The sequence below is a fragment of the Phalacrocorax aristotelis genome, chromosome 18 (genome assembly GCF_949628215.1).
Source record: "Phalacrocorax aristotelis chromosome 18, bGulAri2.1, whole genome shotgun sequence".
NCBI classification, from domain to species: domain Eukaryota; kingdom Metazoa; phylum Chordata; class Aves; order Suliformes; family Phalacrocoracidae; genus Phalacrocorax; species Phalacrocorax aristotelis.
In genome coordinates, this window is record NC_134293.1 from 119,050 (window position 1) to 222,838 (window position 103,789).

Genomic DNA, 103,789 nt, shown 5'->3' on the forward strand with positions numbered 1-103,789 from the left:
TGATTCTATGATTCTCGCCAAAAGCATGTTAAAAACCTGGAGCGCTCACTGGAGTACCTGTCGGAGAGAATAGCGTCGCCTTAGCTCTAGCGAAGGGTCACATCAGCCCTGAGGGTTATGTCAGCCGTGCCGGGTCTTGTAGCCCTCCCCGGAACAGCCCAGATCCCCCCCCACCCCGCGGCCCAGATCTAAGTTAAAAGGGGAAAACTGCTTTTCCTGCCGAAATCGGGGGCGGGGCGGCGGGCCGGGCGCCCTGCAGTGCCTGCTGGTGGCCGCCAGGCGGCGCCGTACCCACCTGCCGCGCCACGCCCGCCTTCCCCCGCCCCGGACTGACGTGACGTCGTTGCGGAGCGCCACGTCCGGCGCGGTCGCCGGGGCGGGACGGGACGGGCGCGCCCGCCCAGCGAGCCAATGGGGTGTGGGCGCGCGTGCGCCGCTCGCCGGCGCCGGGCGCGCGTCGCGGGCTGAGGCGGAGGGAGGGGGTAAGATGGCGGCGCCCGTCCTGCTGCGAGTGTCGGTGCCGCGCTGGGAGCGGGTGGCCCGCTCCGCGGTGTGCGCCGCCGGCATCCTGCTCTCCCTCTACGCCTGCCATCTGGAGCGGGAGAAGGGCCGCGACCTTCACTACCAGGCCCTGTGCGACCTCAGCGAGCGGGTCCGCTGCTCCGCCGCCATCACCTCCAGGTGAGGCGGGGGTGGGACCCGTCGCCGCCGCCGCAGCCTCAGGCCGCCGCGGGGAGAAGAGGCTGGGGTCACGGAGAGTGGCGGGGCCGGGTCCCGGAGCGCTGCCTCCGGCGCCGTGGAGGCTGAGGCGGGGACTGCTGGGGGCCCGGCCCGGCTCTTTGGGGGGGCGGGGGGCAGGAGCCCGCGGCTGCGGGACGGGGCTCGTCCCGGGGAGGGCTTGCTGGAGGCGCGGAGGGCTCTGGGCAGCTGGGACTGTGCTGGGGGCCGCAGGGCGGGCAGGCCCAGGAGAGGGGTGTCGTGGCTCCCGGTTTAGGCAGCCCCTTCGCTGGAGGGCTGGTGTGGGACGCCTTTTGTTTGGGATCAGTACAGGCAGGAGGGTGAGGCACCCACAACTTCAGTGTTGTCATCAATGGCAATTAGAGTGACAGGCGTTTTCGTGGTAAATGTACATTAGAGTAAAATGTTGTAGGTGTGACTAGTGGTTGAGGCCAACATAAACATGTGCAATTGTAGATGGTTGGCTTTGGCTGGTTTTAACAGAAGCGTCTGAATTGCTTTTCCATTATAACGTTACCTGGCAGCATAGAAGATTGTCGTCGTGATACGGAGGAAGTACTTAATTTGAGGGAGACTTGTGTGCCTCAGCAGTAAAAGCCCAGTCCAAATCTTGATTTATTTTACAGGTTTCCTGTCAGTAGTTACTTTAGCAATTGTTTTCTAAAGGCCAATGGCTTTTATTTCTGTTAAGAGAGTCGAGGTGTAAATTTGAATATGTTGCTAGCCTGGCTTGTTGTCAAGTAGCTAGTTGATTGAATTACAATAATGAAAAGACTTAACCTGCTGTATAGATAAAAATGCTACCAGTATAAAGATGCTACAGGAAATACTTTCAGATGTAATTTAGCTAAGAAACTCTCCTAAAGCATATTCTCCAGTATTCCAGCTAAAGAAAGAAGATGATTTGTCAGCAACCTCTAATTGGCTCTGTGCATATATGTGTGTGTGTGTTTATATAGGCATGTGAAGACATGCACAAAAGTATCCACTGGTAAGGAGCTGGTAAGGGGAGGGTTTGGGTTCTTCAGCAAATGTATTTATTAAATACTTCCCTCTTTTTAATAAGAATTTTGTTACTACCATGTTAGCACCTTCAGCTGAATGAGTACTTGAGAGATTTTTCTTCCCTCCTCTCAGTGTAAGCTGCATAAAAGCTGTCACAGTTTTTAGAAAGGTACTTGCTGTATTGTCATAACAAGCCAATGAGGGAGAATATGGCTGTACTTTGTGAAGGTGGAAGCTGATTAAATTGTTTATGCAAAACATACAGGGAACTCTTATTCTTAAAACCACTTTTGTGGTGACAGGAGTGGGATTGTGATATGTTACAAAGAGATCTGTATCTACAGATGTCTGAAAGGAGGCTCTTGTGATTGAGTGAGGCTTTAATTCTGCTTGTTTGTCTGTCAATGACAGACAGTTTGTGAAGGTGCTTGTTCGTGTCTCTAATAGAGAAGGGTCCTGAAATGGGCAGTTTCAATCTAAACGGGAAGACTTCAACAAGCTTGACAGATAACTTAAACTTATAAATTATTTATAGGCTACCAAGATTAAAACACATGAGTATTGTCAGTAATCTAAAATTTACCACGCCTATAGAGGTAGAAAGAAAATAACAGGGATTTAACCACCTAAGTAGCCTCTGTAGTAGTCTACTCTTGTACAGAATTGGTCTTTCATTAGCTTTTTATTGTTATTGCAAATGCTGCTATTGAGACAGGGAATTTGAAGTAACAGTTTTAATGTATGTTTACTAAATGCTGTGAAGAAATAGAATAATTCCAACTATATGTTTAGGTATTTCTAATTATGGAATAATGCTTGGTAATTATAGTGTTTGTTAGTAATGCTGTAGCTGAAATGTTGAGTGTGCCACAGTAAGACCTGTAAATACTTTGCAGGAATTCTATGTAATAATATGAACAGTTAAGGGTAAAATAAAATAAAATCTCAGTAGCAGTTGCTAGGAGAAACATGCTTAAAGACTGAAGTATGGCAAATGTCAGGATAGCTCATGATAATTAGAGCAGGTGGTAAAAGGAGTTTGTGGAAAAGGAGTGTGCAAGTTCTGTTCAGCCAAGCCATATTTGGAGAGGAATGTACTTTCAGTGCTGTACAGGACACAGGCAAAAAAGGAGTATTGCTTTAAAACTAAGACAAGAGAGCAAGCTATTAAACTTTGAAGTAAGAATAATGTGCAAAGAAATGAATGTTGTTTTCTATGTTCCCACAGCTCCCTATCCATCAAGTCTCCTCTCTCCAGCTGAATATTCCTTGTTACTGCCACATTACCAGTTTCTCTGAAACTTGATTTCTAAAAAGAACTCTTAACTACTATTTAGATTTCACTGAGAGAGCAGAGTTTCAAATACGGTGTTCCAGCATTTTCACATGTAATGTAGACTTAATTTTCAACTGTTTCTGTTCTCATTGTGCTAGGACACTGACACGCACAACTTATATTAGCTGATTAGCAGAGTTAACTCTACAGAGTTAAATGGGTGACGAACTTGTAATTTGTGGCTTTTACTGGCTTCTAGAGGGTTCATTTGGTTGTGTGACTTTTTATTTACTAATGGAACTTGGAATGTAACAATCTTAACATTTCAAGTGTTGATTCTAGCAGTGGACTGAACTTTGAAAAGCACATCACGGTGTTGGGATTAATTTTAATTGTATAGAATAATTAGAAAAAAATAGTGTATTCTTCTCTGAGCTGAGTTACTTTGGAACTAAGTTCTGGTTTTTGGGGAGGGATTTTTTTCACTAATAAGCTGTTACTATTTCCAAGTCTTGTTTTTAAGCCAAATCCGGTATTGGCACAACAATGAGAAATGTTGTAAAGATTACCAGCATGCAGAGGGAGGAGCATGGAAGATCTTGTATCAGAGACTGACTCACCCAGATTATTATGTTGGAAAGATACCTTCCTAGTATCCTTTATTCAAAATACTAATGGTCGGCAGATTCCAAGCTTTTATCATGGGGAAAGTTTATGAAATAATTTAAAAAGAAAAACAACTAAGGTCTGTATAACAAGGGAAGGTAATGGGGAAATACTTCAATTTGGCAATTACTGTAGATATTTTAAGTGAATTGCTGTCTTATATTTGAGAATAATTAAGTAGCAAGAATGGCTTTATTTGTAATGAAACTGGCTAATAGCAGTTCCTGAAAAATATTTTTGTTTTGCTGTTACAGTAGTTTCACAGCGGGAATTAAACCGATAGACAAATTTCAAGTAATGTGGATAGTGATGTGGCTTGAAATAAAATGCGACACTTTAAGCTCTGTGTCTTTGCATTACTACTTTTTGCTTTGTTCTTTTGTGTGTCCTGAGAGACTTTTGGGTCTTCTAATATGTTTCTGCTGTCTTGATTAATTTAGGGTTTCTGCAGAGCAGATTAGTGGATGGCTTTTTTCTGAAGGAAGTTTTGTAGCCTGGCAAGTACTAATGCAGTAACAACTTAAGCCTGTATTAAAGATAGCTGGCATGAATGACCAAAGGGCACATGTCACTGTATATCTTGAGCAATATTTGTAGCTTTTGGCCAGCTTCGTAAGTCAAGAGGTTTGGAAATAGTCAATATTGATCTAGGTTAACATATTTAGTTGACTTACTGAAGAAGTTCTAGAGTCAAAGTAGGATTTTAAGTCTGTGTTCATCTGGATATAATTTGATTTAGGGATTCCCTGTTCTGAGCTTTATGCTAATGTGCAAGGTCTTGGATTGTCATCTTGTATTTGGGCCACTCTGAAATGCCTATTCTGAAAACGTCTAATATGCATGTCTGCCTTATGTCTTATAGTGAATGCACCAAAATTATAATCTGGTAGTTCTTGAAAATTTAAATCTGTAAAATTTTGCATGTGTTGTGGACAGACAGATCACAGCAGACATACAGTTGTTTTACTGGATTTGCCAAGCATGGCCTGTGACAACTGTAGTATTATTGTACTGTTCTCACCTTCATAAATCATTTAAACAGTGAATTTAGACCTAACATTAGAAAATGTTACATTTGAATTTCTTAGTCTTATGACATAGCACTTCAATGCTATGCTGTGTGAGTATAATTATGCTGGTGTAGAGCTTATTCCTCTGCAGAGAGGGCATGCAGTTATGCTATAAGATACTGCAGCTGAAACTTTGACCAGTGCTGTTTTTTCAGTGAAGCACACCTTGCCAGAGCTATTGTTCTGGTGCATCTTTATAGAGTGCAGACTGTAACAGAGATCAAGTTGACAAGAACAACCCCATTATCTAAGGAAATGGGGCATGGAAGAAAACTCTTCTGACCTCCTCCCTAACCTGATGTTTATATTGCAGGTTCCCATTCAGTTCTGTTGTGGGGCAGTTCCTGTAAGTTTGATGTCTGTCAAGTTTGCTTGATTCCAGGTTAAGAACGTTATATAGCAGTTATCTTTCATATTACTGGTAAGTTCCTGATGCCCCAGCATTTTTTTTATTGCTGTAAGCAAGCATTCAGATATGTTTGAGGTTGACAGCTGCAATTGTTAGTGACTGATGTAAGGTGAGAAATGGTAAATGTAACTTTTTGCAGGTAGTATAAAAGGGGAAGCTTGTTTAGGCCCTTCTTGTGAACCAGCATAGGTAAATGATGCTGATTTGCCTTTTGAAATGTTACTGGTTTTGTAAGTCTTTGCTAGTCAGTAATTTCTCTAACCTGAGCCAAGATATTGTTTTCGTTAGGCATCTTTAATTCTGTATAGAAAAAGATAGAAGCTTGATTAAACTACTGAAAGGCAGTACATAGAGCAGATGGTGGTCATCCAACAGGAATTGTGTTCGGGGTTCTTAGGCTACCAAAATAGTTTACATAAAAATGTGATCTCCTGAGACCGAGATAAAAATCTATCCTGTGATTTAAAGTTGGTTGTTGTTTACTTCTGAGGTCTGCAAATGGTGAGATAGCAGGTGTAATGGTGCTTTTTCAGTTACTCTGTAGCAGGGATTAATTATTTTTGCTGTCCGAGGGAAGGTCTGAAGACCTCTGGTTTGTTGATTGGGCAGGGGGAAATCAGTGTAGAGAGAATCCATCTAGTGTGTCAAGCCCTTTGCTTCAGCAGGATTTGGAGTGCTGCAGGTTCAAGATGATGGTGAATTGGCATAGCCGTAGCTAGATGAGTGACACAAATTTTACAGCTAAGGATACTAAGCCAAAAAATGCAAACAACTTGAGGCTAAGAAAGGTTGTATTATCCTGCTTTTCTAGCCTGGTTTCTGAGAAGATTTTGCCTTTGTGTTGTGTATTAATTTTAAAAACAATTTCTTTTTTTTAAAGCAAAATTTAGCAAAGGATACAAGTTACTAAAGTTTTATAGAAACAGATTCAGTGCAAAAGGGGAGGGGAGAGGGACTCAAAGTAATACCTCTGCTGAAGGCGAAAAAAAAAAAAACCTGCTGCGTGAGCTAAGGTTATCTGTCCCATTTGCTCTGCTAGCCAGGCAGGCAGCACATGTGCAAACAGGACTTGGACAGAGCTGATAGATAACGGACTTGATTGGGGAGGCAGGGTGCAGAGGCTGTAGGGTGTGAGCTGGGAGGGATCTGGTTATTCTGTGTGCCGGGGAAGGAAGGGGTTTCAGGAACACAGCTTTGTTAGTTCTAAAGCAAGTTGTTCGCAAAGCAGCAGAAGCTGATTGTTCAAGTGATTTTTGCCTTGTCCTTTTAATGGAAAACCAATGACTTACTACTTCAAACTGATATAATATGCAGTGGCTGAGACATGTATTTTATAAAATACAGCGGCACCCTAGCTACATGAGGTTTACTTTTTTCAATCTTGGAGCAATCTGATCTCAAACGTGTTATTTTTGCTTTTCATAAATATACTGTTTCTAGCCTGACTGGAATTTGCAGTGGGGCTGAAAATTATTTTGCCTGATGCAAAGTAAATTTCACAAAGTGCCTGTAGTTCAAATTCAGACTTCATTTATGATAGCTTAATAGAAGAGATTATGTAGAAGGAATACAATGCTGTTGGCTTATGACTTGAATAACCAGTGCTTCTGTAAAGACTGCAATAAAATCATTAACCACTGTCTGCTTGAGATTTTGCTGATCGAGACACTGAGATTTTTTCAGACTGTTTCTGAGGTAGAGCTGGAGGATATCTAGAAAAAAAATCTCATTTGTTTGTGGTAAATACTACTAATAGATTTAAAAATGAAATTAAGTGAATCAGAAACTTCGAGCACTCTTGGCAAACCTGCAAATGGGGATTTTTAATCTCCCTTCTTTCTTGTGGTTTCTAATTGAAGGCTTTTACTTAATTCATTAAAACTGTTAGAGTGGCCTAAGTGACCTTGTAACCATGAACTAGGTTTAATCCAAAATCCTCTAGTGAAGCTGTAAAGAAGCTGCAACCAAAGTTTCATAGCACTGCGAAGTATTAACATGGTCCAGATCCTTTGACCTTTTTTCACATGAGGTTTTCACTGAAGGCGATGTGGGAGCATAGGCCAGCTTTACTCCCCTCCTGAGAACTTTCATTCTGTACTCTAACTTATCTCAGAAGTCAGACAACACTTAAGGAAATGTGCACATCACTTGTCAAGTGTAGGCTTTTTGTAGAAAATATGTATTGTTTCCTCGGGGTTGCAAAGTGGTAAAAGGTGCTTGCTGTTGATAACAAAATACTGCTTATGGGATGAACAATAATCCTGAAATGAGGGGCTTCAAGCTACTACTACTCAGAAAACAGAACTTAAGTTCTTTAATTAGAGTTCTCTGAAAATATAATCTTTATTACTGTTGTTTACCCTTTTCATTGCAACGAACCTGAAAATTGAGAGAGAGAAATACGTTGGAAAACCTGCTGCTGCACAAACACAGGGCGTTCTCAGATTTTGAATCATATATGCCATTTAATAATCTGGTCTCCTGAAGGATTTGATAGCATTTTCAACTAGACATTTAGGGGACTATAATGTGAACTGGGAAGCATGATATGTGTGCTTTGTTCAGGGCATCTGCTACTCGCTGATGTCAGAGGCGTGGTACTGAAGCTAGCTGGGCTTGACCTGATCTGGTATGGTTATTTCCACAGAATCACAGGTTGGAAGGGACCTCAGGGATCATCTAGTCCAACCTTTCTAGGAAGAGCACAGTCTAGACAAGATGGCCCAGCACCCTGTCCAGACAACTCTTGAAGGTGTCCAACATGGCCGAGTCAACCCCTTCCCTGGGGAGATTATTCCAATGGTGTCTGTCGTCACTGAAGAATTTTCCTCTGGTGTCCAGTCAGAATCTCCCCAAGAGCAACTTGTGTCCATTCCCCCTTGTCCGTCTCCATGGGACTCCGTGTAAAAGGGGAGTCTCCATCTTCTTTGTAGCTACTCCTTAAGTACTGGTACATGGGGATGAGATCCCCTCTGAGCCTCCTTTTCTCAAGGCTGAACAAACCCAGCTCTCCCAGGCTATCCTCGTATGGCAGCTCCCCAGACCTCTGATCATCCTGGTGGCCCTTCTCTGGACCCCTTCCAGCCTGTCCACATCCTTTTTGTACAGTGGGGACCAGAACTGCACACAGTATTCCAGGTGTGGCCTGACAAGCGCTGAGTAGAGCGGGATGATGACTTCTTTATCTCTGCTGGCGATGCCCTTTTTGACGCAACCCAGCATCCTGTGGCCTTCTTGGCCGCAGCAGCCACTGTTGGCTCATGTTGAGCTTTCTGTCCACCAGGAACCCCAGGTCCCTTTCCACAGAGATGCTCTCCAGCCAGATGGATCCCAGGCTGTGCTGCATTCCTGGATTATGTTTTCCCAGGTGCATGATCTTACACTTTTCCTTGTTGAACTTCATAAGGTTCTTGCTGGTCCACTCTTCCAGCCTATCCAGATCTTCCTGCAGAGCAGCTCTCCCTTCTGGAGTGTCTATTCCCCACTCAACTTGGTGTCATTAGCAAACTTCATCAGGCTACACTTGATCCCGTTATCCAGATCACTTATAAAGATATTGAATAACATTGGGCCCAGTATTGATCCCTGGGGGACTCCACTAGTGACAGGTTGCCACTTGGAAAAGGAGCTATTTACCACCACCCTTTGGGTGCAGCCTGTCAGCCAGTTCCCCACCTACTGCACAGATCACTTGTCTGGGCCATAACGCATTAACTTCTCCAGGAGGAGATGGTGGGGGACCGTATCAAAGACCTTGGAGAAGTCCAGGTACAGAATGTCCACCGCCTGCCCCATGTCAACCAGGCTAGTCACTTTGTCATAGAAGGCCACCAGGTTAGTCAAGCACGATCTGCCTTTAGTGAAGCCATGTTGGCTTTTCCCAATCATGTGCTTCATTTGACTTGTGATGGCCCCAGGAGGATTCGTTCCATAACTTTCCCAGGGATTGAAGTAAGGCTGATGGGCCTATCGTTACCCAGATCCTCCCTCAAGCCTTTCTTGTAAATAGGGGTAACATTTGCCTTCCTCCAGTGCTCTGGTACATCCCCGTTCTCCACGACCTCTCTAAGATTATGGAGAGTGGCCTTGCGATGATGTCAGCCAGTGCTCTCAACACCCTTGGGTGGATGGTGTCAGGGCCCATCAATGTGTAGGGGTCAAGCTCCTGTAGTAGTTCACGTGCTAACTCTTCCTTCACTGATGGTGTGTCAGTGTTTGGATCAACTGGGAATTTCGTTCCCAAAGCCTGGGACCTGACAGTGTTGGTAAAGACAGAGGTGAAGAAGGTGTTCAGGATCTCTGCCTTTTCAGCATCATTGGTGATGACTCTCCTTTTCTGTTTAACAGTGGGCCTATGTTTTAATGTTAAAATGAATATACAGTAGTTAGTTCTTTTCTTGACATGAGAACTAAGGTTTGCGAAGCGAAAATGAGGTGATGTGATTCTGGAATTCATTACCAGGGGATGTTGTGGAGGACAAAAGTATGTGTTCAGAAAGCGTCTAGGTACATTTAGGAAGCCTTCAAGGTAGGCTACTGAGCATGTTGATGCAAGTGAAACCCCCATTCAGAAGTTTTTTAAGCTGATTCTTAACTTCATGATGACTGAGGTCAAGGAGAGCAGCTTTGGGAATGATCTCTTTGCAAAAGCCCTTAAAACCATCTCCTGCAGGTAACTGTCAGAATTGGGGTGCTTGACTATAAAAAGCAGTATAGTATTTCTTACAGAGAGTGGATGAGATAATAATCTGACGCCTGGCTAAATATATACTTTTTGTTTGTTTGACTTTTTGTGTTTGGCAGGCTTGGAACTCAGTTGCTTTTTGAGCTAATACTGATAACTCTTACAGCTGTTAACTTGTTAAATGTGGAGGTTGTTTACTTGTCCTTTAAAATGAGTGAGATAGTAGTGTACTGCATGAGGTTCTCTTGCCTTTCTGCCAGTGGTATTGTCTTTGCTAAATTATGGTTAAATCTTTAAAGTGTACTCCCATAATATGCTGTTCTGGAACACAGAGGGCGTTCATAATTGTGCAAAAAAGCTAAGGATTTAACAGGATAAGATTTTACTGGATGTGTCACTTGTGGATCAAAATTACCTCAGTTCTTGTCTTCCTGTGAAGAAGTGTCAAGAGCATGCAAATACTGCTTTAAACTTCTAAAAATGCAACACTTCTGAGCTTTCTTAAATACCACAAACCAAAAGGGATGCTGTTTAGAGAGTGGATGATAATTTTCAAGACCTCCTTTTGATAAAAGGAAATGCACATTGGACTAAAAGTCACGGAGTATTCAGTTGTAGATGTTGGGAAACTACATGTACATTTCTGAACACTTTGTCTTGGATTTCTTGAATCTCTATTCTGAAACCTTTTTTTAAAGACATGCAAAGTTGTACCTGCAAATGAGAAGTGAAGCAGGCTGTCATCTTGAACAGAGAGGGAATTTTAGTTACTTGAAACATGCAGGAAGGTGACTTAAAGTTTTATTTTAAAACTTCCTTGAAGCTAGTTCAGACTGCCTTTTTTATTTTTTTAATAGGAGTGACTCGGGTGTGGCAAAAGTAGGCTTGCCACATGTGTTTGTCAGCGATCTGAATCACACCGGGTGACTTCAGCATGATTTGCACAACAGAACACTTGGCTGTTTCAGGGATGGGGAGCCACAAGTCAGTACCAGGAAAGAGTTGGTGATGTTGGACTATGCTTGTATCTTACTGTGCAAGTAACTCTTTAATTAGTGCAGTTAATTTTATTTACCAATTTTTGGGATACAGAATGCTCTGAGTTAACAATAGTTCTTTTAAGTTTTATTCTTTATAAGAAAGGCAAGGTCAGTGAAGAACTTCTGAGAAGTTTATAGTCCTTTTTACCAATGTTTTATTTACTGAGGCTTGTTCTACTGTTAGGACTGCAATCTTTTTGCTATTTGTTTGCCATATGTTTTTAGACTTTCAAAGATATCACAACTCAGGTGTGATTTTGGTGTGAAAAGGAAGATTATCATACTCAAGTCGTCGTCTTCCAATTGCTTGCAAAAGTATTTGGTTCATTGTGCATTTCAGTGGGTTTTGGGACCTCCTTGACAGAATTAGGAGATGATTTAGCCTCTTCAGTAGAGAAATTAGATGGAAATAGAAATATACAACGTCTAAATATTTTGCTTTTCAGTTTGATGCAGAAAATTTTGTCCTACCTCAAACCTTATAAGGCTGGAAAAAGTGCTTTGTCTTAAACCACAGGCTTCTTAGCTGTCTTGAAGAGTGTGGAATAAGATCCAAGATTAGAGCTGTACTCCATGGACTGAAATTTAATACTTGGTGCCCTTAAAGCTGCTACAAGGCCAACAAGACACTTAATGAACTATTGCATGTGGAAAAAGCTTTCACCATGCTGTGACCTTCTTGCAGCTATGAACAGATCGCCTGGGGACACTGCCTTTCAGGAAGGGCTTGAACTCCTTATCCTTCCATTAACAACATTTTATTCACTTGCAGAACTGCAGGGTCAGATTCTGTAGCCTAAAGTTTCTGATGTTTTAAGCTTGAGTTTGCTCTCAAACACAACAGGATCTCATGAGCATCAGAAGTGGGAGCATACAGTTAGGGCAGGAGTTCAGCATCCTGCAGTTACTTGGAGCTAGGCTAATGTTGAACCACAGGTTTAGGCATGCTTTGAGTTTTGCCATTTAGTCTCTCAGTAAGGAAAGCCTGTGTGTGTTAAAATAGAGTTTAATGTCACCCTACAAAGAATTCTCACTTGGAGACTAGAACAATAAGTTGCACCTGTGGATAGTAAGCTGAAGCAGACTATTAAATGGAAAATGATTATACCTTTAATATATTTGTCTGGCTCTTTAATATTGCATTTGGTAGCTGGACAAGATGAGCCAATTGTTACATGTGCTGTGATTACCTTATCAAAGTAAGGTTAAAAAATAAACAGTTTCACTTAAAATCCAGATAACTTTCAATGTGTGGGAGCAAAGTCTTAAAATAGCTGAGATTCTTTGGAACTTGCAGTGTTTCTTTATAATGTTTGCTTATGTATTTTGCATGGTGTTTGTTTGTTTTTTTTTAAATCCCTCCCTCTTGGAAGCATGGCTCCCTTAGCTGTGGGGTGCTGCACTCATATCTCTACAGCTGCTTTTCTGAATCTTGCCATCCATCCTTGATACTACTTCTCCCACAAACTGTACCGTATGCTAATTGGGACTGCTGGCCTTCATATGCTGCAGGAGCATGTGTAACCACGCTTGTTCCCCGTGGTTTGCAGAATCCCAGGCTTGCAGTGGGATAACTGCAGGGAGCGAGGAAGCATTGCACTGCTCCTCCCAGCAGTTAACTTAGGTCTTTCTAACCCTTTGTGGCTCTGGGATGTGAGGCATCATCACGGTGGTAAAGCAAGTGTCGGTCTTTTCTGTGCTGGCTTGAAGCTTTATGTTTGCACATAAGTTTCACTTCAGTCATTTACAAGATCTGAGACAAAGTAGTTGGAAATATGTTGGGGTCTTTTTTTACTGTTTATGCTGTAAACATGCTTTCTAGGAATTGGTACCTAATTCTCTGCTCAGTTTCTTGGGGAGGAGAGCACAAGACTTGGGTATAATAGTTAACTGCAGTTACTAAGTTTGAATTAGAATTATTAATTTGATTGTGTTTTGAAAATATTGCACAACTGGCTGTGAAACGTCTCGGAGATGGTATTAAATTGTACTTATCGTGGTACCTTTCTCATGCGAGGAAAGTGCTTGTAATGTGCCAGTAGCCTTTCACTGGTCTCAGATGCATGGTGAAGTGTATCAGCAATGTTCCTGTAGCGTGCAGAGAGCAAATCTATGCTGTGTCTTGGTTGAGTAGAACGATTGCCTCTAGTACAACAAGCTATTTGGAAACTGCATGTCTGTTGGGATAAATGTAGCATGCTAGCATTTTCTGCTGCAACAGCAGTGAGGAATTGTGCTTTTTTAATGTAGTTATGTGACAGTTAACCTGATAGTATGAACATAGCCTTACATTTATGTAGTACTTGACTTGATGCTGCAAAGACATGCTGGCAGATATTCCAGTTTCTCTTGTAAGTGAATTAAATTGAAGTACTGTTAACTTCTTTTCATATTTTCAAGTGACACTAATAAATACGCTCCTCACTTTGCTTTTACAAATAATGGTGTGATCTGCCTTAAGGCGTCAAATTAATGGTTTCTAGCACAAATACACTTGCTAATTTAATCTTTTATCCCCCTCATTGCAGCAGCAATTTTGTAGGGCTTGTGCAGCTTTCTATCTTATCACTAAAAAGTTGAAAGTCACTTTGTAGTTAAGGTGCTAGTTCAAAATGTCACACTGTGCAAGGGCTCTAACAAATGGGGTCTGTGAATCTTGTTATGGTACCATCCCCAGCTTGCCTTCTTGACAGATTTGGGTTCCTCCTAAGGTGTTAGACTGATCAGGAGCAGCTGAGGTGCAAACATATGTTCCAATTTGCTTGTTCTGATGCCCGCGAGGTAGGTGCTGGCAGAGCTGGTAACAGTTACTGAGCTGCACCATTTTCCCTCAGCTGTATAGTAAGTGTGTGTCCAACTTACTGTGGTGGAGAGAACTGCTAAAGCTATCACTGGAGGAAGGAATTGTTTATTTGACAAGAGAGCTTTAAACTACAACCTTACAAGTAGACATGGTATTTGGTGAAGCTGTAACTGTGTGAACTTCATAGTTTAAAGTTACTTGACACACCAGAATCAGCAATGTGTGGGATAAAGTTATACCTAGTGTACTCCCTGTTGCAAGCTGCCTGGTTTTTCCAAGATAACCTGAACTTCATATAGCACTGCAGAGGTCATGTCAGAATATGTGTGTGTGTCTCTTTTTTCCCCCCCCCCCCCCAACAGGGACAAATTGAAAACACTGATGTAAAGCCATAGGTGCCCAAATACAAGTTAATTAGTTTAACTGTTTTACAGATGGGGTCGAGGATTTGGTCTGTTGGGTTCCATCTTTGGAAAGGACAGTGCAATAAATCAGTCAAACAGTGTTTTTGGACTCGCCTTTTATATACTACAAATGCTGCTTGGTAAGTATTAATTCAGTGTAGAGCCTAAAGTATATAACAGGTCTGTGGTGATGAAAGAGGAGTCCATTATACATTGCACAATCTGCAAGAGACCAGCTAAATGCATGTGACTTATCTTTTTTTTTTAGCACCAGTCTAATGATATATCTGTCCAAAGGGCTTAAAAACCCAACTGATAACAGGGCAACTGCATTTTCTCCTGCTTTGCTATTAATAATATGGTCGAGACAGTTGCTGCACTGATGTTTTCACTTAAATATATTTAGCATTGGATTGCTAAAAGAGAGGAAATGAAAATGGAGTTTGTTTTGCAGGAGTAAGATGGCAGGCAAAAAAGGTGCATGAAGTGTAATGCATGCATATTTCTTTAACTGTATGGTCTGCTATAAAGCTATTAATATTGATAGACATAACCTGACCAACCTGTAACTTTCCCGTAACTCAGGAATACAGAAGATGGTAAACACTACACATGCTTCTTATCAAAGGACTGTCATACAGAACCTAGAAGCTCCCCTCCAAGTAGTGATTTGTCAGCCATCTTGAACTCGTGGTATTTTAAACAGACTTTTATGTAATACAAACTTGCTGAGTAGCCTTCAGTTTGAATCAGAGTGCTTAGGCTTTTTGCTTTGTGCGGAAGGGGGGGAATGAGAGCAGCGGTAGTAACTTTCTCTCTCTCGTTGCAGGTATGACAGCAAGTGCAGTAGCAGCTCTAATCCTCATGACATCCTCCATAGTGTCTGTAGTAGGGTCTTTGTACTTGGCATACATTCTGTACTTCGTGCTGAAGGAATTTTGCATTGTCTGCGTCATCACATATTTGCTGAACTTCATTCTCTTTATCATCAACTACAAACGACTAGTTTATTTGAACGAGGCATGGAAACGGCAACTCCAACCCAAACAGGAATAATGCCTGTTTGAACTTTTGACTGACAGTCTGAAGACACAACTTCCATTAAGTTTATTTTGCAGTAATTTTTTATTCTCCATATCAGACACTTTCCCTGAGAATCATAACTGAATTTTTAATTATAAAGTTGAAGGCGCCCTAGATAATTTTTTGTGCTAATCTTCAATTTAAATGTGGTTATGAAAGAAAGCTCTAATACAATCCAAGACAAGCTTTAACTTTACTTTGAAGGAGTTCTAGCCACAGCAAAAACTAGACTCTCTTCCGACTCCACTTGTGAAGTGGGTAACACTTGCTATAAAATACCCTGTATATAAATTCAGGTATAACAAGATGTGATTATAACATTAAATATTCTAGACTAGCATTACCATATTTAATGTTGCCATGTTTACAGTATGTGTATTACTACTTTTTTTTAGCTGATGGACTTAGATTTGACTAGGACTTATACTGTAAATAAAATTAGAAGTATTGGTTTCATCCCTGGAGAACTCGCTGTACGATTGGTTTTGTTAGCCTAGGAGCTGTCAGAGTTCAGCTAATAATCAGCTGACACGATGGAAGACGTGACCTCTATAGAGAACACCGTGTTGCTGCACTCACTGCTAGTGCTTTCACAAGAATGATGGTTGGGTTTTGTTCCAATTTTTTTTGTCTCCAGTAAGGAAAATGGAGTTAAAGCTGAAACCTGAAGTATGCTCATTAAACCACAACTTCATTAATTTCTGTACAGAATGAAAATAGTTCAGTGTGGTCAATAGAAAGCTGCCACCGGGATATTATATAGATTGGGGCTTGATGTATCAAAGAGTGTTCTTTGAAAGGACTTAATTTCCATGCAGAGCTGTTTCATTTTTAAACTGTGGTCACACAGCCAGTGTTACTAATGTTTGATGTTATATGAATGCTGCAGTATAGAATTGCAATTTGCAGTGGAAACCACTGACTGAGTGGGGTAACTAAGTAGAACACTGAAGAAGCAGTTACTTAACTGATCTTCATCAGGATCTTTGGTTTGTGCTGTGCTCAGAAATGAACTTTAGGCCTGACAACCTAACATCTCTTAGAAGGGCAACCTGTTTAGGGGGATAACTAAGTAAATGTGCTCCTGAAAATGAAATGTGATATAGTGCTATCATTGCTCTTTCTAATAACTAATTGGGAAAAAAAATTAAACTGAGGATTTAAACAAAGGAACAAAACTGTAAATGTTGTTTCTGCACTCAGTATTCCAAGCCTGAATGTTAAAAGTGCCTTCTGGCTTAAAATCTTAAACCAAATACTTTGAACTTGGCAGGCAGAAGTGTCCTTGCTTTAAAAATGAACAAACAAACAAATTCCCAGCAAACTCGCTGGGTATAGAAGAGTATTAAGAGATCTGTTTTAGTTTTTAGACTGAGAAGTGGTAGCAATATTGTTTCAGTTAACTTAATGTGATAGAAGATTGATGAGGCAGTTCAGAAAAGTAAAATACTAGTGTTTCAGACTCTGTGACACCAAAATGTATAGGTTCAGCTACTTTCTGTAATTGGTGCTGTGCTGCTTTTTGCCCTTGTCAGCTTCTAAATATGAAGAACTCCAGCTGTGTACCCATTTATTTAAAGAATTAGTTTTAGTCTTTTTTTCTTAATCGTGAATGTCAGAGACACACTTACTTTATATGGCTAAGTGGATTATAAACACTAAGTTGCTGAGGATAAACTTGACTGTGAAACATGCAATGTTCCGTAGAGAAAACAGAATTATTAGATTGAATTCACAAAATAGTATTGAAATTACTACTGAAGTAATTTTCTGGTTTGTATCAAGGATGTAGGTGGAAACTGCTTTTATGTATAGAGTTCTGTGGTATGAGTAACATCTGTTGCATGTAACACTAAATTACTTGTCCCTCTTGTCTAACGGTTTTGGACAACAATTCATTAAATGCATTTTGTATTGACCAGAGTATAGTTAAAGCTTGTCTTGATGTTTAGTTCTGTTTCTCAAATGCCTTGAACTTTGATATGAGGGGAGTGAATGACTTTAAACTGGTCCCTCAAGGCTTTACTTTGTTCTCTTACAAGCCTTGAGGCAATATCACTGTTTAATGTTGTATAGATTTATTTTGATGCCTTAGTGTAGTTCACAGGAATGCATCTTTTTCATCTGAGGAAGAGGTGAACATGTGCTGCCTGAAATGGTTAGTTGCAGCGCTAATATCTCAGAACAAGCAGCAATGGAGACAAGTATAGTCAATGATTACTTGGTCCAACTTCTGGGTGTAGTGCGCACCGAAAAAAAATGAAAAAAGCCCCATCAGCTGAAAGTATAGGTGTTGACTAACTTCACTGTGTCTTGTGCTTGTCTGTGTGGGCGTAGTCTGTTAATTCAGTTTGTTAGTAAAATTGTTTAGGGCCAGATTTTCAGCAGTTGTGTCTGCGGTCCATGTTTGTGTGCACGTAGGGATCAAATGGAAATTGAATTTGGTCTCTGGAAGAATTTGCAGCTACACTTTGTGCACGAACTTGCAAATTTGATCCTTAATTGTGACCTCTCTTGTCTTGTGTGCTTTTCTTGCAGTTACTTTTCACTGGAAGTGATTTGCTAGAAATGGCCCTAATTCTTCTACTTTCTCTTATGTCCTTCAGAAATGCAGTTGGCCTGAATAAAGAGCAAAATAATATTAGCAGTAGAAATTTGGACCTCTTTGCTTCCAGTTCTTTGACTCTTTCCTCATTGTTCCCAATGATAGAAACAGCACATTTCTTCCAGTAGAATGGCTCAGGTTACAGTTAGTAACATGATGGAAATCAGATGTGTTTCATGCAGCTGCCCCCCCTGCCCACCGTCAGCCAAAACAAATGTTGTGGCAGATGTGGTTGATATTAATTTGACCCTTACAAATCCAAAGGCAAATTCTGAGAAATCTTGAGGATTCAAGAGTATGGGTAAAAGCTAGTAATACCCTGTATGGCAGAGGGACGGGGGAGCAGCATCATTTTACAGATTCTGGTTGTGGTTTCAACACTCAACTGAACAGAGGCGGAAAAATCCATAATATACAAACAATGGTTCTGCATTTGGGCTCTTCACCCACCCCTCTGGCTCTTGGAAGTTCTGCAGGGAGGGGTGGATTGGAAAGGCAAAAAAAAAACCTTATCCCAAACCTGCTTAGGAATTAAACATTCCTGAAATCCTCTTACTGTAAGGTACTTGTTCCTTTTAAGGCCAATGAAGCATTCAAGTCTCATGAATGTTCTTGGAAGTTTCTTACTGTAAAGTGTTGGCAACACTAAGGCCAACAAAACATTCCCTACCACCTTTGATATCTAAAGTGACAATAAATCTCTCTTATTAGGAGATTTCTGCATACTGTAGTACACATTTGTCTTCTGCTGTACAGAGTCGATTGTTCAAAAAGATTGGTGAGGTGCTTCAGGCAGCACTTGATGCTCCTAATTTGTATGGGCTAAAGTCAGAGAGACCTAATAGCTTTGGTTCTGCCAATGTTGTTTAAAGATGTTCTAGACAAAACTGGTCCAGAAAAGATAAAGTATTACCATAAAACTGTATTAAGCATGGCCTAAATACTAGGTGTTTGTTCTGTACAGGATGTTCCATCAACTATTTATTATTAGTGCTTTAAACTCCAAATTAAACACCCATTTAAATGCAGTAATTGGGCAGATGTTTCTTTTATCAATATAGGTTGAGAGATTCTCTATTGGAGGTTTAGGATACGATTTTGCTAACAGGTAAAATGATGTAAATATGTATGAGTTCTATTTGTTGCACATAACTTTTTGGTATAAAAAATAAATGTAGAAATTACCTGTGGACGTCTTGCTGCAATCATTCTTACGCTGCATTCGTGCAGTCCAAACGTAAGAGCTTGAATGAACCCAATCAGAGGCCTTTTTGGACTCAGTCTGAGCCTTAGAAACTGTTTTTAAAGTCAGTACTGTAATTCTGTTTCTAGAAATGTACTATGTTGTGATTTTTTTTTTTTTCAAAGACATTGTGTGTTATCAGTAGAAGGGTTAAAGCACTTGAGTCCCCAGAGATACCAGTTTATAGAATTCCTGCAGCTTCATCGTCTTGCTGAATGTTGTGTGCGCATAGGTGCATAAAGGTTGAGCAGCACTGACTTGAGGCTTTAACTGTTTACAGTTCTTTAAGCAAAAAATCCTGTTAAATATGTTATTTTTATCACTTCCTGCTTTCCTTGGTTCCGTAGGTCTGTTTTAACTCCACTCCAACATGATCACAAAGTATCTGGAAACTACTGTACGTTTTCCTGGATGTGGATGGGAAGGGAGGACTTTCGGGGAAGGGTTGGATATAGGCAGCTTGGGTTTACAGTTGCACTGAGCTGTTAAGAACAAGCAGGAACTAAGACTCTGAAATGTGTGCTTACTGTATATGTGGGTGTTAAACTTTGTGTCTCTCTTGTTGGACTGAATTTGAAAGTAATAGCTCTGTCTTCTGCAACAGCAAGCCCTGTGTGTTACATAGGGATCTGAGCCCTGGTTTGTAATGCGTTAACAATGTCAAATCTTTATCTGTATTTTGATGTGGCAGCTGTTGCTATGTCATGTCTGTTAAAATGGGGAAGAAAAATTATTTTAAAAAATTATGTGTAGAGATTGAGAAGTTGAAATGACTTTGAAACACTGGTAGTGGGCTTAAATGTGATACTCATTCTTATACGCTAGTACATTTGAGCAAGTGTCTTTTTACTGTGGATAGATTTTTCTTCTGGGTTTTTAGTTATATAGAAAGTCTGTAAACCTAACACGGTATAGCCATAAGGAATGGTGACAGTATGTTTCTTCTTTTCCCTTAAAAACTCAAGAAAAATTGTTTTCAAGTCTGCAGTAAGCATGTATGTCCGCCTTCTGCATGTGGCAGTGTGGAAGCTGGTGTTGGCTTCTGATGTATCACATGTAAAGAAAAGAGAATTTGGCCACCATGCAACATAAGAGCAAATATTTTCTTTTTATGGACAGATGTTTTGGTCACTTTCTTGAGGTACTAGCAGAAGAACCAGTTGCAGAAAAAGTAGTCATAGCAACAGTTTCACACAGTCTCTGTGAATCAGAATAACGAAAGCACATAATTGTGTGAACTTCCAAAATTCAGTAGGCAGCCTCCAATCTGGCGGCTCTGCTGTGGGTGGTGCTGCTCTCGGGACAGCCCTGGGATGCTGCGGTAAGGTTGCAGGCTAAGTGTTCTGAGCTCTTCTGTGAGTATTGGCATAATCTATTACAGTCTAAAGCCTGGCCTTTGGAGTCCCCCAAGACTGGTGTGCAGCCTGAAAAGGACATTACTACAGTACGTTACTGTCTGAAGTAGTGTGTGCACATTAATTTACACATTGCCCTACCCCAGAATGCTTCAGGCCAGTATCAAAAAGGTTTAGATCAAATTTACCCCCTAGACTATTCTGACCGTAGTACATAGTGACAATTTAATATGAAGGAAGCCCTTCCATGCTGGAAGGTAAAACCGCATCTAATAGCGGCAGTTCTGGTACTGTGACTAAAATAGTTTTAAGCGAAGTTCAGTTAATGTAGTACCTACCTATCTAACATATTCCACCTGCTGCTGTAGTATGAATCCCATACTGTACTGGAGTATGTTGGGTATCCTCACAGAAGTGGTGGTTCATACACTTCCTAAATGCTGTGAACTCAGAATTTCTCAGCCAGCCACTACCTTCTGTCCAGCAAGAGAAGCTGTATAAATCGTGCTCTTCAGTAATCCTGTGGACAACTTGCTGTGATCGGAGTAGTGTAACTGTTAGGGGAGTATAACTGGAAAACCTCATTTGCATTGGAGGGATGTGGTCTTCATTGAGAGTAACTTGGATTTTTTTAAGTTAGTCAACATTCAATTGTGTCATGTAAGTTTTTTGTTTGCTATAAATAGATATCTCAGTCAGGACCTCTAACTTCAGCTCCTAGAAACTCTGAATATAAATTTTAGTACTTGGAAACAGGAAGCCTACCGACATGGCTAAGCATAGGAAACCAGTGTTTCTGAGGTGCTTTGTATCATAGTAACTACTTCAGGTGGACTAGAAATTGCATTAGACATGCAAAACTTGAGTCAGGCATAAATATTATTTCAACAGAAATTTAATGAACAAGTTCAGCACAGTAGTACCCAGCCACTATACCTTTTGATTTCATTTTAGAAAGAGAGAGTGTGATTTTATTATAGGAGGAAGACAGCTTGATTCATTTGCAATCTTCCAGTATCTTTCTCTAAGAACAAATGCAGCTGATTTGGGCTGTCGTTGGCGGGTAAATATTCCTTTCTTGTTCCCCAAAACACGTGTGGTCCCTGTAGAGAGGTTATAAAATAAAGCAAGTGTGTATAAAATGCTCTTATATCCGCTACTGTGAACTGCTATGATGTATGTACTAAATCAGGTTAGGTGGAAGAGACCTATGCACTTTCTTCTACACATAGTCAGGTACAACGGGGAACTTGGCAGATGTAATTTGTGTCATCTTGGCAAGATTAACTGAAGTAACTGAGCAATATAGCTGCAGTTCATTGTATTTACAACTGTTAAGTTGATGACAGTTAATTTGGGCATGCCTGTTAACTTGATCAGTGTTATATTTACAGAAGTTCCTTCTGCCATTAGTTCCACCTTGAAATTTTATGGTGAAAATGTTGATTACTGTTTGACTGTACTATCCTTTAGTGGTGTCCATATCCTTTTTGCCTATTTCAGTTTTCATAGGAGTCCAGAAAAATGATCACAACATGTAAAGATTCTAGAACTGCATATGCTTATGTGTACTTGTCCACATTTTCTCCGTCCTCCTATTTGAAACTAATACTATTCTGGCTGCTTCTCTGCGATGACTTAGTTTTCTAATACCTATATTGGTGCTCTACAGATTATTCCTAATGGTGTTTCTCTGCCTGAATTTAACACTGACTGTTCACCACCCTAACTCACTGCAGGTGGCACATACATAACTGGTTCCTTACTAGGTCTCTTTCTGCGTTGTAATAGTTTAATTTCTGAGTGACTGTCTGCACTGTGGATTTAGTGCCCCATACTTTCTGAATGCACTTATTTATTAATAGTGGATGGAGTGCCATCATAGTTGTCTACTAGTGTGGCATCTGGTCCTCCTTTGCTAAGCCTCTATACCAAGTTAATAATACATTATTTAAGGTGCTCTGTTACTAAGGGCAGTTACAGGTGAAATATGAAGCAAGGAGATGCATCGCTAACAGCTGACTGAAGCTTTGAATTGAGGATGGCCAAGAAATAAAGTAACCTGGCTCTGCTCACAAGCTTCCCTTGCATTCTGCCCTAGTGCAGAGTCTCATGTTCTGGGTAGCATCTTTGCAGGTGGGACATCTAGGAGTTCAAGCTGGGGAGAGAGGACATGTTAAGTACAGGCAGGACCTTCCCTCCTGGCTCTGGTCACGCTGGACTTTGTCACAGAAATCAGCTGTGCTCTATCTCGGTAAGCAGAGGGCCCTTTTGTCCTACACTACAGTACAATATTCTTTGTGTATAATAAACAATTTATAACTCTCCATCCTCCCTGTGAGTTTATTAGAATATAAATACAAGCTTACCTTGATTAGTCATGAAGTCAGCAAAATTCCATATGAGCTCCCCAATCACATACTCTTTCCTCTTTTTGTCAAAAACGGAATGGTACTCTTTTAGCATAGCTTTCTGATACTCCTCACTGAACATAAGAGGTGGATCCTACAGCCAGGAAAAAGAGGTGGCCTCGAATTAAGGTGACAGTTAATCTCAGCAAAGGCTCTGTAGGTTAACCCCCTATTTGCTGGGGACGTGCTTCCTGAAGACAAGCTTTACAGCTGCTTGGTCTTTTCATTGCTGTTGCATTAACAATGGCTATTTAGTGACCATTAGCACACACAAAATACAAACATAATGCCAGATATACTTGTGGGGGAGTCCATCGTTCTGCTTGGCAGTGGTGCTTTATCACGATAGGTACAGGAGTGCCACCCCTTCTGTGCAGGACAGCATCATGAAATGAGTGTCCAGGCTCCAGTGTCTTCCAATTAAGCATTTTCTACAAATGCAAAGTAGAGATTTCAAAGTGCTCAGTGCTTTTACTCAAAGCTAAAACCTCTTTAGGCAGAATCTAACCTTTGTTAGTCAGTGGCAAAGCTCACTGATTTCAGTGGAGGAGAATTAAAATCCTGGAGTCTTCTGGACACTTCCAGGCTAATGCATCTCAAAACTAGGAAGTCAGGCTAATGGTACCCATCTCTTCTAATTACATTTATCTGACCTTGTAAGAAGAGCAGTGCTTTTTTCCATCTAGGGTGTCTATAACACTTACACTATGAAGCCCAGGAACCGCGTCCGCTCCATATTCACTCTGGATAATGGGTTTTTGGTAGGCTTTATACCAGTTCTCAAACTGTGTTGTGAGTTGTAGAGGAATAACTTCCAGGTGGCCTGGGTCATGATACCAGGAGAAGTAGCTATTTACGCAGATTACATCCACATAAGGAGCCTACAGAAAACAAGGTGAGAGTGTTTTGTCTCAGAGCTCAAAGCAGACAGCCTTCACTCATAAAGCTAAATCCTTTTGGCTCATTTCATGGAATCCAGTTTTATTATATGTAGAATAAAGTCTTTTTCCCCATCACTCAGCCCCTCCCAACACGACATCTTTCCTATAAAAAAAGCAGGATAAATTTAATAAGCTAACAGCATATTAATTTGGCATTTTTCTTACAGACTTAGGAAGTCACAGCAGAGTTAGACAAGATCAACCCATTTCATCCTCAGGTTTGTTAGAAGTTTTTGAGTTTCCATGATGTCTATGGCTTGCTGGTACATTTAGATGTACTTTTGAGTATTGGAATGTGATTATCAAGTTAGTGGTCAAATACTTTGACTAGCAGCTAAATTTGTGCATCAATGGTGCAATACTAAGCATTCTGCAAGTTATATGCCATTTCTACCACATGGACAGTATGATAACAAGGCACAAAGCCCACTAAAGATAAAGTGATGTCATATGTAACTTGTTCAATGTTCTCTTAACATGTTTTGTAATAAAAGAAAAAAGTTCTAATATCACATCGGTGTATGAGATCTGTTATTTGGTTTTGGTTTTCTGTATTGTCTCAGACTAGTCAGAACATGCTAGTGGGGATGGGATGTCAGAGTCTGTGTGTGTGCCTGCTGAAACAGCAATATCCAAGAGCAGATCCCTGCTGGGCTCCTTCAGGACTAAGGCCACCAGGTTTTTCTCCTGAGGTGGGGAGGAACAGACCTCTGAGAGTTACAGAAGGCTGTTCCTGTTAATTGTGGGGTAGTTTAAAATAAATAAAGTGTAACCTGTGTCCCCGTGCAGGGACATGTGCTGCTAATATGTACCTACAAACTCACCTGCCAGCAGTGTTTCTTGTGCAGCAGTGGCAAGTACTATAAAGCCATCTTGAAAAATTAAAAGTGACATAGGGACTACCCTGGAAGCAGATTTATGTGTGTTAAAGGTCCTTGGTTCATGCTGTGGCCAGCTTAAGGCACAGATGGCCAAGAAAAGTGCCTTTTGACTATTTTATACAGCTCTAGGACTTCAATTATGAAGCTGGAAGAGCTTTTAGATGATTCAGCATTAACAGACATCTGCCAAAGAACAGCTAGAGCAGTTTAAAGCAGGAATTAAAGCAAAGCTTCCTTCCTTTAGACTTCTACAAGGGCTGTTAGCATTTTAAAGAGGTTTAAGCTTTGGTTTAATTGCAAGTGAAAATCCTGAGCATTAGTAAACACAATGAGTGGAATAGCAAAGTATGATGATGTTAATAGAATCCAGGGGTCTGATCCTGCATATTTCACTCAAGGCAAAGAACTATTCTGTTACAGATATTTTTTTTTCAGCTGGACTACAACTACAGGATAAGGTGCTTTGTACTAGAAAGAAAAATATAAGTGGTGGTCTACCTCTCCCTGTTAAATATGTCCGGTAAACTTGGGGAGGCGGGGGAAAAAGAGCAGTTTATGAAATGACAAGAAAAAGAAATTTAATGTATGAATTTAAAAAAATAAAGCTAGAAAATAAAGTAAACTTACACCACGATCAAGAGCGTAATTAGCATCTGTCACAAAGGTTACTGGTCTGGACGGATCGAGAGCTTTAGTGTGAGCTATCACTGTCCTGTTTGCAAACAGTAAAGCAAGAGTTCAGCAACAGCATGGAGAAGCACAGCCCCATTTCCCCAAGCTCTCTGTCCTTTCAACCCTGCCCCAGGCATTTGGAGCTGCTTTCGATTTAGCAGGCAGAGTATTTTTAATTAAATAGTGCAGGATACTTAGTTATCGTCTGCTATAACATGCCTGCAATTCTAGCCAGTTCTGCAGGAGTATAAATATCATGGCAGAGACCTTTATCTGTCATGAAGTTGGTTGCTATCCCACCTGAAAAAAAGAGCAGACGTATACTAAATGCAGGCATGTTAATTTGGCTGTTGGTGCCAGCAGCTTGCAAGTTGGTGAAGGGATGATGAGTTTGGTCATGGAAATGGGAGAAGGGTAGCAGGAAGTTTCTGAACAATTCTTGGGCTGTGTTTCTGCAATAGCACGAGCCCCTAGCCCTACACCACAGCAGGCAGAGCAGTCAAAGGTTGGCCGCTTTTGCGGAAACCCTGAATGAGGAAGATGAGACAGAATGGGAGGGTCAAGTTCTGCTACTACCTTGACATTGCAGGAGGGTGGTGGATCATTCTGAAGAATGTAAATTCACAGTTACCTTTTAATGCACCTACAGCTACTTGGGACAGTCTGCCACCCCATTATAGAGATGACTCTTGGCTATCCAAAGCTTAAAACTCTTTAAAAATAAAACCAAAGGCTCTGTAGGCACTAGAAACAGTGGCTTTGAAGTGGGGTGTCACAATCCCCTGCAGAACAAATGACTAGCTCTAACTGAAGAACCTTGTCTTCAGAATTAAAGGCCAATTATTTTACAGCTTCACTGTAATTTTCAAATAATTTAGCACCCATCTTCCATTGGTAACAAGGAATAAACCTGTTCCCATCAGGTCTGCTTTTGCTTGACCCTTAGGTCAAGAAGAGATGGTCAGACCAAATGGACTCGTGGTAGTTTTGCAGAGCCCTACTGGTTCAGGAACAACAGGCTGAGACTATTATGCAGTTCTGAGCATCAGTTCAACACATGCAGCAGTTACACTTTTAGTTTGTACCTGTAGGTACTGTTTTAGCGTTCCCAAAAAATGTTTGCCCTCTCTTTACTACTTCTCTGTGCCATCCCAAAAGAAAGAAGATGCATATCTGCCACGATCCAAGCCTCAGCTCTGGGTACAAGCAGAAGCACTTACTTGAAGTAGTAAGCTGCTGGGGGCAGCTCTGATGCCGGCTCATTGGCTACTGACCACATCACGACTGACGGCCTGTTCTTATCCCTGCGGATCAGCTCCTCCATCACAACAAGATGATGCTGCAAGGACTTGTTCCCAAAGCTCTCGCTTAAAGACAAAAGGAAGTGAGACCCAGTGAGGTGAGGGCATAAAATCCATCCTCTTTGCTTTTCCCTGTGAAAACTCAAGCCTCTGGGGTATATAAGCACAGCTCAGCCTTGATGCGGAATATGGCTTCTGCCCTATTTCCCCAAAGCCCTCTGCACAGTTCGGGGCTGTGGTTTGAGTCATTAATTGAATCAGACCAAATGATGCGATGTCCACGTGGCAAAATGCCCTCTGGTTGCCCAACCTCACTAGGCACACGTGGTGCAACGGGCTGATTTCTAAATAGAGCAAAGTACTTCCATTATCAGGACAACTGGCACTGTGGCAGGGATGAACATAGCAAGAAGGGGAAGGGTCCTTTGAGCGATTGCTTACGGCATTTTAATCCCCACTGCCGGGCACTCGTCGATCACCACGATGCCGTTGGCATCACACAGGTCCATGATCTCCTCAGCGTAGGGGTAGTGGCTGGTGCGGAAAGAGTTTGCGCCCAGCCAGCGCAGCAGGTTGAAGTCCTTCACGACCAGGGGCCAGTCAAGGCCTTTGCCACGGATCTGGTGGAGGGGGGGAGAGACATCACACCCTGTCACACTGCTGGGCCTGAGCTTCTCCTCACGCATTAGCTAGGCACTACCGCTTCCCTGCTCAGTCCCAGAGCATTTCCAGCCCCAGGTGCCATTTCTAGCTGACTGTGCCACCTCTCCTTTCAGTGTTTGCCTTTCTGAGAGGCACTGCCACATGCACGCTCAGAACACGGTTGTTTGGAGAACCAGAGGGCATGGCAGTTGCAACCAAGCTGCTGGCGCTGCTGCTGCCGTTTCGGGGAGCTGCTCTGCCCTGCCTGGGCTGCCCGCTCCCTCCCTTTCACAGGTGTTATCCGTGAGGTGGGCTGGGAAGGACAGGGTGAAGGAGGGCCCGCACCGGCGGGGCTCTGTGCCTCCCTCCGAGGAGAGCCCGCGCTCCCGGGCCCCGCGAAGGAGGCGCGCCCGCCACCCCGCAGCGCGCAGCTGGGCCGGGGCGGGTCTGCCCCGCGCGGACGGAGCCTCTGCCGCGGCTGCGGGGCCTCCCCGTGGCCGCGCCGCGCCTCGCAGCCCTGCGGCTCCTCCGCGGCTCCGACCTCCCGCCGGAGGCTGTCCCCGGCACCTCCCGGGGCGGGAAACCTGAGACACGCTATTTCTGACTGGAAGCCATGGCTGGGAGAGAGTTTAGCTCCTCAGCAAGGACACCCGGGCCTGCCCATGCGCCCCGAGAGGATGACTATGGCAGGACTGGGCATGGTGTCCCCTTAATGCTGGTAAAAGCTCACCCTGGCAGCTCCCAGCCTGGGAGAAGGGTGTGAGGAAACAGCCCCTTGGAGTGGAGAGGGGAGGCAAGAGCAGGCGCCTCAGTGGCACAACGCAAGGGGCCATTAGGTGCCCCCACCACAGGTGCCGCACACTTACATCCGCATCTTCGTGCTTATTGACGCCGTGGAAGTAGAAGGGCCTGCCATTGATGAGGAACTGTGTGCTGGTGACGTGGACGGTGCGGATGCCGACCGGGAGCGTGTACATATCCTCCAGCAACACCCCATTTGCCTGTGCCTGCATTTTCACCTGGATTTCCAAAGGGGAGACAGAAATGACGTGCTGGGCTTCGCAAGGATGCCCTGTCCTCCTTCCCACTTGTCTGTAAGGGCTATCCTGACTGCCCGTCCATTTCCCAGCCCTGCCTCGGCACTGTGCCTGCTCCTCGACACTGCTTCGTCTGATTCTTGTGGTCCCCATGTACCTCCTCAGGGAAGGAGAAAGGTCTGACTAAACAGAAAACAGAAATCCAAGCTGTGGAAGTTGAAGGATGAAGAATGAACCCCAGATGACCCTTTTTGGGCTTGCTCACCCTAAGAGCTTCAGTTTCTTTTCTACTTGCTCTTCTGGGCCATTTCATCCTCCCAGGCAAGAGAGCGGTACACATTTCCGCCCTGCACCTCGATATCAGGCAATGACTGAAATGTCAGCTGCTCATAAGAGATATGAACCTGAGACCCTGGAAACTCACAGCATCTCCATCTGCCCTAATTCCTGCATCTAAACATCACTACTCATCAATTCACACAGTCTTCCAGGCTCATGCTATCGACACTGAACTCTTGTCTTGCAGCGTGGGAAGAACGTTCATTGCATTGCAAAGCATGTGGAAGAGGTTAGTGGCGTGCTCCTCAGAGACTCTGCTTTTGCGATATCTCCTCCCCTGTATTGTCTCAAATGGTCCTTTTGCAAGGGATGGAGGGGGCCCTAGATATGAAAGGCAAGTATCTGAGAGTGTGTGCGTGCACTCCGGGCATGCTCCCCTCTTCTCACCAACAGACCTTTCAGTTCAGCATCCCAGAAGCTGGCAAAGCTTGATTTGATTACTTTATAATTGACAATGCCTCTCTGGTCACATGCACAGGATCCATGGAAGAAGATGAGTATGGAAGATGGACCATATGGCAGTTCCTTAACACCACCAGACAGTCAGAGGAAATATGCACAGAAAGGAAGAAATGTCACTGTTACCTCTAAGGAGTAGCGGTATCCAGGGTTCTCGTGCATCAGGTAAGGCCACCAAAGATTTGGGTTCAGGACTTTTAGCTCTCCAGCGGTCCCATTGCCCATAGCAACCACTTCCCCTTCTTGGTCACGTAAACTCAGGGACAAGGAGTAGAGTGTGCTGCCAACAACCGATACCCGGTATTGCACCATTGCTAGTTCAAAGGAAACAGAAGACAATCAGAGGCTGCCATGAAAGGAAAAATGCATGCATCATGTTGGAGGGTTTTCACATAGAGCAGCATTAAAAAAAGAGGGAGATGTAGAACAAGTGTGGCATGAATTGAGTATGAGAAGCATGACCTGTCTGTCTTGAGGTCCAGAAACTTCCAGCAAGGTCTGCCAGTCACACAACTCTGTTACTTAGAGATAAAGCTGCTTTAAGTGGCAGGAATACCGCCCCTACTGAGAAATTCTACTTTGAGAAACACCCGATCATCCTTTCACTTTAACAGTAGTCTCTTGCAAGCACTTCTTTTTTTTTTCTTATTACTCTGAACTCTTTACTGTATTCTTGCAGCTGCTGAGCTGTGCAATAGACCAGCTCAGGTCCAAGAGAAAGCCACTACGAAACAAATTCAATCAGACTTTTGCAGGATATTTTCTCTGCTGCCCTTGTTATCTCCATTTGGAGCCTGAGGTAGCTGCTGTAATTGTTCTGGACCTACCAATGCTCTCTGATGAGGTAGTTGTCACAGTAATATCATCTATGTAGACAGAAGGAGTGGTGTAAAGCACAACCGGGCGATGGATCCCAGCATAATTAAAGAAATCAAACCTGATGTTCTGTACAAAATAGTTCTTGGGATACCTGAGTGAGCAAGACAGGAGAAATGGCTACATTATGTTTCATGACAACAGAACTGAAGGCAGCATATGAATGCTAGCAATGTAAATTAGTCATTTAAAAATAGATGCTAGCTGGTATAATAGTCTTTACAAGAGGATGGATCTATCTCTCAGTAGTGCTACTGCTGCTGCACTGCTGGGGACTACCAGTTAATAAACATCTAATGCACTGAATAGGTTTGAGCCTTCAGGATAGCTGGTACTTGCAGTTTCCAGCTGAACTCAAGCATCTCAGATCTGCCACTGATTCAGCTTGGCAAATCACTTAATCTCAGTTCCCTGTATATAAAATAGATGCAATAACTCAGTGCAGATTCTTTATAACACCAAAGCTTAAACTCCTCCCTGCTTGACTGGTGAATTTTGGCGTAAATACAACCTATGCTTTCAAAAGTTGCTTGGAGGGTCTTATGAACCAGCAGCTGAATAAATTCTCATTCTCTCATCCCTGAGATAAGCTCAGCAGTACAGTGCTTTAGCAACTCACCTTGTTTTGTCATTCATGTACTGAATTGACCCCGGAGGCAGAGTATGGAGAGTCAGAGTGTTGTTGAGAGCAACAGTGATGCGGCAGGGGACCCCTGGGCTGCCCTGGACAACGCTGCTTATATCTGCTTCAAAAGGGAGGTGCCCCCCTTCATGCTCCACGACTTGCACTCCGTTGACCCACTGCAGGAGAAGACACCCATGAGCCCAAGAGGCAGGCCTACTGGGGTTTTGTGGCAAGCATAGCAGGGAGAAGGAAAGGAGCCCGGCAAAGGGCAGTCAGGATTCCCAGTGACAGAGCCTCGCTCTGGACTCTTACCCTTTGAGGGATCAGTCTAGCAGCCCTTCCTTTACTAGGAGCTAGGTCTGGGTCATATATAAGCAAGTGTCACTGAGAGACACTCCTTTGGGCAGACCCTGTTGCAAGGATACGTTTTAGTTACTAGTCCTGATATTGGAGGATCAGAGAAGAGACACTTGGGAAACAGCCAAGTTCTTGGCTGGAGGAAAACAGCCAGGAGTTAAGAAAATAGCAAAGTGATATAAAATCTAGGCAGAGATATGTGTGCTGAGGAAGTCATAGGACAGATTTTAGGGCAGCATGACTTTGGAAGCACATGGACGATTTCCCATGCAACGTACCACAATGGAGTAGTAATGGGCACTACCGAAACGGAGCACCACTCTGGTGTTTAGGTCATCCTGAAGCCAGCGGGGAGGAAGCAGTACCTCCTTCTCATACCAAACCCAGCCGATGTAGTTCTCCAAGCTGGGGTCTTGAGTGATATCGTTGAAGCTGGCAGGCACTGGCATGTCAATAACAGGACCACTCTGGCAGGAATTGCAGAGAAAGGGAGGGAACAGAACATTTAAAAAAAGACAAATTTTACTGTCTTGGCTGTCTAACCTGTATTGCTGGAGGTGCTCTCTTCCACTGACAGCCTTACAATCCCTTTGCCAAGTAGAAATACTTGGGAAAACCTGTTTAGAAACTGGTGTGGTCTGTCACAGGTCCTGTACAAGTCCTGCTTAACATCAGGCCGATGAACTTGTCAGTTCCTCCAGGAAGAAGCTGCTCATATCTTTTTCCCCTCCTGATTTTATTAATGGCTCTGATATTGCAGAATCAGAAAAGTGAGGGGGAAAATAGCAAATGCCCAGGTCGCTGTTTCAGCCCGAGACTTCCCACAAACTGCAGTTTCCCCTGCACAGTTCTAGCTGTTTGGTGAGCAATGCTGGTGGTGTGGTGTCAGTTCACTGGCTCAGGGTGCTGCTTGTCAGGCTAAGAGCTGTAGTAGGAGGGTGGCAAGAGTCACAGATATTTTAGGCAGATGCCCCAGGCAAGGTCCATGGAGACTGGGATGGGTCCAGTCTTCCTCACTCCCTGGAAGCAACATCAGTTCCTCAGGATTACAACAGAGCCAATTCACTTGCTTGTTTTTAATATAAGGATTATAGGCAGGCAGTGTCAAAATACATTTAATGTTGAGGGAACCGGATGCTATTGCAAAGTAGAGCTGTTCATTTTTAGCACCTGCTGCACTTGTGATGTTGCTTAAATGAGCGCTGCAGCAGCGCACAGCTGCAACAGCTTCCCCTTTCCTACGGAAGCCTTTCCACGGAGAGCGGAACGAGGAAGGTCTGGCTGCCCGGGGGTGAGCACCACATGTGCAGCTGACTCAGCACTGAACCCAGCCGGCACTGCAGAGAAACTCATAGCCCTTACCAGACATCAGAAAATCCTAGCAGGAAAATCCATGGACGATGAAGTGGATTTTCTAGTATCTGATAAAGGACAACCTTTGACTGGGTTGGCCATAATGTGTGTCGCCTTCAGGGAGATTCTCTGATGTCTAAAGTAGGTTGAGTGTACACATCTAAGCCTCCCTGTGGGGGGACATAGTGCAGGATTCCTCTCCTCTGGCTGTCTTTATGCAAAACTTCTAGCAGCATAGTGTCTTTCAGCTCTTCTCTCCTTCCACAATTTGGCAAAAAATTGGCCAAAGGGCTAAGATAGAAATGATGAAGGACATACATTTTATGCATAGAATACACTTCTTTCTTTCAAGTAACAGTGTTAATTTCATAACGGATTTCAGTTACACTAGAGCACGTTTATCTGCACTCAGCTACTTTGGAACAAATAATTCAGGAGTGCCCTTTGCAGGCATGTTTTTGTTTATTCTATGCTGCGGACGATCAGCCAGCCTTCCTTTTGCAGCACAGCGATTTCTATGACAGCTAAAGCTGGCTGCCGTTCCTCCAAACGCTTTCTGGCTACGGAGCAGAAGCGGGATAATCAGAGACTGCTGTTTTCGTCGCTCGGTAATTAGACAGCCCCTTAAGAAACACTCCTCGTAACGGCGGGGCTTCGCGCAGGGCAGGAGGCAAAGCGCAGCCGCTCCGTGAGCCTGGTGGGGTGGGAGGGGGCACCGGTGCTCTCGGAGAGAGGGGAACCCCGCTTTGAGGGGGCCCTCCCGGGAGAAGAGGAGAGCCCCTCCGCCGCCCGCCCCGCCCGGAGAAGGGCCGGCCCCGCCGCGCCGCGCCCCGCGGTACCTGCCGGAGCGGCTGCCGGTACCAGCGATGCACAAAGCCCGCGTCCCTGCCCGGCGAGAAGTCGGCGCGGAAACTCCAGACGCCACCGAGCTCCTTCCGCTCCCGGGAGGGGGTCTCCCGGGGGTACAGCATGCCGCCGGGCAGGGCCGCCGCCCGCCCCAGCGCCAGCAGCAGGAGCAGGCGGCAGCCCCCCGCCGCGCCGCGGCCCACCCCGCCGCCTGAGGCTCCCGCCGCCATCTTGGTTGTGGGCAGTGCCCAGGCGGCGGCGGGGCGCGGCGGCGGCAGGTCCCGCCCGCCACAGCCGGCACGCCGGGCCGGGAGGGGCCGCTGCAGAGCCCCGCCGGGCCGGGGGCAGCCGCGGGGGGCGGCGGGCGCTGCCGGCAGCGTGGTGCAAGCACACCTGGGGACGTTGGGCTGCGTCCGGCATCGCCGGGTTTCCGGGGGATTCCTTTATTTAGTTATCTATTTGCTTGCTTTTGTTCCTTCCCGGAGGCCGCCGTTGAATGAGAGGGCAAGAAGTTACTGGAACCGGCAGCGAGCGCCGATGGCCGGGCGGCACCCTGGGGACCGGCGGGAGGAGGAGCTCTGCATTAGGAAACCACGCCTGGGCTCATTTTGCAGCGCGGTGGCGTTTCCTATTTAAACCAGGACCCTCAGAACTCTGCCAGGAATAAAGCAGGACGGAGAAAAGTGTCGCCGGGTAAGGGAGGAAGGCAATACCATCGGCTTGATTGTAATTTCAACAGCGCATTTATTAGTAGCCTGTGTTGGTTTCCTGGATGAGAGCGTGTACTTCCATGTGCAACATGCACCTGTCAGTCACGCTGCATCCGATTCGATTACAGCAGCAAGAGCTCAGTTTATTGGAGGTCAATGAAAGGCTTGGTGACAGGTGAGGCTGCCGGAAAGGTGGCAGGTCAAATGGTGTGTACCAGTGACTGTGAACTTTATTCAGTGAGAGCTTGAGATGTGATAATCTGCTGAACCCCGCTTCTGTTTTCAGTCAGCAGGGCCCCACATTACTCAGCACTGACCCCCAAGACACTGAACAGCGGCTGCTGGGAACAAGCCAAAGTCTGTTTGGCTGAGTCCTGTGAAGGTACTGATGAGGAACAAGAAGATAGAAACAGGGAGAAAGTTCACATGAGGAAGGAAAAGAACTGTGAGCCAGGGAGGAGGAGAGAATCCTTTCTTCTGAACCTGTTGGTGTCACCCCTCCACCTGAATTAAGCATACATAATGCCTTCCCTGCCACAGCCAGTTTAGCTGGAAGGCGAGGCAAATGTAGTAAACCAGAGCACACGGCAGTAAGCAGCAGGGGACTGAGGAACTTCCTGGCCTTTCATTCCTCAAGTAAGACTTTTCTTTGGTCTTTGTTCTGACTTCACCCCTGTAAGGACAGGAGGGGAGACGGTAAATGATTTTCGCAAGAGGCAACAGCCCTGTAATGCCAGGGAGTCCTTTAGGCTCTCTGCCCCCGCTAGGCTGGAGCGAATGAGGGCATGTGTCAGGCTGTGGGAAGAGCTGGACCTAGGACCATGCAACCCTGTGCTTCGGTGTAAACTGGAGCCAAAGGTGGTTTTGTGATGGGCTGGAATGACCTGCGGGTTGACCTGCTGGGCAAGTCCTGCCTAAGGCTATGCAAGTTCCACTGTCAGGTGGTGAGGAGATTTCTTCTCCTGCCAGAAGGCAGGCAGGGAAACTTAACCTTAGGAGGAGGGCGCTGATAGCTGGAGATGTGGCATGTGCTGCAGGTGTTGTACCAAGCACCTCTCTTTGTGGAGACACACAAGCCTCCCTCAGCGCACGCACTGACACTCGGGCTGCCTTCTACCTACCGGCCCCCTAGAACTTGACACCCCGTAACCCAGCTCCTCTGCCGGGGTCACACACCAGTGACCATTTCCCCAAGCCTGCCGAGGGCTGAGGAAGCCCCGCTCGCTCTTGTCCCTTAGAAGAAAGACGCAAGACAGGAGTTTCAGTGAACTACATACACCCAAGCATTTATTAACTCCAGATTAGCACGATAGGCACAATGCTGCATCCATGGGATATCTCCCCACACTCTAAGCTTATTCCTTATGCCTCTTCATCAGCTCCCTCAGCTGCTCAATCTGGGCAGTCACACTGCTCTTGGCAGTACCACCCATGGCTGTGTACTGCTCCACGCTGTTCACCATGTTGAAGACCTGGGAGACATCGCTGCCAAACAGGGGGCTGGGGAGGCAAAGAGAAGAGGTGTCAGTGGAGGGCGCTGGGTGCCCTTTGCTGGCTTTACATGCTCACTGCCTGCAGAGAGGGCGAGGGAGAGGAGATGGAGCCTTTTCCAAGGGGAAACGCCTCCCGCAGCCCTGCTTCTGCGCTTCTAGTTCCTGGCAGGAGCTGCTTGTGCAGAGCAGTCGGCTCTAAGGGGAGAGCGAGGGAGTCTGGAGCCAGACTCTGCTGGAGGGCTGGTGGCTCCAGGTCAGGGCATGAGTTTCTCCCAGTCCCTCCCCTTAGCTGCTGCCCATGCTCTGCTGGAGCTGAGTGGTAGTGATGTTGTCCCCCTTCAGTTATTTCAGGCCCAGCAGCAGCATTGATATTGAGGGCAGGAGGATTCTGGGGAGCTGTCTGGCCCAGGAGTTTTGGGGAACGGCACCCTAAGAAGGGAGGCTGATAGCTGCCGGTTGAGTGGAGTCCGGGCAAAATAGCAGTGATACAAACCTGATGGTCTTGAGGTCATCCTGGCTGAGATTGTTGAGGGTGACGCCTTTAGACTCAGCGAGGCGGACGGCCTTCCCAGAGGCATTGTGGGCTTGCCTGAATGGCATCTGCAGTGAGAAGCAGAGGCTGCAGTCAGTGACCAGGCAAGTGGGGTGCAGCCTCAAAGGAAGAAAAATGGATGTGCTGTCTTGTTTGGGTTGCTTGTTTTCACTTAGGGTAAGGCCATGCGAATCCAGGTTTTCTGGGGTGTGAGGAGGGGAGGCATTAGGAGGTAAAACTCCACCTGCAAATTACTACCAAGTCCACCTGGCAGCAGTTCCACTACTTGGGATACATGTAAAGAATGGGTTTCCAGCTTTCGTGTTTGTTGACCCAGACTCATCATCACCTGGGGACAGAACAGAAGGCCTCATCTCAGGCCCTCGCTGAGCAGTATTCTGCATCCAAAGAAACCACAGCTGCAAGCCTCCCCCTGATACTTACTCCTTTACGAACCAAGTAGAGTGCCAGATCAGTGGACAGCATCTCAGGGCTCAGAGCCTTCTCCATGTTCTCCTTGTGGATCTGCAGAAGGACAGTCAAAGGAGACATTATCATCAGCTCCTCCTTGGGTGACACGTTAGCGGTCACAGCGAGGGGACTTCATCTGGAAGGGACCTGGCTCCAAAAGGGCCTTCCGACCCCCTGAGCCATCATGGAGCCATCATGAGGGCTGTGGGTGAGCCTCTGAAGAGCCTTCATCTTAGGACCAGCCTAGAGCTCCCTGACCTGCATTACTCAAAGACTGTGCTGCCCAGCCACACTCAATAGCAAGAGGCTGAGGCCTTACCTGGAGGGTAGAAATCACTCCAGTGGCAATCTGGAGCACAGCATTCAGGGTGTCCACAACATCAAAGACAGCCTCCTTGTCCTCCTGCATTAGAACAGGGATGGAAATTGCTGTAAGTCAACCCGATGCAGCCCAAAAGCCCAATGGTCTGAGCAGCCCAGCCAGCAGAACAGGCACATCATCCCAGAGGCTCTGGCTAGAGGCCAGGGTGTCCGCTGCAGCGTGCTGTGCCTCAGCCCCTTTCTCAGCATCCTGCACACAATCAAAATCTGTGCAGGGAAATGGAGTGGCAAGACTGCTCAAGAGTAGAAGCCAGCTGTGTCTGCTCAGAGAGGTGGTGTGGAAACTAACATCTGTTTTACCTGCAGATCCTTGTTGTAGGTGCTTGGAAGTCCTTTGAGAACCATGAGCATAGCAGAGAGCTGCAGAGAGAAACAGGGGAGGGCGTTAGTTCTAGGAAGAGAAGGACTTTGTCCCAGCAGAGGCTCAGAGCCTAGACCGGGCACATTTCTTTTCACAGAGGCAAGAAGGAGGAACATTCTTCAGCCCTAGTATGAGCAGCTTCTCCATCCTGCTGCCTTCTGTAGCAGGCTCACCCGTCCAAACACTCGTCCAGCTTTGCTGCGGATCAGCTCCATACTATCGGGGTTCTTCTTCTGAGGCATGAGGCTGCTGCCAGTGCTGAAAGAAAAGTGCGTAGAGCGTAACGGTGAGCAAGACCCCAGTCCATGCAGTCACAGGTCATGCAACGTACTGGCCCAGCCCTCCAAAGGTGATAAGTAGGTGCCCCTTCCCTGGACACCTTTGTAGGGTGTCGGAAAGCAGTGAACTAACCGGGTTTCTCACGTATCCTAAAGCAGAGCTTTTGGTTTTGCGGTCTTGTCTGGGGCTACCACAGAGTCCTGCCTCTCAAAGGGGCAGCAAAAAGGAGGCTTCCCCCCAAGCCGTTCCATAGCTGGTATGAGCAGGCCAGCCCAAGTGTTGCTGTGGCCTCAGAGAGGGAGGGCTGTGGCTGTGCCACCCTGAGAGACAGGAAGTCTGTTAGGACTGCAAACCCGGCTAGTCAGGGAAGGGCTTTGGCAGGCATTCCCAGCAGAGGAGGAAGTTCCCTCTGCCGGCAGTTGCTGGGGAGGAGTGTCTGCTGAAGGCAGGCTCGGTTGAGTTCCCAGAATCAGAAATAAGCCGTCATTGCTGAGGAATGTTCACCCTAAGGCTGCCTTTCTGCCAGCCTTTTAATGCTGTGTCAGCCGTGTGCAGCAGGGTGACCCCAACCCCTGCCTCATTCTCCCAGGTGAGGATAGCTGAGGAGGAGGGACTGAGGGAGAGGGGCTTTCTGCCCAGAGTCCACAGACCTACCTGTAAGCATCAGAGAAGGTTAGGAAGCCAAACTCGCTGGTACTGTAGATGATGAGATCTTCGGCCATCTTGCTAAGGTGGATCATCATCAGGGTGGCCATAGAGAGGAATTCCACTGCAGAGAAGGCAGGAAATTGGGAGGTGAAAAAGGTGTTGGTTTGCCTGACAACCCAGGGAGCCCTGAGTGGGGTTTAAAAACGAGCAAACAGATTTTTTGCGTAATTACTTCCTAGTGAGGGATTTCAGGTCCCTTAGTAAGGGAGGTGAGCTGGGGAGGCCTCAGAAGCCTACTTCTAGAACTGCGGTGGGAAGAAGCGATCGAGTTGTGCTTACCCACAAAGTCTCTCTCGCTAACGGCATCCATGCTGTTGAAGGTGATGGAAGCAAAGTCCAGCTCTGTAAGGAAGGTGATGGGCAGAGGAGGTCAGGCTTGGCAGGACTGGAGCTTGAACGCAGCAGGATGCCCCAGCATGCAGGTGACTGGGAGCCCTTAAGGTGCCCCAGGAACACAAACACGCTGAGCGAGCTTTTGTTATTAGCCCCAGGCAGCCAGTGTGCAGCAGAGGTGGATCTGGTTATGCTCCCACCCTGCAGGCATCTGCTGTCCCATAGCAGTAAAAAGCCTTCTGGCTTATTGAGTCGCGAGGAGCTGCCTCCCACCTGTGTCACTGAGCATCAGATCATATTCATTGTTTGGATTTATTACCCTCCACCCCTGTGTTAAGGTGCTGCAACGCATCCCAGATCACATCAAGACAATGGATCGGTGCTTCCCCAAGTCCCAGACATTATGAGTAGACCTGTGCCTCTCAGTCATGGGGAGACACCTACCACTACGCAGAAGCTCTCTATCGATTCCCAGTGGGTTGCCAGCCAGAGCACCGCTGCCAGGGAAGAAAGAAACAAAAGTCATGCGTGATACCCTGCACACTTCAACCAAAACCTAGCTCTAGCAGGCAGTGGTGACACCCCTCCGAAGGCTTCCCTCCCCCAGTTCAGTCTCATGTCACACAGTGTGGCCTGAGGCTCAGCAGACCCTGAACTAGACCAGAAGCTCTCTTCCAAAGAGGAAGGGTTGCTTGATGAAAGCCTGGTAGTTCTTCATTTCAAGAAGGGAGAAGAACAGTACCTCTGTGGCGAGTGTCTTCCCTTTGGAACGGTCTTCTCTTTGGTGAGAGAAGCAAGGCTTGTGCCCTAGCAGCTCTGCAGCGCGTGTGGCGCACACGCCGCAGGGGTTCAGGGGTATAGAGATCTGCCTCTCAGCCATTTTTGCAGAGCAAAGTGAACTTACACAGAAAGTAAACTTTACCTTCCCAAAGGCAAGACGTTGATCCTCCTCTTCACCTCTCCCAGGCGCTCAGAATCACGCATCAGTGCAAAAGCATGGCTAGGAAAAAAACATCATGACAGATGAAGCACCTGAAGTCAGAAAATGCCACAAGGGCCAAGAGGTAGCTGTGGCCAAAGGACGGAGCGTACGGGGAGTCAGCCTCTACTGCCCGCTCAGCGCTTGGGTCCCCGGTTGGTCAGAGCCACGCAGGGACACAGGGAGCTCCTGTTCCCGGTTGCAAGGCTACCTCTGGTTTGTCACCAGCCTGGGCTGCCCCCTGGGAGGACGGTGCACTTGTAGGCTGCAGCTGAGCAGGGCCCCAAGGGTGGAGAAGGCTTCCTCCAGCCAAGTGTGAAAGGTGCTTACCTGAGCAAGAACTGGCTCCATCTGATGGGCTGAGCTTTCTGCAGGTGGGTGTAGCCAGGGAAGATAATATCCATTTCTCTGCATGTGAAAGGAGAGAAAGAGGTGAGCAGCAGCTCTCAGGATAGAGGGCAGTGGCAGGTGCACTCCAGGGCTTTCTAGCAAGGTCACAAAGAGAACTTCTTGAGCCTGTGTCATGCTGAATTGGACCTATGTCTTCCTCTCCCTGTCACCTGCTACCTAAGCGCACTGGGCGCAGATCTCCCGATCTTCCAGAGTGGTGTGTGTGCCCTCGGCCCCTCTGGAGAATTGCCTGGTACAGCAATCCCTCTCTGTGGCAGGCAAAGATTGCCCGTCCACCACTGGTTTGGAGTGTGGGGTGTGAGGAGGAGAGTTAGACAGGGAGCTAACACAGCTGAGCTTTTCTCATACATAGCAACTTGAACTGTGTTAGAGTTCCTGACTCCTTCAGGTGGATTTGGTGCCTTCCAGAGTCTTGTGTGGATCTGCCACCTCAATCCCTTTGCCAGGGTACCCTGGGAGGGAAGAGGAAGGTCTCTGTGATGTGAGCTGCGGACAAAGAGGGTCTGTTGTCTCCCTGTGCTGTCACACACTGCCTGTCTGTAACTTCCTCCGCAGAGGACCCTGCTGCTGCCCTGACTGGTGTCAGTCCAAGAGCAAGCCTAGAAGACTCCGGCCCCTGCAAGGCCAAGGCCGTGGATGTGGAAAAGGACTTACGCAGCCGCACGTTCCACCAGGGCCTTAACGAGCTGCAGGAGGTGAGTGGAGATGACAGACAGGGAATTCTTCATGAAGAGCTTCAAGTCAGTCACAACCTGGACAAGACCGGCCACAGGCAGACAAAGCAGAATGTGACATACTTAGGGACCAAATAGTGTTTAGCAGAAAGCCCTGGTAGAGTTATCCCCTCCTTGTTCTACGGGATGGGAAGGGGCATTTTCCTCCCGCCACATGTGTCCCTGCTCACTGATCTGGGAAAGACACTGTATCTTGCTTTCCATGGACAGAATCAAAGCCCTTTCTTTTCAGCGGACTTTTGGGTATTGTCAACTTTGGATCCGAAAATCCCCAACTGACACAAGTCAGTCATCAGTAGAAGGACTGATCCTGAAAGGACAGGTGGCACCCAGCCAGTAAAGTCACCATTTCTGTAGGCCTTCAAAGGGATGTCATTGGAAGTCTGTGGCCTTATACCACCAGGAAGCAATGACAGAATCCCAGAATGGTGGGCATTGGAAGGGACCTCTGGAGATCATCTTGTCCAACCTCCCTGCTTGAGCAGGCACACCCAGAGCAGGGACTCTGCAGGGCCCGTTCCCCTGCGCGGATGAGCCACTGCCGTGTCACTAGTTTAAAGCCCTAGGGATTACATGCCGGAGAGGGTCAGGGCACGATGATGTAAAGACATTTGATGAAGGAACTGAGGTAGGGGGAGGAATACAGAAGGAGAAAAAAGCCAACAGTTCTCTACGTACCTGATCATTCCTGCTTCTTCCAGTGTGCAGTTTCCCAGCTATGTCTCCAATCAGCTCCTGAGGACAAGAAGAGGATTTCTGTCAGCATCTCGGCAGTCTGAGGAGGAGACTCCACATGAGTAGACCTCCACCCTGCCTGGAAGGGACTCAGCTCTAGGATCCTGTGAGTACCCGTGGGATCCCTCCTGGGGAAGGGCAAGTTTGGGTTCTGTCTATGTTTGTGCAGTGCCCCTTCCACAAAAGGGGTCTTGGAGACACTCGATTGTGCCACAAGGTCCGGAGGAATTTCACTGTAGGACCAAGGCGCGCGCACTTAACGTCAAGCGGATCTAGCTACAGAGGGACGGGAAGAAGAGGTTAGAGGACCCAAACCTTTAGTCTGCGTTCGTTGGCAGTGTGGATATCCTCATCGCTTTTCTTCACCACAAAGGTTCCTTTAGACCATTCCTCAGAGATCTACAAATGTCAGCAGAAACACCAGTCAGCCACTACTGTTACCCTGCTGCGCGTGGGGGCTCCAAGTGTCCCCAGCAAATACCAACTTCTGCCGTCCCAATGGAAATCAAAGTGTTAAGCCTCTGCGAGCTCTGGCATTACTGTTCTTTCAGGCCAAGGCTGGCTGCTTGCCTTTCCTGATACTCTGTACGGCACTTGGTGTGATTCATCTCCCTGCCCATGATGACCCAGCAGTGTTACGGCTATAGGAGGATTTAAGCAATGCAATGAAAAAGTGAGCTGAAATGTCAGTGATTGCTTTAGCATTGTCCACAAAGATCTTCCTATACAAACATTGTATAGACTCACCATTGTCCATGGTGGGTGAGCAGCAACAATGGATATTTAAAAAAGCGCTTAGCTGCTGACTTCTCTTCACCCCTATACAATGCTATGCATTGCCTCCTACTAACCCAGGCAGCCAGACTCAAAAGGATCCCAAGTGCCAGCAGAAAAAGAATATTCCTAACTCACCCTGAAACAATTCCTCGTGACTGTCCAGTCCAAAGAGGGTGGGTGGGCGGGCAGGGTCACACTGAGCACACCTCGCCGAGGCACCAGGGCTCCCATAATGAGCACTGACTATGTGCACATCAGGGCTTCAGGCAATCACTGGGGCTTGTCTGCTGGTTTGCATCCTGCTGTTGGCCTTTGGTGCCATTAGCGGGATGCAATTTGAGCATCGATCCCCTGCCCAGATGCCTCCAGTGTCCCAAGTGCCATACACATGGGGCCTGTCATGCCAATGATTTAGGACTGCACTCCCTTTCTCAGAACACTTCATGGCGTGACTAACCCTAAGGAATAGGACGTGAGGGCATTTAAAGATGCTTTTTAGGAGAGCAAATCAGGGAGGCTACTACAGAGCCTGTCAGGTAAGAAGCCATTCCTTCAGCATGCGTGACAGTTTGTGAAGGAAATAAATACCTTTTCCAGGCCACTCAGGATCTTCTCCAGATCGGTTTTAGTTAGGATCCCAGCCTTCTCCAAGGCTTTGGCATAAGCCATGCTCCCCTGGATGTCAAATTCATACAGCCTCTGATCATAGGTAATGGAAGCGTTGAGACTCTCCATGATCGGATCTGTGGTTCCAGTGAATCTTCCTCCCCAAAGTTTATTCCCCTGAGAGAGAGGAAGAAGCAAATTAAAGAGTCCTAATAACTTCTATGCATGTACCATCCAGTGATCTGTTTATCCAATACAAAGGCCATGGTCAGCTATGTCCTTTTGATGTGGTAGCACTGACCAGAAAGGCCCCTGGACTTCACGACCTTTGGCAATGAGCTGAAGAGGTGGAGAACGTGTCACTGTCACTAGCACGTCACCCTCGAGGCGTCAGGTCTGGCTCAGGATCCCTCCGAGGTCCTCCACCTCTGCAGGGAGTCCTTGCGTGACTGTCAGGCATAAGCTGCAAGACCAGCATGGATTTCTCTTTTGAGGCAGCTGCAGGTCAACAACCCTTTGGTCGCCCTTTGAAGGGGGGCAAGAAGTAAAGTGGTCTGTAGGGAATATAGCGAGAGCTGGTATTACGTAGGTCTTTTTTAAGCGGTTGAGCTAATACAGAGATTTTTCCCTGATTTCCAAAGAGCTCCAGGCCAGCACAAGCCTCTCTATGAAGTGTTTGAAGTTACCATTTGAAGCATCTCCAGAGCCCACGGTGTGCTTTCAAGCCTTGGCATAAGATTAGCATAGAACTGGTTAAGGTGCAGACTCCAGAAAGGGAGGTCTGGGAACCTTTCGGCATCGGGAATGTTCAGAAAAATACATCAACAAAAGAAGGTTTTAAAACACATAGGAACAAAAGTTGTTTTTCCACCCAAACCGAGATTCGTGTAGCAACCTCGCTCGCTGGAATGTGTCATCTACGTAACTACTTCACTGGGTGACCAAAGGCAGGTACGCAATCCCAGCTCTGCATCGCAGCAGGGTGCGTGTAAGCTCTTTTTCTGCAGTGATTCAGAACTGAGTGGATTCACTAGCTGAGAGCCATGTATGCCGCTCAATCAGCTTTTTGCTTGCCCAAGCAGGATGCCCCCTGAAGCCCTAACTCCGGCAAACTTGTGCTGAAATGGATAGGAATTTTACTCGTGGAGCGACCCTACAACTTATCCAAGATTTGAAAAGCAACTCTCCAGTGCTAGCAGGTGCAAAAAAGAAATGGGAGGACGTTTAAAGGGAGGGCCTAACTAAGTTGCCACCACAGAGTGGAAAATAGTTACGAATCTACTTATTTTTTTCCACATCCCTGTCAGTCTCTTCCCATGCTGTACACTGTGACTACCATGGACAGCAAGAAGCTGGCAGGACGGTTGTGGCACAGCAGCTTATCGGTGCCAGGGCTTTGTCGGTCAGGCAAAGCGCTGTTGGGTAGCCTTAGAAACTCTTTCCCTAGCGACTGTCTCCACACCTCTGGCGATCCCTGCTGAGACACCACGCCTGAGAGGACAGCGGGAGAGAGCCTACAGAGGTGAGGGTATAGGCTCACCTTCTTCAATATCTTTCAGGCAGCTTTGTCAGAGATCTGGGGGAAGGCAGAGGGGGAATCAGAATTGAAAAAGCAGTGTGTTAGAGGCCCTCAGCGTGCACATGGTGCCCGCAGGAGCATGGCACAGGGGATGCTAAATTAAAGGCCAGTACCAGAGGCTAAGCTCTTTGATGGGGAACGGGCGTATCTAGGTGTACCTTCAGTATTACCAGTCTCCAGCAAAGTAAGAGGTGGGTCAGCAGAAACATTGCAACAGGTACATTTGCAATCAGGAAATCAAACTGAAAGATTAACCGTAGCTAGCCACAGGACTCTGGTTAGAGAAGCAGCGGGTGCAGTCCGACAGCTGATGGGCGCGTGTCTGCAACCCAGAGCAGAGGCCAGGGCTGCGGGGGCCGTTCGGAAGGCAGAAAGCGTGACTCGCTAAGCCGACTAGTCGCATCGCACCTACTAGGCGGCTTCGGCACAGGGAAGGGCTTGCACAAGCTGCTGTAAGGTACCTCCTGCCTAAACGCAAGTTGGCAGGAATGAACCCCGTCTGTTATTGTTCTCTCCCAGGCAGAGGGAAGACCCCGGAGGAAACAGCAGGGACTTATATTTCATAAGTTGCCCGAGCTCGCGTCCGCCAGAGCACCCCCGAGACTACCCCTCCAGTGAAGCAAAGTTCACCCTCACCTCGGCTGCCATTTTGGTCGACGTTTTGCTCGTTGGTGCAGCGATCCCGGCAACTGGTGCAACCTGCGGAACAGCGAGCGGAGGTGAGGTGATGCGATGCTCCGGTCCCAGCTCCGATCCCGGTGCCGGCCGGTATCCCCGCAGCCCGGCCGGTATCCCCGCAGCCCGGCCGGTATCCCCGCTCACCTGCTCCGCAGCGCAGCCCCGGCTGGTTGCTCGCTGCTCCCCGGCCCCGCCGCCCCGCTTTTACCGGCCCGGGCGCGGGGCTGGCGGGTGGTTCCGCCCCGGCGGGGCGGGGTGTCCCCGGCCCGGCCCCGCTGCTTCCCCCCCGCACCGCCCCGCGGCACTGGGGCGTTTCTGCTTTGCTTGAGGGAGTGTGCTGCTGCGGCGTATTTTTCTCTCTGTGCACTGTCAGAGGCCCTTGCGGGAGTGCGGGAAGTGCAGCTTTCTTTTCCCCTTTTGGCTTTTTCTGTCCTTTAACCAGCCCTGTTGCCACAGGACTGTAGGATATTTCAGGTAGGAAAGGACCTAGTCCAGCTGTCATTCCTATGTTCTTCTCTGTCTACAGTTCATCCCCTCTCTAAGTTGAAGATGAAGTCTTGGGACAGTGGGATTGCATTTTAGAGCGTGCTGCTTTCTGTAGCCCAGAGGACACAGGCAGAGTGGTGCGGCTAGCATCAGGCTGCGCCTGGCTACCGAGCCTGAATGAGCAGCTACCTTTTGCAGCTGGGTTTCCAGCGTGCTGCCTTCAGTATCCGTCCAGAACACGGCTCAAACTCTCTATCTGGATTCATTGCCAAATATTCATTCACTGCTTCTCATACGTTTCCCCTTATGATCAATTTTCTGGGGTAATGACCCTGGTCCCTTTCAGAGTTCCGGGCTTGAAGATGCACAGTGTCATGCTGTCTACATTGAGAAAGTTCTTTGAATCACTTTGTTGCCAGATTCCTTCCTCTTCTAAAGTCCCTCCGTTTGAATGCTGCTCTTGACATGTTCCTCTTTTATGAATGTCCTTGTCCTGGTTCTGGGCTTTGACAGGAGGTTGCTTGAGGATTTGGCAAAATATTAAGGACTAGACTTACGTCCAGAATGAATGATATATAGGAGGAGGCTTTACCTCATGGTGTTTGGGATACAGGCTCACATGGCTATGTGGAACATGCACAACCCATGCAAAGATTGTACCTCTTTCTGTCTGAAGAAACTCTACAGAAATTGCCCAAAGTGACAAAGGGAAGGGGAAGGGTGTCCAAGGCACTGCAGCTAGGAGGGGTTAGAGGGCACGCTGCTGGTCCTGGCACCTCTCTGTCAGAGATCATTTGTGACCCGCAGGGCTAGAAAGAGGAAAATGGGAGCTCTGAGGCACTTTCAGAGTTCCCCTGTATCTGTTTTGCTGTTTGTGTTTTCACATCATTAACCCTATGTACGTGTGATACATGACAGCTTTGATTTCTAAATATTACCTGTACTTAAACAGTTACACAGTTAAATATAACAGTGAAAGCTCCAGTTTCTGTTCCATTAGTTCCAGACCTCTTTGTATTTTTTCTCACTTACCTGTATGTGCATCTCCCTCTAAGGTATGGAATAGAAATGGTTGAAGAATCACAATTAATTCAGTTTGTGTTGCCCCTGGCAAAGAGGAGTCCAGTCCAGATGGACACATTTGGATATTGCTGTCTCAAATTCATCCATGGTGCCTGCAGGGGACGTTGCAGTCATGCAGTGCATCTGTTCTCACAACTCCATTGTGGTGGCAGAGAAGTGTTATAGCTCGGCTTCTTCAATAGAGAGCTAGGGGATAAAAAGACCAGGCACAGCAGTTTGTTTAGGAGACAAAATATTCAGCAGGATTTTTCCAGAGTGTAAAAGCAGGTTAGAGATCTTTTCCTTCGGGGGATTCAGTAAAGAGTTAACTACTTTTTGTAATGTTTCAAGAACCCTTCTAAAGGTTTGTTATCTGCCTGGGTGTCAGATCAGAGTTACGTAGCCGTACGCTGAGAGTTTTAGTAGCTCGTGATCAGCCTGCATGAATTCTTGGCTTAAGTCCCTTCCTGTGGTCTGTAATGGAGCAGGTATTTAAGACTAAGTCCAGAGTAGTGTCCAAGCCACTGATCCTTCTGTCTATACAGATCTTTAGGATTTTTAGGAACAGGGCTTTAAAAACCCAAAGCACAATCAGTCATAGTAGGGTGACGGTTGAAGTCTGAAGATACTGTGGACCACACACTCCTGTAATGTCTGTGGAGCTTCAGAGACCCCCACGGGTCCCTCCCTATCTAAATTATTTCACAATTTTAAGAAAAGGGTGGGAAGTATCAGTGATTATGAACTACTCATTTAAATAGGAAACCAAGATGAATAATCTGCTAAGACCTCCCTTTTGCTTTCAGTTTGGCAGGGTCCTGTGTTACTTGGCACTGGCCATGAGGAACAATGCTGGACATTTGCTGCTGGGAGCAAGAGAAAATCTGTTCAGCTGAGGCTTCTGAAGGTACTGGGCAGGAGCTAGAAGATACAAATAGGGAAAAAGAAGGGAGTGGCACAGATCAAGAAAGCTTATGGGAGGGGGGGAAAAAAAAAACTGCGAGGTGGAGATGAGGACATATCCCTTCCCCTGACTCTGTTGGTGTTGGGTACTGGTGTCCCCTCCCTCGCTTGCTCCTTTTCCCTATCAGCTAAGTGTGCATAAGTGATTTCCTGGCCACAGCTAACTAATCGGGAGAGTGAGACACAAGTGCCAAAACAGAAACACAGCAGGAAGTATGAGAGCAAACACAACAGAGGTTTATAGAGTGGTGATTGAAACATGCTGGTTTTTAAATGCCAGGAGAATAGATCAGGTTTCGTGCCAGAATAAGGGGAGACAGGTTGGGGGGAAGTGTGGAAGAAAGGGAAGTTCTGTTGCTGGTTCTCCCACACGTTTAAAGCACAAATGCTACAAAGGTAGGATGAAAACACCTTGTGTCTCTTGGGGTACTTTGTTAACTGCAGGAGATTTAGCTCATGGCAGTTAGTACTGTCTGTGCTACAGCCCTTAACCTAAACGTGGTGAGGCAATGCTTGCATTACTGCCATTACCTACGTGGGTTACAGTCTTGCAGTACTGAGTCAATAACATGTTGCTGTATCAGCATGGAGGGCAGGGTGCTGAGCAAAACGCTAGCTTTAAAATGCTGTGACAGAAAAGAGATTGTCCATGACAACACTAGCACTGCTGTGCTGTGGGTGCTAGGTTCAAGCTTGTTTAGTGTTTAATAAAAACTGCCCCACCTTCCCTGTAGACAACTGTTCTTTCTGTACCTTTGGAATCAAGCAGTAGGCATATTCCATCCAGCAGTCAGTGCAGAGCAATAGTGGGGAATAATGTTTCAAGTGTTTGTTTAATCAAATATTTTCACGCTGTGAAAGACACAATGTTGCTGCATTCTCATTCCCCAAGTAAGGCTTTTCCTTGTCTTTGTTCTGATTATATTTTGGTAAGGACATAAGGAAGATAGTGTAAGCTTTGTAAGAGGCAGCCAGCCATGCCAGTCTCTTTTCAAGCGTTCTGTCCCAAATAGCTTGGCCTGGGTCACACAGAGGAAAAAGCTTGACATGGGACAATGCAACCCCTGTGCATTGGTATAAACCAGAGCCAGAGGTGGTTTTGTGATGGGCTGAAATGACCTGTGGGTTGACCTGCTGGCCAAGTCTTGCATAAGGCTACGCAGGTAATAAGGAGACCTCTTTTGGCGGCTTACTCCCTCGTGCCAGAAGGCAGGCAGGGAAACTTAATCCTAGGAGGGCAGTGACAGCTGGAGATGTGGCATGTGTTGCAGATGCAAAGAGGTATCCCTCTTTGCGCACACCCACAAGTCTCCCTCAGCACATTGTGTAGCCTGCTCTGGCGCTGCTGGATCCAGCCTTGTGCTGCTCAGAATCACAGAACCATTTAGATTGGGAAAGACGCTTAAGATCGAGTCCAGCTGTTAACGTAACACTACCAAGTCCACCACTGAACCATGTCCCCAGGCACCAAATCTACCCATCTTTTAAATACCTCCAGGGATGGTGACTCCACCACTTCCTGGGCAGCCTGTTTCAGTGCTTGATAACCTTGCAGTAAAGACATTTTCCCAATATCCAACCTAAACCTCCCCTGTCGCAGCTTGAGGCCGTTTCCTCTCACCTGTCACTGGTGACTTGGGAGCAGAGACCAACCCCCCCCTCACTCCAGCCCCTCTCAGGCAGCTGCAGAGAGCGAGAAGGGCTCCCCTCAGCCTCCCCTTCTCCAGGCTAAACCCCCCCAGCTCCCTCAGCCGCCCCCCAGCACACTTGTGCTCCAGACCCTGCCCCAGCCCCGCTGCCCTTCTCTGGACACGCTCCAGCCCCTCAAGGGCCTTCTTGTCCCGAGGGGCCCAAAACTAAGCACGTTTTTCGAGGTGCGCCCCAGCGCCAGCCGCAGGAGCAGGCGGCAGCCCCCCGCCGCGCCGCGGCCCACCCCGCCGCCTGAGGCTCCCGCCGCCATCTTGGTTGTGGGCAGTGCCCAGGCGGCGGCGGGGCGCGGCGGCGGCAGGTCCCGCCCGCCACAGCCGGCACGCCGGGCCGGGAGGGGCCGCTGCAGAGCCCCGCCGGGCCGGGGGCAGCCGCGGGGGGCGGCGGGCGCTGCCGGCAGCGTGGTGCAAGCACACCTGGGGACGTTGGGCTGCGTCCGGCATCGCCGGGTTTCCGGGGGATTCCTTTATTTAGTTATCTATTTGCTTGCTTTTGTTCCTTCCCGGAGGCCGCCGTTGAATGAGAGGGCAAGAAGTTACTGGAACCGGCAGCGAGCGCCGATGGCCGGGCGGCACCCTGGGGACCGGCGGGAGGAGGAGCTCTGCATTAGGAAACCACGCCTGGGCTCATTTTGCAGCGCGGTGGCGTTTCCTATTTAAACCAGGACCCTCAGAACTCTGCCAGGAATAAAGCAGGACGGAGAAAAGTGTCGCCGGGTAAGGGAGGAAGGCAATACCATCGGCTTGATTGTAATTTCAACAGCGCATTTATTAGTAGCCTGTGTTGGTTTCCTGGATGAGAGCGTGTACTTCCATGTGCAACATGCACCTGTCAGTCACGCTGCATCCGATTCGATTACAGCAGCAAGAGCTCAGTTTATTGGAGGTCAATGAAAGGCTTGGTGACAGGTGAGGCTGCCAGAAAGGTGGCAGGTCAAATGGTGTGTACCAGTGACTGTGAACTTTATTCAGTGAGAGCTTGAGATGTGATAATCTGCTGAACCCCGCTTCTGTTTTCAGTCAGCAGGGCCCCACATTACTCAGCACTGACCCCCAAGACACTGAACAGCGGCTGCTGGGAACAAGCCAAAGTCTGTTTGGCTGAGTCCTGTGAAGGTACTGATGAGGAACAAGAAGATAGAAACAGGGAGAAAGTTCACATGAGGAAGGAAAAGAACTGTGAGCCAGGGAGGAGGAGAGAATCCTTTCTTCTGAACCTGTTGGTGTCACCCCTCCACCTGAATTAAGCATACATAATGCCTTCCCTGCCACAGCCAGTTTAGCTGGAAGGCGAGGCAAATGTAGTAAACCAGAGCACACGGCAGTAAGCAGCAGGGGACTGAGGAACTTCCTGGCCTTTCATTCCTCAAGTAAGACTTTTCTTTGGTCTTTGTTCTGACTTCACCCCTGTAAGGACAGGAGGGGAGACGGTAAATGATTTTCGCAAGAGGCAACAGCCCTGTAATGCCAGGGAGTCCTTTAGGCTCTCTGCCCCCGCTAGGCTGGAGCGAATGAGGGCATGTGTCAGGCTGTGGGAAGAGCTGGACCTAGGACCATGCAACCCTGTGCTTCGGTGTAAACTGGAGCCAAAGGTGGTTTTGTGATGGGCTGGAATGACCTGCGGGTTGACCTGCTGGGCAAGTCCTGCCTAAGGCTATGCAAGTTCCACTGTCAGGTGGTGAGGAGATTTCTTCTCCTGCCAGAAGGCAGGCAGGGAAACTTAACCTTAGGAGGAGGGCGCTGATAGCTGGAGATGTGGCATGTGCTGCAGGTGTTGTACCAAGCACCTCTCTTTGTGGAGACACACAAGCCTCCCTCAGCGCACGCACTGACACTCGGGCTGCCTTCTACCTACCGGCCCCCTAGAACTTGACACCCCGTAACCCAGCTCCTCTGCCGGGGTCACACACCAGTGACCATTTCCCCAAGCCTGCCGAGGGCTGAGGAAGCCCCGCTCGCTCTTGTCCCTTAGAAGAAAGACGCAAGACAGGAGTTTCAGTGAACTACATACACCCAAGCATTTATTAACTCCAGATTAGCACGATAGGCACAATGCTGCATCCATGGGATATCTCCCCACACTCTAAGCTTATTCCTTATGCCTCTTCATCAGCTCCCTCAGCTGCTCAATCTGGGCAGTCACACTGCTCTTGGCAGTACCACCCATGGCTGTGTACTGCTCCACGCTGTTCACCATGTTGAAGACCTGGGAGACATCGCTGCCAAACAGGGGGCTGGGGAGGCAAAGAGAAGAGGTGTCAGTGGAGGGCGCTGGGTGCCCTTTGCTGGCTTTACATGCTCACTGCCTGCAGAGAGGGCGAGGGAGAGGAGATGGAGCCTTTTCCAAGGGGAAACGCCTCCCGCAGCCCTGCTTCTGCGCTTCTAGTTCCTGGCAGGAGCTGCTTGTGCAGAGCAGTCGGCTCTAAGGGGAGAGCGAGGGAGTCTGGAGCCAGACTCTGCTGGAGGGCTGGTGGCTCCAGGTCAGGGCATGAGTTTCTCCCAGTCCCTCCCCTTAGCTGCTGCCCATGCTCTGCTGGAGCTGAGTGGTAGTGATGTTGTCCCCCTTCAGTTATTTCAGGCCCAGCAGCAGCATTGATATTGAGGGCAGGAGGATTCTGGGGAGCTGTCTGGCCCAGGAGTTTTGGGGAACGGCACCCTAAGAAGGGAGGCTGATAGCTGCCGGTTGAGTGGAGTCCGGGCAAAATAGCAGTGATACAAACCTGATGGTCTTGAGGTCATCCTGGCTGAGATTGTTGAGGGTGACGCCTTTAGACTCAGCGAGGCGGACGGCCTTCCCAGAGGCATTGTGGGCTTGCCTGAATGGCATCTGCAGTGAGAAGCAGAGGCTGCAGTCAGTGACCAGGCAAGTGGGGTGCAGCCTCAAAGGAAGAAAAATGGATGTGCTGTCTTGTTTGGGTTGCTTGTTTTCACTTAGGGTAAGGCCATGCGAATCCAGGTTTTCTGGGGTGTGAGGAGGGGAGGCATTAGGAGGTAAAACTCCACCTGCAAATTACTACCAAGTCCACCTGGCAGCAGTTCCACTACTTGGGATACATGTAAAGAATGGGTTTCCAGCTTTCGTGTTTGTTGACCCAGACTCATCATCACCTGGGGACAGAACAGAAGGCCTCATCTCAGGCCCTCGCTGAGCAGTATTCTGCATCCAAAGAAACCACAGCTGCAAGCCTCCCCCTGATACTTACTCCTTTACGAACCAAGTAGAGTGCCAGATCAGTGGACAGCATCTCAGGGCTCAGAGCCTTCTCCATGTTCTCCTTGTGGATCTGCAGAAGGACAGTCAAAGGAGACATTATCATCAGCTCCTCCTTGGGTGACACGTTAGCGGTCACAGCGAGGGGACTTCATCTGGAAGGGACCTGGCTCCAAAAGGGCCTTCCGACCCCCTGAGCCATCATGGAGCCATCATGAGGGCTGTGGGTGAGCCTCTGAAGAGCCTTCATCTTAGGACCAGCCTAGAGCTCCCTGACCTGCATTACTCAAAGACTGTGCTGCCCAGCCACACTCAATAGCAAGAGGCTGAGGCCTTACCTGGAGGGTAGAAATCACTCCAGTGGCAATCTGGAGCACAGCATTCAGGGTGTCCACAACATCAAAGACAGCCTCCTTGTCCTCCTGCATTAGAACAGGGATGGAAATTGCTGTAAGTCAACCCGATGCAGCCCAAAAGCCCAATGGTCTGAGCAGCCCAGCCAGCAGAACAGGCACATCATCCCAGAGGCTCTGGCTAGAGGCCAGGGTGTCCGCTGCAGCGTGCTGTGCCTCAGCCCCTTTCTCAGCATCCTGCACACAATCAAAATCTGTGCAGGGAAATGGAGTGGCAAGACTGCTCAAGAGTAGAAGCCAGCTGTGTCTGCTCAGAGAGGTGGTGTGGAAACTAACATCTGTTTTACCTGCAGATCCTTGTTGTAGGTGCTTGGAAGTCCTTTGAGAACCATGAGCATAGCAGAGAGCTGCAGAGAGAAACAGGGGAGGGCGTTAGTTCTAGGAAGAGAAGGACTTTGTCCCAGCAGAGGCTCAGAGCCTAGACCGGGCACATTTCTTTTCACAGAGGCAAGAAGGAGGAACATTCTTCAGCCCTAGTATGAGCAGCTTCTCCATCCTGCTGCCTTCTGTAGCAGGCTCACCCGTCCAAACACTCGTCCAGCTTTGCTGCGGATCAGCTCCATACTATCGGGGTTCTTCTTCTGAGGCATGAGGCTGCTGCCAGTGCTGAAAGAAAAGTGCGTAGAGCGTAACGGTGAGCAAGACCCCAGTCCATGCAGTCACAGGTCATGCAACGTACTGGCCCAGCCCTCCAAAGGTGATAAGTAGGTGCCCCTTCCCTGGACACCTTTGTAGGGTGTCGGAAAGCAGTGAACTAACCGGGTTTCTCACGTATCCTAAAGCAGAGCTTTTGGTTTTGCGGTCTTGTCTGGGGCTACCACAGAGTCCTGCCTCTCAAAGGGGCAGCAAAAAGGAGGCTTCCCCCCAAGCCGTTCCATAGCTGGTATGAGCAGGCCAGCCCAAGTGTTGCTGTGGCCTCAGAGAGGGAGGGCTGTGGCTGTGCCACCCTGAGAGACAGGAAGTCTGTTAGGACTGCAAACCCGGCTAGTCAGGGAAGGGCTTTGGCAGGCATTCCCAGCAGAGGAGGAAGTTCCCTCTGCCGGCAGTTGCTGGGGAGGAGTGTCTGCTGAAGGCAGGCTCGGTTGAGTTCCCAGGATCAGAAATAAGCCGTCATTGCTGAGGAATGTTCACCCTAAGGCTGCCTTTCTGCCAGCCTTTTAATGCTGTGTCAGCCGTGTGCAGCAGGGTGACCCCAACCCCTGCCTCATTCTCCCAGGTGAGGATAGCTGAGGAGGAGGGACTGAGGGAGAGGGGCTTTCTGCCCAGAGTCCACAGACCTACCTGTAAGCATCAGAGAAGGTTAGGAAGCCAAACTCGCTGGTACTGTAGATGATGAGATCTTCGGCCATCTTGCTAAGGTGGATCATCATCAGGGTGGCCATAGAGAGGAATTCCACTGCAGAGAAGGCAGGAAATTGGGAGGTGAAAAAGGTGTTGGTTTGCCTGACAACCCAGGGAGCCCTGAGTGGGGTTTAAAAACGAGCAAACAGATTTTTTGCGTAATTACTTCCTAGTGAGGGATTTCAGGTCCCTTAGTAAGGGAGGTGAGCTGGGGAGGCCTCAGAAGCCTACTTCTAGAACTGCGGTGGGAAGAAGCGATCGAGTTGTGCTTACCCACAAAGTCTCTCTCGCTAACGGCATCCATGCTGTTGAAGGTGATGGAAGCAAAGTCCAGCTCTGTAAGGAAGGTGATGGGCAGAGGAGGTCAGGCTTGGCAGGACTGGAGCTTGAACGCAGCAGGATGCCCCAGCATGCAGGTGACTGGGAGCCCTTAAGGTGCCCCAGGAACACAAACACGCTGAGCGAGCTTTTGTTATTAGCCCCAGGCAGCCAGTGTGCAGCAGAGGTGGATCTGGTTATGCTCCCACCCTGCAGGCATCTGCTGTCCCATAGCAGTAAAAAGCCTTCTGGCTTATTGAGTCGCGAGGAGCTGCCTCCCACCTGTGTCACTGAGCATCAGATCATATTCATTGTTTGGATTTATTACCCTCCACCCCTGTGTTAAGGTGCTGCAACGCATCCCAGATCACATCAAGACAATGGATCGGTGCTTCCCCAAGTCCCAGACATTATGAGTAGACCTGTGCCTCTCAGTCATGGGGAGACACCTACCACTACGCAGAAGCTCTCTATCGATTCCCAGTGGGTTGCCAGCCAGAGCACCGCTGCCAGGGAAGAAAGAAACAAAAGTCATGCGTGATACCCTGCACACTTCAACCAAAACCTAGCTCTAGCAGGCAGTGGTGACACCCCTCCGAAGGCTTCCCTCCCCCAGTTCAGTCTCATGTCACACAGTGTGGCCTGAGGCTCAGCAGACCCTGAACTAGACCAGAAGCTCTCTTCCAAAGAGGAAGGGTTGCTTGATGAAAGCCTGGTAGTTCTTCATTTCAAGAAGGGAGAAGAACAGTACCTCTGTGGCGAGTGTCTTCCCTTTGGAACGGTCTTCTCTTTGGTGAGAGAAGCAAGGCTTGTGCCCTAGCAGCTCTGCAGCGCGTGTGGCGCACACGCCGCAGGGGTTCAGGGGTATAGAGATCTGCCTCTCAGCCATTTTTGCAGAGCAAAGTGAACTTACACAGAAAGTAAACTTTACCTTCCCAAAGGCAAGACGTTGATCCTCCTCTTCACCTCTCCCAGGCGCTCAGAATCACGCATCAGTGCAAAAGCATGGCTAGGAAAAAAACATCATGACAGATGAAGCACCTGAAGTCAGAAAATGCCACAAGGGCCAAGAGGTAGCTGTGGCCAAAGGACGGAGCGTACGGGGAGTCAGCCTCTACTGCCCGCTCAGCGCTTGGGTCCCCGGTTGGTCAGAGCCACGCAGGGACACAGGGAGCTCCTGTTCCCGGTTGCAAGGCTACCTCTGGTTTGTCACCAGCCTGGGCTGCCCCCTGGGAGGACGGTGCACTTGTAGGCTGCAGCTGAGCAGGGCCCCAAGGGTGGAGAAGGCTTCCTCCAGCCAAGTGTGAAAGGTGCTTACCTGAGCAAGAACTGGCTCCATCTGATGGGCTGAGCTTTCTGCAGGTGGGTGTAGCCAGGGAAGATAATATCCATTTCTCTGCATGTGAAAGGAGAGAAAGAGGTGAGCAGCAGCTCTCAGGATAGAGGGCAGTGGCAGGTGCACTCCAGGGCTTTCTAGCAAGGTCACAAAGAGAACTTCTTGAGCCTGTGTCATGCTGAATTGGACCTATGTCTTCCTCTCCCTGTCACCTGCTACCTAAGCGCACTGGGCGCAGATCTCCCGATCTTCCAGAGTGGTGTGTGTGCCCTCGGCCCCTCTGGAGAATTGCCTGGTACAGCAATCCCTCTCTGTGGCAGGCAAAGATTGCCCGTCCACCACTGGTTTGGAGTGTGGGGTGTGAGGAGGAGAGTTAGACAGGGAGCTAACACAGCTGAGCTTTTCTCATACATAGCAACTTGAACTGTGTTAGAGTTCCTGACTCCTTCAGGTGGATTTGGTGCCTTCCAGAGTCTTGTGTGGATCTGCCACCTCAATCCCTTTGCCAGGGTACCCTGGGAGGGAAGAGGAAGGTCTCTGTGATGTGAGCTGCGGACAAAGAGGGTCTGTTGTCTCCCTGTGCTGTCACACACTGCCTGTCTGTAACTTCCTCCGCAGAGGACCCTGCTGCTGCCCTGACTGGTGTCAGTCCAAGAGCAAGCCTAGAAGACTCCGGCCCCTGCAAGGCCAAGGCCGTGGATGTGGAAAAGGACTTACGCAGCCGCACGTTCCACCAGGGCCTTAACGAGCTGCAGGAGGTGAGTGGAGATGACAGACAGGGAATTCTTCATGAAGAGCTTCAAGTCAGTCACAACCTGGACAAGACCGGCCACAGGCAGACAAAGCAGAATGTGACATACTTAGGGACCAAATAGTGTTTAGCAGAAAGCCCTGGTAGAGTTACCCCCTCCTTGTTCTACGGGATGGGAAGCGGCATTTTCCTCCCGCCACATGTGTCCCTGCTCACTGATCTGGGAAAGACACTGTATCTTGCTTTCCATGGACAGAATCAAAGCCCTTTCTTTTCAGCGGACTTTTGGGTATTGTCAACTTTGGATCCGAAAATCCCCAACTGACACAAGTCAGTCATCAGTAGAAGGACTGATCCTGAAAGGACAGGTGGCACCCAGCCAGTAAAGTCACCATTTCTGTAGGCCTTCAAAGGGATGTCATTGGAAGTCTGTGGCCTTATACCACCAGGAAGCAATGACAGAATCCCAGAATGGTGGGCGTTGGAAGGGACCTCTGGAGATCATCTTGTCCAACCTCCCTGCTTGAGCAGGCACACCCAGAGCAGGGACTCTGCAGGGCCCGTTCCCCTGCGCGGATGAGCCACTGCCGTGTCACTAGTTTAAAGCCCTAGGGATTACATGCCGGAGAGGGTCAGGGCACGATGATGTAAAGACATTTGATGAAGGAACTGAGGTAGGGGGAGGAATACAGAAGGAGAAAAAAGCCAACAGTTCTCTACGTACCTGATCATTCCTGCTTCTTCCAGTGTGCAGTTTCCCAGCTATGTCTCCAATCAGCTCCTGAGGACAAGAAGAGGATTTCTGTCAGCATCTCGGCAGTCTGAGGAGGAGACTCCACATGAGTAGACCTCCACCCTGCCTGGAAGGGACTCAGCTCTAGGATCCTGTGAGTACCCGTGGGATCCCTCCTGGGGAAGGGCAAGTTTGGGTTCTGTCTATGTTTGTGCAGTGCCCCTTCCACAAAAGGGGTCTTGGAGACACTCGATTGTGCCACAAGGTCCGGAGGAATTTCACTGTGGGACCAAGGCGCGCGCACTTAACGTCAAGCGGATCTAGCTACAGAGGGACGGGAAGAAGAGGTTAGAGGACCCAAACCTTTAGTCTGCGTTCGTTGGCAGTGTGGATATCCTCATCGCTTTTCTTCACCACAAAGGTTCCTTTAGACCATTCCTCAGAGATCTACAAATGTCAGCAGAAACACCAGTCAGCCACTACTGTTACCCTGCTGCGCATGGGGGCTCCAAGTGTCCCCAGCAAATACCAACTTCTGCCGTCCCAATGGAAATCAAAGTGTTAAGCCTCTGCGAGCTCTGGCATTACTGTTCTTTCAGGCCAAGGCTGGCTGCTTGCCTTTCCTGATACTCTGTACGGCACTTGGTGTGATTCATCTCCCTGCCCATGATGACCCAGCAGTGTTACGGCTATAGGAGGATTTAAGCAATGCAATGAAAAAGTGAGCTGAAATGTCAGTGATTGCTTTAGCATTGTCCACAAAGATCTTCCTATACAAACATTGTATAGACTCACCATTGTCCATGGTGGGTGAGCAGCAACAATGGATATTTAAAAAAGCGCTTAGCTGCTGACTTCTCTTCACCCCTATACAATGCTATGCATTGCCTCCTACTAACCCAGGCAGCCAGACTCAAAAGGATCCCAAGTGCCAGCAGAAAAAGAATATTCCTAACTCACCCTGAAACAATTCCTCGTGACTGTCCAGTCCAAAGAGGGTGGGTGGGCGGGCAGGGTCACACTGAGCACACCTCGCCGAGGCACCAGGGCTCCCATAATGAGCACTGACTATGTGCACATCAGGGCTTCAGGCAATCACTGGGGCTTGTCTGCTGGTTTGCATCCTGCTGTTGGCCTTTGGTGCCATTAGCAGGATGCAATTTGAGCATCGATCCCCTGCCCAGATGCCTCCAGTGTCCCAAGTGCCATACACATGGGGCCTGTCATGCCAATGATTTAGGACTGCACTCCCTTTCTCAGAACACTTCATGGCGTGACTAACCCTAAGGAATAGGACGTGAGGGCATTTAAAGATGCTTTTTAGGAGAGCAAATCAGGGAGGCTACTACAGAGCCTGTCAGGTAAGAAGCCATTCCTTCAGCATGCGTGACAGTTTGTGAAGGAAATAAATACCTTTTCCAGGCCACTCAGGATCTTCTCCAGATCGGTTTTAGTTAGGATCCCAGTCTTCTCCAAGGCTTTGGCATAAGCCATGCTCCCCTGGATGTCAAATTCATACAGCCTCTGATCATAGGTAATGGAAGCGTTGAAAATCTCCATGATCGGATCCATGGTTCCAGTGAATCTTCCTCCCCAAAGTTTATCCCCCTGAGAGAGAGGAAGAAGCAAATTAAAGAGTCCTAATAACTTCTATGCATGTACCATCCAGTGATCTGTTTATCCAGTACAAAGGCCATGGTCAGCTATGTCCTTTTGATGTGGTAGCACTGACCAGAAAGGCCCCTGGACTTCACGACCTTTGGCAATGAGCTGAAGAGGTGGAGAACGTGTCACTGTCACTAGCACGTCACCCTCGAGGCGTCAGGTCTGGCTCAGGATCCCTCCGAGGTCCTCCACCTCTGCAGGGAGTCCTTGCGTGACTGTCAGGCATAAGCTGCAAGACCAGCATGGATTTCTCTTTTGAGGCAGCTGCAGGTCAACAACCCTTTGGTCGCCCTTTGAAGGGGGGCAAGAAGTAAAGTGGTCTGTAGGGAATATGGTCTTTTTTAAGCGGTTGAGCTAATACAGAGATTTTTCCCTGATTTCCAAAGAGCTCCAGGCCAGCACAAGCCTCTCTATGAAGTGTTTGAAGTTACCATTTGAAGCATCTCCAGAGCCCACGGTGTGCTTTCAAGCCTTGGCATAAGATTAGCATAGAACTGGTTAAGGTGCAGACTCCAGAAAGGGAGGTCTGGGAACCTTTCGGCATCGGGAATGTTCAGAAAAATACATCAACAAAAGAAGGTTTTAAAACACATAGGAACAAAAGTTGTTTTTCCACCCAAACCGAGATTCGTGTAGCAACCTCGCTCGCTGGAATGTGTCATCTACGTAACTACTTCACTGGGTGACCAAAGGCAGGTACGCAATCCCAGCTCTGCATCGCAGCAGGGTGCGTGTAAGCTCTTTTTCTGCAGTGATTCAGAACTGAGTGGATTCACTAGCTGAGAGCCATGTATGCCGCTCAATCAGCTTTTTGCTTGCCCAAGCAGGATGCCCCCTGAAGCCCTAACTCCGGCAAACTTGTGCTGAAATGGATAGGAATTTTACTCGTGGAGCGACCCTACAACTTATCCAAGATTTGAAAAGCAACTCTCCAGTGCTAGCAGGTGCAAAAAAGAAATGGGAGGACGTTTAAAGGGAGGGCCTAACTAAGTTGCCACCACAGAGTGGAAAATAGTTACGAATCTACTTATTTTTTTCCACATCCCTGTCAGTCTCTTCCCATGCTGTACACTGTGACTACCATGGACAGCAAGAAGCTGGCAGGACGGTTGTGGCACAGCAGCTTATCGGTGCCAGGGCTTTGTCGGTCAGGCAAAGCGCTGTTGGGTAGCCTTAGAAACTCTTTCCCTAGCGACTGTCTCCACACCTCTGGCGATCCCTGCTGAGACACCACGCCTGAGAGGACAGCGGGAGAGAGCCTACAGAGGTGAGGGTATAGGCTCACCTTCTTCAATATCTTTCAGGCAGCTTTGTCAGAGATCTGGGGGAAGGCAGAGGGGGAATCAGAATTGAAAAAGCAGTGTGTTAGAGGCCCTCAGCGTGCACATGGTGCCCGCAGGAGCATGGCACAGGGGATGCTAAATTAAAGGCCAGTACCAGAGGCTAAGCTCTTTGATGGGGAACGGGCGTATCTAGGTGTACCTTCAGTATTACCAGTCTCCAGCAAAGTAAGAGGTGGGTCAGCAGAAACATTGCAACAGGTACATTTGCAATCAGGAAATCAAACTGAAAGATTAACCGTAGCTAGCCACAGGACTCTGGTTAGAGAAGCAGCGGGTGCAGTCCGACAGCTGATGGGCGCGTGTCTGCAACCCAGAGCAGAGGCCAGGGCTGCGGGGGCCGTTCGGAAGGCAGAAAGCGTGACTCGCTAAGCCGACTAGTCGCATCGCACCTACTAGGCGGCTTCGGCACAGGGAAGGGCTTGCACAAGCTGCTGTAAGGTACCTCCTGCCTAAACGCAAGTTGGCAGGAATGAACCCCGTCTGTTATTGTTCTCTCCCAGGCAGAGGGAAGACCCCGGAGGAAACAGCAGGGACTTATATTTCATAAGTTGCCCGAGCTCGCGTCCGCCAGAGCACCCCCGAGACTACCCCTCCAGTGAAGCAAAGTTCACCCTCACCTCGGCTGCCATTTTGGTCGACGTTTTGCTCGTTGGTGCAGCGATCCCGGCAACTGGTGCAACCTGCGGAACAGCGAGCGGAGGTGAGGTGATGCGATGCTCCGGTCCCAGCTCCGATCCCGGTGCCGGCCGGTATCCCCGCAGCCCGGCCGGTATCCCCGCAGCCCGGCCGGTATCCCCGCAGCCCGGCCGGCCCCGCTCACCTGCTCCGCAGCGCAGCCCCGGCTGGTTGCTCGCTGCTCCCCGGCCCCGCCGCCCCGCTTTTACCGGCCCGGGCGCGGGGCTGGCGGGTGGTTCCGCCCCGGCGGGGCGGGGTGTCCCCGGCCCGGCCCCGCTGCTCCCCCCCGCAGCCCCTTGCCCTTCCCACCCACCCCCCCGGCCCCTGCGCGGCCAGCGCAGCACTGGCAATGCGGGGAGCGAAGTGTCTCTGGGGCAGGGTTGCTGCGAGCTGGAGGGTGGCGGGGATGCTCTCTGTTGCTGGTTAGCGAAGTCACTGCTGTATCTTTAGGCAAGTGCTCCTGCAGCGCAGAGCGGCATGTGTGCGGACAGGTCAGCTCCTTTTCTGGGAATATCCTTGTGCTGAAGTTGTCACATCATTCCGTGTCATACCTCTCTAATGAGAAGTGTTTGATAGCAATGTAATTGGATGATGACTGGATCGTCGTTGCTCTGTCCCCGTTGCCACCCCAGGAAACACACAAGAAAATAGATGGGAGCTCGTTGCTCTGTCCCATTTCTCTGTGGAGGAGACTTTTCATCCCATTTGTAGGGATGCTGCACCTCCAGCTTTGGGGCTTCCCTGCTGTCACCAGTTGTACAGGGTCCCTCTTGCCAAGAGGCTCCCATGAGCCTCAGACTGTGGCATTGGGGTGTGAGGTTGTGCTCCGCAGCCTTAGCAAACAGTCCGTATCTTAAACTCATCAGACCATAAATATCACGGAGGTAAAGAACCGACTTACAATACAAGAAAGCTTTGGGAGCAGCAACTGGCAAAGCTGTGGCTTAGCACCAATTCCTCATTAACTCCTCAGACACAGAACACCTCTCTGCAGCCACTCCACAGAAAGCAGAGTGCTTGCTGGGTCACCTCACTGAGTGTGCTACTTAGTACAGTGTAATAGTTTTCCATCAGCATGGTCCAAACCTTTCATGGACCTCAGGAAACATTTAATCTTTGTCGACCACATTTTGTTGGGTTATTTTCTTCCCTTTAACTGATCCTCTTGTCCTTTTCTACTGTTCTTTCAGTTCTGCAACTCTTTTCTGCATCTGCTTTCCTTTTTACACTAGGACATTTACACTAGGAAACAGTGCTTGATCATTTTGTTATCATGTTCCTTCCTACTCTGAAATCCCTCATTTTAACCACTTTTCTTATCTTGTTCGCCCTTTAGGAGTGTTCTTGTCCTTACTCTGGGCTTTGACCAGAGATTGCTGATGTGTTGGGAAAATAGTAAGCACTGACTTTATAATCAGAGTTAATTTCTGTCAGTAAGATCTGATATTACATGTGGCAAGGACGCGTGCTTTCACGTGGGAGCTGTCAGCAGTATCACTGTGCGTTTAGCAAACTTCATAAGGATTGGTTTGCTTGCAGAATGCTGCTTAACTCCTGTCCCAGTTGGTATCTAGGAGATTATCAATTCTCTCTTTTCCCATTTTTAGATTAAACAGGCAATAACTATCCTTTCTGTATAATAAGCAATGTAGAATATGGAGTAATATTTTTGTAATAAAAGTAGAATTGAAACTGTAAATCCAAGCAGAAGTCATTAATATAAAAATCAACATTGAAGAAATAGGATTTCTTAAAGATCATTGGAGCTGGAGAGTTGAACTTTTTTGAAGGGAAAACAGTGAAACAGCATTGCAAAATAGGCTTTCTAACACACACTGAAATGTATTCTCATTACTATCTTCTCTGTTCTGGCTTGGATGGCTCTCCGCTTCCATCATCTTCTTTCAGTATTTAATTTGCCTTAGTGAAATAGAAAGATTAGCCCCCAAAATCCCCACCCCACAGTCAAATACCAAGGAAGGTCTGAGGGAAAGGTCTTCCACTTATTTACCCTTCTGGCACAGTGAACAGCACATCGTTCATACATCAGTGTTCCCAGCCACACCCTTTTCCAGGCTGGTGTACAGTGAGGTAGTACTAGAGAGTAAATTGCCCATTTTGCAGAATGGAGAAGTTTAGTTAAATATATTTTGATGTTCTCAAAGATTTGGTCTTTATTTATACTTTCTTTTGTAATCAGTCACAGCCTTACTATTTCTTTCAGAGTGCATTTTTTGTCAGGAGGGTGCAATGCTTGGGGAGTGCATCTCTGAAGGAGTGCTTTTGTGGTTTCTAGAAATACACTTTTCATGTAGGACTTATGTTCATAACTGAGTCCAGTGAAGAAAAAGGATGGCATAACTGCTACAGTGCACCTTCTTTAAAAATGTTCTTTTTTAACTGTCATTTTGGTTTAGAAAAAGAAAAAAAGCCTTATGGGCTGAAAGTGCTAGTCAAATGCACTGTCAGCTAGACTGATGTGAAACGGTGCTGACATGTTTTGTAAAAAAAACCAACTTTGTTTAATGAATTTCGAATGTAAAAGAAAAAAAGACACTATAGGGTGATCAGCAAAATGCTGAATACAGTAAACATCTTTCATGACAAAGAATACAAATACCCCGCAGATCTGCTTTCAATAGCAATTACTAGGCCCCCTGCTTTCAATAGTTAATACCGAGGCCCCTCTCTCCCCAAGCCTTAGTGGTAACAATCACAAGCCAATGCTTAAAATGTTGACATGCTAAGCACATTTAGAAAAACCTATGTCTGCATTCCCTATGGATGGTGTAGCATCTGTTAGCAACCGTCTAACACCTAACGTGCAGCAGTTAATAACAAAGTGAACTGAGCTAATCACCTCATCTCCTGAAAGTTGTTTGTAAGGGTAATGAGTTCTCTCTTAGATATTTCCCTTCTCCCTTCCATGATGTTAGTGGACCTGTAGCTGGTCTATATATGTATTTACACCCTGACAGGCTATATGTCTCCATTGGAAAATATTTAGGCAGAATATCTGTATTAGAAAAAAAAATTGAAAGCTGTTGAAAGAGGCATTTGTATTATGCTCGTTCATCCCAGCTGCTGGGATCAGGCGTCATCATCACAGATTGTAAAAAAGTATATCAGCAAAGGTCTGGAATTAAACAGTGACAATCAAGGTGATAAATTGATGCTGGGGGAGAGATATAAAGAGGAGATGCAAAGGAGAAATAAAATTAATATGCTGAAGATTCTGAACCCATATCTAAAAAGAGTGATGGGAGGCAGGCAAGGATTAGTAGATTTCTGGAACAAAACTCCAAATTCTGATAGTCTGGAAATATCATCTTTTCAAATGGAAGCTGACATCCTTTCACTTCTTTTATTCCCTTTAGTCTGGCTGGGAGCTGGTGTACAGGCAGTTTCGCGTGCAGGGTTTGAAACATGGCAGAGAAGTTACAGAGCATTTGCTGTGCCGGTTTTGGCCAGCTTACAAGGTCAGTTAATCCTGACATGAAAAAGGACAGCATCCATTACATCCTATCCACTGAGTCGGACCAATGGCTTTCAGTGTTCGGTCTGAAGACCTTTCTCCTGGCTCTTTTTCCATAGGACCCCATGACAGATTATTCTGGAGCATAAATGAATTGCTATCTGTGCTACAGTCTGTGTGTGATGGGGCCCATGGGTCCACTTAAACTTTTTCAGGGGTCTTCAACCGAAAAGAGCTGAAAAAGCTTTGCAGTGCCCTTTTAAACTTTGCCCAGCACCTAGGTATCCGATGACGCTGGTTCCTGGAGAGCTAGGAGCTGTTTGGTGCCTACTGTCCTGGCACTGAAGACTGCTCCTGAGGCACTGCAGTTTGTTCACGTTATTCAGAATTGGCTTAGGGCCTGCAGCCCCCCAAGGAGAAGCAAAGTCCCAAAAGTGGGAGTGGACTTTCTTCTGGCTTGATTCTGGAGAGAAAAGTGACTGGCAGATTTTGTGCTAGTATTGCAAGATGGAGGTGCGAGTACAAGTCTAACTCATTTGGTTCCCTAAATTGCTCTTACAACCCTGCTGCAAACAAGCAAGTGCATGTGTCTGTGACTCCGTAGGGAGTTAGTGTTGTTGGTTTTGCACATAAACTTTTGCCTCAGATATAACGGCAAAATAAATTAATGAATGTTCCCCTGGCACTCAGTCTCTGAGCCAGACAATTTTGCTTGCTGTAGCCATTGGGACTTCCAGCTATTTGCACTCAATGATGTGTCTTCAGTTTTCTTGAGAATGAAAAGGGCTCTTGCAAAACTTAACAGTACAGAGGTCAAATGGGAAAGAATCACAGTGATGATAGGAAAAGACATGATGCTGGTGAGCTTGGTAAGATGTATGTATGGGTACTTTGAAAGATGATAGAAGTGTTACACAGGTAGCTCAGCCTTACACTGCTCTGTTTGCACATGACTAGAGATTTGATTTGGAAGGACCTCTACAATACTCCCCTTGTCATACTTAACAGTGGCTAGTTGTCAGAATCCGAGGTTTCCGGAACATGTTCTGCTGCGGGTAGCGCTTTTGCAGGTTCCCGCGCGCCCCAGTTACAACTCAGGGGGCGGGAAAGAGCCTTTGTCGCCGGCATTGGTGGTTCAGTGGTAGAATTCTCGCCTGCCACGCGGGAGGCCCGGGTTCGATTCCCGGCCAATGCAGCATATTCTTTTCGAGTTTTTCGGTTGGGTTTCTCCCCCTCCCCCACTTCTTATTTCTCCTTCCTTTTCCGCTTCCGCCCCGTTCCGCTAAAACCTCCTTTAACTCTACGCCACCTTCCTCCCTCCCCTCGCCGCCGCTCCGGGAGGGGAAGGCCCGAGGTGCGGCGGCGGCCGAGCGCGGCGCGGACAAAATGGAGGTGTAAGGAGCGGCGGGAAGGGCGGGGGCCTGAGCGCCTGACCGCGACCTTCCGCGGCGGCAGCGGGTGCTCAGGGCTGGGGGGGATATCCATACGGGCCTGCCTGTGGTACGTGTGGGGGATGCGCCTATAGGGGCCCCCGTGCAGTGTGTGTGAGGGATGCGCCTATAGGGGCCCGCGTGCAGTGTGTGTGTGGGATGCGCCTATAGGGGCCCCCGTGCAGTGTGTGTGAGGGATGCGCCTATAGGGGCCCCCGTGCAGTGTGTGTGAGGGATGCGCCTATAGGAGCCCGCGTGCAGTGTGTGTGTGGGATGCGCCTATAGGGGCCCCGTGCAGTCTGTGTGTGGGATGCGCCTATAGGGGCCCGCGTGCAGTGTGTGTGTGGGATGCGCCTATAGGGGCCCGCGTGCAGTGTGTGTGAGGGATGCGCCTATAGGAGCCCGCGTGCAGTGTGTGTGTGGGATGCTCCTATAGGGGCCCGCGTGCAGTGTGTGTGTGGGATGCGCCTATACGGGCCTGCCCGTGGTACGTGTGGGGGTGCATCTATACGGGCCTGACCGGGGTGTTTGTGTAGTCGGGGTGTAGCTGTACGGGCCTGCCAGCGGCGTATGGGGTTCTGCATCGGGGCTTAAACGCCCCCGTAACCAGCAGTGTATTCACGCGTTCTGAACTGAACAATGAGAAGGTGAGGGGTTTTTTTTTTTGCTTCCTTTAAAAATCTTGCTGAAGCATCTGTTTGGGCAAAAGGAATGGTCAAAAAAATGGTCAAAAAAGCTTGAATCCTGCTCTCTGTCCCCATCTCCCCTGCCCCTCCTGTGTCCTCATGCTCCATTTTCCATTCTGCCCCAGGAGATGTGAAATGCAAATCCTCTGCTGCAGAGGAGAGAGTTATTCCTGTGGGCGTCAGGTAAAGGACTGGTTGTAGGAGCTGAATATGCTGGAGAAGGAGAAAACCTCATGGGTGTGCTCCAGCAGCTGCAAGTGCAAGAGGCGAGTCGAAGTTTTGGCCAGCTGCTGTTCACGGCGGCTACACCAGCCAGCCTGCTCTCCCAGGCAGCAAGTTTTGTTGCATTCCTACACTGACAGCACTTTGTGCGTTTCTGTCTTGTAAGCATCACCTGAGCACAGAACAATAGGATTTGACCTATTCTGAAGCTTAGGAACTCATTCTCGTGAGTTCTGTGGAGCCCGTTACGTTGTGTGGTTACATACATGTATGCGGCGCTGGCTTCTAAATGCGTGGGATGTATGTCAGCATCCACCAAAGTCAGCTGAGCTATCGCAGTTCGTGTTATCCACAGATGCTTTATTACCATTAAATCTTATATACTATTATGTATATTATCATGAAATGTTATATATGGAAAATTCAAAAGCAGATACCAAGTAAGAGACATCCATTGAAATACAGGTTTGCATTACATTAGCCTTAAAATGAGTAGCAGCCTGCAGGGAAGCAAGCAGGCCGTGAAACGTGTACACAGGCTCAAAGTTGCTGTTGCATGTGAGGAAGGATAGGATTTGCCCTGCTGAAAAAGATGCTTCTCATACTATTAGTAGTAAGTCTGTGGTGCTGCTTATACATCCACTTGTTTTTTATTACCTTGAGTAGCCCAGTGTATTTTGCTGGTGCTACCCCTTTTAGAACGAAGGGGAAGGTGCACCAGAGGTAGAAGACGTGGGGGCTGAAGTCCTGAGCGATGGGTGGGTGTCCCTTGCAGTGGAATGGAACACCTTGGTGCATTTTGCACTTGAATTGCTGTTGGAACTAACATTCTTAATCTTGTACCTCCTGCCTGAGAGCCTTCATAGGGGGAAGCTCTGCAACTAAGAAAACTCCCAAGTTCTTGCCATGTCAGAAGTGTCTGTTACTAAAGAACAGACCCCTCTAGAAAATGTGATTTAAATATGTGACATACTTTAGGCAGTAGATTTAAAAACATGAAGTGTCGGTGATATTTTTAGAGCTGTGATGCCATAAAGTGATGATACATGCAGAAGACCTCAGTAATGTTTTGGTTTGGATAAACTTTGGGCAAATATTACCTATTTAAAGATTCCCAAAAGTGTTTATGTGCTGGTGTTAACGTGACATTTTTTTCCTTTCTGTTTGACTTAATCTCATAAAAATTAAGCATACTGTTTAGTTGACTATTTAAAAATATACATTGAATTAACTATTTATAATTTCTTGGTTTCTGAATGTAAAATTGATAGTTGATTCACAAGAGTTAGGATTGAGGAAAGTTGTATTTCTACTTTGTAAGTTCTGCAGAAGTTTTTGAAACTTGTTTATCAGTTTATAATTCAGCACAACAAATGTCAAAGATTTGAGACTGACTAATCAGATATTCATTGTTAGATAAAAAGGTTTTGAAATATGGTTTTGAATTTTGAAAAAATGGTTTTGAATTTTAAAAGAAGCAATTGTCTTCAATAATTTAACTTCAGATAGATTTCACAGACTCATTTACATAGTAATGTATTTACTCTATATGACCCTTTCACTTATTTAACAGAATAATTCCCTATATAATTCTTCTGTGGCATTATTATTTCTAACAAAGAATGTCTTTGATCCATAGGGATTTCTGTAGTGATAGCCCGAATGCAAACATTCTGAAGAATTGCATTTACCTAGCAACAAAAGCTATATGGTTTGTAAAACATGAATGAAAACTAATGCATGTGTGAGCTCACTTGCTGAAGTTTCACTCGAGTCAGCGAAATGGAAGTTGAAGTTCATCTCAGCGTATTTTAGAAGGTCCTTTTCATTTAAAAACAATGATAGAACCTGTGGAAGTTTGTGGAGGCATTTAACTGATTTGAAAGTGATGAACGTGACAGTTCTATTCAAACAGTCGACAGTGCTTAACAATACATTGTACCTTTTTTTCTTTTTTTTTTCATAAGCTACTGCCACAGACCTGAGAGGCCTTTTTTTCGTTTTGTATGGAAACTTTCTGTTGTTGTGGCTACTGGCTGCTCAGCAGAATGTGTTGTTTGGGGAATATAGGATGTTCTGCGTTAGTTTTTCTCCCTTTTTTTATTTAAAAATATAAAATTACAGTATCCGGTAGTAACAGAGGTGTGATTAGTCTAAATATGTGCTTGAGTGCATGTAGCCTACCAGTGGTGGATAACGATTCTTGCTTAATTGAGACAGAATTAGTGGGGAAGTGTTTGGCTGGTGGAAAATGGGAAACTCTGCCTTGCCCCACTAATAAAGGAGTAGCCACATAAAGAGTCAAAGAATAAATAAAGAGGAAATGCAATCAGATTTTTTTTACTCAGTACAGTATGTGTAAATGTAGTGCCATATCTGTATCTCTACACACATATGTGCCTTGTACTAAAATAGTAATTGTATTTTCTTTTTCTTTACTCTTGACTAATAAAGAAACAATGTGTTTAATCTGAGTGATTTTTCCTGTCAGTCTTTATTTTAATAAAACCAGAGGAAGGGGCAAGGCAATTTGGTTTTCGTTTGCAAAATTGGGTGAGCGAATGAAATAGCGTGGCTGAGTAAAAAGATTATGTTGTTTGTGTATTGTGATATATGGGGCAAATTGTGCAAAATATACTGTGTATTTATGTAATAATTGTACTAGCAATAGGGAAAAATATTTTCCAGACGTGGCAACAACTTGGTAATTGTAGAATCACCAAAAATATATTTCATTATGATTTTTTTTCTTTTTAAACTTTATGGAAATAGCATCTATGCATTTGGAGTCTGTGTGACTCAGCAAAGAAAAATTTTGGGCCGTTTCATTTGGAACATAAATTAATAATTAATTTATTAATTAATTAATAAATCATTAATAAATTAACGATTTTCATTTTTTCTTTTAGGAAAGATGCAAATGCTGCATTGCTAAGTAACTTTGAGGTAAGTTTTAAACCAGCCTTTTAAATCTGTAATCAGTCACTTGTGTACTTCTTTAGAAGTTGAAGATTGCCAGTGGCAATGTATGTGATTTCCACCCCCTCCATTTGATTTGTTATTAAAAAAAAAGCTTTTTTAAAAAAATCTAGTCTTCTAGAAGATTACTAGTTTTCACTACTAATGGGTACTGTATTATTATTTGGTTGGTCCCGAATCTATGAAGCCAGATACAGGTAAGTTTTTCAAATAGATGAGGAGCAGATCTTCAGAATGTCAGTAACTTTAACTTCAGCCTTTTTGTATTTACACTGTTGCTGCGTGCTTAGTTTGTTGAATCTTGTTGCGTATGGTGGTTTGTTACTTAGGTCTTGATTCTCCACATCTTTAAACACTCGTCTATTTGGGCAAGTGCTGGATTCACTGGTGCTTTGGATGATGTGTGGTGCATCATATCCCAGATCAGGAATGCTGACACCTCTGTAACTGGGCAGCAATGTCCAAAATATTTTTTTTTAATTTTATCTTATGCTAAGCTAATGTACCACCAAGTGTGTGACACACTGATTGCTGGAGTCTCTTTAATAGTGCAAATAAAACTCACAGAAAAAAATCAAACATTTTTCACAGATGGCTGCTGCTAGAATCAATGTTTCGTGTTTAACCTTGTGATGTGCAGTATCATCTGAGAACCTGTAACTCATTAATACATGGTTGTATTAAAGCCAGTGGTACTGGAAATGCAGTCTTACACCTCTGAGTGCCTGACAGTATTTTTTTAAAGATCATGAGGTGTTTCCAAAGCAGGTTAGGTTATAGTAAGCCTGAGGCAGTTTGCTGATACTCAGGATAAACACTCCTAGAAACCAGTGATATCCCTTGATCTGGTGTCGTGGGGAAGCTACAGTGCACTATCATAAACAGTGAATATTGGCATACAAATAACATAATCTTATTTTCTAGTCTAGATAAGTTCTGAAACACTTTCCTCTCTCCTGAGTAAAGCTATTTTTTTTTAGTAAGGTAGAAAGAAATGTTATGTTCTTGTTGCTTTAACTTCAGCCAGGTAATGGAAGTATTTCAGTGCTTTGTTTATGAATGTAACTTTTTGAATGGTTTTAATAACCCAAGTGCTTTGTTTATATTGTTTTATTGCTGAAGCTTGATTGTTGCACAGCTGTTTCATCCTGTTCTGAAATAAATCTTGAAATATTTTGTCTTGAGCTGCATCTGTCTGTGTACAGCAGAGCAACCATCTGGTGACTGTTAGAAGAGCTTTAATGAGGTACTTGGCAGGCACTGTCTTGCCTAAGAAATAGATGATGATATGTCAGCCAAGCTAATATTAGGTGCCAGTTGTTACAAACGTACTATTGCAGTACAGAAAATAGCAGGTATTTCAGAGATTATTTATTGCAAAATCATCTCTGCTTCCTCCTTCTTCATATGCTGGGATATTTGTTGGAATCTAGGTATTACTGCCTGCTGAGGTTCAAGTAGTGGTGTCAGTCACATTATGTAAAAATCTATAGCTGTCCTAAAGGTATGGCCCAGAATAGGGAGAATTGCAGAATCTGCTCTTCATGCTCTGCAGTCAGAACTTTCTTCAGCTGAGTCTTTCTGTTGGTGAATGTACCATGTGTATTGAAAAAGAGCAAAAGGAAGTGGAAAACGAGGTTACTGATGAGAGTGCTTATTTCTCATTTCCCTTTCACAGCAGTTGTCATGCATGCAGCTTTTTGATTCTTTGCAGGAAGGATTTGCAGTGTCTGCAGCTATAGGCTTTTGGGGCATGGCTTTTCACTGCTCTTCAAAGCACTGATTCCCCTAAAGCTACTGATCTCTTTCTGTTTGCTCCTCTTCCCAGTTGCAGTTTGACTGGCATAGCTAACATTCTCTTTACTGAGGTAATATTTTTGCACAGAAAGTAGTGCTTGAAAGGAGCATTCAGGACTGACACATTGTATGTCCTATGCCTACATTTATTCTGTGAGTTTGGAGTTGTCGTTTTGTATCTCATTGTCACAGGCTATATTTTCTTCAAATATTTTTTAGTTAAAAGTTCATAGCTTCAGTTTTGGCTTTGAAGTGAGGGTTGACTACTGGTGGTTGATACGCAAGATGCTCCTTTTTCATAGAAGATGCAGTATAAAGTAATTGCAGGATTCATAGGTGGTAATGTTCTTATTTCTCACTGCCTAGAAATATTTGTATTTTATTTCTATGGATTTGTCAGTTTATAATGCCATTGGATCTGGATCTTGAATGGAGCTAGTTAAAAATTAGGGAATGAACAGTAAGTAGTAGTCTGTTACTTTGCTGTGGTTATTGGCTCTGGATATACCGTAAAGCCTGAAGCAAGACATCTGAAGAAATTTCAACCAAATGTAATTAAATATGGGAATAAAAGAGTAATTGTGATGCTGTCTCAACAGCGTGCTGCGTATCTAGCTGTGATGAATAAAGATGTTGTGTTGCAACAGATTTGACAAAGCACAGTTGCAAAAATCAAAATGTCTTCCTTGCCGTTAGACCTACCCTCTGGATCTCAGGCCTACATTAATATTCACTGCATCATAAATGTGAAGACAGCTTTATTACATTCTTTTTCAGGAATGTCTGCTTCTATTACGTTGTTGTGATGAAATAGGGAGCTAATTTAATCTTTGTGGCTTAACATACCATGACACTATGCTGGTCACTGTAATGTCTACTACTATGAATAATTCCACTTGAATTTACAATAGAAACACTAATCTCAGGAGCATCTATAGGTCAAGCCTTTATTTAGTTGATTCCTGGCAGTGTGACAGTTGTAGAGTTTACTTTTTTTGCAGGTGATATAGAATTGCATCTCTGTGAGACAGAATCTATATCCATTCTAATATTATAGGTACATCTGTCATAACAAATCCAGTAGGACCATAAACTTGTGTGACATTTTGCTTCAAGCATCACTTGTATTTAAATGGGAGCTCTGTGCCAGTACAGCAGGGTATGACCCAACTCTGTTCAGGACATGAGATAAGATAAACAAGTAGAATAGATTCATCTTGGCAGCTTCTCCTTTGGGGCTCTTAGTTATCACTTAACAAATGCTGAAAATCTGTTTAAAATAGTCACAATTTTTAAAAAACAGTGTACATACCTATTCATCATTCTGGTGCCTAAACATTTTTCATTTCAGTTGCTGATGTGTTCACCAAAGAAGCCGCATGTTTTTTGTTGTTTGGGTGATAGGATTTTGCGTTGTTCATTTATGTTTTAATGCTGTAATAGTTTTAGGAAAAATAGTCTGAAATGGTCTAAAACACTCTATTTTGTCCCCAGGTGTTCCAGTTACTTACTGATCTTAAGCAGCGGCGCAAAGAGAGTGGAAAAAACAAGCAGAGCTCTGGTCAGCAGAATCTGAACACAATCATGTATGAAGTGAGTAGCTCTGTGAAAATCCTTTGCAAATTAGCCCAGGCTGGAGTAATTCACATCCTTTGGGCTGTATATTAATAATTTTGTATCAAATTTCCCATATTAAAAGGCACAGTAAAATATTTTATTTGCCACTGTCCTGTGGTCAGTTTATTGAGGTTGTAGGCTGTGCTGTCAAGGCAGAGGCATGCAGCTGCTCTTATTAAAATCTATCACAAAAAGAATAAAAAAAACCCCTACCTGTTTTTTAACTGTCAGTTTTGATTTTTTTTTTAATTCCAAATATTCTATCTTTTTAAGACTCAAGGCAGAATTTGCTATCATCTGATGAATTGATGATACTGTGTAATATTTATTTCAAAGCGAAGGCACAGACCACATGTGGTACTTTTTAATTAACAGAATGAAACCTATAATTTCCAACTAAAACAGATTATTTTTTTTTTGGTCAAAAGAATAACAAAATCACGTGTACAGGTAGCAGCATCAGTTGGATGCTAAATTAGTAATAAATATTTAATCTGTTGCTAGGAAGAACTTTAAAAATTGTATAATACAAATATTTAATATTTGAAATAACTCAGATTAGCAACTTCATAACAGACTTGCAGTATGACCTGTTGTGTCTGTGTGAGAGAATTGCATGAGTAGCACCACGATTGGCAGCGAATTGAAAGCAGTTTGCCTTGCTTGGATGCATAATTCTGTTGAGCAGTGAAACTACTCATGTGAATAAGATTTGGCGTAGGCTTTGTTTTTGTTTTAGTTCTGGCTTTGTTTGAAAAGGTATAGAGCTGTAATTCCTAATCCTCATATTCAGCAGAATAGGGGCTTACAAAAAATCTAATTTAAATCTTCGTGGAGACTAACAGTCTCTTCCTCTACCTCTTTGAAACAGCTGAGAAAGGTCCTGGAAGTACATTTTGTCAGAATGCACCCTGAAGCTTTAATTGCCTTGTTACATTGCTACATGTTAAATACTTATAGGATGCTCGTTTTTGTGCATGCAGTGAAGCTGGTGTAAACGCTAGGTGTATTTTCTCCAAATTTCACTGAAAGAAAACCAGAATTTGATCTTACAGGATTGTCTTTGTTCATGCTGAGTATGTCTTCGTGAGCTCTGTGCGGGCTTGTATCCATTGGTAGTGAAATAGCCAAATGAAGCTTGCGAAACTGGAACTATGTTTTGCTGTATGTCTGGCATTTAATTGATTTGAAATGGCCCAAAAAAGAGACTAAACTTCAAAAGAAATTAACTCTTATTAAAGAATTTTATTACATGACAATATGATGATTTCATTTCAGTCATGATTGGTGAATAACAGCTTCATTTTATCTGAAAAGGTCAGGCAGGGCTTGCAGAAAGGAGGGTTATCTAACACCTTACTGTGCTTTTAAATAAATTTCTCAGTAGTCCAATGAAACTGGTCCTTAAGGATACCAGTGATTTATATTTCATCAATACTCTCTGTTAACTAGAATGAATTATCCTATGTTGTTGAGGTCTGTTTTCCTTTACCTAGCATTTTAAAATTATAACAGATTTTAGTGGAAATAAATGGAAAATACATTTGCATATTTTCTTATTTGCCATACTGGTCTTGTAGCTCATTTTTTCCCCAGTATTTGTTATCTTCTGCTCTGTGAATACTGATTCAGTTTTTTTGGCTTCTGACTATTCAAATACAAATAGTTTAAAGATTTTCTGAGCAAGAAACTCAGAGTATCATATAGAATTTTATAGTTTTTTATTATTATTACAGGTAATCTGTGCATTTGGTGTCTTACCACATGAGTGTATTTGCAATCCAGTTAGTGCATCATGAGTCAGTTGTATTGATACTTTTAAGCTTTATGTATAGCTATGCGGTATCAACAGATGAAAATTTTCATCCTTAATTCAAAACAAGCATTGACAATACTCTTTTAAATCCTTTAGTTGCTGATGCACCCAATGCAGACAATGCAAGGATTTCCTTGACTTTTCCATTGACGCTCATTGCTTCCAACTCTTCATTTTGGGGTCTAATCCAAGCAACATTCAGCAGGATTCTAAGCTACTTCCAGTGAAAAGACTGGAATCTGTGTGGGTTTTTTTATCAACAATTGCTTTTTTTACTCTGCTCAACTTGCATTACGTATTATCTGTCCGCTAGGTATGTTGTTTTAAATAAAGCAAGCAGAAGTAACATCTGCTGCAAAAGTTAGCTGAGGTTGGTAGGTGTTACATTTCAAAAAATGGAGCAAAGATAAGTTGTCTCAAGTCACATAAATGTTTCCAATACTACAGTATTCTTGCAGATTTTCATGGCAACCTAACCTGCTTCTATGAACTCTAAGAAAGCATTGCCAAATATGCATATAAAGGATGAAAACAACCATAGATTGGAGAGCTTAATTGAGCTATTTATGGGTTGGTAGTGAGAATATCCCTGGCACTGAGCACATGAAGACTTGGCAGAAGGTAACATGGTTTTAAGGATGAATAGTATTCAACTTTTCCGAAGTGTTACTACCTTTTAAAAAAACAGAAAACTAAGCAAAACAACAAAAACTAAACACCACCATAAAACCCCCAAACCCCATATCTTGGTCCTTCTTTCAACTACCTTTGAATCTGTAAATGTGTGTTGGTTTTAAGAGGAAAAGTAAATCTGTTCAGCACAGCTGTATTTATGTGTTGATCACAAGAGACTATTTCAAACCAAAAAACCAGACATCTCTCACAAAGAGCAGGTGTTTTTTCAGTAGAGCTAAAACTCGCTGCTCCCCCGTACTCTTCAACATGCCACTTTGGGCCTTGAACAGATCAGATAAATGGCTGTCCAGAGCCACAGAGGGAGTAGTCAAAGCTGTAATTCTCACCTGGGTGTGTAATGAGCTGGCTGGATCACGTCTTTACGGAATGAATTCACTGGGGCTTTTTGGATAAGTACTAATATAATTTCCTTTACATAAAGTTGTAGTTACATATTGCTTGTTTCTTACTCCCTCAGCAAATACCAGTATAATCTTACTGAGGACAGAAAAGTGTGAGTGATCTGTGTCAGCTATGACAGCACTTCCCACCATTTAAAAAAAAAAAAAGTAAAAAGCCAAACTCTAAAACCTGAATTGACTTTTCCAATTTTTTGTAGTAGTACTGAGGAGACTTTTTAAAATCGGCTTGTTCCATACACAGCTGGTAAAGCAAATACTAACTGTGAAATAATGTATACTTTTCTTTCTAACTGTTGTAGACACTGAAGTACATTTCAAAAACGCCCTGTAGATACCAGAGTCCCGAGACTGTGAGAGACTTCCTTGTAGCAATGAAGGGCCATAAGCTAACCAAGTAAGTAGAGATGTGCCTTTCAATAAAAGTATAAACTCAGGGCAGTGTTGAAAAACTGATCCCCATGTACACAGAATGATAATCTGTCTGGTTTTGATTAACATATATTAAGGATTTTCTGCCATTATTTAAATACTCATCCAGATATCTTTTTCTTCACTCACTAACGCCTACATGGATGAGTGTTTCCTTAAGTGGGCCTCTGTTTACCAATGTATTTCTCAAACAGATTCTTGTCTGTATGTTGTTTTTCAGCATGGTTTCACATGGTCCAAGCACAAAGTAGAGCTCATAAAATGTTTTCTGAGGAAGAAGTTTAAGTTGTAAATGGGTTTTGAACACAGTAAGAGAACTGCAAAAAACCCCCAACCCAACCTCGGTTTACTATCAGTCTTATTTTTATGAACTTCCTTAAGCAAAAATGCATTCATTCCTAAGAGGCGAAAAAGGTGACTGTATTGCAGGGAGGTAATAAGTAAATAAAATCCTAATATAGATGTGTGGGAAAGAGTGTTATTCTGAATTTAAGTTTTATGTGAATCTGTGAACCCCAACTGCTACAGATCATCTTGTAGGGTTACACTCTCTAATTGGCATTTAGCAAACTAAGATGTTAATTTTCTCTTCTTGTGCTGTTTGTCTGCTGATATTTGTATCCACTGGGATTTCTGACACCATATTTAGGTAACTGAAATATACATCTCAATCAACCTTTCTGCCTGCCCTGCAGTTTCTAATAGAGCTCAACATACAGTCATTCTTCTCATTTTGGCAAGTCCTGCATAGAAAAGGAAAGATTTCCATCCAGTTACAAGAAGACTCAAAGGGCATTTTTCCTCTTTGGCAGTGGTTCACAGTGCTTGAAATGCTTGATCCTCTCAAACCTCTCTCCAGAGTGTGAGTGAAGCCTGTTGCAAATAATCAGACCCAAAAGAAATTGAATCAATTGGCTACTTCCTTGGATAGCTCTCATCAGTCATCTGATTTTTAAAGCAGAAAAACCAAAGGTTTAGTTGTTTCTAAATTACTAAATTACTCTTGACCACGAAGGAGTAGTTTATGCTGTTTAGACACTGACTGCGGTTTTTTTTCCCCTGCTGGAAGGACTCCCAAGGAGTTCATGCTCTGGTAAGGAGGCTCTTACTAATAATTTGGTTGTGTCACAAAAAGAAATATAAAGTGAGAGCATCTGGAGAGTGCAGTGCTCCAAGGCAAGTTTTTACCATGTCCAAAGCATAGTAAGTTGAGTAGAAAGCAGATTGTCGGCTGTTTTGTTGACTTTCAGTGCCCCCTCTCTACAGTTACGCTCATATGCAGTGTATCAGCAGCTCTGATCGCAGTATTGCTGTTGTTGCAGACACAGGGGTGCTAGTACTTCGAAGCTTTGTCATGGGTGGTATAATTTTGCTTGTAGTGCTTTCTTTCATAGAGCTGAAGTTGCCAGGTCAGTGTGTCAGTGTTTAGTCCTCCCATAGCTCATTTTATGCATATATATATATATGTATACAGAGAGAGAGAGAGAGAGAGCGCATATATATAGTGTATAGCAGGATACTAACTTATGTAGTGGGCAAGAATACCCTAATTATTTTCTGACATTGAGGTATTCAAGTGTGGAGAAAACACTCTCTTTACTGTGAAGAGCTGATAGTATGGAAATGAAAGAGAGTATCTTAAAATTGGCAACAGACTCTTCGAGTAAGTTGTGAGCATGCATGATTCGTGGTACCACAAAACAGTCGTCCTCTTTGAAGTGAAATAAACTTGTTAGGTGTGTGCAGGGCAGCAGTTGGGAAAGCACCAGAAGAATGCTGTACCACAACAAAAAGCCAGGGGGAGTTAAAAAGACAGAATAGGAATTTTTAGAATTAGCTGAATGAGTTACGTATAAGAATCCCATTAAAAATCAAGGGTTTTGGGTTTTTTTTTGTTGTTGTTTTAAAGCTCATTTCTAAACTTCTTTCTAGTAGAATTTGACCAGGACCTCAGGGTTAACTCTTAAAAAAAGGCAGGGGAGCTCTGTTACCACATTAGATACCTTGACCACATCTGCTCCCCCATGTGGTGTCTCTGAGAGCAAAGTACTAAAGAACTTTGGGTCATAATGCAGAGAATTCTATCTACAAAATGTCTTGTGGTCTCCCATACTACCTAACTGTTTTGTAGAAGATCGACCCAAACACTTGCCTTCCCAAATCTGCTTGTTCTTTGAAGCTGAATACAGCACTGCTGCAAAGGTTGAAATAGCTACAAGCTTTAAATGAGCTTTTTGACTGTTTTATCTTCTCTTTATGGATGCTAGGAAATGCCTTTAGTTCTAGTTATCATCTCTGTGTCGTTTTTCTCTGAATCAGAGCCTGTAAGATAAGCAAGTGGATTACTCCCCTGCAGAATGGCAGAATGACAAGATTGAGGAGCCATCCAGTAGTTTACGTTACAAATTTTCCATGTTTATGGCTTGTCAGAACTGACATTGGACTGTAATACCTTAGTTTCTTGAGCATCTTTTACAACTTTTCTTTTAGTTAATATCTTTGTCATCTGGTAAAGAACTTGCCAGCACTACATTTGCCACGTATGAAAAGAAACAGAATTGTTTAGGGTGATCCTGGCACCACTTCTTTCTTCTAATCTTTTCCATTCAGACACCTCAAGCTAGAAGTATCAGAGCCCATCTGGCAGCCTCTTCTCACCAAAACACAGAAAGCATATGGTGTGCAATTACTATGTAGTGCACTTTATGTTAAACTGCTTAAAATAATAATGCCTCCAAGGAAAGTTTGAACTACCCTTTGGTTCGTAACCAAGATCATTCCAATGCTGCTCTGTTGTTAAATAAATTAAAAACTACAGACTTTAATATTTCCGTTCTGTAGGATGGAGGTGGTATTTGTTTAAAAGGCTTTGCTATAGGCTTCGTTCCAGTTAGCTGGTAGAGCTTTCCTCCCCTTTGAGAGGAAAGAATCTGCAATATTTGCTGTCCAGGACCTTGCTTACTTGATCTCACTGTAATGACCCTTCCTCCCACAGAGAGTAATGAACTCCAGAGTCTGTCTTTGCTATTCCTTTCTGGGTAAGGCATTCGAAGACGTGCTCTCTCCCTTAATCTCTTAGCTGGTCATATGCTGTCTCTGCTGGTAACAGTTTTCTGAAGGTAGCTGATTTAAGATATATATTAGTTGGTGTCTGTCCCCAGTGAGGGCATAACAGCATCTTCTGTTTTCTCACTGTGAGAGGAATAATAGAGGTTCTGGTTAAAAGGCACAGCTAGTCAGAAACACCCTCTCATCTTAGCCACTTAAATTCCTTGTTATGACTCTGCCTCTAATCACGGAGGAAACACGTACGCAGTGTGTTTGTGCTGTTAATTAGGCTCAGCAAATTCTTTTCTGATACAAGGACCTCAGGGATTTGAATATACAAAGGATTTGCAGCTGTATATAAAGACCTGACGGAGGTAGGTAGTGTGTAGGGCTGACTTTCCCTGCTCAGCATGTTATTGCAGCACGCAAGCACTAGGTTGTGCCAGTGTATGTGAGAATTTCAAGGTAGTGAAGAAAGCAGACACCATCCAGAGAGGCACCAAGAATTGGGGCACGTTCATTTAAAGAACAGAGCTTTTAATCAAGTGAATTCTCATTTTTCCTGCCCTCCTCCTACAAACCTGCAGTACTAACCGTGCAGAATGCATTGCTCGTGAGGCTACACGTGGTTTTTTAAAATGTTCTGGCTCCAGTTACAGAGCTGATAGTGGTGTGCTGGCAAATGGTGCCGTTCCTGTAAAATCACCTCAAGTCTTGTCTTTCTGTTATTGCTGGTATTTCATACTCAAAATACCAGGTTAACAGACCAGCATATCTTTCCTGCTTTTCCATTTTGTGATGGGTTTTTCTCATTAGTGTTACAGGCAGAAAAAAAAAAATTCTAAAAGGCAAATTTTAAAAATAAATACTGACGTGTGAAAACAACTTAAACCTTTCAGAGTCATATCAGATAGGTGCCTTGCTAAATGGAGAAAACTCAAAGACATCTAAACCTATATTTCATTGATAAAGAGTGTAAAGCATGGTAAAGCACAGGGGGTTTTTTCTTGCCATCAGTTATTTTGGTGAAATGAAACTGTAGAACTGCAATTTTTTTTTTTTTTAATGAAGAGCTCTGAACTCACATCATAGTGAATTTTATTTTTACCTTGTTGAGGCCTCAAGCTTTGGCTAACACTACAGTACAGTAAGCCATGTTGTACTTGGAAACACAGTATGCCACTAGCATACATACAAAATGCAGATTTTCCAGTTTTAGTCCCTGGAATGGCTTCATATTTTGTAAGGTAGTGCAAATGGCATTGCATGAAAAGAGCAGTTATTAAGCTTGCACTCTGTAGCTGTGGTTAAATGAACACTGGCTCAACTTGTACTTCTTCCTGTTACTGATAGCCTATCTTAAATGTGATTTTGGAATAATCAGATTTCCAATCACTGCATATTATCATAATTCTAAAAATCGGACATAAACATTGCCCTTTTTGTCTTTAAGTCAACACATTCAAGGAAGTATTGAGCTGAAAATCAGTAGTACTTTTAGAAAGCATTTTCCCTCGTTACTGCCAAAAACTACAACAAACATAAACTTCTACAGTCTTAAAGGCTGGATGATGTACTTTGCAATTTTTGTCTCCTCCAGAGCATTCAAAGTGAATATTCAAACACCAAAGTCAGGATGGTGCGGGTTTAACAATAGGATCATTTAATAGTGTTTTAAAAGATCATTGTGTTTCCCACTGAATTGATTTGAAATTAACTCTTGATCTGTAGCAGTGTTGCTCTGTTTTTTGCATTCAGATACCATGAGCAGCCCTCAGATTTCATCCTGCACAAATGTGCTGATGCTGAAATGCAGCGGTAGCCCTTGTGGAGAATACCATTGCCCGGTATGTTTGCACAGACCACGCGCAGGCTGCTACTGAGACTTCACAGACCACAGCTTGGGACTGCTCATCCCTAAGCAAAATCTTGTGATCTTGATTTAGACAACGTTTTATGAGTTGCCATGGTTGACTCAAGACCATAAAATTTGACGCTCGGGTCTTTTCAGCTACTACTAAAATACATGGTTATGTATACTGCTGTTACTATATGGTTTTCCTAGCAACTAAAAACATACATTCCTGAGGATAAATTTGCCTCCCCACAGTCACAGATGTTTTAGGATTTATTTTTCAGCTCTGTGTGCTGTATCTTGGCACGAATACTGTTCTTTTCTTACCCGTGCCTGTAGATTTCTTGCTAGAAAAAACGTGCATGCATATGCATTTACACACAGTTTAGGAGTTCAGTAGCTAAAAAATGGGTAATAGAAGGACATTCAACATGAGGTTTTGGTTAAAATATAAATACTGTAAATATTGGTCTAGCTACTGACAGAAAAGGACACATTTAGTCTTAATTTGCACAACAGTATGTAACTGTTTTTATTATTTTTTAGAACGTGTGAGTTTATTATGTGCTGTCCATTCTGTCTACCAAAATATGCAGTGTGATCTTGACCACAAGACAATTTTTCTTTTTTTTTCGGTCTTCTAGGAGACCGTGAATGTAATGCATCCTGTATCCTCACCTCCTGCAATATACACTCTCCCCTCAGACACAGACCTCGGACCCGTTTTCTTCTCCCATAACTGCATGTGTTTGCCTCCCACAGCCCAGGCTTTGTACATCCACCCCACATTGATTTGCCCTCAGGTGGAAGTGCTGATCTTGGCCCTAGCTGAGTCTCAGCTACTGCTGGATGTGGCCTAGAAGTGGGGAGGCACTGCTCAGCCTAACAGCAGTAATTTCCAAGATGGGATTTCTCACGAGGCAGGTCCTGTAAGGGTCTGCGTAACAGACAATTAACTCTCATTAGTGGAGTCTTGCTTTTATGTGAGAAAATGGCTTTCGACTGCCACCCATCTTTTGTATGTATTCTTCTCTTGAACAAGCAGCTTTCATGTTCCAAACAGTGTTACTAAAATCCAGACAGTCCAAAGAAAATTCAAAGACTTACTTTTTGGGGGCAATTGAGTTGAAAATATTCTTCACATTCTGTTTAGCTGAATGGGACGGTTATCCTTTTTTATTTAATGAGCGTGAGTGTAAACATGCATGCTGTAGAAAGTGTAAAGAGTTGGATAAAGTTCCTTTTATTTTTTAGATCTAATGGAGCATGAACTAAATTCAGGCTTATCATGTCTGCGCCCATGCAAAATGCTGCAGTCAGCACTGATACTGATGCGTGTCCAGGATTGCAGCATTTGCCTTCCTTAGAGCTTATTTCTGATGGAATTATGGGTACTGAGGTTCTAATTTGTGTACATGCTAGCAAGAAAGTCCAGGTACACAGAGACTGACCCTGATGGTCAACTTCTGGTATCGGTATTAAAAGGTCAGTGCAGTGGGTACTGAGCTCCAGCTCCTACTGCGTGCATTGCCGCACTGCTTACTGCTAGCGTTGGGGGCCAAGGAATGCAGCGTTCTGCTGCAGCGTTGAACTTCACAGGCATTTTGTGTTTGCTTGCTTCACGGGGATGCCAGGAGTGGTACCCTTCTGGTGGCTTCATTTGCTACAAGTAGGGAAGGTCGGAAACTGCACGCAGGGAGAAGAGCTAGGACCAAAGCACCGGAAGGGTGCCCTGAGCTGATCTCAGATTTCCATAGTTGGAGTGGGTGTCTGTAGTCTGTACAAACGGCAGGAAGAGCTGCCAGTGTGGACCTCCCCAGTAAGTAGAGGTGACTGTTCATGTCTTGCATGCCTGCATGCTTGTTATTTCTTAAATAATCTTAGCAGCTGGATATTGACTAAACAGAAGAGAAGAGATAAAATGTTACTCTTCTCTGTTGCAGGAGGAGCATATTTACCTGTGCTGGTATCCATTGTACCTGCACTAGTATCAACATATTTGTCCAAATGTCTTCCATTACAGTCAGTTACCCCATTGCCAACTTGCAGGATTTTGCCAAAATAACTTCCATCTTCGTTGCCAGAATGACGTTTAGGTTGATCAGCAAATAACTAGCTAGGTACTGGTTTTCAGATGACACTGAGTAGTTGGTCATTTCTCTGTGTTTTCAGATTAATCTCTGCGTAAACAAAACAAATGCATTGCTTAAATCATAATTATATCATGTTAACTGTCTAAAGATTATTCTTTTTACTGTTAATTAGCGTTTATAATTCCTAAAGCCCTGTAACACTGCATAAGCACCTTCAGATGAAGTATGTCATTTATGTAGCTTTTGGGTGTTTTGTACCCTGCTGCTAATTCCTTTTTGATGTTCTGAGTAATTTTTCCAGCAAAGCGCTTTGCAGATCAAAGACAGGCATGAAATCTTTCAGATAACACATTTTAATGACTTACTGCAAATTATCTCTCATTCGTCTGTACACATTTTAAAAACTGCAGATACCCTGAATGATAACATCTTTGCTGAAATAATGCTTTTGAGATCCGTTTGTCCCGACTGTAAAACTCCTGTCTATTCCCTAATGAGTTAATAAGCTAATGGCTTATAAGCAAAAAATCTTTGAGAGGTGACCTTTTTTTATTGTGCCCTGTATATCTTGTCTTCAGGAAACTTGAACAGTTTCACTAACTGATCGTTTTAGTCACAATGTGTAACTGGTTTTCATTTATTTTTCTTGTTACCTGCTTTGCCGGTAATATTTCTGTGATAAACATGGTGGAGCTCTACCTGTTCTAAAATAGCTCTGGATAAATAAGATTTGCATTCTTTACCACAGAAGTGGTATAGCTTTGGTTATTTGATCCTGTTTATTTGGCAGTGAAGTGTTGTTGGCAACACATTTCAAAGATACTACCTTGGAAAACAAGAATATGAGGAAATTTATCATATGTGTTCTTTTGTGAAAGTCAATGTTTCGTCTGGAGATGTGGAGCTGTAGGATTGGACTGAGACATGTCTTGCTGCAGAAGTAAAGAAAGACTTGCCTGAAAAGGCTCTGATCTCCAAAGTGTATGTGAGTGTACAGTGCAGTGAGGAACTTGTATGATTTCATTAAACAGTGAATGTAAAAGTTTGTCTTTGTAAGCAGGGCTGTGGGAGGAGGGGGAAGTGTTTTACAAGTAGATATCATAGCTCTCCTCTGACTGCTCCAAATGCTGTCTCTATTTTAGATGTCTGGAAACTGAGGCACAGACACGTGCTTGGCCAGGGACCATAAAGCAACTAACATTGGCACTCTGGTCCTGGCTTTCAGCTTCTGCATCTCCGTCAAGTGCTCCAGGCACTGAACCAGGCGGTTTCCTAGCTTGTGAGGAAAAAGCACTATATCTTTCATGCATTCATTCAGATTAATTGGCCAGATTTCTGTACATTGAATATGCTATTTAATATTCTTTACCCAGCTCTGTTAGGACTTCGCTTTTATGGCAGCGATGTCTTTTGCTAGTTTTACAAGGGAGGGTTTTTTTCTCTCACTGAGTCTTTAAATGACCTGGTCTCAATTTTAGTGCTGGTCTAAAGGATTTCAGTACTTGTCTCCCATCAATATTAAGGTTTTATTTCTGTTCTTTCGTTACTTAGGACAGTAGTAAATGGCAGCAGTTATAAATACCGTATCTTTTTTACCATAAAGCAGCCAAGAGTGGTGCTCTCAGTTCAGTGTTAAATTCAGCCATGCTCTTAATAGTCTCTTGTAAATATCAAGCTGCCAAATAGATACAAGTGATTGGCATGGGAAAACAAAGGAGGTGGATTCACTGCTTCCCACAAATGGAAACATATTTGGCTTTCATCCTTGATTCTCCCAAAACCAAAGCAATCTAATGAATCTGGTTAACCGTGCTAATTCTGATTCCTTTGTGTTGTCTGTAAGATCACAATATTCAGAATTATAAGATCAAGCGCTGCGCTGCCATGGGGTGGTTAACAGGAGAGGGGGAAAAAATGTGAACAGTTGCTCTCCAGGAGGAAAGAGAGCACAGTCACCACAGTAGAATTGCCTTTAGTTACTGATTTATACTGTAATTGACACAAAGAACCTTTCCCCATCATCCTCCTATATTTTTGCAGCCTGGATACGCTGTACAGTTCATGAACACAAGGACAGATACTTTTCAGGGCACTAGAAAGTCTCCATGGGGAAGGAGGAGGTCTGGCCAGGGGCCATGACCACACAGTCCTTTTCAGCATTATTCAGTGTTCAGATAATATAGCAACGTCTGCTGCAATGTACTGTCTCAAGGGCCTTTCCTTTTCTCCTCCCACACCACATCTCTTCCCCTTTTTTACACCTCCAAACCCCAGTGCCTTTAAAGCAGTCACCATTTAATTGTTCCCCTTCAGATACGGTCTGTAAAATGGGAATAGTAATCCTTACTACTTTATACAAGACAGACAAATAAGTGCAGGCACGCTCAAGGAACTAATTTGATAATTGGTGTTTCTTAGAAAACCTTGAAGCCACTGTTAAAATATTTGCTATATGCTTTAGGAATGTATTTAGGCACTTTTTTTTTTTTTTTTTTTTTTAAGGATAAGTTGACCCTGCTTGGAAGGGCAAATGCTGATGCGCAGGTAGAAATTTCTTCCTGTTCTTCCGGCAAAATAATCTTTTAGCTGCGAGATCTGAAATCTATGTGAAATCTGCCATGCTTGTTGGCATTTATGCAGGTGCCAAGTGTCATTTTATTGCAAGCTTTTTCTGGAGACTGAGAAAAACCTTCTGATGTGGTTGTGTAGAAGCAGAAAAGAAGATTAAAAGGATAGGGTAGTACCCAAAACGTTTGAACTCGTTTTTTAAACAGACATTTTTAACAGTTCTGTGGCTGATGAAAATGGAGTTTTCTTCTTCTTTTTTCTCCTCTGTAAAGTCCTAATTCCTTATCCCCTTCTCCAATTTTGAAATTTAGAGAGAAAAAAAAAAAGGGTACATTTGTAAAGTAAATGTAAATTCAAGATGTTGAGTTGTGTATGCTTTTTAATGGTAAATGAATATATGGGAGGATTTATTGGAGCTTTCTGTGGTGAATTGTTAGCATTTCACAAAAGCTGCATTTTAAAATTGCAAGCTTGTCTTTTGAAGTTGAAAGTAATGATCAGAATTATTTTCCAGCATTTTATAAAAATGATGCCAGAATGGCTCAGGGACTAGGTGGAACAATTAAAAATGTCTCTTTTTTAGGATTTTGGTTTTGTCACCAGCAGGCTGGGTCTAAAAACAGCAGTCAGCATGTCATCTCTTTGAAGCTGTTTTCTGCTCTTTAGGGATGTGAATACACACCACAAAACCCCCTGCTATAATGAAGCTTGATGTTTGTGTCAGCAAAGTTGTTGTCTTCACTGAGGCACAGAGTTTCCCGTAGTCCTGTTCCCATCAATAAGTCACTTGCAGTCATGGACGTTTTTAGCTGAAGAGGGTGTGTTAGATCATCCAGTCTGTGGTATTACAGGATTTTTCCTTCAGGGGACATAAGCCAGGAAAATTCTATGCTAGTGCTGCTCATTCAGCATGTTCAGCGGATAAATGCAGGGCCTTATTCTCTTTGGGTGCGAGCTGCCTGCCGCCTTAAGTGTTAAATTCAGTCTCTTGACACGTACGTGTGTGTGCACGTACACGCGCAGCAATGCATTGCTTGTCAAAGGCCTCTCCTGAGAAGTCTAAACACCTTAGTCTTTGAACATGTACTGGTGCACGTACGTGAACGATAAAGTATTGAAATGCCTGACAGTGTTATAAGCTGTTAGCTGGTGTTAGATGTCTGGGGCAGCCAGTGTCAGAGGCCATTTGAAAAGAGGCGCTATCTCTGAAGTATCTCCAGATGCACAGACATTGGTCTGTTGGTTGTAAACGCCTGCGTGGGAGGGCTCGGGGCTGTGAATTACAGCATCTGTGTTTTCCTGGAAGCCACCCACAGGTCCAATAAACCAGGGGGAAACTCTTCAGAATCAGTTTAAATATGCATTAAAGATGCCTTTTAAACAATAATCAATTCCAAGCTTTAATTCTTCAAAATTGTAGTTCACAGTCTGGAAGGTCGCGCATGCTGTCAGTTCTCACTTTAACACGTGAATGTGTGCGATAGAGGTGCTGCATAACAGAGGTGGCTGCTAGGAGGGGCTGTATGCCAAGTAATAATCATTCGAGATTTCCTCCCGCCCCCAAAATGTATGTCAAGTCCATTTACTCATTGTATGTATTATTATTACATTGTAATGGTATGTTTTCATTATAAAAGCGCATTTGTTACTGTTCCATATGCCCTTTTAAACATGTGTTTTATCTTTAGGAGTGTTGTATTACTGTGCTTTTCTGGTCTAAAACACAGATTGGCTCAGATTGTTAGCCATGCTGCTATTATGTGCTCAATGTTAATGTTCTGAGCTTCCGAAATTAACGAAATATGCGTTACTGGCATGACAGGTGGTTTTTACTTTGTTTTTGGAATTATTTGTATTCACGTAGGGTGTAAAATTAATAATTTTTGGCTGCAGAGCTATTGCCTAAATGTTGTGGTTTGGGTTTAATGAACATACTTGTTTGATCACAACCTAAGGAAAAAAAAAATTAAATGTCAGTGATTTTTTTTTTTTCCCCCTCGTACCCCTTTTTTCTGTTTTAATGATCAAAGTGTTTAAATGGCTATTTGTGAGATCTTGTGATTTCTTGATGAGAAAGTAGAGCTAATAGCTGTCTGGTGAAAATGAATCCAGAAACGCAGTGAGGCTGGGTGAGCTTAATGGTGGTTCTGAATGTGTCAGGAATTTTGCCGCTGGCTTCAGTGGTGCTAAGCTCTCTCTCTGAATATTAGTGTTTTGTGTTTCAGTACCAAAGTCAGACAAGTTTTACTGACTTCTCCCCCTTGTAGGCAGAGGAGAATGGAATTGGACTATCAAAAATACAGATGCGGCACGGCTCATATCTAAAGTCAGACCAAAAGAGGCAAACACTGATTGAAGTGCTTTTGTGCTAAAGGCACAGGGCCGCAAATCTGAATGCACAGAATTGCTTTCTCTCTGCCTTAGAGTGTGGACAGGTAATCAGAAGTGTTTGAATTGTTGTAAATTACTGAATTATCACTTGTCTTTTAAACCACAGTAAATGACCATACTTTCACAACTCAGGCACTGATTGAGGGTGGTGAGGTTTTTTTGGGCATTTTTTGTGTCTTTGCTACCTTGCTCTTTGTGGTGATACAAGTCTTCGTGGGACTGCACAGTGAACCAAATCAAAAGTGACCCAGGAAAAAGGGGTTGGTTATCTTTACAGTCCAGCTCAATCCCCACCTGGTTTGCTGTATGGTGCCCAACACTTGTACAAACACAGCAGAAGAGTAGATTTGCATGGGAACAGAGACGAAGATATGGTTTTTTCCCAAATATACATGTGTAAAAAGTATGGCTTCAGCCCACTGTAATAATGTATGAAAAATGCATTGGCCTAAACCATGAGTTGTAGATGGTACATGTAACCAAATGGTTTCAAGCAATTTTTTTTTAACTTTGCATTTGCAGCTGGTTAAAAGAATAAGTGACTTATTGTCACTTGGCTGATGGATTGTAACTTCTTAGGTATGAGAATTGTTCTTGTGGTCATGTGTTAACGGCAAGAGAGTCTGTGATCTTTGACGAGATGTTTAGTGTTTCTGTACAGCATTAAACCAAGCAAGAGTGCATGTTAATTAATGCCTGTACAGTGATGATCTAAGGGCCTCTGCATTGCCACCTTAGCTAGAGGTGGCAACAGCAGTAAGTCTAAACACACAAGGAAGTACTGGATTTAAAATATCCAAATTATGATGGCAATTAAACCTCACTGCAAACCCAGTCAGAATTATTCCTGGCAGTGGCGTTTCATCCGTGAGTTATCAGGAATGTATTTGCATCTTACCAGTCATTTGAGGGGATTCTGAAATTATATAGTAATGAGATTGGCTTCCACTTTGCTTTTAAACAGGGCAGAAAAGCTCCAGTTGCTTAACCACAGGCCTGTGACGGCAGTTGAAATACAGCTGGTAAGTAACAATGCTCCTGACTGTTCAGAGGTTAAATGAGAGCAGCTTTAACCTTGAAGATCAACTGAATAATTACTTTCTTCTGGTCAGTGATTGAATGTATCCCTTTATGCACATCTTTACATTCACGGTTTCAAACCTACTCTGCTTCTTCTCTGTGAATTCCTTCGAGACTTGCCCATCTTTCTCTCAGACAGATTCTCCACCACTGTTTGCTTCGCTGTCACATATTGAAAATGCCCGGTGCAGTCATTAAAGGTTAGTTACGGTATTGCGAGTAAGAATATATTTAAACTGAGTCTTCTTGCTGATGCTCTGTAATCAAGTACTTCTCTTTTTGACAGCTGTGATGACATGGTTGTTTTGGTGGCAGGGTTTTATGTATAGTAAACCCAAATAGACCAGAAAGGAATGAGTAACGACTGATACGGAATTTTGAGCAGCGGTGCAGAACGAGACATGGATATAAACAGACTTTCTGATGGAAAGTAGCCATTGTCAATCTGTTAAGCATAATTCTGATGTGAAGAGGGATTGTCGCTAAATGGAAATAGATGGTTATATTCTCCTTAGGAATGCAAAATCCTGTGGTAATAGAGATTATTATAATAAGGATATTGTTTTAATAAAGATCTCCTATGTTAAGAACATCTGTTTACAATCTTATCCTGAAACCAGACCATGTCATAATGGGATCATATTTTGCTGCAAAAAAGGGGAGGATTAAAGAGGTACCAGTAGGACTATTTTTCTTTTGTGGCCAAGCAGTAGATGTTATAATGCTGAAGGCATCCCATAAAAGAGTGCTTCGAGCTGAGGATTTAATGCTGTGTTTCGTGATTGAAGAGATCAGCATCAGTCATCAACCCAAGCAGAAGCGTTAAGGCTTCATGAGTTTTGCTTAGGAAGTTAGTCATAAGCGATGTAGAGCCTGTCTCATGCCTTTGTTAGCTTCATGTGCTTAGATGCAAATTTATTATATTCCCATATAGGCCATATATTGTCCTTTTTCCCTTTAGATGCAATAATCTTTTGCTGCTTTCAGGTGATTGTGGTTTTGTCTGTCTTTTCCCTCCTCTCCTCGTTATCCTAGCTATCCTCATTATCTTATCTATCCATAAAATATTGAAAGTAGTTTTGCTCCTGTGTCATGTTTGAAGTCAGGAGGCAAGTATAAGAAATTTGCGCCTTTATATTAGATGTCAGGTTTCTGTAGAGTGTCATACTTCAGATATTCCAAGGTTTGTAATGTCAAAGTTAGATAAAACTCATTCCTAAAACTTACAGAATACAGATAAGAGATTTGCGGTCAGTGTCAGCCCATTATTGACATGTAACCCTTCTCTAATGATCAAAAGAAACTTGTGAAAAATGTAATATTCATACATTTGGAGACTAGCCTGAATTTGTACTGTCACAGAGTATTGAGGATGCAATTACTTCTGTTCCATTGCGATAGCCCTGTAATTCCCAGGGCAAGTTTCTCCAAAACTAGTGTTAACAGTAAACTAGGTTTGACTGGATTATTAACACTGTGTTCAGTTAAGCCTCCCCAAAATTGCACTACACATACTCTTTCATCAAAGCACATCAAAGCCTTCTGAGCTCAATAACTGCTAGGAAACTGCAGGCCATTTTTGTTAGTGAAATACAGAGACTAGGAGCAATAGCAAGGGAATTATTTTGCAGTTCGATCGCTGTCTTGAATCATTTTGGTTTCTGGTGAGGACAGGAGAAAGAGATTGTAGCAGTGCAGTGTCTTTGAACACAGAAAACTTCTGTTGTCTCTGAGCATCTTTGAGTATAAAATAATGCAGATTTGAGGAGGCTACCAGCATTTTCTTCTTTGATGTTGGTAGGGAGAACATTACCAATACGCAGACTTTGTGCAGGCAAGTCAATTCGCTGCAGTTGATGGATGAGAGACAACCTACAGAGAAGTGAATACTAGATCTGAAATTGCCTTGATTTGCTTTTCATTGAACTTGCCTCTTCCACTCAAAAGCTCCGAGTCACCCTGGAATTTAAATCAGAAATAAATGATGATTAAAAAATCTGACCACTTCATATAATGTAGGCAAATCGATCTTACTTTTTTAAAGAGCCAGCTTTAAACAGAATGCCAAACAAGCCGTATCTCTGCCTCTCACTTGCTGAAACAGTTTTGATGCCTCAAACTTTTACTCAGTGCTGCTTGTCCGTGGAATGGAGCCAAATTCACCTTAATGAATTAAGCTTTTAATAGCTGATGTGAGAGGATAGTTACATTTGCTGCTGCTTGTTGATTTTTTTTTTTTTCCTTTCCAGCTTTTTGGGTTTTACTTTCCCTCTAAAATATTCCACGTCTTCTAGTTGTATGTGAACAATAAATCAATTTTGATAAAATCATATTTAAGCTAAAAAGCAAATTTATGTTGTGATCTTTTGATCTCAAGTTCTTTTGCAAGTCTTTATATGTAAATTTCTGTAATTGTTCATATTTGCCTTTTCTGGACTGTGCCAGGATCTATTTTCAAACAACAATAGCAACAAAAGGAGCATGAAATTCTAATTCATATCCCACAGGGTAAAACACTGCACACATTGCAGCTATCTTGACCTCCTGTTTTAATCTTTAACATATGTTGTTCCTGGCTCAGTGATGCACAAAGGAGGAAAAACAAGGCAGTGATGTTGGTCTAACCATGACAGTGGTCCAGCTTTACTTAATGCTGAACCGTGATTGGTTTGAAGATTAAGCATCATTTTTTTCTAATTAACAAATTGCTCCACATTCTTCTTTCTGAATGGAAAAGCAGATTAATTCTGTGCTTTTTAAAACTAGATTTCCATCTCGGAGAGCTTTGTGCCTTGTGATACGTGCTCTGTATAGCCAGCCTGGCAGAAAATAATAGTGTAAAGTACTCTTCTGGAAAATGGAAGATATTACAGTATTTAAACATTTTATTTTCTCAACAATATATTTTGCTTCCCACTTTGCATACTTGGTTATTTACCTCTGAGGGACATTAATCCAATCATTTAGTCTTTTACTTTATTTTGGTTTTATGTTCTCTTTTTCTATTAGTATGTTGGTGCTGAATGATTTCAAATTACAGCTCAAAGGAGGAAATACCAGTCATTTTCTCATAAAATGTGTACCTCCTACACTGGAGTTAAATTTTGTGCTTGATAGCTTTGGAAGTGGTCAGAAGCTCTATTTCCTTTTTTACTGTAGTTTACTGATTATTTTTAAAACAGAATTCTTAGCTTATTATTCAAATAAACAATAGATTTAACCCACGGATTGTTCTGTTCTGTGACGCTGAGGTTTGTTACCCATCAAATATTGCTTATCCTTGAGACGGTTTCTCAGTTCTTTCAGAACTTTTTACGGTTCTTCAGTGTGGCTTTATTTATTCTTCAACTTTTGCAGTGTATTGTCATGTCTCAGGAGGCTAAATTAAATAAACATTAGTACTGAAAGCTTAAAAGAAGCACAGTGAGGATGAAGTCTCTTGTACTCTGCTTTTACTTGGGTAAGCAGAAAAGGTAAGTACGGTTATAATTAGGGAAAGCATATTCCTAAACTGCCCTTGTTTCACTGAGTAAAAAAATAAAATAAAAACAAACCAACCCTAGACAAGTGTGCCTGTGTGTGTATATGTCTGTGTAGATGTTTTGTGCTTACATGCGTGCATGGCACTATGAACATAGAGTTGCACATTTATTTTATGAATAAACACTCAATCTTTTAAATTATCTTGACAGCCAAGATAGCTGTCATTTTTTGATTTGCCTTCTCAGTAAATAAAATCTTTAAAAGCTTCTGAAAATGGCTTTCTGCCATGAGAATTTATCAGCAGGTTTTAATGTGACTTAATGTAATTCTGTTATTACGTTCCGATTTGGTAATTACGGTTGTTTTGTTCTTCTGAGAAATTCATACATAGTGCTAAATTTAAAAAAGCTACTGTTAAAATGTGCAGCTGGGAAAGGCTGCATGGTAGTAAAATATTCCACATACACATTTGTTTAATCAGCACGGCTCTGGTTCCCAGCAGCGGTCACGTTACTGAGCAAGGCATCTGCCAGTGTTTAATTCTGCCGTTGACGAGTGATTTGTCTTTTCATTCTCTTGTAGCAAGATTCAGTGATGGATGTCGGATGCACGCTTCATTTTGCTGCCTTGGAAAGCCTGCATAAATGCGAGCAGAGGCAGAACAGGATTGGCACCCTTTTCTTGACATACTCTTCATTTAGTAAATGTTTAGTAAAAGTTTGCCTAATTTTAAGCTTAAAGTCCCATTAAGTTAGTTGGACCCCTTGAGTACTTGAAATTAAGTCAATATATAAGCTGTGGCTTAACAGTTGTAGGTACAAGGTGCTTAAGCGGGGGAAAAACTGGTTATTAGACTTTTAAATAAAGGTAGCATCGCTCTCAAAAGCGAGCAGTGCAGTGGCTTCAGCTGCCTTCTGAATAATTTGTGTATATCCCACAGTTCTGAGGATCTGGCTGTTTTTATCAATAAAGTAAGAAGCAACTCTAGGTGCTCAGGCTTGGCAAGTATGTACTAGCTGCAGGTGGAACGTGCCTCCTTTTGTTTTTTTTAGCTGTAAGAATTTTATGCCAATTAAGTTACCAAATAAAGTTTTCCTGCTTCCTTCCTTGATTCCTGCTTTGGTTGTCTTGTAGATTATACTGTTCAGAGCATTAGCTGGTGGGGAAATGAAATGTGAAAATTGCTTACCGTATCAATATATTGCAAGGAGAGTTTTAATAACTAACTGTTACTAGGGTGAGTGAAATAGAAGTTATTATCGAGGCCTGACTGGACCGAGTTGATCTTGACCACGTAGCTGTGTTTCATAGGAAGGACATACCGTGTGTATGTACGAATGACATTGACATGCCATAGCATTTGCTACAAATCCACTGTAGTTATTTTGGGATGTATAGGCTTGAATACTGAAAAGCAGTAAGGACTTGGGAATTATTTATTACAAGAAGCAGAATAGGAGAAATGAGTTACTGCCTTTCTCTGTGTTCATTTCGAGAAGATCCTTGCTGTCAGCCCTGAGAAGGAGACATGTTTGTCTCGCTGCACATCAGGGTGCTTTTCATCTATAAATTGTGTTACTGTAACATTGTCCAATTCTGTTACTTGTGCAAGCCCTGAATATTGAAAATACACAGTTCAGCAGAGCTTTGGTTGATGATAGCCTACGCTTTGCACATGGCATCGTCTGTGAGGATAATGTATTTCCATTTAGTGTGTTGTGCTGCCAACATAAACATCTTATGTCATACGCTTATTAAAAACATTTGCATTTTTGTTTTCCTTTGTACAGACTTCACGTTCCTGACTGCTTACGGTTTGAGTCTGTTGCTTGAGTGCTTTCAGCTAATTGCAAGTTAGAGGTTAGCAAGGCTTTTTGATAGATATTTTTTCATATATTGATAAAATTCCTGCTGGAAAAGTAGATACTTTAATACAGTTGTCTTAGGCTTTTCCTAACACATAATTTCTCTTCTGAGTGTCATAAAACTTATTTCCTAGTACAATCAGTAGCAAAGGTATTTTGTCGTATAGTTGTAAATCAGAAGACTGTGAGAACATCTGTTGAATCTAGAATAAGCCTTTGAGTGATCTTCTCTTTCCCTTTATACCTGTTTTCCTTTAGGACAGTTTCATTTGTATCTTTATCTACAGGCTCTTTGTGCTTATTTTTGAATGTTTCCTTTTGGCATGTTGCTTTGCTGCTTCCTAATTGCTTATGTTTTCATAAGTCGCTGCTCAGGCTGTTTCCCTCAAGAGTGGTAAAAAAAAATTTTATTTTTATTACTTATGCTTTTGATCCTTTGTACTGTTGAGTAGTATCACAGCAAAATAGTGCTGAAGCCTCAACTTGAATAATAAGATGTCCATCCTGCCAAATGTAGAATTTTGTCTGTCGGTAATTCCTGGTGTGGGAGCTGGCAGTGAGGGATGCACGGCTTGGAGGCACTCAGAGGTGACCCGTTGATGATTTTGCTACACAGTTTAAGGAATTAGCACTTCCCTCTGGCAGAGACCACAGATCTGTCAACAGAAGGGAATGTGGAGCTACTTTACCCACTCCTCAGTGCAGTGTCCAACATCTCTCTTCAAAGATGCTTTTCTCAACAGTTTAACGAGACATCAGTTACAGCACCAAAGCATCAGAAACATGAGAGACTATTTTATTTCATCAGCTTTCTGGTAAATTGTGATTTCTTAAACTGTGAGAGCAATCACCAGAGCTCATCTGTCAATGGCCTGAGTCGTATCTGCAGTTTGTCAGTTCTGCCGGCTTCAGTGTTCAGCCAGGACCAGTGACATCAACGTGGTTGTTCACACTGGGAGTTGGGGCATTGCTCATTCAGCACTCAGGGGCACGTAAGAAGTGGTGATTAGACACTTGCATTAAGTATATTTTGCCTTAAATGCAGAAGCTGAGAAGAGTTGGTGCTGATCTAGAAATCACTCTCTATTATCTGTTTAAGTTCTGATCAAATCCTTGTGTTTAACTCTGGATGCCTGAAGCAAGCACCTAAAGGAGAAAGTGTTTGGAGAAGAAAGGGAAGGGGGATATATAGGGAGGGATAAAATTTAAACGGGGAAGAGGGACAGACTTCATGTAACCCGATAAATCAAATCTAAACAAGGCAAGGTGCCATTCTTCTGAAGATTGGAGAGCAGCGGGATGGTAACAAACGCAGGAGATGCTGGACACAAAGAGATAAATCATTCTGCCTTGAGTGAGACTGGCTGTCCAAAGGATGTGGGCTTTTTCTTTGCACAGTTCCTGCTGCTACGGGGCTGTCACCTTAAAAGTTCAATGTAATGGCAATTAATAACACTAACCCAGTCCAAAAATCAGGCTGATAATCCTCTACAGACCTTAATGGCATAGGTCATCTGCAGAGTAATGGCTTTGTCAGCAGTATTGGCAACAAAGAGTGTATTTACACACTGTAACATACTGTATTGTATAATGTTGAAGCTCCAAGGTATGCTAGTCAAGCTGCTGAGATGATCACTTCTGAAATGTGGTCTAGCAGGCAGCTATCCAGTACTGCTTCAGTAGCTGCAGCAGTTGCTTACACAGAAGGATAATGTTAGGAGATTTTTAGTATATTTTAACTCACAGTGTATAGTATAGCAGCTGGTGGTAATGAGAGTCAGGGCTGTTTTTCAAGCCAGGGTCCTAGAGTATTTCTTGAACTGACTGTATTTGGAAAGCCACTCCAGGGGGGATTTCCTCCTTTGATCAGGATGGTCCCCAGAAATGGTCATTTGCAAATGGATATTCACTGCCTGCCTTCTGCTATGAGTGGATCTAGCGTGCTTACTTTCCTCTCGTCAAGGACCTGTGGGTAATCGCTGAGGAGAGGTGATCAGATTGTGCAAAGAGGGCTCATAGGATGTTGAAGAAAAAAAAAAATGTAATATACCACTCTGCTTTTTCGAAGGCAAGATGTGTCTGAATAGCTGACAACTGATAGCTAGAACTGATTAAACCTGCGTTGACTTGGAACCATAATTAATATAAAGCACCACTCTTCAAAGCACATTTTAAAGGACTTTTTATTAAAAAAATCTCAACCCCACAATCCTAATTGGTTTCATTTGCGTTTGAAGAATTCCTTTGGCTTGCTTTTCCAGTCCTCTGACAAGCTTTTCCTCTTAACAGCTGCCTGTAAATTAGGGCAGTCATTTTTACCGGTAGCGGTGATAAGCAGGGAGAGTAGGTCCCTAATTAATCTTACAGAATTTTGTTATTGATTCATGACAGCATGGTTTGTGTTGCTCAGAGCTTTTATATGCTTTTATATTCAAGAATCTCGCAATCTAAGTAAATTCCAGTAAAGTATGGCTGCTGTAGGATTAGGTAGCTCCTTTTATGGCCTAATTACTTACAGTCTAGGTGCTGGATAAGATACCAAGGTTCAGGTAACCACTCTCAGGTTATCTCATTTCAATTCTTGCATGATAGCACAGGAACTTAGAAAAATAGCTCTGGAAGGTAGCTCTGCACATGAGCTGAATGAAAAGCCTGGCTCGAAATACTGATGTGTAAGTTGAGAAGTTTTAGGAGAAACCAGGGAGGAAAGCCTGTTCTGAGTGTGCTGTTTTCCTTGTTTTAAAGAAAGCAGGGTCTCATTATGGAGTGCCAATTGTCATGGTTAACAATGGAGCTCTTCTTTCTTTTTTTTTTTTTTTTAAAATATTCTAAGAGTTCCACTTAGTCTGAGCTCATTACAAAAGCATTTTACAATGTCTTGCATCCATTGAAAACAGTATTTCCCTCTTAGTTGAGACCTGTTCAGAGCTGAGGAAGGAAGTATGGATTTAATTATAACAATAGATTGTTTTTTGACCTGCAGATGGTAGAAGAAAGTGAGGAAAGGCTAACAGAAGAGCAGATTGAGTCGCTTCTCCAGACAGTCACCAGTATTCTTCCAGGGGATCCAGGAGAACAGCAGAGAGACTCGGCAATGGCAATCGAAGACAAAGGTGACCAAGTGTAGGAGGCATCTAGACCAAAGCTGGCAACAATTTCAGCAGAGGAGAACCACCTAATACTTTTCTGTTTTTTACCTGATACCATTTTAACCTTGTATTGGACGTAGTTGTAAAATATGTTACAACTTTTATTACTCAGAGGTGATGAGGAAGCCAATTGTTTACAAGAAAGTGTGGAAAAAGACACTATTGTTTTGGCATTTTGTCATAAACAGGGACGGTAGTAACTGAGTTTGTAATGTAGCAGTCTGAGAAATTACGGAGTACAGAATCTGAAGCTGTTGTATTTTTTCCATTACCCATGTAACAGCTGTACATTTGAATAGGCTTATATACAGCTGGCAATGTTTTAATTATCACAGCAGTACTATAATTATAATTGCTATCATATGCTTTTGAATTGCCCAACTGGTTTTCAGAATATGGCTCACAATAGAAAGCTAAATTCTGGAGCTGTTTGTGAATGGGGCTGTTTTCAGGGATCAGAACATAGAGTAACGTACAAGAACTGGTTGGTATCTGGCCGGACAGTCTCAGGTGGGCTGTCGGCATCTTGGAAGTGAGAGGATCTGTTGGCAGGTTAACTGTTCTCAAGGATGTCTGACAGTCCGTACTTGATAAGAGAGATCCAGATCATCAGCTACATCAACGTGTTGCCACTGAAATCGCCTGAGTTGGCCCAGTTTGCAGTAGTTGAGGCTCTGGACTCAAATATTAAGGCTCGTAGTAGTACCAACAGGAGAACGTTTGGGCGTGAGGTGTGTATTTTCCTTTTGAACGTTTGTCCTAATATTTATATATAGACAAGTCACAGTCCTGTGAATATGCTGTTAACCGTGGAATAAATGAATGAGTCAACACTGAAGTGAAGTCCTAATCTGGTTTAGGAGAACGAGAATCAGTCCCAGTTGAAGCAGAATTTTCTGTCTACTGAGCTTTTGTCTGATTAAAGATTTCAGGAGAAAGTATTTAATGTTGAAAGCATTGATGATTGTAATAAATCTTTTGGATATATACATAAAGTCGTGAGTTATACATGGCACTGGTTTTATACTATGACTGCAGATGACTCTTTTAGAATTATTATAATGTACTGGAAATAGAAATAAAGTTTGGAGTCCATCCTCGGAATTTTGTGACTTTTAGAAAATATGTCAGATACTCTAACTCAAGGTCTGCCCCCGCCCCACTTTCTGCCATGGTTTTATTTTGTGTTTTTTATACAAAGAATTTATGCTTTATGAACTTTAGTTGTGCTTTATATGAAAGGGAGTGATAACTCCCAGTGGCCTGGGGGATTTGTGCTATGCATTTCCATGCTGTTTTAAGCTTCGTTGATATTTGGAGAGGAAAGGAAATTACCAAAAAATATATTTGTTACCTCTTAAACATAGTTTATCTTGTATTAAATGCATTCCAAGGCTGAAGACTAAAGGTATGTTTTGACTGGGTAAGTATACTATTAGAGGGGAAAAGTCCTTGCTGGTTTTTGTGATACATCAATATATATTTTGTCTCTAAATGGGCAACAAAACAAAAGAGATTAGTAGATCATATCATGGAATGACGTGAAATTAATTTTAAAATTAGCATTTTCACTAGCAGTCACTGGTGGTGTTTGACATCCTGTGCCCTTGGGCTGCAAGTGTTTACATTTTTATCTGTCATCTTCTTCTAAATTTAAGTTACTGAAGCCTGTTCTAAACTTATGAAAAGCAGATGGAAGCATATCACAAGTAACTTCAGCCAGCGAGAATATTTTAACTCTGAAGTTGGATGTTCCATCTTGGGAATTGCTGATCTGTTATCGTAATGGATTTTTGCCAGCATCCATGTTGTCTTCCGCTGTATGCGTATTGTACAAGATACAAGAACCCATTCGCTTGCTATTGTATTTAATCTTTTTATCAAAATCAATTCCAGATGGATACATGCATTAAACTTGTGCAAATGCATGGATAGCTTGTTCGGTCTCAATTAAGAGACATAAACTATAATGTCCCTAAAAATGCAATACTGAGGAACATTTGAAGGGGTCTGGGATCCGACATCTGCCTTACATCAAGAAACCTGTTTTAAATCTACAGTGTGTGCTCTCTGCCCACGTAAGCGCAGGTGAGGAATTACTCTGGCTCCGAGAGCAGGTTTCGCGTTGGCGTTGTCTGCTCTCAGGTGTGTTCTTGGCAACTCAAGACTCGGGAATGATTTATGGAAAGCAAATCTTGTCTAGTTTGTGATACCATTTTTTGAGTGTCCTATATATTACATAAAAGATCTGCCTGTCTCCCAAGGCTGCTTTCCGTTTTCTTAACTGCTCAGTTACCTAAGACAATAAATGTGCTCTGCTGGCTCTTCTGAAGGAGACAAGACAGCATGAAGAGAATGGCCCTCTGATGCATCGTGCGTACGAGGAACAGTACGTGCATACTGGACGCTTAAAAGCTCAGTCCGTAATTTATAGAAGAAAAGGGCAGAGTGCTCGACACCTTCTGAATATTTAACAAGTGCGTATTATTTTTAGCTTTCTCATTTCTTGTGTGTTCCTCACTTTTATTCTGTGTTGCGCATTTGGGTCTTGGTAGATTGACAGCTCTGCGCAAGGCAGCTCTTGTGCTCTTGTCACAGTTCTGGGAGAAGAGGGGAACGAGGTGCCAGAATTCCTCCGCTGTTTTGATACTTTAGAATACCTGGGGTTTCTCTTCTCATAAATTCAAGCCCAAGAAGGCCAGCTTTCTTTAGGATTGTTTGGCAGTCCTCTCTGGAGAAGTTTAATTAGCAATAAGCTTTGTTTTATGGGTGAAGAGGGAGCTGCTGCTCCTTCCCAGCTGTGCTCTGGTGCCGGGAGAGGGAACTAGATACCCTGGAAACGGAGACGTCCGCAGGAGATCCCTGAGATGAGCTGAGCAGCTTTGGTGGTGGTCACGCCGCGGCAGGGCTGCGTCTGGAGCGGCTGCCGGCTGAGGTGCGGAATCTGACAAGCTCCCCTTTCCTTGCAGGGGGCAAAACGCATTTTGTTTGTCCGTATTTGCGTGGCCTATTCACTAGATAAAGGTGTGTGGTCTTAATTAGAAAAAGCAAACCCAAAAAGTCTGGAGGTTTGGTTTTCTTCTGAAGCATGTCTTTGAACAGCATTGTAGTAGTGCATTGAAATGGCATTCAAGCCTAATGCGTCGGCGTGCTGACGGGGTTAAATACCATCAACAGTGTCTTGAGACTTAAGTGTTTACACAAATGTTTTTTAACAGGTCCTGTCATAAACGGTTCTATACGTAACATTTTACTTCCTAAAATCTCCACCGGTCATAGGCAAGGTATTGCTTTTGAAGTCAGCCAAACCGGGCTGATGTAAACTGGTTGAGAATCATGCCCTCCAATAATGAACCGGTCACATCACGATACAGCGTCAGGGGCGGATGTCTGCAGCTGCTGTAATCCCGGCAGACCCCTGACACGTGAAGAAGAATCAAACTGGGCGTATATCTGAAACTGTCATACCTTAGAAGAAATAAAGTTGAGAAATCTAACTAGATCACAGCTGAGCTGTTGCAGACTGAAGTCAGCATGTGCCCTGGAGCAAACTCCTGCGGGTCCCAGACCGGCCTTGGAGGCTGCTGAGGGGGAGCGGGGTGAGCTGCAGGCTGCCCACTTCTACTCTGCTCTTCATCGCGTTGGAAAGACTTGTTTCTCCCAACTGATTGTTGAAGGGGGAAGACCTGGTTGACCCTGCTTTTAGCAAGGCGGGGTTGGAATAGGTGATCTCCAGAGCTCCTGTCCAGCTCAATGTGTCTGTCGTTCTGCTTTCCTTTCCTCCCGCTATAGGCTCGGTATGTTTCCGTTCGCTTGCTCGGTGTGGAGGCAAAGACTGCTCTCAGTAAGAACTGAGACACAGCAGACTGGGGGCTTCCCCCTCGTCCCTCCTTCCACCTGTGCCTGGCGCAGTGTGGCCCCTTTGCAGGTGGGTGCACGGGGCTCTGATACAGTGCAAACACTTTATTTCTGGGATGGCGGTAGAAAAAGAGAAAGGGAAAGTTTTGCAAGTATTGCAGAAGGATTGGGTATCGCATCTGCCGTTTCAGCTTGAGCCTGAAATCGCAGTTGATGAAGTTGCTCTGCTTTAGTGTGTCCTGCACGATGCAGCTATGACAGCGAGTTGAGTCTGCTCCAAAAGAGGCTCCTCTAATTTGAAGGATGTGTCCCAGGATGCTGCTGGGATTAAGATGGTGTTTCAGTGTGACCTTAAACGTGGTTTTCTCTTGTGTTTTGCTTACTGTTACTGCACAGGCCAAATTAATCCATGGTGCCTCTGCTGTCTTAAATTTGGCCCAAAATATAGAACCATTTGCTCATTGACCCCAGCTGTGCTCAGCCCCTCTGACTCAGACCATGGGTGAATCAACCCAACCCAAATTGGGATTATTCTGGACCCCAGTTTTGAAACGCACATATTTTTCTGTATTGCCTTTTCTATGATTAAACTTTTCATTGCCTCTGCCTCCCTGGGGGGTGGCTCTCTGCCGCGGCAGCGTGCGAACGGCAGGGTCTGTAACCCAGAAAATGCATCGCTTCCTAGGCATGAAATCAGCTTCCGTGTGTTTGGGCACAGGCTTCAAAAGCGTTGGTCTCAACTGTTGTTTGAGCGACTTCGGAACCACTTTGGGCTTTGGCAGGGGGAGGGGAGGCGGGGAAGCCGGCGTGCACCTCAGCTTGGCTGAGACGGGGATTTTTCCACTTGTCTTTCTTCACTTTCCATCCACTAGGCATAACCAGCCTTTTCCAGACTATTCCTGGCACCAGCTCCCACAGCAAAGGGACTTTCAAAACACGTACTGCAGAAGGAGCATGAAGACCTTTCATACCTGAAAACTTGTCTGTTTTTTGCAATTGTACCAGCTGGTCTAAATAACAGATAGTGTCTCACCTGGTGAGCTTTGCCTCACTGATAAGAACATCTGTGGTTATGAAATGATCCTGGTAACTGAGAAGGACTCATGGAAATATTTCAGTTGACTCCCGCGCAGTCAGGCGATGCTCACAAGTTAACCACCCAGAGGCGGCAGCGGCTGCCGCTTCATGCTCTGACCCACGGAAATAAAGCCCTACATTTGAAGCTGAGAAACAACTATCATCCTTTTAGGATGAGCTGGTGAGCGGGCAGGGACTAAAACTCAGCTCCTGCTGTCCCTGGAGGTCAGCTCTTTGTCCTTTAGGGATTTATTTCCCTTCCTCCAGGTGAGCAGCTCTGGGGTGGAAGATGTGGAGCAGGGAACCGGTGTGGCAGGACGGGTGGCGTCTGTCCCAGCGATGGGAGATGCCGTGGGCTGGGTGCGTGGGGCAGCGCTGGGTAGCAGGGTGAGGGTTCAGAGGGGACCACTTCACCTGCCTTGAGAGTTTTCTGTTGGGTCTCTACCACCACACAGCGAGTGAGAGGAGAGGATAGTGATAGGGTGGCTTTGGAGCCAGAGTCAATCAGCAAATGCCAGGTCTCCCACCAGCCTGTGACCGTGGGGAAGTCGCTTCTCTTCTCCCTGCCTCGATTTCTTCTTCGGCCAAAGGACTCTCAGGTGAGCAATCCGCTGGGCGTGGGTAGGGCTGTCGCTTGGGGCCTGCCGCGAGGCTGACGCCAGGAGCGCTGCCCAAGGGATTGTTTGAGGACTTTGTGCATCCTGACAAGTAACGGAGCCTTTTCTGCTGATAATCATGGAGCAGATGCGGAGGCTGCAGCCCTCGGCTTTCTCTGTGCTTCGAGACCAGCGTGTGGGTGTCTGTGCCTCACTGCCTTGGGGCGGCTGCACCTGCAGCAGCGCTGCTGTGGCTGTGGCCCCATCCCGGACACGTGGGTGCCCGC

General features: G+C 44.8%; 5 protein-coding genes and 1 non-coding gene across 16 annotated transcripts; 3 read left to right on the forward strand and 3 right to left on the reverse strand.

Moving 5' to 3' along the window:
• Window positions 1-425: 425 nt before the first annotated feature.
• On the forward strand, window positions 426-18,973 carry VKORC1L1 (vitamin K epoxide reductase complex subunit 1 like 1). Its single transcript, XM_075112921.1, has 3 exons — window positions 426-681; window positions 14,126-14,235; window positions 14,925-18,973. Exons 1-3 carry the CDS (start codon window positions 488-490, stop codon window positions 15,149-15,151), a joined length of 531 nt encoding a protein of 176 aa, XP_074969022.1. The 5' UTR covers window positions 426-487; the 3' UTR covers window positions 15,152-18,973.
• A 2,285-nt stretch (window positions 18,974-21,258) lies between these two features.
• GUSB (glucuronidase beta) lies at window positions 21,259-33,374 on the reverse strand. The gene is made up of 12 exons (XM_075112905.1): window positions 33,115-33,374; window positions 31,201-31,389; window positions 30,560-30,741; window positions 29,892-30,034; window positions 29,191-29,378; window positions 28,096-28,248; window positions 27,029-27,207; window positions 26,507-26,653; window positions 25,242-25,326; window positions 23,497-23,673; window positions 22,751-22,886; window positions 21,259-21,484 (listed from the first exon to the last, which is right to left on the reverse strand). Exons 1-12 carry the CDS (start codon window positions 33,349-33,351, stop codon window positions 21,327-21,329), a joined length of 1,974 nt encoding a protein of 657 aa, XP_074969006.1. The 5' UTR covers window positions 33,352-33,374; the 3' UTR covers window positions 21,259-21,326.
• Window positions 33,375-35,090: 1,716 nt separating this feature from the next.
• On the reverse strand, window positions 35,091-45,140 carry LOC142066001 (argininosuccinate lyase). Its single transcript, XM_075112907.1, has 17 exons — window positions 45,033-45,140; window positions 44,847-44,909; window positions 42,614-42,808; window positions 41,564-41,647; window positions 41,192-41,248; window positions 40,434-40,531; window positions 39,699-39,776; window positions 39,312-39,389; window positions 38,834-38,886; window positions 38,336-38,398; window positions 38,003-38,117; window positions 37,243-37,327; window positions 37,009-37,068; window positions 36,647-36,730; window positions 36,301-36,381; window positions 35,818-35,924; window positions 35,091-35,331 (listed from the first exon to the last, which is right to left on the reverse strand). Exons 2-17 carry the CDS (start codon window positions 44,856-44,858, stop codon window positions 35,187-35,189), a joined length of 1,395 nt encoding a protein of 464 aa, XP_074969008.1. The 5' UTR covers window positions 44,859-44,909; window positions 45,033-45,140; the 3' UTR covers window positions 35,091-35,186.
• A 5,958-nt stretch (window positions 45,141-51,098) lies between these two features.
• Window positions 51,099-61,058, reverse strand: LOC142066002 (argininosuccinate lyase-like). Its single transcript, XM_075112908.1, has 17 exons — window positions 61,037-61,058; window positions 60,834-60,896; window positions 58,622-58,816; window positions 57,572-57,655; window positions 57,200-57,256; window positions 56,442-56,539; window positions 55,707-55,784; window positions 55,320-55,397; window positions 54,842-54,894; window positions 54,344-54,406; window positions 54,011-54,125; window positions 53,251-53,335; window positions 53,017-53,076; window positions 52,655-52,738; window positions 52,309-52,389; window positions 51,826-51,932; window positions 51,099-51,339 (listed from the first exon to the last, which is right to left on the reverse strand). Exons 2-17 carry the CDS (start codon window positions 60,843-60,845, stop codon window positions 51,195-51,197), a joined length of 1,395 nt encoding a protein of 464 aa, XP_074969009.1. The 5' UTR covers window positions 60,846-60,896; window positions 61,037-61,058; the 3' UTR covers window positions 51,099-51,194.
• CRCP (CGRP receptor component) lies at window positions 60,833-99,075 on the forward strand. Of its 11 annotated transcripts, none has more exons than XM_075112915.1 (6): window positions 60,833-60,916; window positions 69,614-69,650; window positions 72,975-73,073; window positions 76,310-76,404; window positions 89,359-89,416; window positions 97,806-99,075. In XM_075112915.1, exons 3-6 carry the CDS (start codon window positions 73,065-73,067, stop codon window positions 97,947-97,949), a joined length of 306 nt encoding a protein of 101 aa, XP_074969016.1. In that variant the 5' UTR covers window positions 60,833-60,916; window positions 69,614-69,650; window positions 72,975-73,064; the 3' UTR covers window positions 97,950-99,075. The 11 variants fall into 11 exon arrangements, with proteins under 11 accessions (XP_074969016.1, XP_074969020.1, XP_074969018.1 ...); XM_075112917.1 differs by lacking the exon at window positions 60,833-60,916 and adding an exon at window positions 65,618-65,866; XM_075112910.1 differs by lacking the exon at window positions 60,833-60,916 and adding an exon at window positions 65,644-65,760.
• Window positions 65,491-65,561, forward strand: TRNAG-GCC (transfer RNA glycine (anticodon GCC)). Its single transcript has one exon. It is a non-coding gene; the product is annotated as a tRNA-Gly (tRNA).
• Window positions 99,076-103,789: the final 4,714 nt, after the last annotated feature.

What these genes read in the sequence shown, in the direction of transcription:
- VKORC1L1 (XM_075112921.1), top strand. Translation starts at nt 488, where the DNA reads ATGGCGGCGCCCGTCCTGCTGCGAGTGTCGGTGCCGCGCTGGGAGCGG. An exon ending in TCCGCCGCCATCACCTCCAG is followed by an intron (nt 682 to 14,125) that starts GTGAGGCGGGGG and finishes ACTGTTTTACAG; the next exon opens with ATGGGGTCGAGGATTTGGTC. An exon ending in TATACTACAAATGCTGCTTG is followed by an intron (nt 14,236 to 14,924) that starts GTAAGTATTAAT and finishes CTCTCGTTGCAG; the next exon opens with GTATGACAGCAAGTGCAGTA.
- LOC142066001 (XM_075112907.1), bottom strand. An exon ending in AACGTCTTGCCTTTGGGAAG is followed by an intron (nt 38,887 to 39,311) that starts GTAAAGTTTACT and finishes CTTCCCTGGCAG; the next exon opens with CGGTGCTCTGGCTGGCAACC. An exon ending in GATGACCTCAAGACCATCAG is followed by an intron (nt 35,332 to 35,817) that starts GTTTGTATCACT and finishes TTGCCTCCCCAG; the next exon opens with CCCCCTGTTTGGCAGCGATG.
- CRCP (XM_075112920.1), top strand. Translation starts at nt 68,431, where the DNA reads ATGAAAACTAATGCATGTGTGAGCTCACTTGCTGAAGTTTCACTCGAG. An exon ending in ATCTCAGCGTATTTTAGAAG is followed by an intron (nt 68,523 to 69,613) that starts GTCCTTTTCATT and finishes TTTTTCTTTTAG; the next exon opens with GAAAGATGCAAATGCTGCAT. An exon ending in CATTGCTAAGTAACTTTGAG is followed by an intron (nt 69,651 to 72,974) that starts GTAAGTTTTAAA and finishes TTTTGTCCCCAG; the next exon opens with GTGTTCCAGTTACTTACTGA.
- GUSB (XM_075112905.1), bottom strand. Translation starts at nt 33,351, where the DNA reads ATGGCGGCGGGAGCCTCAGGCGGCGGGGTGGGCCGCGGCGCGGCGGGG. An exon ending in GCAGTGGGGATTAAAATGCC is followed by an intron (nt 26,654 to 27,028) that starts GTAAGCAATCGC and finishes TTTGTCTTTAAG; the next exon opens with CGAGAGCTTTGGGAACAAGT. An exon ending in TGACTTCATGACTAATCAAG is followed by an intron (nt 21,485 to 22,750) that starts GTAAGCTTGTAT and finishes ACCTCTCTACAG; the next exon opens with GGACCACACGTGTTTTGGGG.
- LOC142066002 (XM_075112908.1), bottom strand. An exon ending in CCAACGAACGCAGACTAAAG is followed by an intron (nt 57,257 to 57,571) that starts GTTTGGGTCCTC and finishes TCTTGTCCTCAG; the next exon opens with GAGCTGATTGGAGACATAGC. An exon ending in CTGGTGGAACGTGCGGCTGC is followed by an intron (nt 55,785 to 56,441) that starts GTAAGTCCTTTT and finishes TTTCACATGCAG; the next exon opens with AGAAATGGATATTATCTTCC.